We start from the raw sequence: 125737 nt of genomic DNA, 5'->3' as shown, positions 1-125737 counted from the left end.
GAAGTTGATCACTTGCACTTTAAGGACCAAAAAGCTAATTGCAGCCTGGATACACTTGCCCAATTCAAACTGAGTCCAATTTGAATTTATGTGCCCATGGTTCTCAACCTTTCAAACCAGTCTGTTAAAGGAAAACCGTTCTTAAAAGGGCATTTTGTCCAAATAAGTCAATTTAACTCTATAAGGGATCATTCCTGCTAAACCAAAGCATGTGCACCTTTATGTATCTTATAAGCTTCTCCTTGGTAAAGCAAGTTTTAGCACATTTTAAAATGGATAGGGAAAGTTGGCAGAGTGCCAGGTGGGACAATGAAATGTGGTTATCTAAACATTGGACTACACAATAGTGTGAGCTATCAGAAAGTATAAAATGCATGAGAATTGGTGTGCAAGCAATAAGACATTAAACATAAAAATTACACACAAAAATACCCCCCTTGTGGAAATAACACACTGTCAGACACATTTCAACATTCCTACATAATAACACTTAATACAAAACAAACTAATTAAATATCAGTTGCATATCTTGACACAATTGTGATCTTTTACGCATGTATCTTTTGAATCCTGGAGCACAGAGGCTTGAGGTTCAAGTGAAAAGATGTCCTTGCAAGTCAACTCCACCCCCCTTTGTCAGGCCCACTCCCCTGGCAGTCTATATCCTTTGAAAGAGATAGCTGTGGGCACTTGAAAACTCTGGTGTCTTGTGATGACGGAAGAACTGAGTTGAGGGGTTGTTGCTGCTTTTCATCATTGCACATCTGTATAGGTGATATCCTGTAAGGGGCAGGGTTTTGGGGCTTAAAGACAGTTAGAAAAGGGAGGGGGCAAAAGGCAAAAAGGATGTCCTTCGGTTTCTGTTGGAAGCTGCAAATAATAAAAATCTTAGCGAATTAAGCGTTTCATTCATTCCAATATTATTATCACATTTTCCTATAACTACTGTTATTATCTGCCAAGTTCGTTTTTCTTTCCTTCACTTTGGAGAGAAAGAGAACTGTAAAAAATACAAAGGTTAAGAAATACAAAAGAAAGCAAAAAATTAGATTACCAGTCAGATGAAAACAAACTTGACACAAAGACATCAGATTTAGAAAAGAATTATTATTATATATTATCAAAACCACGCAGATTACTACTAGACTGAAAAAAATGGGAAAACCATGGGGAAAAAAACTTTAAATTCACCATGTGCTATTTGATAAAAGAACTTCATGAAACTGACTTTCAACATGTGATGAACATGTCCCCAAAGTAAAACACACACACAAAATGACCTATGAGGAACCAAATAAATAAATGCTAAAACACACAATTAATAAGTAACCTGAAGTAATCTGTTTTGGCATTCTAACATCCCAAATGAAAATAAAATAGTGTTTCTTGATGTGACAACATCAACTGTAATGTTAATACGGGAAATGAGTTAATACCAAGAAAAATGAATGGAAATTTAAAGTTGTGCAGGTACCTTGCACTAGCCAAAATGACAGAATTAATAAGAAATGCTCAGGCAAAAAGGTAAACAAATACCATTCACCAAACAATGTTTGGTTGTGCTTCGATTAACTTCATAGACATCATGGGGAAACAGATTAAATAAATGAAAACAGATTATTTGTAACTTTAAAAAAAGTGTCAAAGCCATAAAGAGATGGAAATCACTAATATAGCAGGGATTCAGACTTGTTTCACAGAACAGAAAGAAAGTTGCTGTGGGAGGAAAAAGGGACAAACACTTTGTTATCGGGGTTCACATATCCTGTTAAAAGGGAAAATTATTTCATGTGAGAAGCCTGTCAGGAAATGCTGTTCCTAAAATTCCCATTGAGGGGGGAATGCTTTGATATTTACCTGTGAAAAGAATTTGGCATGTTAAGATTTGGAACTTGGAAAGCTCTTGACTTTTGATGGGCTAGTTGTTGCTTTGTTTTGTTTTGTTTTTTTTTAGCCTTTTGTCTTACGTAGTCCCTGGAGCAAAGACAGATTAAGGGTGATTTCCCTCAATGGTTCCTCAATGGTTCCAAGTTTTCCTTTACATTTGGAAGAAACCTCCTCTCCCCCCTTACAGTTCCCCCCTTCCTCTCTCTCTCTTCTTTAGCTGATCTAGCCTCTGTGCATGTGCAGAGTTCATGTCTCAGCAAACCTTTTATACTATTGAAAATGTTGCATCCTTTGGCTAAATTACCATTTGAATAAGGGAAAGGAAGGGTAAGGAGTAGATTTTGAAAACAGGGTTTGATTTTAAACAAAAAAGAGAAACTCAGCAATTTAAGTATTCACCAAAGCTAGCAATTTCAGCCCAAGCAAACTGAGACTGCTTCCTTTATGTACAGGAAAGGGCTATCATTATTGGTCATTTTATCTGGTCATTCGCGGAACAATCAACCGCTCTCTTATTTATGAGTAAAAATGGCCAGTCAGAATTCATAGGATTTTTTTAACATTCTCAGTCATTTCAGCCTTACCATTTGCAGACAAATTATCCTGCCCTTTATTTACAGGATTGGTCAAGGCGCATTCTACTTGACTATATGAATTTTTATGTGCTTAAACTTTTAGTAGACTTTTAAGTTTTATTTTTTAAATAGACAAAATGATAAACACTGTAATCACTTAAATGCCTGATATCACCAGTTCTGCTTCAAACATCACGAGCAAATCTGGGCTAAATTTCAACACATCAGCCACAAATTGGGAAAGTTGAAAGGGACCTGGGGTCATCTAGTCCAACCCTAAAATACAGGGTTCATAGCAAGATTTGTACTACCAGAAACACACACATACTTATGTACACAGACACAACTGGGGAAGAGATCACAAGCCATGCGCCTATCACAAACCATGCGCCTATCATGTACTAAGGAAGAGGAAAATAAAAGTACCCAACCCTTTTAGCAGATCTTGAAGCTAGTTTGAGTGAGAGTTTTTTTACTTCCTTAGACTAAAGAGTGAAAGTTCCTAGATAAATTATCTTTAAAGACTGAAGTGAACATTTTTCCTAAGATAGGGAGAGGATCTCTTATAAAGCATAGTTAAAACAGCCATAGATTTGATTTAAAAGGAATACAAGAGTGAACAATTTTTCCTGAACTTGCAGAGGAATAGTAAGCCTAATCTATGCCCCCCCACCTTTGCAGTTTCCTTTAAAGGAAGCTTACTCGGGAGTAAATTTACCTGGCACAGAATAAGAAGGAGAAGGAAAAAAAACCTGAAAGAGACAGAATGAAATAAGGGGGGGGCATTTTCTAAGAAAAGAGGCCAGGACGTCTTATAGAGACTGATATCAGGAGCCTTACAATAACTCTTCTGTCCAACCAGATCAAAGTTAAAACTGGACTCACATATTTTTCTTAGAAGGAACACCATACTTTCATAGGCATATACTTAATGAAGTACATACACTGCATTTTAGCTTGAGAGAGCAGTTTGCTCAACTAGGCTTTTGCAGCAGAAACATTTGGTTAACTTCTCCTTCCAGAATAGACTGGAGCAGAGGTGTACTCACAAACTCAAAAGTTACAACAAAACATTTACCATTAGACTTAAAATCACCCTCCTCACTTAAAACTAGAAGAAAGAGGTGGGGTAATCCCCCTTTCAGAACACAAGTAGCACGTATACAGGATTTCACCACTTGGGAGGGAAACTCTCTTTTAGAGCCTCTCTCAAATAACAAACATTTGCACACTCCATTCTCCATTTTGTTTTGTTTTAAGATCGATAGGCACAACATGGCTTCCTTAGATTTAAAATTTTGAAGCAAGCTTGCAATTTAAAACTATGTGCATTTAAGAACAGTCTGTGGATGCCAAGGCCAATGTAAATACAAACCCTTGAAATATTTCTAAATCTTTGAATACATCTCTTATTCATTTTTTTTTTTTTTTGCCTCTGAGCACCATTAAGTTTACAGTTTCATGTTCTAGCTTTAGATTATAGTTTAACAACACAAATTTGATGTGTTCAGCTCTCCCTAAGAGTTCACACCCTGATTTTGTTGAAGGATCCCTGAGGTGGCCACTGTGCCCTGGGTTCTAGGTGGTGGGCCTAAGCCACCCACTAAAAGTTACAACGGTCTCGTACTTTGTACTTGGAAAGACCATTTTGCCCCTTTATTTTATTTCTATTTTTTTTCTCTAATTGGAGATGACAAGCTGGAGGGGCATATTAGAGTCCTCTCTGGGGCAAAAGGCTTCATGGAAGCTTTGTTGCCAGGAGGAGTCCAGCTAGGGTGTTTAGTGAGCTCCTATTCTCTCATATGTTATTATTGGGTTTTTTTTTTCCCGTTAACGAAGTACGCTAAAGACAGAAAGAGTGGAAACACACACACAAGGGAGGAGGGGCAATGGGAAAGAAAGGGGTAGAAGAAAGATTCTTTCAGTATTTGGAATATCCTTGACTTAGCGCAATCCCTACTTGTTTCTTAACCACGAGCTATTTGCTAAAAACCTCAAGCCTGAACGGAAGCCTAAACCACGGGTCGCTGCCCGGAAACCTAAACCACGGGTCTCTGCCCGGAAACCTAAACCACGGGTCGCTGCCCGGAAACCTAAACCACGGGTCGCTGCCCGGAAACCTAAACCACGGGTCTCTGCCCGGAAACCTAAACCACGGGTCTCTGCCCGGAAACCTAAACCACGGGTCTCTGCCCGGAAACCTAAACCACGGGTCGCTGCCCGGAAACCTAAACCACGGGTCTCTGCCCGGAAACCTAAACCACGGGTCGCTGCCCGGAAACCTAAACCACGGGTCTCTGCCCGGAAACCTAAACCACGGGTCGCTGCCCGGAAACCTAAACCACGGGTCTCTGCCCGGAAACCTAAACCACGGGTCGCTGCCCGGAAACCTAAACCACGGGTCTCTGCCCGGAAACCTAAACCACGGGTCTCTGCCCGGAAACCTAAACCACGGGTCTCTGCCCGGAAACCTAAACCACGGGTCGCTGCCCGGAAACCTAAACCACGGGTCTCTGCCCGGAAACCTAAACCACAGTACTGTTTCAAGACTAACCCTAGTGTGGGGCCCCAATTGTGAACCTCCCCTCTACCTTCCACAACAGCCTCCTGCCTAGCCTTCGGACTAAGTTCGGATTCCTTACTAAACGCCTGCACAGTGCAGTGCCAGATCAGGACCCGAGAAAACAAAGTTTTGAAAGGAAGCAAATGACCTTGCGTTCTCACGTACCCGGGTCATCCCTAACAAAGGTCGCCGGGCAGGAGGGGCGGCTTCATTTGCATAAGCAGAGAAAGTAGAGAGAGGTTTGTAAGGGCGCCCCTGGACGACTCCGAAAAGGACGTCAGAGAAACAATAAGCACCACGTTTTCCTGGCCACACTTCCGAAAGGGAAAACGGGGGAGAAAAGGAGAGAGAGAGATTTGTAGGGGACGCCTTTGGCCGACTCCGAAAAAGGACGTCAGAGAAACAATAAGCACCACGCTTTCCTGGCCACACTTCCGAAAGGGAAAACGGGGAGAGAAAGAGAAAAGGAGATTCAAGATTTGTAGGTGTAACGTTGGAAATAAAGGAGAAAGATCTGGCTGTTGTGGAGACGTTATTTTCCACCCTCCTCCCAATGTATTCCCTGCAGAACCATACTCACGTCCGTTGGTGTCCCTCGCGGATCCCGGGATCCTTTTCTTTTCTTTTTCTTTTTTTTTTTAGCCGGCTTGACCTCGCCTTTGCTCCCCTGGTTGAGCTTTTGGTGACGATTGATTACCGCCCGCAAAGAGGAGGCAGGGAGAGGAAGAAGGATCCCTGGGCTAAGGTTGCCCAGTGGCGCCCGATCCCTTCTATCTCCCTCCTCACCTCTGCAGGAGAACCAAGCGTCCCTTCGTGGTCGCCAACTGTTAACGGAAAAATCTGAGGGCTCCCTTGGACAAAAACAAAGACACCAACCAGGATAACTTGGAGCAAAACAGCAGCCTGTAGGCTTGGCCTTTATTGAACTGTTGCAACAGGGTTCCCTTCCCTTGCAAGAGAGAGGAAAGACCCAGAACAATGGGCTGCAAGACCTTATAAAAACTTTTGAAATTCCCCTCCTCTAGGTCAAGCCCACCCCCAGAAACATCATGCATACATTACAGAAAGGAGGGGTTGACATCATGCATACATTACAAAAGGGGGGGTTGAGGGAGGAGTTGTGGAGGTAACCTGATTATCTTGTCACCTGGCTGGTTCCTCCTTTCCCCCTCCCCATGAGTACTTTCCAGGTGACAATGGGGAGTTTGCAGTTTCCTGCCCCCAGAGGGAAGATCTGATCATTGTCCTTTGTTTCAGCCTGTGGCGAATCCACTGTTCTTTGTGATTTTGATTGTCTTCTGTCTGGGATTATCAGGGTTGACATAGCAACTGGGCAGGGCTCCTGTGGATGTGCTGGGATGGTGAAGGGATTATGGCTGACCAGAAACCAAGCACCCCCCTTTGATAGTCCTTGTCACATGGAGTAAAAAATGGAACAGTGCAAATCCGATGTATGGTTGATTTTCTATGAATTTATAACAGAAATGTGGCGTATGTAGTGTGTGAGTGTGAGTGTGTGTGAAGTTTGTGCAAACAGAATGATTGGGGTGGGGGGGTTCCTGCTACAGTTACTATAGTTATTGCTATAAACTCAGATTTCCAATACATCTGTTCTTAGTTCTCTTCACAGTAATTTATAAATTACTCCTTACAAAACTTCTTTTAACCCTACAAGCGGTATCAATTGATTACAATTGCTTTCCAGATATGTCGAAATCTTCTTCCATTCCTTTAGGAAAGTCTAGTCCTGCTGGTTCCGAATTTTCCCAGTTAGTTTTGCCATCTCGGCATAGTTCATCAATTTCTCTTGCCACTCTTCTTTAGTTGGCATTTCTTCTTGTTTCCATTTTTGGGCTAATAGTGTCCTTGCTGCAGTTATCGCATATACAAACAGTTTTTTTTATCATTCTTATGAATTTCTGTACCCACAATACCCAATAGAAGGGCTTCTGGTTTTTAAACAAATGTATATTTCACCTTTTTTTCCATCTCATTATAAATCATTTCCCAGAAGTCCTTCACCAGAATGTCCCACTTTTCCTTAGGATGTCCCTATTTTTATCCGAGAAATGTTGGAGAGTATGGAGTTATGCCAAGGAGATATAACTATACAGCATTTGGAAGACATCTGAGGGCAGCTATGTATAAGTTATTTTTAATGTTTAATGTTTTATTATGTTTTATTATGTTGGACGGGACACGGGTGGCGCTATGGGTTAAACCACAGAGCCTAGGACTTGCTGATCAGAAGGTTGGCAGTTCGAATCCTTGTGACGAGGTGAGCTCCCATTGCTCGGTCCCAGCTCCTGCCAACCTAACAGTTCAAAGTGCAAGCAGATAAACAGCGGGAAGGTAAACAGTGTTTCTGTGCGCTGCTCTGGTTCGCCAGAAGCGGCTTAGTCATGCTGGCCACATGACCCGGAAGCTGTACGCCGGCTCCCTTGGCCAATAAAGCGAGATGAGCGTCGCAACCCCAGAGTTGGCCACGACTGGACCTAATGGTCAGGGGTCCCTTTACCTTTATTATGTTGGAAGCTGCCCAGAGTGGCTGGGGCAACCCAGTCAGATGGGTTGGGTAAAAATAATAAAATTATTATAATTATGGAATAGGATGTCCCTATTTTCATTGCAAAAATGTTGGAGGATGTGTAAGGGGCCACCCACTTTCACCAAAAATAGTGGTTGCCAACACCAGACATACCCTCTAACTATGTGCATGTCTTGAAGTGAGAGGTTAAGGGTGCAATCCTAAGCATGCTTGCCAGGATGTCTTATTGCACATTGATACTGGAGATGGACTGCAGTGCCATGCTAAGGCAAATGATAAGAATAGAGAAGGCTGTAGTTTTAATTCCTGGCGTCTTTAGTTACAAGCTTCCAGGAGCAAGTCATGTGGGAAAGACCTCTGCTCAAGACCTTGGAGAAGACCTGCCAGTAGACAATACTGGACTTGGTGGACAAATATTCTGGTCTGGAAAAATGTAGCTTCCTGTGTTTCTAACTCCGTGGGGCTTTACTGTGAGTAAACAAGCATAGGATTGCAATGTTCATGACTGTCATTTCAGGATGTTTGGGCAGGAAGAAGTTCAACGGAGGTGTCAAGTGAAATGAAAAGGAACTGCCCACCTTCTTTTCAACGTAGAGAGAAAAGGCCTATGCCCCATAGGAGAGAAAGGGTGATACTAGTTGCAATTATTAAAAATAAATAAATTTAGTTTTCATTTATACTATGAATTTCTACACTCAAAACAGCTTATGAAATAGAATAGTGAAACACAGCAACCCCTTGCTAAAACGTTTTGTTACAGATGACAAAACAATAAAGAAAAAGAGAATAATGCCAACAACCAAATAAAACATATTAAGTGGTTCTTCATCCACCCACCCCTGACCCAAAGCCTAGACTCGTTTTCTTAAAATTCAAATAGACCTGGCTCAGTGGATTTCTTTTGGGAGGGAACCAATTTTGCTGCAGAGAGCAAAGGGGCGGTCAGTCCTGGCCAGCCAATATGCTATGGAAATTCCCAGTGGCTCTTCCCTTTAACTGAGCAAGAAGCAGAATTCCAAAATAGCTTATCATGGATAGTCACTTGAAACAGATTTGGCCCTCATGTGTCAAAGAGGTGTGACATCTTCCACTTTCTGTTCTAGGTGTTGATTCACAGTCTAGTTCCTGTCATTAGCAACATCAGATAATTCACATCACTTTTGCAGCTGGGCTGCAAATCTGTCTGAGCATTTGGGGACAGGGATGAAAAGAGCTTGCTCTCTGCTGTTCATTCAGTTGAGTTTATGAATCGCCTTTCATAGAACAGATACGGAAACTGAGGCACAGAGCTATAAAAGTGATTTCCCTACAACCCACAGGCAATAAACTGAGATCAATTATACAGACACCTGTTTCTTATATCTTTAGTCCTTGGACCCATTTCGAAGATGGGCAAGTAGAGAAACAACCCTGCCGGCTCTCAATCTCCTTTGTGTGGCCAACAGTGGCCTTTGACCAAATGGCACACTGTACAGAAATCATCTCGTGTCCCATCCCTATTGATTCAACTTTTGGACACCTTGTGTTGTATATGCAGCACATTTAATGATTTTAATGTAATTTAAATACAAGCTGATCACAGTTGCATACATTGATCTGATCACAATTGCTTGTGTGTGTGCACCCAGTTCTCAAACAGGCATTGATTATGTAAATAAAATAAAATAAAATAAAATAAACAAACATCAATGGAATGCTGGCCACACTGGTTAGTGTCACCAGCTTTACAAGGGAAAATTAACGATTTGGACTACAAGTGGGACCTGCCACAAAATGCGTGGAATGCTCCTGTTCAGTATTCCTGACACACAACCTTCTTCCAGGATACTTCATTCCTTCTCTCTCAATGCTGATTGGGTAGTTCTGCAGCAATCCCTCCCCTTAGTTTTTTTTCTTCTTACCAGGGCCGTCTTAAGCATATCCTGCGCCTTGATGCAAAGATGCCTCCGGCGCCCCCCCCAACCCATTTCCCAGAGTTGTCAACCTTTTCCCAAGCCCGCGGAGGCAAGCTGCACGCCCGCCAGCCATATAGTTGGCGGGGCACAGCTGGCGGGCTTGCAGGGAAAGGGGTGGCTGCCGGCAAAGCCGCGCAGCTCCCCCACTCGCTGGAACGCCCCTGAGAGGCCAGCGCCCTGGCGCAACGCGCCAGTAAGCCCAATAGGATAGACGGCTCTGCTTCTTACACACAGTACTTTTTGAACTCCTGCAAAACCTGGGGTTCCACTGAGCCCAATGATACCTCCCTCTTATGTGTTTTTGGCTGCATAAGGATGTACACTCCTACCCTGAACTTAGGAAATTGTCATCCTCCAGAAGGTGCCCTCAGAGACTTGGGTCCTAGCTTCAGGAGGTATAAGCCTCCAGGGCCGGATTTAGGTTTGATGAGGCCTTAAGCTACTGAAGGTAATGGGGCCCTTTATATGTCCATCTGTCCTTTGTCAACAACAAATTGTTGCTGTTTCTTGTGTTGAATACAGTGGTGCCTCGCAAGACGAAATTAATTCGTTCCGCGAGTTTTGCCGTCTAGCGAATTTTTCGTCTTGCGAAGCACGGTTTTAACGGTTTAACAAAGTCGCGAAAAGTTTTTGTCTTGCGAAGCAAGCCCATAGGGGAATTCGTCTTGCGATGCAAATCGAAAACGAAAAAACCTTTCGTCTAGCGAGTTTTTTGTCTTGCGAGGCATTCGTCTTGCGAGGTACCACTGTATATGCTATATGGAAATGACAAACCGGTGATATTTTAGGGAGCAGTCTAGCAGGCCGGGCCCATTACTTACATCATAGGAGCCTACACAACACAAAATACTGTTGCTGTATGTACCGTATTTTTCGTCCTATAGGACGCACTTTTCCCCCTCCAAAAATGAAGGGGAAATGTGTGTGTGTCCTATGGGGCGATTGCAGGCTTTCGCTGAAGCCTGGAGAGGGAGAGGGGTCGGTGCGCACCGACCCCTCTCGCTCTCCAGGCTTCAGGAAGCTATCTGCTAGCCGTGGGAGAGCTGCGCAAAGTCGTGCAGCTCTCCCACGGCTAGCAGAGAGCTTGCCTGCACCCAGAAGCTTGGGGCGCGCTGAGCTCAGCACGCCCCAGGCTTCCGACTTCGCGCAACTCTCCCACGGCTTGCGAATAGCAGCCTGTTCTGGGGGCTGGGGCGGGGGAAGCTTGGGCTTCCCCCGTCCCAGCCCCGCACCTGGGAAAAAAAATAATTTACCCCCCTTTATTTCCCCCCAAAAAACTAGGTGTGCCTTATGGGCCGGTGCGCCCTATGGGGCGAAAAATACGGTAAGTTTGATTTTTTTTGTTTTTCATCTTATATTTTGGAAATGTACATGCAGTTCTTTTTTCCTTTAATTTTTTGGGTGGCCCCAAATAGAGTGGGGCCCTAAGTATAGCTTGTTTAGCTTAAATGTAAATCTGGCACTGTAAGCCTCTCACCTAAGCACTCACTGACTCAGGAAGTTCCCAGTACAGTACAGTCTAAATCAAATAAAGGTCAAGTGCAGGGAATCAGTGTAGGTCCAAACATGATTCGGAAGCAAGCTTAGGAACCAGTCCAATATCAATATCCCAGAGCGTTCAGTAAGGCAGGGGAACTAGACCAACAACTTGAAGGCTCCAGAGGGAGGAGGTGCAAAAAGAGAAATGAATCTCACCAGATGCCAGAAAAGGGATGGGTTCTTTAGGTTTTTCAGCCAAAAATGCCTTTGCCAAGTTTTGGCTTATTCCTTTGTTTCTTACCAGACCAATCTCAAAACTTTCCGTTAAGAAAGAAACAGAAAGGGCAACCTCCAAGAGAGAGGACACCTTATGTATTCTGGCCTCCTGACCTCAGGTGCTGGTCAAGGAGTTTCAGGGAATGTTTACTCACAAGTAAACTCTGGTCTGTAGAGGCCTACTATGTCATTGCTCTTCAGCCTGATCCCAAACCTTTTGGCACCAGCATCCTTGAGAACCAGTGGGGTGGTTCCATTTCCTCCTCCACAGCCCCAGAGATTCTCCAGCAGGTCCAACCAGCCCCTGGGGTGCCACAACCAGGATTTACAATGGAGCGCGACAAGTGGAGGGGCACCAGAATTTGGCGCTGCACAGGGCGCTGCTGAAATTCAAGACCCCAAGACCGGCCACTGCCTCAACACTGCCTCGTCCACAAGGTTCTTGACCTGTGGGGTGTTGGGTTTGTCTTCAGAGGTTTCCATGCCTGGTAGCAGGTCGGAACAGGGCAGAAATAGAGGAAATGCTTTGTTCCAAGTCTTCATAGATGAGTAGAGAGCCCATGAAAACTATCTGCTGAGCTGGCTCCCCCAGCAGTCAGCTGGGCAGCTTGTCACTAAATTTGGCTCTGGACATTGTTCCTGAGTAGTTCCACATACATCTCCCAAGGCAGAACAAGCACTCAGTAGTCTTGGTTCCCTGCTCCCAACGGTGATCCGATGGTAAGGCTGGTTACTGGTTCCCTGCAAACTGCATTTCAAACTTTTGTGAAAATAAAGAAATAGGAACTAGTAATAACCAACTTCATAACATCAAAACTCCGCCGTCTCAACCCTTCCTTTTTATCTTAATGGTTCAATTTCATTTTCTCCCCAAATTTAATAGCCTACGGGACCGCCTCTCCTGGTATGCCCCACAGAGAAACTTACGGTCCCCAAATAAAAACATCTTGAAGGTCCCAGGCCACAGAGAAGTTAGGCTGGCCTCAACTAGAGCCAGGGCTTTTTCGGCTGTGGCTCCGATCTGGTGGAACACTCTGCCACAAGAGTCCAGGGCCCTGCGGGACTTGACATCTTTCTGCAGGGCCTGCAAGACAGAGCTGTTCCACCAGGCCTTTGGCCAGGGCACAGCCTGACTCCCTCCCTCGGCAATCTTCGCGGAGCTCAGGCCCAATGGTTGCCAGTGGCTTGAATAAATTAATGTTATAATGAATGATTTTAAAGTGTTGTTTGTGCTGTACTTTTGTACTGTTTTATTGTTGTTAGCTGCCCTGAGCCCGGCTTCGGCTGGGGAGGGCAGGATATAAATAAAAATTTATGATGATGATGATGATGATGATGATGATGATGATGATGATTATTATTATTATTATTCACTTCCAGCAACATTGTCACCAAAATACATCTTATATTTCTCATACTATAAAGAAGAAACCCAAATCCTGCTTAAACTGGCCACTTTGATTTTGAATTTAAAAAACAACAGCTGGGGTCCCAGTCCAGAATGTGCTCTCAATCCAGATTGGAGCCTTGCACCAGTTTCCTTGTGGAAAACACCGACAGCCTGGATAGCTCAGTTGGGTAGAGCTTGGTGCTGATAACACCAAAGTTGCAGGCTCGATCCCCGTTTGTGACAGCTGCATATTCCTGCATTGAAGGGGGTTGGACTAGAATGATCCTGAGGGTCCCTTCCAACTCTACAATTCTAGGAATCTGTGATTCCCACCTGCTGTTTGTCCCCCCCCCCCCGGCAAAGGTAAACAGAAAATAGCATCATTAGGGGCAAAAATAAAATAAAAAATAGGGGGAATTTTCAGCAGGAAACTCACTGTGTTCAGCTCATCTTGAGTTAGGGGTAGGATTTTCAAGCTGATGTAACTTCCAGGCAGACTTAAATCCGCCTTTGTTTCAGTTCAGAGCCTAATCCTCGCTTGGTTTATTCAGAATTTCATGTATGTTGCAATGTCGTCGTTGAACATTAACCAGAGTAGGAACTCCCCACAGAGAGAAAATCCCCGAGCTGTACAAACTTTTCCTTCCTACATTCCAAGATGGTTCTTAAAATGTCAGCGGTGTGGGAGAGAAATATGGTTAGATTAATAATAGTTGGCCTTGGAGAAAATGGGGGAGGGGAGGAAAGAAACTAGTTTAAGCACCACAGTACTATCAATAATCTCATTTGCTTCTGTCCCATAGAAGTGAAAGGGAGCTAGGAAAGCCTTGGTTACATTTGTGATATTTTGGTTGGGCTAATAAAGGTTTTAGTTACCCTGATATAGATTTAGGGATTTTTCTTAGGGTCAGCTCAGCTATCTTTAATTATTTTAAATTTTCAAATATATGAGGAAAAGAAACAGAAGAAAATCCACAATCCAAGCGAAACCAACCCTCCCTCTAACAAAGGATGTCAGAGATCAAGGTCAAGACATATATTGCCAGTAAATCACATTTCAACCTCCAGCATGCAGGAAGAATTACTGGTAAATGATGTATATAAGAAAAACATATGTACGTAATGAGTTCAATACTGATAAAGATGCAGAACATATAAACTCACAGCATATTGCTTAGAATTTATCTGTCTTTGCTGATCCGTTAATAACGCTGATATTCCAAGTACCGTATTTTTTGCTCTATAAGACTCACTTTTTCCCTCCTGAAAAGTAAGGGGAAATGTGTGTGCATCTTATGGAGCGAATGCAGGCTGTGCAGCTATCCCAGAAGCCAGAACAGCAAGAGGGATTTCTGCTTTCACTGCGCAGCGATCCCTCTTGCTGTTCTGGCTTCTGAGATTCAGAATATTTTTTTTCTTGTTTTCCTCCTCCAAAAACTAGGTGCGTCTTGTGGTCTGGTGCGTCTTATAGAGCGAAAAATACAGTATTCCCCCCCCCCATTATCGCAATATTCCAGATACTAGTCAGCTATCTTTATTTTTTGTGTTACATTTGTCTAGCAGAATATCCCTATTGCAACCACAGCATCACACTGCTCCCCCTTGCCTCCCTCCCCACCTCCCTGCCTTCCAGCCAGAGTCATCAAGGGATTGTGAGCTCAGTTTCTGAGAAAACAAAAGCCCACTGTCTTGTGCACAAACAAATCCAAGGCAAGGTTGATGACTTGGGATAACAATTTCAACGCAAACTGTTTGGCAACCGCCCCTCTCTTTTCTCTAACCCCACCCCAGCAAGTAATGCAAAGAAGTTTCAAATTTACAAGCAGGGATGTCAAATACTCTTCTCTAAGGCTGGGTACACACTACTGTTTATTCTGGCTCCACTGCACTCCTATCGTTGGTATTGAAAACCGAGTACACAATCCATAGGAATCCTCTGGTTTCTTGAGAAATGCGGCTGATTGGTGTACTGTCCCTGAACCCAGCTTCCATTCAGTTCGAAAATGTAAGGTGTGTACGTACATCTGAGACACCCATCACATATGCTCAGATGATAGCTTCATTGAACAGCAGCTCACGGGGCTTACGGGGAAACAAATCAGGCAGTCAAGTATTGGTTTGTGCAGCAATGTTAAACATGACTTGAAATGCGCTAGAGGAAAGGGGTGCATTGATGCATTTGCAGCCACTCATGTGCACATGGCTAAGTGTGTCTGCACCAAGGGACAAGCCCATCTGGGCACATGGAAGGGGATCCGTTGCGTCCCCATCTTCATATTCTCCAATTGCGCCTGTTTATGAAGCCCAATCCCTGTTTCCCTTGTAAAAACACTGTCCTGGTTTTACCTTTTCTTGGGGAAATGATGTGTCTTTAGAAGTCAAATCTCTCAGATGCAGATGCATCTTAATTCAAGTTAATACACATGTAAACATGTGGATGGGGAAACGCCACTGCTGCACTGCTTTCCTTCCTGGCCATTTCCCTTAACAGCCTAATTGACAGTGGAATGGAAAATAGCACAAGGGACAGTCGACAAAACAAAGAGAAGACAAATTCCTTGCTTTATTTCTAAAGACTCTGGAGAAGACAAATTATGTGCCTTATTTCCTGGCAATGCTTTCCTGGCTTTGGGACCACACATGGGAATTCTGATGTTGTTATGTGCTGAGCGAGATGTCTTCCATATAGGTAAATATGCAATACAGTGGTACCTCGGGTTACAAACGCCTTGGGTTACAAACACTTTGGGTTACAGACTCCACTAACCCGGAAGTAGTACCTTGGTTTAAGAACTTTGCCCCCGGATGAGAACAGAAATCCCGTGCCGGCAGTGCGGGGGCAGCAGGAGGCCCCATTAGCTAAAGTGGTACCTCATGTTAAGAACAGTTTCGGGTTAAAGAATGGACCTCCAGAGCGAATTAAGTTCTTAACTCGAGGTAACACTGTAGCAAAAAACAACAACACCTTCCTTGCATGGCAGTGGAGGAAAGGAATGGATCAGAGCCAGCCTAATGAGAAAGTGGGAAAGTCCAGGCTGAGGGTTTTTCCTTCTCTTATATATCATTTACTTAGAAAGTCATGTTCTGAGCAAGTTTAGCAGCTGACAGATGGAACTTGCGCATCAGGAAGGCCCTGGTTCAAATCTCACCTCAGCCAGGAATTCACTAGGCAAGCAAATCTCTCAGCCGCATTTGAAATTTGGGGATAATAATACTGACCTGCTATAAAAGGTCATTGTAATATATATTTTTTAAAGTATTTATACCAGGGCAGGGGACCTTTTCAGATTCATGGGTGTAGCGGGGGGGGGGCAGCTGACCCCCATCAAGTAAAACAATAGAAATACTTAACTAACTAACCAGTTGGTTCTCCTCCACACACAAAAGTCCTGCCCCCCCCCCAACAAAAATCCTGGCTATGCCTATGGCCACATTTCCTTTTGGGGGAAATTCCAGGGGTCACATATCAGTGGGGGGGGGGGAGGCAAAAGTGAGCAGAGCACCAGTTAAGCTGGCAAAGATATATAAATTGAAATCCAACCTTTGTTGGAGATGTGGTAAAGAAATAGGAACAACAATACATATGTGGTGGAGGTGTGAGGAAATTAAGAAATTTTGGGCAGTAATACATGAAGAATTAAAGAAGATGTTGAAAATATCTAATAAAAAAACCACCCAGAGATATATCTCCTTGGATTGATAGAGGAAGAGATACCATGGGGCGGGGGAAAAGAATCTTCTTATATGCAAGTACAGCAGCTAGAGTAGTGATTGCTGCTAAGTGAAAGTCACAAACTCTACTCTTAAGGGAGGAATGGATTTGAAAACTAAATGAATACTTAAATCTGGCAAAACTAACAGCTATTATAAGAAACCAATTGAATCAAAAATTTAAAAAGGAGTGGGAATGTTTTGATGAATATATGGTAAAATATTGCTCAAAAAAAGATGTGCTAATATGCCTAGATTAAAATGTAAAATATCTGAAGGATGGTAAATTAGTAAGGAAAGATAACAAGAATATATAGAAGATTTGAGAAGATTGTAAAATGCAAAGATAAATGTAATTTCAGAATGTAGAGGAAATAGAGTCGGGGCGGGGGAAGCGGGGGAGATGGACAAGGGAATATTAGGTTTGATTGATGGGTATGAGGGGGGATGGGGAGGGTGTGGTGATGGCTTTGGTGTATTTATATTGTGATGTAATATGGAAAAAACCCAATAAAATATTGTATGGGGGGGGAGTGAGCAGAGCAATTTTGCTTGGGACGCTACTTTCTTCACAGTCACACATCCCTCTTTACCCTCCAAGCAAGAAGCACCCTCAGAGTTCAAGGACACACCCTAGGCGAGTGTTTCTCAAACTTGGGTCCCCATTTGTTGTTGGACTACAACTCCCATCATCCCTGAACACTGGTCCTGCTAGCTAGGGATGATGGCAGCTATAGTCCAACAACAGCCGGTGGCCCAAGTATGAGAAGCACTGCCTTAGACAGACAAAAACACTGAAGGAGGGCGTGGAGTTTGCTCGTTCTTTTGAAAATGTCTGTACAGGGGGAGAGAAAGAGTTAATAGGTAGACCAATAGAAAAGCCAGAGGCGGAGCCAACCTGTTTATAAAAGGGCTTAGCCCTGAGGTTTAGTTGAGCTGGTTGGTTGGTTGGGAAAAGGCAGTTGGGAAAGCAGATGGCAGACAGATGGAAATACCTGTAGAGAGACAGTGCAGTTGGTTCTTGTGTGAGGGGAGGTAAAAGAGTTAGAGGCAGAAGATTTGTGTGAGGGGAGGTAAAAGAGTTAGAGACAGAATGGCTCCCTCGGCCAATAAAGCGAGATGAGTGCCGCAACCCCAGAATCGTTCACGACTGGACCTAATGGTCAGGGGTCCCTTTACCTTTACCTTACATGACTCACCACCAATCTTCCTTTCCTTTGCACCCTCTGTGGCGTTTGTACGGAGCCCCCGTTGTCTCAGGGACTATTGACCTGTACACCACTAATACGCTGCCACCAACAAGGTCCTCCCTGGTAAATCTCTTAATCTCAGTAAGGTTCTTAACAATGAAGATTGTAGTTTATTGCAAACACAAATAAACTTTAAATGCATTTGAAACGCTGTTACCCTTTACCCTCTTAGTCTTATTTTAGGTAAAGGGACCCCTGACCATTAGGTCCAGTTGTGACCGACTCTGGGGTTGCGGCGCTCATCTCGCTTTATTGACCGAGGGAGCTGGTGTACAGCTTCCGGGTCATGTGGCCAGCATGACTAAGCCGCTTCTGGCGAACCAGAGCAGCGCACGGAAATGCCGTTTACCTTCCCGCCGGAGCGGTATCTATTTATCTACATGCACTTTGGCGTGCTTTTGAACTGCTAGGTTGGCAGGAGCAGGGACTGAACAATGGGAGCTCACCCCATGGTGGGGATTCGAACCACCGACCTTCTGATCGGCAAGTCCTAGGCTCTGTGGTTTAACCCACAGTGCCACCCATGTCCCATGAGTTGTGGGGCTTGAGGGAAATCCTGAGAGTCAGATAGAAAGACCTGCTGGGTCACATTGCCCTATAAAAGTTCAGGGCAATTCACAAGAAACATTGAGCACAGCATAAGTGTATCTGAACCACTTTGGACATTCAAATGTGCTGCATGTTAAGAAAGATGATGCTCTGGGCAGGAGGCCCCCTTGTGTCACTTTCCCCCCTGTGAGTGTTCGACAGAGGTAGAGAAGTATGGGGAATGGTGACATTTGTGAAACACCAACCAGTTCAGGCAGCTGCAGAGGAAAGAGGGGAAGAAATGAATTGCGAACAGGAATCCATGCGAGATGCAGAGATGGCTGAAGAGATGATGTTCAAGAGGCAGCTGAAACGGACGATGAAGCAGAGCTCTTGATAAGGGGTTGAGAGGGGAATGATAGGAATGATTTTTTCAAAAGAAGAATTACGCTGTTGGGTGAGGACAGAGATAGGTGGTTGCATCCAATCAAATCCCCACCTGTTGCCATGGCAAACTGCGCTGCAAAGCAGCCCTCTTCAAAGATGGGGACAAAAGTAAAAATATGCTCTAATGTGCCACCTCAACGATGTCAGGTCTTGAGTGGTGTGCTGGCATTGTGGAGAAGCCTTCTAGTAGGCAGTGCTGTGTTTGGATGATCAGTGGCTGACAAGTTCTGACTGAAGTGATTCTGGACTGTATCTAGAATGATGCATGTTCAACAAGCTTTCTAAGAAAAATATGAAGGTTCTTGAGTTTATTTTTTGTTTGTTGGTTAAATGTATATACTGCCCTTCATCTGAGGATTACGCAAAATAACATCATAACAAACAAAACAATAAACCCCCCGTTATTTCACACCTCTTTTCCCAACACATGGGATCACTGCCAAAGTCTCCCCTCCCCTTATCCTGTCTAAATTGGAAGAACATAAGGGCAAGACCAACTTGGCTCCCACCCACAGGCCAGGGAAGGAGTAGCTGCTCCAATGTTTGCTTTCCTCCTCATTTTTCCCCTTTTGTGTGGTGTATATTAGATTGCGAGCTTGCAGAAGGGACGCGAGTGGCGCTGTGGGTTAAACCACAGAGTCTAGGACTTGCCGATCAGAAGGTTGGCAGTTCGAATCCCCGCGACGGGGTGAGCTCCTCTTGCTCGGTCCCTGCTCCTGCCAACCTAGCAGTTCGAAAGCATGTCAAAGTGCAAGTAGATAAATAGGTACCACTCCAGTGGGAAGGTAAACGGCATTTCTGTGCGCTGCTCTGGTTCGCCAGAAGCGGCTTAGTCATGCTGGCCACATGACCTGGAAGCTGTACGCCGGCTCCCTCGGCCAATAAAGCAAGATGAGCGCCGCAACCCCAGAGCTGTCTGCGACTGGACCTAATGATCAGGGGTCCCCTTTAGCCCTTTACCTTACAGACAGGAACTGTCCCATACAGTGCTTAGAAGATTTTAGGCAATTTTTAAGTGAGTCACATGACAGAGAGAGTTGTCCTGAAAGAACTTTGATGGCTACTAGCCACGATGGCTCTGCCCTGCCTCTAAGTTGAAGGCACCAACACTTCCGAATACCAGTTGCTATAAACCGAGGGCGGCGAGAGGGCTCTCGTGATTAAATCCTGATTGCTGGTTTCCCACACAGGCAACTGTTCAGCCACTCTGAGAACAGGATGCTGGACTTGATAGGGCACTGGCCTGATCCTCCAGGCTCTGCTTATGTTCTTATGAACATAAGGATCGAAAACTTAAACAGTAAACAGACAGTAACCAGTAAGCCAACTTGTATTAACCAACCATCTCAACAATCCATGTCAGTAATAGTTCAGAATAAATCCTGAGGCTATAAACAACTAAAAAGTATTTAAATTATCCTGCCATCTCTCCCCCTACACTGACAGGAAGCTCTCTTCCCGAACTGGCTGTAGCTGCCTTTGAATGACATCATCACTCTTCCTCATCCGTGTTCTAAAAAGGCCATGGCATTAGTTACTTGTAAGTAAAGCAATGATAGCAACGGCCCTTTGAAATGTATTTAATGAAGTAATCAATCTGATTAAACTTATAAGGAATAGGTAAAGGTAAAGGGACCCCTGACCATTAGGTCCAGTCGTGGCTGACTCTGGGGTTGCGGCGCTCATCTCGCTTTACTGGCCGAGGGAGCCGGCGTACAGCTTCCGGGTCATGTGGCCAGCATGACTAAGCCGCTTCTGGCGAACCAAAGCAGTGCACGGAAACACCGTTTACCTTCCTGCTGGAGCAGTACCTATTTATCTACTTGCACTTTTGGGCATGCTTTCGAACTGCTAGGTTGGCAGGAGCAGGGACCGAGCAACAGGAGCTCACCCCATTGCGGGGATTTGAACCACCGACCTTCTGATCGGCATGTCCTAGGCTCTGTGGTTTAACCCACAGCGCCACCCGCGTCCCTCTTAAAAGGAATAGCTGTAACATAAACACATCCAGAATCTCACACTCCAGGAAGAGCCAACGTTGTGCTTTCCAGATGCTGTGGAGTCCAACTCTCCTCATCACTGACCATGGACCACGCTGGCTGGGGCTTTCAGGAGTTGTAGTCCAAAACATCTGGAAGGCACCACGTTGGCTTCCCGTGTAACTGCTTTATAAGGATGCTTCATGGGAAGTGATCAAAAAGAAAGGAAAACTCAGAAAAAGCTTTCTCCTGCACTTTACCATGCTGGGGAAGCAGCATCTATTGAATTTCTTCCTGCATTCACATGTCAAAGATACACAAGTTTGCCAGAAAAGAAAAGGATGGCCTGCAAAAGAAGGAAAACAGCCTGGTAACTCTTAGGAAGTGCTGCCACCTTGTGGGATCAGTTTGTTTTGGCATTTTCAGACACTCAAGAAGTGTGCATTGCACACGAAACCTTATGCCCAGGACAAACTTAGTTGGTCTCTAAAGTGCTACGGGACAATTTTACAATTTTTAAATTTATTTAAATTGCGTCAGACCAACACGGCTACCTTCCTGAATCTGGAAAAGTCCTATTAGGGCTCAACTCCTGCACAAAGGCTTCAAATATTGTGAACGGTGATCTCTTATCCTTCTGAGCAGTAGGGGTACAGGCACTGAGATAAAGGGTGGACTAACTGAATCTTTCAGAAAGCTGAGCCTTCATTCCACTCCCTCCAACATTTCTCCAGTGGGAACAGGGGCATCCGATTCTCACCACAGGGCAGTATAAGGAAAGGCTTCTAGCTGGTGTGCGGGACACATGTGGGCTTCATGTTTAGATTTATAGGGGTGCTCAGCACTGGCACAAAGTTCCATGGCAGAAAAAAGCTTCAGACATTCAACATTTCTTCAGGCTGGGCTGTTTCTTGGAGCTGGGGTTATTTACCAGTCAGTATTTGCTGGCCCCAAACTATGTTCTGCCAGGGGCACTCCTCACTCACCCTGGTGCTCTTTATCCTAGAGCTGTGTCATAAAAGTGTGTGCCAGCGATACACATTTTTGGGAGGTCAATAACAAAATTAAATGATCTAATAGAAGTGTAATACAGTGGTACCTCGGGTTACATACGCTTCAGTTTACATACGCTTCAGGTTACAGACTCTGCTAACGCAGAAATATTATCTCGGGTTAAGAACTTTGCTTCAGGATGAGAACAGAAATCGTGTTCTGGTGGCGCGGCAGCAGCAGGAGGCCCCATTAGCTAAAGTGGTGCTTCAGGTTAAGAACAGTTTCAGGTTAAGAACAGACCTCCAGAACAAATTAAGTTCTTAACCCGCGGTACCACTGTAGTCATTATCCTTTCAATTTGTATACTAACAAACTGTTTTTCAGTCATCACCTGGCATTGTATATTATTATTTTAGCAGTAGTAATTATTCCTGTTGTCATTATTTCATCGCCCATGAACATGACAGGTCCCTGCCCCAAGTAGCTTCCAGTTAGAAACAGATACAAGGGAGACAACAGGGGGAAAGAAAGAAATGGAGGCAGGAGTAAACTGGTGGTGCATGTGTAATCATTGCCGCTCATATATTTAGTGTTATATATTTACAGCAGGGTATGGTGACTGGAGTTGGTTTTTTAGTGATTACAAAAAGAAGTAAAAGTATTTTGCCACACCACTCACTATAGAACACATTTAGCCAGGATGTTGTGTCTGCCCAGGGCCGGATTGAGGTTTGATGAGGCCCTAAGCTACTGAAGGTAATGGGGCCCTTTATATGTCCAGCTGTCCTTTGTCAACAACAAATTGTCGCTGTTTTTTGTGTTGAATATATGCTATATGGTAATTTATGGACTTAATGGGTCCATACACAACACAAAACACTGTTGCTGTATGTAGGTTTTATTTTATTTGCTTTTTATCTTATATTTTGGAAATGTACATCCAGTTTTGTTTTTCTTTATTTGGGGGGGGGCAAGAGAGTGGGGCCCTATGCTATAGCTTGTTTAGCTTATATGTAAATCTGGCACTGTGTCTGCCCATTGTAACAACTTCACAGGGGATGAGCTCCCACTCCCCTTCTTTAACCTACTGTGTTCATCACCCAAGTTCCTACATTCTGTTGAAATTGAACAGAGCTTGTGAAGGATGGTCTGATGGTGAAAGGAGGATCCCAGGTTATTTTTAGACGGCTGTTACCTCAAATGGGCCAGGCTGTGTCGGGATATCTAATGCTGAGTACCACAGGCAGGTTCTGTTGTCATGACAACTGCAGTCTTTCATCTCCAAAGCAGGACATGGCTCTTAGGCTCTGAAGAGAGTCTAGGGATGCCTTAGGTAAGTGGGTTGGATGGATTAGCAGGTGCAGGGATGCTTCAGGGCAGGGATGGGGAATTTGAGTCTCGCCAGGTGTTGCTGGACTCCCAGCTCCCATCTGCCCCAGCCAGCATGACTAATGGCCAGGAATGATGGGGGTTATAGTCCAATAACATATGGAATGCCCCGGGTATAACGTAACAGCCTTGGGCAATTGGACTGCAGAGCATCTCTGCTAATAACAAAGGGGCAAAGACCTGGTTGAAAATTGAATCCTGCTACCAGCCAGCAGCTTTTCAACCAGGTCTTTGCCCCTTTGTGGACTGCAGCCCTCATTTTATTGATTTCTTGAAAATATTTCAATCCCACATTTTTTAAAGCTCAGAGCAGTTCACAATTGAGTATTAAAATTGAAGCAAAACAAGCCCCTGTTCAAAACTAGCAGACAAATTAAATTGGGATCCTCATACCCTTTATTTATTTATTATGTTTCTACCCCAGCTTTCCTCTAGGGAGCTCAAGGTGGCTGCTACACTGGCTTCTCCAAAACACTATCCCCCCCAAACCCCCCCTTTTCTCCCCCCTTTAAAAACATCTCAGCTAGCTGGCTAAACCAGATGAGAGTAGCCAGTGGGTCTCAAATCCTTTGTGAGTTAGGGACTTGCCCTGCATGCGATGACAGGCACTTTCTGCATGTGATGTAGAGGGAAGTGAGGGATGGATGGGGCTCACTGGGAAGGTAGCCTATCTCAGAGAAGGAAAACTCTGATCCTAAACCTCCTCTGCCTTGAGGGATATCGTTGGGAGAAGAAAAGTTATGCAATAAACCCTGCACAAAACCGGAGTGGAGTCCCTAAGAGAGTTGGATGGCAACTCCTGTGGCCAAGCTGGTGCCAAACATCTTGCTCTGCTTTCCTTTGGACCACATCAGTGAGGCCAAGAGGGGGGTCTTGTTGTTTGGGCAGCGCAGGACCACCATACACACTGCCCAGGCTTTCGCCCCAGAGAGGTCACTTCAGTGCTGCTAACACAGTGGTTTGACTTCACCCCCAGAGGCGCACTCCATTGACTCTCAAGCAGGGCCGGATTTAGGTTTGATGAGGCCCTAAGCTACTGAAGGTAATGGGGCCCTTTATATGTCCAGCCGTCCCTAGTCAACAACAAATTGCCACTGTTTTTTAGGTTGAATATATGCTATATTTATGGACCTAATAGGTATCTATTATGCCAACAAAGGTCCGTATAGTTAAAGCTATGGTTTTCCCAGTAGTGATGTATGGAAGTGAGAACTGGACCATCAAGAAGGCTGATCGCCGAAGAATGGATGCTTTTGAATTCTGGTCTTGGAGGAGACTCTTGAGAGTCCCATGGACTGCAAGAAGATCAAACCTCTCCATTCTTAAGGAAATCAGCCCTGAGTGGTCACTGGAAGGACAGATCCTGAAGCTGAGGCTCCAATACTTTGGCTACCTCATGCGAAGAGAAGACTCCCTGGAAAAGACCCCGATGTTGGGAAAGATGGAGGGCACAAGGAGAAGGGGACGACAGAGGACGAGATGGTGGGACAGTGTTTTCGAAGCTGCCAGCATGAGTTTGACCAAACTGCGGGAGGCAGTGGAAGACAGGGGTGCCTGGCGTGCTCTGGTCCATGGGGTCACCAAGAGTCGGACACAACTAAATGACTAAACAACAACAACAACAATAGGTATCTCAAGCCATTTGCACATAACAAAATACGTATTTTATCAAAGTAATTGCTGAACTGTAATACAATTAAGAAGAAGTATATTAATAGATAAGATAAAACTTTATTCGCATTAGCCAATGGCCATAGCAACAGTAAAACATTACAGTACTGTATATGCAGAAAAGGAAATTTGATATAAGAGCACAATTTAAAGTCCTGAATCAGCCGTCAGTTAGTAGCCCTTATTCTGATTGCCCCTGCTATGAACCTAGCAACCTTTTGCTGTCATCTGCTCATTTTGATCTGATAGAAGAAAGGACATTGTGGCAGTGGTTGAGTATATTAATAGTGAAATACAATTAAGAAGAAGTATATGGGGGGGGGGGTGTCCCAAGAGAGTGCTATAGCTTGTTTAGCTTATCCGTAAATCCGGCGCTGCTCTCGAGACAGACGGATGCCAGCAGCAGCAGCAGCAGCAGCAGCAGCAGCAGCAATAAAACTGCCCGCACCTTTGCAGTGCAAATCAGGGTCCGGCATGGTTGCAAAGCGGACTGGGGATCCTGCGTCGAGATCCCTGCGTGGCACGGGGTTGGATGAGACGGCGCACCCCTCGGGGCCCCTTGAAAAGTCTCCGGAGGCTGCTGGCCGCGTCGGAAGGATCGTCGGAGGCCGCTTCGCCCAGCGGGCCGCCCAGAGAGGGCGCTCCGACTCCGCCCTCCACGGCTGCGCCGCCCTCGCTCTGGCCGGGGAGGCTGTTGCTAGGAGACCGGAGGGACTCGGCCGGCAGCAACGAGGGGGAAACAGAGAGGTAGGCGCGGCGGGGGGGTAGGGAAGCGGGGGGGGCGATGCGCGGGAGGGGGGGGCAGGTTTAACCACGACAGGAGACTGGCTGGGAAGATGTTTTGCGCCGCATCCAAGACCCGAAGTTCCTGCCTGCCTGCCTTCCTTTCAGGGGGTGGTGCCACATCACCATATCAAAATTAGGACTGCGCGAGGGGAGACAAACCTAGGCAGCATCTTCAAAAGCAGAGACATCCCCTTGCCAACAAAGGTCCGTATAGTTAAAGCTATGGTTTTCCCAGTCGTGGTGTATGGAAGTGAAAGCTGGACCACAAAGAAGGCTGATCGCCAAAGAATGGATGCTTTTGAATTCTGGTGCTGGAGGAGACTCTTGAGAGCAGTGGCATAGCGTGGGTTGTCAGCACCCGGGGCAAGGCAAGTAATTTGCGCCCCCTAACCCATGGATTTGCACCCCCTAACCCGTGGATTTGCGCCCCCTAACCCTAACCTCCAGATGTTGTGCCCGGTGCGGCCGGCCCCCCCTGCACCCCCCACACTACGCCACTGCTTGAGAGTCCCATCAAACCTATCCACTCTTAAGGAAATCAGCCCTGAGTGCTCATTGGAAGGACAGATCCTGAAGCTGAGGCTCCAAGACTTTGGCCACCTCGTGAGAAGAGAAGACTCCCTGGAAAAGACCCTGATGTTGGGAAAGATGGAGGGCACAAGGAGAAGGGGACGACAGAGGACGAGATGGTTGGACAGTGTTCTCAAAGCCACCAGCATGAGTTTGACCAAACTGCAGGAGGCAGTGGAAGACAGAAGTGCCTGGCGTGCTCTGGTCCAGGGGGTCACCAAGAGTCGGACACAACTAAATGACTAAACAACAACAAAGGGGGAGCATCCAACATGAAGCATTTCTGTTGGATCCATGTGACAGGCTTTTTTTTAATAAAAAAAATAAAATCATGCATCATCATCCGTATACCCAAAAAGCCTTTTCCTCCACCCCATTTATGTAAGAGTGAGAATTACCCAGGCTCAGGGGAGCTGTGTGTTTTTCCTCAGCTTCATGTGCCTGGAAGCAGGTGATCCCAGAGGCGCCACTCATGCAGAGATGCAGCCCTCCTTCCTTCCCCCCCTGAGGCTGGGTAATTGGGCCTAAGGCAGGGATAGGTGATCCAAAGGCATCTGATGGAGAGACGCCACAGACCACAGCAGTGAATCATGCAAAGGCCACAGTGAGCAATCTTTGCTTGGTGCTCTGGGCTCTCAGGAGCCCTTGATTATGCCATTTTACTTCTTGTAGCCATTAGCAGTTATGTCAGGCCACACCTTTTGGGAATTAGTGCTTTAAGAGCTTCTGACAACAGGTGTCGTATGCTTTGTTGATGGGAGAAACCAGAAGATAGTCTCGTGAGCATGGGTTAGATGGCAAAACTGATCCCAGGAGGGAGGGATACTTTACAGGCAGGATAACACATCTAACAAGAAAGAAAAAGGGATTATCTCCAACTTATTTGCCACTTCTTTAAGGACAGAGGCTCCGCTCCTTGAACAGATGCATGATAGGTAATCATTTAAAATGGGAGCATTACCTGGCATGAAAAAGCAGTGACAGCAGGAGACACGAGTTGTTGATTTCTGACCTCTACACACTGCTTTAAAGAAAGCACAGAGCATCTGTCTGTAAACAACGTGGCAACGCTAATTTTTAGGATCCCCAAAGGACAACCAAGTCAGGCCACAATGATGTTTGATTATTTGCCATTTCTAGGCTCATCCATGCTTGCTTCCTCTCCTCTAATAGGCATTCCTGGCAATTCTGGTCTCATCAGACGTGTCCCTCACAAAGCTTTGGTAGTGTTGGTGGAAAAGCCTTCATAGCTAGCCTGTGAGGCAGTGGATTGACCCAGATTTGAAGCTTCAGGCAAGGTGAGTTCTAAGAATTGCAATAAAAATAATGGTGAGGGTAGGAAATAAAAGGCAAGAAAGAGAGAGCTAGTGGACTTAATCTGAGGAGAGCCAGGTTCAGATAGGGACTTAGCTCCCTGCGTGGCTTTGGACCTGCCATGATTTCTCAACCTAATCAATGTCACAGGATTATATGTGGATGAAAGGGGGAGGGACCATGCCCACTATGCATGGGGGATCTGTGGCCCTCCAGATGAGGTTGGACCACAACTCCCATCATTCCTGGCCGTTGATCATGGTGGGGGCTGATGGGAGTTGGAGTCAGCATCTGTAGAGCTACAGGTTTCCCACCTCTGATGTTCATAATCCTGAGATCCTTAAAGCAAGGCCAGGATAATAAAGAAGGAATGGGTATGGACAACAAGTGAAAGGAGGCTACAGTAGAGCCATATTGGTGTGTCTATACCAGTGATGGCCAAACCTGGCCCTCCAGCTGTTTTGGGACTACAACTCCCATCATCCCTAGCTAACAGGACCAGTGGTCAGGGATGGTGGGAACTGTAGTCCCAAAACAGCTGGAGGGCCAAGTTTGGCCATCACTGGCCTATACTGACAAAAGAGGTATAGGTACAGAGGTGGTCTGACCATTAGAGCTGCCCCCCTTTAGCATAGACCAAAGGGGTAGGAGGAGACTTGGGTTCCTCCTCTTTGTACTTTCCTCCATTACAGGTGCAGTCATGCCGAAGAAGAGAGGGCGCAAGCGGGCGGCCCTGACTGATGAAGAACGGCTGATTATGATGCAACAGAAGCGGCTGGCTGAGGAAGAAATGACGAAGAAGAAGGAGGACATGTTGGCCCAGTTCCTAAAGGTACCATTTGTTTGCCTGGACATAAAGGGGTTTGTGCTACAAGGAAGCATGAAGATATGTGGCATGTTGTGGGGAGAGGAGTGTCGGCAGACCTGCTCACAATTCAAAACAGTGCTCCAGGGGTCTTGTTTCCAAATGTGAGAGAACAGGGTGAATCACATAATCTTAGGGTGTTCTCAGCAGTGAGGCTAAGAACATCTTTGAGTCTGCAACGTGCCACTTGTAAGATAATGCAGGATGGAAAACAGAAAGAGTCGTTTTAAAATCGTATTCTCTGACCGCAGCATTTTATGCAGTCAGGAGGTGAAAGAGCTTGAATCTGGCATGGTAGGTTGTAGTGAGAGTTTATATGTAATCTCTGGAAGGTAAAAGGTCAAAACTAGGTTAGTGGTTTGGAGGCAGATGAGCAAGGCCAGACACAATCTTAACTGGGAAATCCTAGAATCTCAACACATGTTGAGCTCAGTACTTTTCCCCAGAGGAGTATTCTTTGAGAGCAAAATAGATGTTTAATTAAATGGCTGCCTGTATTGTTGGAGTTTATTTTAAAACTACTTTGAGGAAGTCTTTCAAGCTCAACACCTTTGGGATTTCCTTATAATTACTGTTCTGTACCATTTTGGGGGTCTTTGCTTCTCTTCTGCTGTAAGAGGGAAGACATAGAAGGCAAGCAGATGGGTAAATAGCTCAATGTAGGCAGGCAACAAGTTACTCAGATGGAAGAATAGTGAAAGGCCTTGGAGCCTATATTGGAGAAAGTGAGCTGTGGCTGCTTCTCATGGTCACCTGACCTCTTAACTCATGAAGATTCAGACCAGTGAGCAAAGTTACAGTGCAGCCCTTACTGACGCTTTAATATCAAATTAAATCAAAATTGAACTGATTGCTGCTACAACAATAGCCGATGCCAGGCATATATAGCTGTCAAGTGTCCCTTATTTGAAGGGACAGTCCCTTATTCCAGCGCCATGTCCCGCTGCTGTCCCTTATTGATGGATGTCCCTTAAATGATGTCCCTTAAATTTCAAAGCAAGCAGCTCCTCTCCCTCTCTCGCTGCCGGCCAGGGAGGAGGGAGGCTCCAACTGTGTTGCTTGGCTGTGTTGCTCACCCAATAAGAAGTCTAAGAACGACTGGGGGGTGGAGCTTGCATACCTTGTGTGTGACTAGTTAATGCAAGCTGAGGGGTTTTTTTGAATGCTGGACGCCATTTTGTTGCACGTGCTGCTGCAAACTTTGCAGTGCAAAGCCAGTCCGGGGAGCCATCTTAAGTTGAGGCTGCATAGGCCTTGTGGTGCATGTGATTCAGATTCTATTCAGTTGAACATCTGGTCACAAAGTTGGTTGGACAGTGTTCTCGAAGCTACCAGCATGAGTTTGACCAGACTGCAGGAGGACAGGAAGACTGGAGTGCCTGGAACAGGTGAGGCTGCAGGTCCCTTATTTTGGCTCCTGATCCCTTATTTTCAAATCTGTAAGTTGACAGCTATGGGCATATATGACTTCCACCACGGAAATCCAGTTAGAGAGCATTGGCCCTATGTGTGCCATAGAGGGCCATGGCAACGGGTGAATTTAAATTTAGTACTGGAAGCTTAGATTGTGTGTCACTCTAGTTTTTATCATATCTCTTTTGTTCTGACCAAAGGTTTCTGCCAATTAGCCTGAAATGCTTTCAGTTCCTTTTCTTACCAACTGACTTGGTGACATATTGAGTATGAAACTGGAATTGGGTGATGCAATGAATAGTTTCAGGTAAACATGGCAATAGAGTTGGAAGACCCCAGTGATACAAATCCCTAAATTTAAAGTGGTCCTACAGTGTCTGCATGAACACCTCTGAAGACGTTTCACAAGTCCCCCAGTCTGTCTGTCATATTGACATGGCCTAAGGGGCTTTACATTTGGGAAGTATTTCCTGATGATCATTTGAAGGCACTCCCACATCACTCTGAAAGGATCAGTGCTATTTCAATGCAGTTGATCAGCACAGAACATGTTCAGGGTGTTCAGTTGACACTGGGGCTAATATGTGACCAGTGTAAGTGGTGTCTGACCTGTGGAGAAGATTGCCATCCTAAGAAAATAAGAAAATTCCTTTTTGATCAGACCAAAGGCTCATGTAGTCCAACATCTTGTGTTTATTGATCAGTCACTAGTTTTGTCATCACAATGGTTTTAGGAAACAAATTTTACTGCCTCCTACCTCTATTCTTTGTCTGGTTCCTTATCTTGCGATGTCTGGGCTGTGTTGGGCTTGCCTGGGTAAAGTTGTGGCTCTCAATGCAGGAAAAACTGGCCAAAGAGGAGCGCAACAGTGAACTAAACCTGCACAAGATCACCCTACAGTGGCGCACGGTGCTCCGTGAAGTCAAGGCCAGGGAGCTGCGTAAGGACATTGAGATTCTTAGCCAGACCTTTGAACGTGTGGTGGACTGCAAAGACAATGTCATTAAGGTGAGCCCTGGCCGGGAAAAGCCCTTGGAATGAGACTGTGAAACTGTTAATGGCTCTCTTAGAGATTGGAGAGGTAAGTCACGCAGCTTCTGAGACTCACTGCAGCTCTGTGACACTTGCCAATAAGGCCAATAAGGAGCAAAGGGGAATAACAAAGGGCACATCTGTACTGTAGGAAAAAGTGGTACAATTTGTACCACTTTGCAGTTTGTACAATTCTGCAATGACCTCTTAACAGTTCTTTGTTATTGCTATCAGTGGGTCCCAGTGGTATAAGAACTGAATGCAGTGTGGAATGCCAGGCTCAATCCACAGCAGATTCAGTTCAGAAGCTTTATGTGTGTTTACCAGCTTAATATAAGCTATTTCAGATACCACAATTTATTATTTTAGGTCTTGGCATTCTCAATATTTTTAGTGTGGAATTCTTTAGCTCTTTAAAACAGATTGGTCTCCTGCTGTGGTTGTCTGATCCATCTCTGTCCCCTCCAGTCCCTCGCTAAGGACCTCACGGAGGCAGAAGCTCAATATGCGCATGCTTTGCGCAGCCACTTGCACAACATAGACCAGCTGTTGGAACTCCAGCGCTGCCGCATTGGCTACTTGGAGGAGGATTATCAAACGGAGCTGCAAGCTCTGCAGAAGGAGTTTGACACAGAGAGGTAGAAGGGAGGAAGGGAGGGAGGCGGGGCTGGGAAAGATGGTGGCTCAGCAACTGTGGAAAACTGTGTTTCGTTGGACTCTTAGAACTCACGTGGCTTTTCATATTTTCACCAGGAAGATAATTATAGGTCACCATAATCTAGAGAGCCGGTACCTGCAGGATGTGTTGCTGGCCATGGAGCAAAACTTTACTGACAGTGAATACGAGGCCAGGCTCGACTTCCAGAGTACAAGAGATGACGTCAAGAACAAGGTCTGGGTTAAAACTCAGGGAGGAAACTTTATGGCAGTTTCTAAGTTTGCCAACGAATGGGAGGATTTATCATATTTTGAAACGGACAATATCCTCAGGAAAAAATATATGCACGTTTTAGCAATGGTGTAGTCCTGAAACCTGCCTTTCATAGGCCTTTTAAAACTATTTAATATGCAAGTTAGGGCATCATTATTTCATAATCAGCTGTGTGCTGATGCTCTCCTTTTTTCCTTTTGATTGTTTTAGCCCATTCCAAGTGAGTTTTAATTAGTTACACTGATTTATCTGTGAATGCCGGTTGCTGGGAATCACAAGGTTATGTTATGTTCAGTTCCTGCTTTGAGGCTGCCTGTAGGCCTCTGGTTGGCCCCTGTGAGAACAGAATGCTGGACTAAATGAACCATTGACTTCATCCAGCAGGCTCTTCCAGTGGTCTTATACATCTGCTGTGTGCCAATATATTGGTTAATTTTAAAAAACAAAGAAAGAATGAATGTGGGACAGGTAGGAGCTACATGGAGATGTTCAACGGAGGTTTAGTCATGCCATGACTTCCTTGAAATTATAAAGGTTCTAAATATATCATGCACCCAATATCAGGCATTGACACCTCATTTGACTGGAAGCCTATGTGTATTCCTTCAACTCTTTGTCTGTTAACACTCATCATCATATACTTCATTTGGGTTTATTCCCCCTCCATTGATTTGTAGCTGCCACTAGTGATGAAGGGCCCCAGCTCAAACACATTTTATGTAATCAAAATACACCCATTACCATCCCTGTGTTTTCTTGAAGATATAGCTGTAGTCAGTGGCTGAACTGGTCTACAGACAGAACTAGACATTGAAAGAAACATGGAACCACCTTTGCTATATATTTCTTTCTCTCTTCTTCCCAGTAATGTGTAGCGAATCAACTCATGACCTGATTTTGTAGCCCCTTCACCCCCACATAATTGGCTCACAGGCTGGGGGAATGCGCAGGCGGATGGTGTCATTTTTATGCATTGTGTTATGCCACACATTACTGGGCGGGGAGGAAGAAAGAACCCACAGAGCTGATGCTGTAAAATCCAATTCCATGTAAGATCCCAAGAAGAGCCATATGAGAGATTCTAGTCATTGGGGAAACAAGACTGTAGCTGAAACTATGTGCAGGTCCTCCTTATTTCTCCAGGTACAAGGTTTCTTGTTGCTGGAGCCCATACTCATGATTTTAAAACCCCCAAAGAAAACCAGTTGGGCATTCTAAGGCTTTTTATTTATTTATATTAAATTTCTGTACCGCCCTTCATCCAAATATGACAGGGCAATTTATAATCTAAAATTACACAAATCTATAGCATAAAAATATAGGGAAGCAGATGGCGCTGTGGGTTAAACCCCAGAGCCTAGGGCTTGCTGATCAGAAGGTCAGCGGTTCGAATCCCTGCAACGGGGTGAGCTCCCGTTGTTCAGTCCCTGCTCCTGCCAACCTAGCAGTTCGAAAGCACGTCAAAGTGCAAGTAGATAAATAGGTATCGCTCCGGCGGGAAGGTAAATGGCATTTCCATGCGCTTCTCTGGTTCGCCAGAAGCGGCTTAGTCATGCTGGCCACATGACCCGGAAGCTGTACGCCGGCTCCCTCGGCCAATAAAGCGAGATGAGCGTCACAACCCCAGAGTCGGCCACTATTGGACCTAATGGTCAGGGGTCCCTTTACCTTTATATCATAATAACAAACAATAACAAATTTTTTTAAGGGCAGATCCTCCACACCATACATTTAGAGCACATCCAATGCACATTTAAAGCTCACGACTTCCCCTAAAGAATCTTCCAAAGTGTAGTTTCCTCCCATAGAGCTACATTTCCCAGCATCCTTAACAAACTACAGTTCCCAGGATTCTTTGGGGGAAGTCATGAGCTTTCAGTGTGCATCTGATGTGCTCTAAATGTATGGTGTTCTTTTGCTTGGGAAAGGAGTTCCTGGGCAGACAGGCTTATCTAGGGTTAGTCCAAAATGAGTCAGTTAACTGGAAAACTCCAGAGCAGACCAGAATACTAATCTGTGTTCATTTCCGCCCCAGAACTTGGAGGAGAAGCATTACCTGCGCATGCAGTTGGAGGGTAAAGTGGAGGAGCTGTGGAAACGCTTCCAGCAGGCCTTGCGTACTTACACAGAGGCAACGGAAGACCGTAAGTTTGCCTTTGAAGGCCTCAAACGCAGAGATGAGAAGAGCACCAAGGAGATTGAGATGCAGATGAGGAAACTGCAGAAGATGCAAGTGAGTGGCCCTGCTTGGGCTGGTCGAACCATGGAAACATTTGGGCTTTATTCAGGCATTGTTTTCTCCTGCAGCTGAGATATTGCTGTGGTGTCCCTTCTACGCAGTGGTGTTCTTTCAAAATGGCAGCATTAACAACCTCCCCAAGTTACCTTCATTGACCTATATCCCCCCACCCCTTGCAATTCACCATCAAGAGAGATACCTACGGTAACCGGTGGCCCAGTTTCCACAATTGGCAGTCCACTTGCAGTGACCTCCAGGATTGTATGAGGTTGCCACTTGGCTCACAGCTTAGTTGGGTTCACATGGTGGAGACACTCTTTGCAGGGCCTTTACCTGCATTGGTGATTATCATGGCCTTGTCTTGAAGAGTTGCTGTTGATTGCAGGAAACAGGGTGTCTGTGGATTAATTTATATGAACTATCCCCTCTATGTAAGGGACGCGGGTGGCAGGTGGCGCTAAACCACTGAGCCTCTTGGGCCTGCCGATCAGAAGGTCATCAGTTCGAATCCCCATGACGGGGTGAGCTCCTGTTGCTCGGTCTCAGCTCCTGCCAACCTAGCAGTTCGAAAGCACATCAAAGTGCAAGTAGATAAATAGGTACCACTCCGGTGGGAAGGTAAACGGTGTTTCTGTGTGCTGCTTTGGTTTCGGTGTTCCGTTGCACCAGAAGCAGCTTAGTCATGCTGGCCATATGGCCCAGGGGGGAAAAACTCTGCGGACAAACGCTGGCTCCCTCGACCTGTAAAGCGAGATGAGCGCCGCAACCCCAGAGTCGTCTGCGACTGGACTTAACTGTCAGGGGTCCTTTCCCTTTCCCTTTGTATCCCCTCTATGTGGGTAGATCCTGGTCTGGCTGCCATTCCAGTGGTAGCCGTGGACGTCATGCCCGATGGAGGGAGCACTGAACATTTGATTTGGGCCTGCAAAGCTCAGTGGACAGAATCGGAAGGCTGGAAAAGATCGAAAATTCCTTAGCCTCCAGCACTCTTCTCCATAAATCGACCTTCTCCCCCTCATCCCACCAACAGAAGAACCTGGGGGGAAATAGATTCATGGGCAAACGTCTGGTGATGCATATCAGTGGTGGGCGGAGCAACAGATCCTCCTGAAACCCCGCCCCCATCTCCCCTGCCTTATAAATATCTGCAGTTGTTCCTCATCCCATTATTAACCTGAACCCCCACAACAGTAAAATCTCACACCACCAAAGCTGCAAACCAAAATGGCCATCTAATCGCACCTCTTACTGCAGCCATGAGTTTCAGTTTATAGTTGCCTCAGAAGCCCTCCTGTCGGCTGACTAGATCCCTCTCTTGTCACCAGGACCTCATTGGCATCCTGAAGAACAAGATTGCTCTTCATGCACGAGAGAGCGAGGAGCAGAACCGGCGAGTCCGCGATGAGAAAGAGGTGGTGCTGAAGCAGCTGCAGAAGCTCAAGAGCGAGATGAACCGGGCCAGAGCCAAGGCCCGTAGCAACCTGGCTAAGCTGTCCAGGGAGAGCAGCGGGGCTCTCAAAGTGTTGGAAGGTGTTATGCAGAAGGTAAAACTGTATGCACTTTTGGTTAATCATGGTCTACCCATGTGTGGTGTAGAGAGGCAGTGTGGTGTAGTGGTTAAGAGTGGTAGACTCGTAATCTGGTGAACCGGGTTTGATTCCCCGCTCCTCCACATGCAGCTGCTGGGTGACCTTGGGCCAGTCACACTTCTCTGAAGTCTCTCAGCCCCACTCACCTCACAGAGTGTTTGTTGTGGGGGAGGAAGGGAAAGGAGAATGTGAGCCGCTTTGAGACTCCTTTGGGTAGTGATAAAGCGGGATATCAAATCCAAACTCTTCTTCTTCTCAGGCTCCTTCCTCCCCCAAATTGAGAAAGTACATAGGATGGGGAGAATGAAGTTGGCTGAAACAGTGGCGTTGCAATGGGGGGGTTACGGTGCGCCAGTGTGCCCCGGGTGCCATGTCTTGGGGGGGTGATAAGAAGGCACCTCATGGCGGCGCAGGCAGCCATCGTGCCATCGCCGTATGTGGAGGATCCTCAGGGGCTGCAGCTGCAAGCAGAGGATTCCGGTGCCAGTGGCAAACCGCTATGTACAGCACAAATGCGTCGTCGCATCCATGTGCTGTATGTAATGCCGCCGCACATGCACTGTACATAGTGGTTTGCCACCGGCGCTGCTTCAGCGCCGTACGGATGGCGGTGGGATCCCTCCACTACAGCCGGAAACGGAGAATCCTGCAGCCGCGAGCAGAGGATCCCGGCACCGTCTGCACGGCGCTGGAGCGGTGCTGGCAGCAAACCTCTATGTACAGATTATGTGCAACTCCATTACGTACAGCGCGTGCATGCGCTGCCGCACATGCGCCGCACATAGCGGTTTGCCGCCCCAGGTGTCATGACGCCTTCGTTCACCCCTGGCCGAAGAGAACATGCAGAAATCAAACTTTTGGTGGTCTCTGGTAGCCCTTGGGATTCCCAAAATGGAGTTCAGATCCAGGAGAGTTGCAGATTATGTGCAAGCACAGCTTTGGCCTATAAAAATAGCACCTGGTTGGCTCCAAATAAAGCTGTTTTGGTGGAGACTAGCTTTCGGGAGGGGGGGGGCTACCGCCTCCTGAATGAACACAGATGCCTATACTGCTGACATTTCCAAGGCAGGGAGGAATCAGCCAGGTTTCACCTCCCTTTCTGAGAAGCTCCCTTGCTTAGAGGAATTGCCCTTTGTTTCCCATGTTGCATATGAGATATATTACACTCGTGAGCAGCTGAGGTCTGGTAGTGTGGAAAATAATAGGGTTAAAAACCTCCCACCTATTTCCTCCCTACCTTTCTTTAAACTATTTTTTTTAATATATATTTTATTCAGGATTTTCTTGTTTTACAGAAGTGTAGTGCCTCGTATTTTTTTTTTTCATGTAACATTTTTACAAATCCGTTTCATTTGTTGAGGCATTAGGAGGAGAAGAAAAGAAAAAAGAAAGGGGGGTGGAGAGAGGGAAGATGGATGGGGGTGGGGTCGGGTGGCGGTGTTTCTATTATGTTTAATGTATGTAGAGTTTGGTGTCAGCGTTGTTTGTGTTGTTCACTTATGTTCCTTTGGTGGTGAGAGAGGTTGGGGTTGGCCTAGGGTGTGATTGTTTGTTTGTGATTGGCTGTGGTGATCTTTGTTTTCGTGTGTGAGTGAGGTGGGTGGGTGTTTTGGATCAGGTTAGCCATATTGATTTGTATGCTGTTGGTGGATTATTGTCATTGTCCTGTTGGGCTGTGTATGTGATAAAGGGGAGCCAGACCGGGGTGAAGGCGTCTTCTTCTGTTTGTCCCCGTGTCAGTTTCAGTTTATTAGTTAATTTTTCTAGTAGGGCTGTTTCCCATACTATTTGGTACCATTGGTCCATGCTTACTCCTGACAGGTCTCTCCAGTGTCTGGTTATGGTGTTTCTGGCTGCTGAGAGCAGGTGGGTTATGAGTTCTTTGTGGTGTAAATGGGCATTGTTGTCTTGTTCTTTAAACTATTTTAAGAAGCAATGGCTGCTCTGTGTGCATGTGCTCCCACATCACCTTGGAGAGCAGCGGAGCTTGACTCTTGCCTCTCTTAGTGCTAGCCTTGCTGGAACAGAAAGCGCTTCCAGAGGAGGAGCAGGGAGGGAGCTGCACAGTCTATTGGGGGCAAAGATAAGGTGTTCTTGACTGGGGAAAGGAACAAACAGTGGCTGGGACTGCTCAAGCAGAAGAGATGGCTGGGAATTCCTGCGAGAATAAGAAATGGTGAGAGAGAGAGAGAAGCAGCAGTAGTGAAGGCTACACCTTATCCTTCTAGGCTATATGGAGGTTTTTAGCATGTGGTTCCTTTTAGCCACCACCCCTGTTGAATGCATAGCTTTCTTGTGCAAGTTTACCCTGATTATTAAAGCTGGACCCTTTACTTTTCTATCTTATGATGCTCTGTTTCATTTTTCAATTTCAGATCCTGGTTCGTTTTTAGTGGTTTTATATCAATGGGGGTTTTTGTACTTGAGTTTTTGTACACTTGAGATCATCTATCTATTTTATCTATCGGTTTAGAAAGGTTCTTTAAAAAAATTTAATGTTGGTCCTCCCAGCCTCAGATGGTAGGAGAGGGTGCAAGCTTTCCCAAGACTCCTTGTCTCCTCTGCCTTGAAAGGATGATGTTCTTTCCAGACACTTTGGGCAGCATCGAAAGCACTCATTTGATCAGCACAAGGAGTTTTGGCTGTGCTCCTCTCCCTGTGCATCCCTTAAGTCTGTTCTGGGATTTCCCCCAACCTTCTGGAGCAGATTTGGGGAGGGTGTAGGGCAGGGGGTGGGGATTCCATTGTGCAAACCTAATTCCTTGCACTATAATAGAACAAGTGCTTTGCATACTATACCGTGTGCCTGTAAATCTTGTCACATAATCTTCCCTTGCCAAGCAGCTGCCCGCAATTCTGGCTCTCTTTTGAGTGTCCCAGTCACATATTTTTAGCGTACATTTAAATAACTTCAAATCTTAAATCTCTTCATGGTGCGGGGAACCCATATGTACTCTCGTGTGAAAATTGTGCATGGCTCTCATTTTGTCACAATAATCCGCTTAGAAGCCAGGGTGCTGAGCAGCTTTCAGAGGACAGTTGTGTTTTCTCACAAAGTGGTGTACATGTCCCTTCTTACACAGATTACTTCAGCATTGGGGGAACATCATGTGTGGTGTCTCTTAAAGGTACAGGAGCCCAGGGGATGATTGTAATGTGGCAACGAGATACAGGCTGTGTTCACGCTGCACCCAATGTGCTCCCACCACTGGTTAGAGAAGTAGTGTGCACATGGCATTATCATTCCTTATCTATGTGGTTGTTTCTTACAAAATACTGTGTTTTGATGTGCTTCCCCTCAAACCAGCTTCAATCTGGATTGAGAAAAAGAACAATTTAGTTGCATTTTGAGCCATTAATGTGTACACAGCCTCTAGCCTCTTCTTCCCAAAGGAGCCATGCATGGCTTGAAAGTGCACTGACATAGTGGTGGAAACTCAAAACTCCCAGAGAGCAAAGCAGATTCCGTGCATGCTGCTCTTTTAGCCGAGATGTATAGTTCAGAGTTTCCCTCATGTGACTGTTGGCAACTAAACCTACATTACAAACTTATATCGGTTTTATACTCATTTAATTGCCATGGCTTTCCCTAAAGCAGGATTGAGGAACTTATGATCCTCCAGTTGTCAGAACCACCAGTTCCACGACTCCTGACCACTGGCCAGGCTAGGAGTTCTAGGTGCTAGAATCCAGCAACAAACATCAGGAGGAACACAAGCTCCTCACCCTGCTCTAAAAAATCCCGGGAACTGTAGTTTGGTAAAAGTGCTGAAAATCCTGTGAAGGCATTCCTAGCCCTCCAGAGAACTAAAACTCCAACTTTAGAACTATACAGAGACACTCCAGTGCAAGACCCAACCCTGGGAAGTGTATCCTGTGCCAGATAGAGGAAAACAGAGTCTGATTATTGTTCCCCATCCCCTACAGGCAGAGCTGATCCTGCGCCTGGCTGAGATGTGCCGCAGGCTAGAGTCGGAGGAGGAGAAAGTGCTGCCATTTTATGCCAGTTCCCTGACCTGGGAAGAACAGAAGACTGTGGATAAGGTGGTCCTGGAGAAACCGGAAGAGCCATTAGCCCAGGTGAATTGTCTGTGTGTGGAAAGGGGAGGAAGGCATGGTGTGCCTGCTTCACCAGCAGAGGAAGAAACAGTTCTTTTGCTTCATTGTCAGGATTATTCTGTGTCTCCAGTTTAGCATTCAGGGCTGTTCGTTCCCAGAAGGAATGGTCAGATTGAGGCAATACAGCCCTGGCACCAATGGGAACACCCACCCCAAGGCTAGCAGCAGCAGCTGGGGTGGAAGGGTTTCCATTCAGACCATGGCAGGGGCAGAGTTAACCCCCATGTCACATCCCCAATCCTGATCAGGCTCCCTATGTCTGCTCTTCACAGCAGGGGAACCACCACACAACTTCAAGTGATGCACTTAGCATCATGCAAAGTTTTCCCCTTTGCCTCTGGTACTTTCCCAGAATGCATTCTGCCTGCCTCTCTATCCAGGCCCACCTGACTCTATGGTGTTTGCTTGCCACACAGCTATAGGAAATACCGTATTTTTCGCTCCATAGGCGCACCTGACCATAAGGCGCACCTACTTTTTTTGGGGGGGGGGATTCAAGAAAAAAAATGTGGCTCTTGGGGGCTTTTGCAGGAGGTGGGGGAAGTGAGAGAGCCTCGCTCTGTCCCTTCCTCCACCTCCTGCAAAAGCCAGGGATATCTGCGCAAAGCCTCCCCAGGGCAGTGGAATGAAGCCTCCCCGCTGCCCTACGGAGGCTTCGTGGGCTACTCCAGAGCTGCTCAGGAGCTTAGCGGGGGAAACCCGGATTTCCCCCAGCCCCAAAGAGCAGGTCGGGGCTGGCAAGGGAAGCCCGGGTCCGTCCCCGTCCCCCCAGCCCCAGGGACCACACATTCACTCCATAAGACGCACAGACATTTCCCCTTAGATTTTAAGAGGAAAAAGGTGAAGTGAAAAATACGGTAATCTTTGCTACAAGACCTTTGGGTGCTACATTCACAAGAAGCATTTCCCGACTTAGTGGCTGCTCAAGAGGAGTTTGTTTCTCCCAATGCAGCCACGGACTCAAAGCAGGGATTCTTGTCCAAAGACCGCGATGCAGCTCCTTAGTACCAACCCAGAAGCCTGTCTTTCCCATGTCTTTCCCAGATGATGCAGGATTACGTGGGGCTGGAGCGCTTCTGGCAAAGATACAACAAGGTGAGGCTGGAGCAGCTCTCGCTGGAGCGGACGAAGCAAGCGCTGCTCCAAGACAACCTCAGGCTGAGGCAGCTGCTCAAGCAGTACCTGGATGGCATCTCGGTGAACGACGAGGTTCTGAGCCAGATCAATCCACTGATGATTGTCAACCAGCAAAACGTTGCCCCACCTTCGCCCCAGCCTGCCAAGCAGCCCATCTATAACGTGGTCGAGGCAGCACTCGAGGTCAAGCGGATCCTCTAGGTCAGCGGCGTGCGATTTCAAGCTATCCTCCTCTGTCATGTTAACAGACCACTGGGCATAAAGAAGAGTGAGGCCTGTTGGGGGGCCTTTGGGGAAGGGCCAATACCTGCCATTAAACAGCTGAACAGAGCTGAGCTGATGCGTGCTAGAGCCTTTTCTCTGCAAGCAAAGCCCCTGAGGCTGGTATATTGGGAACTCTCATGTATGGTGCGTCTACTGCCAGTGGTTTCTTTTATAGGCTTGTGCACAGGCCTAAGAGCTGTTTGCAAAGGAGGCGGCTAAGCACTTGCGCAGGGGCCAACTTTTGTGTGCGATTCATAGAATCATAGAGTTGGAAGAGACCACAAGGGCCATCGAGTCCAACCCCCTGCCAAGCAGGAAACACCATCAGAGCACTCCTGACATTTGGTTGTCAAGCCTCTGCTTAAAGACCTCCAAAGAAGGAGACTCCACCACACTCCTTGGCAGCAAATTCCTTTCCAGCGTGGTAGCTTTTTATTTAATTCTCCATCCTAGAGTTCAGAGGTAGGGTTTAGCTGACTTAATACCCCTGCCAAATGCTGGGAGATCAGATCTATCATGTGTGCTGCAAAAAGTCCTTCACTTTGCAGGACTACAATTCCCAGGGCCTCCAAGGAAGATGGAATTAGTTAAAGCTCATTGTGCAAATCAAGGATGCCCTTCAGACGCTGCTGGGCTTCTGCTCCTGGAGTACCTGGCCTTTGTCCATGCTGGCTGGGACTGGTGAGAGCTGGAGGCCACCGACGTCTAAAGAACATATTGCAAATATACCTGAAGGATTGCAAATGCATCACTCTGCCCCCTGTTGCGGCACAATCTAGGCCATGGGAATTTTAAACTTTGTAAAACAATATATGAGTCCTGCTCAGTGTATATTCTGAATGGCCTGCCAGTGCTTTGCTAGACGTGACTCTCAGAAATAGGCAATCTTCGATTGACCAGCTAGACGGAGCTGCTTATATATTGCAGTAATACCCCCTAGATACCCTTCCCTGGTTAAAGACTGTTCAAACTACTACCTCCTAGGAGGTGAGACCAGCCCTTCATCCAACCTACCCCTACCCTCCGCTTTTTCGTGAAGGTGCGAGCACAACAGAGCAGAACCCCACAAGAGAAGCAACCGCAAAGCCATGTCCAAAAAGATGAGGAGGCACTTTATTTCTTCTTAGCCTTGTTTCTCTTCTCCTCCTTGAGTTTCTTCTTGGAGACACGGGGTGCCCGGGCTTTCTGGTACAGGTGGTAGCCAATGAGTCCCAAGAGCGCAGGGACAAGCCCAATGCAGAGCAGGGGCAGCACGTCATTCAGCATCTTCTGCCAGTAGGTAGCTCTGGACAGCCCCACCAGCTCCACCTCAAACTGCAGGACTGCGTCAGCTGGAGAGAGAGGAGAGAGTTGGGGGAAGCAGCGCTGGGAGACAATTCAGGCAAGGCAGGTCCCTAGGAAATCTGCCCTGTCAGTGTTAAGCATCTATGGCAGCTAGAGAAGCACAAACAAGGCTTTGCGCTGCTCAGTGGTGCTGTCAGGACTTTGGGGGCTCGCTCAAAAAAATTAGCAAGAGGCCCTCCTCAATATCATAGTGCAAACTGCACCCACTGGTGCTGCTGCAACTAAATGTCACTTCTAGCATAGGAGAAAAGAGAAACTTAGTTCTGCTTCCCTGTGCCAGGCAATCGGTCCCTCCAGCCCCATATCCTGTATTGGCAAAAGGTAACTTTTGCAGAAGGACTGTGGCTCAGTGGTAGAGCACCTCTTTTGCATGCAGAAAGATGCACACACGGGTAAAACTGGAAAAGAATCCTGCCTGAAATCTTGGACAGTCACAGCCAGTCAACATAGACCACACTGCGCTTCCTAGGTTTCTCTGAGGGTCTGTATTGTCCATAGGATGCTCCACGCGAGAGACCCAAAGGGTTGCCTTCACCCTCTTTATGCCGGCATCCCTGCGCTGGTGCTATTGGTCAGGGCAAGAGCACAGCCACCAAGCTGCATTTGCATGGAGGCTCAAAATGCATGGCTCTGCAGGCTACATGAACTGCCAGGCCAAGGGCAGAACGTAAGCAGGGCCACGGCTGCTTGTCTAACTGCAAACTATATGCAAACTCATTCCTAGGGGAGCATATACTTCGCCCAAGCGGATACCTAGATTGCAACCACATATGCCAGCCACAGATCCTTAAAGCAATGGGGTTAATGTGGGGTGATGAGCGCAGGGCGGCTTCAGCTGAGGATGCCATCCCATCCAGCCCCAATGCCAGCAGCTAGTAAGTCAAACATCCTAATTCTTTACTGAACTGGCCAGATGCTCCATTGTGAGCTACACAGGTTGGCCACCATGTTTTCTCCAGAAGTTGTGTGCATTCAGTAACACTGCAACACCTGTGGATCCCATCCTCACACCTCTTACCTCACACGTTCAAATGCAACTCTGGACTTTCCACACGTTTGTGTGAATTTTGTCCCCTTCAGTCAACACGCCTGAATTCACCTTAGGTTAGGGTGCATTTTCACTAGAAATGTGAAACCGCGGCTCAGCCCAGAAAACTTTTTTAAATGCCTTGTTTCGGCCCAGGAAATTATGAAGTAATAATAAAGAAAAGAGTGCTTCTGAGTGTGTGCAGAGTACATTTCACCAATGCTTAACTACAGCAATTCTTTGCAGATCTGGGTGTAGGAGCATAGCCAGGAATTTGCTGCAGCAAAACTAAAAGCCCTAACGGGGCCATTGAGCTCTGCTTCAGGCAGGAAAACCTTGAACCAACACGGCTTCCGTGCAGGATTCAGACTCAGCTCACCCCTTTTTAGAACTTAAACCCACTGCTTGCTACCGCTGCTTCGTGATAAGCAGGAGATGAGAGGGGAATGTAAGGAACTAAATACAGTGGCATAGCGTGGGGGGTGCAGGGGGGCCGGCCGCACCGGGCGCAACATCTGGGGGGGTGCTCGCACTCGCAGCTCTCTGCCCCTACCTGGCTCACTCACTCTCTCTCACTGCAGTGCTGGCTGTGTGAATCCGATCCGAGCCGCCGGGTCGCCGCCCACTGTGGAGGGGGTGGGTGCCAGGCGTGCGGTGCGGAGAGAGAGCGAGGGACTATCTGGGGGAGGGACAGTGCAGTGGCCGCCCAGCGCAGCGCTGAGCGCGGGAGAGAACCAGACAAGACCAGACCAGGCAGCAGCAAGAAGAAGCTGGCAGTGGCGGCAGGTTAGGGGGCGCAAATTACTTGCCTTGCCCCGGGTGCTGACAACCCACGCTACGCCACTGACTAAATATCTTGCATTTAAAAAGAAGACTGATGGAGAAATGCTGTCTTGCAACACTGTACCAAGCACCCCACATCGCCTCTTTCTCATGCAGTCACCCAGTGATCTAGCTATCCCACAGCATCAAAATGCTGTAAGAGACCACCCCGCTACAGTCAGTCGCTTTCCAAGCTCCCCTTCTCAGTTCCTCAACCCCAAATCAGAGCCCATGTGTCATCTGTACATCCAAAGGCAACGGAAGCAGATAGACCAGCCTAGAAAAACACAGCCTGCCAAGATGTCCTGCCAAATGGCCATCAAGTAGGTGCTAGTCGCTGGATCATACCTGGGACAGCTGGCGGGGAACCTCGTTTGCCGTATGCCAGGTGAGGGGGGATGATGACTCTGCGTTTTTCCCTGCCAGGAAGAAGGAATGCCATGTCAGCATTTGAGGACAGGACACGGGTGTACAAAGCTGTTGACTTCAGTGGGGATTCATTGGGCATTAAAAAAAAACAAAAAACCCAGGCAGAAAATTGCAGTCGTCAGTGAAACAATCTAGAAATTCCTTGGCTGGAGGGAGCAGGATTCAAATAAATGCTCTACGGATGCTTCACACCAATTTTTTTAAAGTTGGATTTCCTTTTCACATTTATACATAAAAATATTTGTTTGCTGCTTATTGATATATAGAAATAAATCATAATGGTTTACAACTCTATAAAATCATAAAGGTAAAGGGACAGGGACTCCTAACAGTTAAGTCCATTTGCGAACGACTCTGGGGTTGTGGTGCTCATCTCGCTTTACAGGCCAAGGGAGCTGGCATTTTCCACTCCGCAGACAGTTTTTCTGGGTCATGTGGCCAGCATGACTAAGCCGCAACAGAACACTGACACCAGAGCAGCACACAGAAACGCCGTTTACCTTTGTGCCAGAGCGGTACCTGTACTTGCACTTTTTGGGGTGCTTTTGAACTGCTAGGTTGGCAGGAGCAGGGACTGAGCAACGGGAGCTCACCCCATTGCGGGGATTCAAACCACCGACCTTCTGATCGGCAAGCCCAAGGCTCAGTGGTTTAGACCACAGCGCCACCCGCGTCCCTATCATAAAACCATACAGTAAAATAATAAAAAATCAAAACCATCCTAAAGTCAAAACAATTTAAAACAAACATCTTAAAACCATTATGGGATATCAACCAATCAATCATTTTATTTGCATGCTGCCTTTCCAAAGTTAAAGCTCAAGGCGGCTTACAACATATAAAAAAATTACACAACTACAAAAATAGCAAAAGTAGTCATAAACAATAAACAAATGAACAGGAAGTGCACAACCAAATTGAACAACTTCCACATAAACCAGAAGATCCAAAATAAAGATCCAAAAAATTAACAGCAGCAGCAACCCTCTAAACAATACTCCAGCCCAAGATAATCTTCATCACCCGCATAGGCCTGGCAGAATAGAGAGGTTTTCAACAGGCACATTTACACTGCCTCACAGAGAACCTTCCCAAGTTAAGAAAGTGAGAAATTGTGGCTTGCATTAAGCTTGTGAAAGGTCCATTTTAGGGAAGGGGTTCAGAGATGGTAACACAGACTACAAGGCAAGCACACTGAAAATTACTTACCCAACACACATATCCAGCAGACCCTGTTCTAAACCTGAGCAAAAGAATAAACACAGGTAAGAGTTAAGTGTGGCTTACATTCAGCACTGTTTATACTTGACAGGGGATGCAAGCCGCACTGCTTTCAGCCAGGGTCAGAGTCACTTGTAAGCTGCTGAGTGCATCAGTAGAGTAGCATGCACTCAGTGCAGAATTTAAATGATGCCACATGCAAGCAACATTTGTAAAGGAGCAACAGGAAACACAAAGTTTTTACCTGGCACCTAAAGATATGTAATGAAGAGGAGAGTTTGTCCCTTTTTTTGGATTACAACCCATTTTTTTTTGGAGGCCCCATTGGCAAAAGTGCACCTTGGGTTACAACCTGTTTTGGTTTACAACAGGACCTCCGGAACGGATTATGGTTGTAAACCAAGGTATCACTGTATTGGAAAAGGTCCAATAGTGGATAACGTTCCTGCTCCAGTTCTTGTCCAAATTGCGTGGGAAGTTCGTTAGCCAAATTGGCCTCAGAGTGTGAGTTCCAGAGATGTACCTGGGATGACTTGTCTTTTGCCCAGCTCCACTTGCAGTGGGTCACGGGACAGAGAGCTGTCAATAATGCGGCCATCTTCAAGGGTACCCTGCAAAGAAAGAACGCTATGATCCAGCAATTCAGCTGCTAGATCTGACCAAAGCCCCAGTCAGTCCAGCAGCTAGTCTAGTATCATGGCAGCTAAGCAATTTCCTAGTTGCTAAACTGCACGGAAAAACAAAAAGTGTGGAAACTTGTGGTTCTGAGACAAATGGAGCAACACGGTGTCAGGAAAAAGGCTGGTGGTGATTTCCACCATGACGTCATTTTCCATTATTATTTTTTAAAAGCCAGATTTTTAAAAAGCAGACGCATTCGCTTTTCTCACACTGACAGAATCACCTCTTCTATGGTGTTGTGGTGTGTGCATCATCTATCCCAGCAAATAAGAAAATACGCTTCCCTCCCTTCAGAATACTTGTTCGACTTTCAAGGGACACTTTCTACACCAGGGGTAGCCAATTATGTCAGGGGCAGACTTTGGTAATAACAGCACCATGAATGAGGACAAAATTTGGCACCCATTCTTATTTTCACAATAATTCCTTTTGGTGCAGTTGCTTTTTAATGGATTTTCTCAGTAGACTGTTGGCATCTATCTTGAGAGTCAATGGAGTGCACCTCCAGGGGTGAAGGCAAACTGCTGCAATAGCAGCACAAAGGTGAGACCCCTGGGGCGCAAGCCTGGAGGTCCTCAGCCGCCCAGATCACAAGACAGGCCTTGCTGATGTGGTCCAAAGGAAAGTAGAGCAACACATTTGGAACCAGCTTGGCTGCAGGAGTTGCCTAAAGGAGGTGACCATCTTAGGGACTCCACTCCGGATTTGTGTAGGGTTGCCGCCTTAGCCTCTTCTTCTCCAGAAGATGCAGTGGCATAGCGTGGGTTGTCAGCACCCGGGGCAAGGCAAGTAATTTGCGCCCCCTAACCTGTGGATTTGCGCCCCCTAACCTGTGGATTTGCGCCCCCTAACCTGTGGATTTGCGCCCCCTAACCTGTGGATTTGCGCCCCCTAACCCTAACCCCCAGATGTTGCGCTCGGTGCAGCCGGCCCCCCCTGCACCCCCCCACTACGCCACTGAGAAGATGTCCTGCATGGCAGCCAAGGTTGAGGATCAGTTTCCTTCTCTGAGATGGGCTACCTTCCCAGGCGGATGAGCCCCATCTGCTCCTCAAGTACCTGTATAAATCTGGGTTTTGTTGTTGCTAATATATTATTTTGTGTCCCCTGGACTGGGTGCACTGCCCTAAATCCCCTCCATATGTTGGGACTCCCAGCTCTGCCAACCCCTTGCTTGCAGGACCAGCGGTCGAGACTGACGGGAGCCAGAATCCAGCGCCATCTGGAGGGCACCCGGCTGCCCCACGCGGGGTCTGCACCAGCCTGCCTGCAACTGAAGCCTTCTTCCTCTGCCCTTTTGCTGGGAGCCCTTGCGCCCCGCAGAAGCCGGGCTCCAGGGCTTGTCCCGGTGTCCATGTGGCAGCCCAGCAAAAGCCTATTGGGCCTCGTGACGCGGAAGGCTGCTCCGAAAACACGCGTGCCCTCTTCCACGGCGGCAAAGGGAGGACTGGCACCGGGGCGCACAGCTCGCCTTCCCAAAACCAAACGCACCAACGCGCCCCGCGCTCCCGATCTTCCCTGCCCGGCACCCGCGCCGACCCGGAGGGCGGAGCCGCGGGAAGCCCCTCCCCAGGCGGCCGGGAAGCGCCGGTGCTGACGTGTTCGTGCGCGGCTTTCCCCGCGCCCTCCGCCCGGCCTCGGCTTACCGTGTAGTGGAGGTGGAGCGTGTCTCCCAGCGCCGAGCGCTCCGCGCAGTCATCGGGGGGCTCCACCTGCGGAGAGCCGAGAGAGAGAGAGAGGGGAGGGCGTCAGCGGGGGCCCGGATCCGAGCCGCACGTGGCTCTCCATCCGTGCAGCAGCGCGGCGGCGGAGGGGCCTCTCCAAAGACTCCGCTGCGCCCCAGAGCGCGCGCCGAGAGTCAGCGGCACCGGCGCTGCTGCTTCGCCCCTCTTGCCCCACCCGCCGCGCAAGAGGCCCGGGCGAGGACCAGGCGCGCCCCCGGGCTGCGTCTCTCCCTCCCAGCTTCGCCGGCGGCATCTCGGAGGCGTGCCGGGCACTTCTCGCCGCCGGCCGGGCAGCTGCGCCCGCGCGCCCTCACCAGGGTTTCCAGCTGCAGCTCCCGGGGCGCACTTTCGCTCGGGCTCTCGGGCTCGTCCTCCGCCCGCTGCGCGCGGCTGCCGGCTGCGCACAGGAGGACGAGGACGAGGCCGAAGCGGAGAGGTAGCATGGCGAGAGAGAGAGGTGGCCCACGGAGCCGGAGCAGCGGCGACCGGGCTTGCACCGCAGGGCAGGGCAGGGCAGGGTGCCTCCTCCTGGCGCCGCCCCCTGCTGCCCGCTTCCCCGCCCCGGAGGAAGGAAGGAGGGCCGGAGCGAGCGAGCGAGCAAGGGGGCTCTCCTGGCACCGGAGAGGTGCTGCTCTCAGGCCTTCGAGAGACACGTGCTCAGCAACACCGAACGGGGTGCAAGGAATGTAGGAATGTTGCTGGAGAAGAATCGTGGAGTTGCAAGGGATCCCGAGGGTCATCTAGGCCACCCCTTTGCCATGCAAGACCCCCCCATCCAATTTGAAACCATACATGACCCTGCTTAACTTTGCAAACGTGCTAGCAGTTTTATTGCTGCAGAACAGGTGCCTCCTTGTTTGTGCCCTTCTGTTCGCAGGATTCCCACTGGCACCTGGCTGCTGTGGGAAGGGGAAGGGGGGCTAAGCAGGCCTCTTCTCCCCACCTCCGTCCAGGACTCTGGTGAAATCCTGCAGCGGGGAGTTCCGCAGGTCAGCACACTGTTCCCCACAGCACCCACACAATGGCGCCCAGGAAGGTGCCCACCCTCTCTGAAAACATAAGAATAATGATTTATTTATACCCCGCCCATCTGGCTCTGGATAGCCCTGGGAGGAGGAGCAGCACACTCTGCATATGCTCGCAGGGCACTTCTTCACAAATTGGAAGACTCGGCTTTGGTGTGGGAGATTAGCAGCCAAAAGCTAATAAAGGCATATTCTTGTCAGCATGAGAAAGTGCCAACCCCACAGAGCTGTATGGCTGATAGGCAGATGTTCAGACCATAGAAACACAAATGCTAGAAAGAACTCTGTGGGATGTCATTTCCCCTCCTTTCCTGGAGAGGAAGTTACACTGTAAATAAAAGTATTTTGCCTGCATGGCTTTAACTGCTGCCATTGCTGTGAACCAGTGCAACATCATAAGGTAAAGGTAAAGGTACCCCTGCCCGAGCGGGCCAGTCTTGACAGACTCTGGGGTTTGTGCGCCCATCTCACATCTATAGGCCGGGGGCCAGCGCTGTCCGGAGACACTTCCGGGTCACGTGGCCAGCGTGACAAAGCTGCATCTGGCGAGCCAGAGCCGCACACGGAACGCCGTTTACCTTCCCGCTGGTGAGCGGTACCTATTTATCTACTTGCACCCGGGGGTGCTTTCGAACTGCTAGGTTGGCAGGCGCTGGGACTGAGCAGCGGGAGCGCACCCCGCCGCGGGGATTCGAACTGCCGACCTTTCGATCGGCAAGCCCTAGGCGCTGAGGCTTTAACCCACAGCGCCACCCGCGTCCCAACATCATAAAGTACTGGTAAATAAATTATACTTTCCAATTTACTTCCCAGTTTGTTGCCTGATTGTTTGTTAAGCTGGTAAGAATAGGAGAGCCAGCTTACTTCAAAGCTGGACTTGCTCAAATCAAGGTTTTGCAGCCTAGGACATGGGTGGGCAAACTAAGGCCCAGGGGCTGGATCCGGCCCAATTGCCTTCTCAATCCGGCCCACAGACGGTCCGGGAATCAGCGTGTTTTTACCTGAGAAGAATGTGTCCTTTTATTTAAAATGCATGTCTGGGTTATTTGTGGAGCAAAGGAATTCATCCCCCCCCAAAAAAAATATAGTCTGGCCCCCTACAAGGTCTGAGGGACAGTAGACCGGCCCCCTGCTGAAAAAGTTTGCTGTCCCCTGGCCTAGTCCCTATGCATTTTAATTTTGCTGACTAGGATGATATTTTAAAACACTATTCAAACCACACACTTGGGCACCTGGAAGGATTAATTGCAATTAATATATCCTCTCTTACCTATAAAAACCCATCCCACATTTGAGAATGAGAGCTAGGGCCTGGTCACACGGACTGCATGACCATGTGGAAGTTCTGTCCGCATGCGCTGCCATCCCTGCCTCACACAATTGGACTAGGCCCACAAATAACCCAGAGATGCATTTCAAATAAAAGGACACATTCTACTCATGTAAAAACAGGCTGATTCCCGGACCGTCCACAGGACGGATTGAGAAGGTGATTGGGCCGGATCTGGCCCCCAGGTCTCCTACTCTCTTAAGTTATCTCCCCCTGTTCTTCCAGGGCTGCTGATCCTTGCATGTACTGTTGCATTCACAATATATAAACTTGATCCCTGCTCTCTCCCTTTCTGCAAAACCTACCTCTTCCACATTGGTATGGCTTTTCCTCTTAATCCCCACTCATTCCTAATTACCAGCATACTTTAAAAAATGTGTCAGCATCTGCCTACATTTCCTCTGCCTTTCCTCCCTTTGTTTCTTCACTGTTTTAAACTGTAAGCTCTGTGGGTGCAGGGACCTGTCTATGTTGCTTGTCTAGCTCTATGGTGCTTTGCACACTGGCAGTGAATAATTATAATGAATAATTATAATGGTTGTGAATATGCACAGATGTGCACTGGCTTGGAGCGGCCAGGTGGAAAGGAGAACATGGGACTTCTGAACTTTTACTAATTATTTCCAAAAGGAAATGTGTACACCTGCAGCTTTGCATATCCTGCAGAACAAGCTCTGCCTGCCCAAAGGCTGTTTGTGCACTGTAATGAAAAGTGTAGAAGCCTGTCCGTTGCACCTAATGATTCAACCTCTAGCCCAGATATGGAGAAGTCTACCAAAATGGATATGATGTTTGTTTGCACACTTGCAAATGCATGTGCAGATGTGTACACAAACTGATGGTGGTACAAGCAATGTGGACACTAGCACACAACTTTGAATACACAGAGACACCTCAACTTGCAGTTAAGATGTGTCTGACTACAGAAAATCTTTAGACCATTACACACACTCAGCTGCAGGGTTCTTTGACCATATGGAATGGAAAGGACTGGACAATTCTCAGGCATTTGCTTTCACAGGTAGCTGTGCCTATTATTAAAGCTGACGTGGAAAGCAAACATGCCTGCCATTTCCTATCAGCAGAGACTGTCACCTTGAGCGTGCTGCAAGAGCAGTTGCCAAAAAAGATAAGGGAACTTCTCGAAGATGAGGAAAGATCTAGTATTGGTGGTGTTTGGGGGGTTTAAACAAAACAGATGTAATACAGCAATGTGTGTAATTTCACATTTCTAGAAGAAAGCAAAGACAAGTCTGGATTTCAAAGTGAACCCAGACAGTAGAGGAACAGCTGTTGTAACAAACTGAATGACTAGGGGGGAAATACGTTGCATTCTTCAGCAGCCGCCCTGTATGTTTTCCTAATTTCTAGGTGCCAGTACCAAAGTCTGAAAACTCTTGAGTCACCAACATCCCAAGATTCATCTGAACATGAACATGGTCACTGCCCCCAATCACAGAGCAAAGTACAGTGGTACCTCTGGTTACAAACATAATTTGTTCCGGAGGTCCGCCCTTAACCTGAAACCGTTCTTAACCTGAGGTAACACTTTAGCTAATGGGATCTCCCGCTGCCGCTGCACGGCCACCACGCGATTTCTGTTCTCATTCTGAGGTAAAGTTCTTAACCCGAGGTACTACTTCCGGGTTAGCGGAGTCTGTAACCTGAAGTGTTTGTAACCTGAGGTACCACTGTATAATTTTGTGGAAGAGAAAGCTAAACAGCGGAAGGCACTCTTATAAGCCATTGGCATGTAGCTAACGAGAGAGCTTTCATTTTAAAGGGCACATTTGCAACTAACTTGCTACCTATAAATTACCATCAGCTTATGTATTGCATTAACTTGTACAAAACAGATCCTAGTGACTCTTGTTTGCACAAGCTTGTTCAGAACTATATTGATTCAACTGGAGGGACATCCCATGATTTTGAATCTATTTGGGCAGCTTAAAATGTTTAAGTGTACATTTGAAAATGTACAGAGAGGGGCATGGGAGAAGGAAAATAAATCTGTGTTTGCAAACACATGTGACCTAGGCACATACCTCAGTGCTAGAGTACATTTTGCATTCAGAAGATCCCAAGTTCAGTCCTTGACATCTCGAGGTAGGAATGGAAGAGATCCTGTCTGAAATCCTGGACTGCTGCTGTCACTCATTGTTGGCAGTATGGAGCTAGATGAAATCAGTCTCAGTCAGTTTTATTGCACATAGCCAAAGGCTGCCGCAATGTACACAGAATTATTTGACAATTAAAAGAAAATATACTGAATTGGTAAAAAAAGACTTAAAACATTTGTATTATTAAAACATTACGTACTCTAAACAAAGCTATAAAAGTACCCAAATGTACAAATAAAAACATTAAACGATAAAATTCATAAGCTAAAATCATCACATGGTCACTAATGTTAAAAACAATATCAATTAATACAGTGTGCAATTTATACTCAGAGTTTGGTGACAAAGATAGAGCATAGCCTGAGGTAGATAGATGGGATCAAATAAATTCATCTCCTTTACAGTTAATGGCTACCTCGGCTATATAATTTGCTCTAATTTTCCTAGCAGCAGTTGCAAAAAGTGCTACCCGCCAGGTCACATACTTATCTGTGTCTGCAAGGAGATATAACATCATATCAAGGGGGTTCTGGCCAGGGGACCCTGTCATTATAGGTACCAAAAATCTTTTTCTTGCATCATTATATAACGGGCAGTGCAAGATATAATGCATAAGGTCCTCTACTTCAGAACATCCCCTAATGCAAACACGTTCGTTTTTTGGTATGCCTCTATGTCTCCCATCTCTATAAGCAGAGCTTATTGTATTTAGTCGTAGCTCTGTAAAAGCTTTTCGAAGCTGTGCAAAAGTCAATTCATTAAAATAAGATATGTGTTCATTGACCTCTCTAAGTTTAAAATACAATGGGGCGCATGTAGATGTGCACATAGAGTTTAGATCGTTTTTAGTTGCCACTGCCCTTATGGTTCACTTAAAAATATTTTTCTGTGAATATAGGGGGAGTTCTTTAATCTCAGTCACTGAGAGGTCATATTTGCCCATCAGTTGGGCAGCCTGATGTTTTTAAGGGGTAATCCATTTGAGAGCTCAATCAGGCATTTTTTTGGTAGCCTAGTGTTGTCCATCTGTTGAGCTCTAAACTCTAAACCAGTAACAGAGAATTCTTTTATCTATTTGGCTCTCTATGCTCAACATGTGAGTTTCCAACCTGACCATGGCAGATTGCACGTCTTTGGGTAAACCTAAAAGAACTCTTAAAAAATAATTCTGTGGGGATTCCAGACCGGAGACCTTTGAGGTACCCCAAACCTCTGCACCATAGCTAGATGAAATAATTATCTGTGCATTCATGATAATAATATTATGATGGTTATACATGATTCCACTTTCAATACAGTCTGTGCCTGTGGAAGTTTTGGGGGAGACATACTCCTTTGCCTCTCATTGGTGCACATCCTGTAGCTTCCTGCTGAAATCCTGTAACCTTTTTAATAGCACAAATGTCCAGAGATCATTTTTATTTCTTGGGACCTGCTTTTGTTGTGCAAGAGTGCCCCTGTGTATCACATTAATGCAGTGACACTGGGGAAGCTTTGCAGAGCAACTAATAACACAGAACAATGTGTGGACATTCTAGTATATATCCACCATTAATACATTATTATTGTGTCAAAGACATGTTGCAGGAAAACACACACACCCCAGTTTGGATGTGCCTTTAAAATTTCAGTACACAGTTGAAGGGGTGCCTGGTGTGCTCTGGTCCATGGGGTCACAAAGAGTCAGACTCGACTAAACGACTAAACAACAAAGCAAAATAGTGGCAGTTCAGAGACATTCTTATAAGTTACAAAATTCTTATAAATTCTTATAAATTACAAAATGCAGATTTTTCAAAGGTGCAGTACATTGCTGTCACCACTGTGTGGCACCAAAACATCACAAATCCTGCCCCCCCCTCCAGAAAATAAGCACCCCGAGGTTATTCAATCTAAAGGCCTAAGTGACGTCCTTCCCTCTAGCCATCCCGGTCCCTGACAAGACAGGTCTGTCTTCCCACTGGAATGCATCCAGCATGAATCACAAGGAACTAGCTCATTGTGCTTTATTGACTTCATCTGGCTACATTTGAAGGGCACTTGACAGCCCTAGAACATTTTTACCCCCTTGGGAAAACTCCTTATGAACTATCAAAGGTAGCAGTCTACCAGGTGTGCAATGCACATACACCCAAATTCAAGTGGTTGTGTCAGGTGGACTTACCTGTGTTGTAACCCATCCTTTTACAAAACACCCAGGCCTGTTGGCTTCCAGGCATTGTCAAAGCCACACTCCCCACACCAGTCTAGAGATACACAGATGGGCGAGGATAACTGGTGTTCAGGCATTGCCACAAATCCACTCCTCCCCCACCAGGGATCCCAGGATCCTTACTTAAAACCTACTGCTCTTCCAGTCATGCCTGGGGATGGAAGGAAGGAAGGAAGGAAGGAAGGAAGGAAGGAAGGAAGGAAGGAAGGAAGAGAAAAGAGAGGACAGCTCGGCTTGCTCTTGGACTCTTTCCACTTGATATGCAGAAGCCCAGCAAGGAAGCTTCCCAGAGCATGTGGAGACAGTGATCTGTGCATATCAAGCTGCTCTGAGCAGCACAGCTTCGGTGGCCAGCTAAAAAGTTGGCAGCCTGCGTCATCCGAATACTGTAGCCCCACACCCCTGCCAACTAACTTGCCCCGCCCTCAGAGACCACGGCTTTGCGGCATCTGGATGGCGCTGTAGACCACTTGGCTAAGCAGGTCCAGACTGGGAATGGTGCTTAAGAGCGCTCCGGAACGGTGCCTCCAGAAGGCCGGCTGGGTGCCCCCGGTGACGGGATAGGCATGCCAGCTATTTCCCCTGCTGTGTTGCTGCCCCCATTGTCATTCCAGGGCTCTGGCTGCCCCCCTCCATATTGACATACCAGCCCTCGTTGCTGTGATGAGCCGAAGACGGGCTGGCGGCATTTAATGGGATTATGGGCGCTTCCCCCTCCTCTGCCCAGAGACAATGCAAGATGGATGAGCCCAGAACTGGTGAGAAACCAGAGGCTGGCTCCAGCTCAGGCTGGGGGTAGGTGGGGGGGGAGAAAAGGCACTCTGTCTCTCCCCGTCAATGTTGTCAGCTGGCTCCCCTTCTCCTCCATGATGCCAAAGAGCAATGGCTTCTCCACCGGTGCAGCAGGATTGGGTGCTGAGACTGGCAAGCTCTGTAGCCGCAGTGACAGGCAGCCCCAAGTGCATCACGGGCTCCTCTGCTCTCGTCCATTATCACCATTCAGTCCTACTCCTAAGACTTCAGCATAGCACCAGCCTGTTCGGAGCTGTACACAGAATGGGAATGACCAAGGCTGCGCCAGTGTTGTCTCCAGGTATTGGATGGCGCTTGTGCAAGATGAGCCCTCCATCCATCCGTTTCCCTTCTTCCTCCAAGCCCACTTGCACCTCCACCCAGAGGGGGAGCGCAAGGCAAATGGAGAAGGATGCTGCTGTTCTGTTGCTCCTTCTCACTTGTCATAGCTCCCATGTTCAGAGGGGCAGGTGATAGCAAGGCGAAGGGCTAGGAGCTTCCAGGGGTTGGCAGCAGGCCCACTGGGTGGGGTGTGGGCCTCATGCCAGTGCCCAGTAATCCGGGCCAGTCCAATACATTTTGCCGCCCGAGACAAAGCAGGGCACAACACCCTGCTCTGTCATTCCTTGCCCAGAAGCTGGCAAGACTGGCAGCTGAATCCCACCCCACCACTGCACCTGCAGGACTAGGTGAGGGAGCACAGGGCAGGCCACATGGCACACATAGCTCTGCCCTCCCACACCAAACTACCACTACCTACTGCCCAGCACTTGTTGCCTGAGGTTGCTTTGCTCTGCCCTAACAGTAGGGCTGGTCCTGCCAGGGATGCTAACCTCCGATTTCAACCCTGGATTGCTTTCTTCTTCTGCAGCAGCTGGACTATAATAAAATACTGAGTAGCAACCAGCAGGGAGCATGACGTAAGAGAACCTGAAAAGAGAAGCATGATTAAAATGTCAGCTTTTGGTGGCAGTTTTCTTTCACATGAAAAATGGAAGCAATTACCTTTTCGTGACTGGATTAAAACAGGGTAGTAGAGTTACAACAGATCAGGTGAAATTGTTTCCTTAGCAAATCTGGCTCACGGCCTGTCAGATAGCGAACTGTGGAACATAAAGAAAGAACACGGCTTTCCCAGGTTTCACACTCCACATGATACGCCGGAGAGAGAAGCCTCCCTTCAGATGTGCTGAAATGGGCAATGAGGCGACACCCCGCCATGTCTCCTGGTTCTGCCCTCTGACGTTCACAGCTGGGGGGGGGGCATCTGAGAACAGGGCACCTATGCATGTAGCTGGTGCTCTGCAGGTATAGGCAGCCAGTGGCATGTGTAGATTCTCTGGCTCTGGGTGCCCAAGCTCCATGTAGGGGAAGGCAGGGCAACAGTGTGACTTCAGGGGGTAGGCATACTAATTACATGAAGCCGCTTCATGCCAACATGCCAGCGTGGAGCCTGGAGGTGCCAGTGTGCCTGCCAGTACCTTATGCAAAACAATATACCCCCTCAAAAATCCACCACACACAAGAGGCTACTTGTTCTTCCTGCTCAGTAGTACCTCTTTGGCTGGCTTGGGCTCTCCTACATCGAACTACAGACCCTTAAGCATGCTTACATTACATTGGACACCCATCCACCCTCTGAACGAAGAAGAGCAAAGGGCTTCTTTATGGGAGGGGGGGCATGGCAGTGTCTGATGCAGGTGCTTTCTCTCCATTGATGGGGCAGTCGCCAATGCCGGCACAATTCTGTGGGCCAGTCTCTTTTTCTGCTCTTTTAGGTGTGGCAACCATTTTGTGTTATCCCCGGCCAGCCATCCTAATGGCAGCCATTTTGTGGCTTGCGCCCAGAGCACTCAAGATTCCTGATGCCAGTGGCCCCTCACCCAAGGGCTGCAGATCCTACGTAATGGCAATCAGCTCTCCAAGGTTTCAGCCCCACCTAGAGATGCCAGAGGCTGAGGTATTTTGCATGAAAAATAAGTGTTCGGCCACCAAGTTGTACAGTCCGTCCCAAATGCACAATTTTGTACTCTTATCTGGGGGGGAAATGCACGTTCTTATTTCATTTGCTTAGACTTTCAAAACCACCCAGTGACTGATCCCTAAACTTTCCCAGCAGGAGGCAGCACACATAGAAATATTTTATCACTGGCCGGGGACGCACAGTCTAAATAGCAGGACTCCATTTAGATGCCAAGCAAGTGTGACTCTATTCCCACTTCTCTTTGTAACATATGTGTTGGCTGGTGCAACTGTAGGCTTGATTCTCCATGACAGAAAAGTTTACACCTGCTCTAGATCATGGCCATCGCACTCCTTCATGGCTTTCTCTTCATCCAAGTTGCTTCTTGCCTACTCTCCCCTGGGCAAACTGAAGCACCACCCGAGTAACAGACGTGATGCAGGAGAAAATGTTGGCATAAGGATCCACAAAAGGGGAGGAGGGAAGTCAAAGGGGATTCATTGATTATAGCTTAATTGTTCTCTTTGTTGGTGTTTGTAAACCCGAAAACCCAAAAATAAACTAATATAATTTTGGGGGAAAGTGGAGTATCAAGGGAAAGAGTGTGACTAGCCGGCAGGCAACCTGAACTCCACACTGCAACTTTCCCCCAGGTCCCAGTTACTATGTCCTCCTCTCTTCCGTGGAACTCAAAATGGCATTCACACGGGATTCCCAGTTAAGTCTGCCATCCAGGCACTGACCAGACTCAGAGCAACTTAACCTCAGCAGTTTGCTGCGTGCACCATATGCCTTCAGCCTATGCCCAGTTGACTGGAAAACACCCATGTGGCATATATAACCCTCCTGCTTTGTATGCATTTTCACACGTTTGAACTTAAAGATTCTTCAGTCACACAATATATTGCCAAGATTGGGCATCATACTCACTTGTGTTTTGCAAATGCCTCTTCGCTGCACAAGTGACAGGCATGAGGGAAAGGCAGATAGATGACTTCAGATCACACTGCTCAATGCCATGCAATTGCTTCCAGAGCTATACCCAACCTAGTCCTCAGAAACCTAGCCTTTGTGCACAAGGGCAAAAGTTCAAGGCCCTGGGGGTGATTGAAACTTAATGCGATGACTGTACTGTGTGCTAAAGGATGAGAGACAAAGGTTTGGGAGGAGTTGACTGGCCATCAGGAGAGATTTCTTGGTTCCTTAGTGTTCCCCCTGCTCCCTCCTCTGTGGGCTTCATTCCATATATACTGCTCACAAGCCAGGCAAAACATTTCCCCTGAAGTCAGTTTGCCGCACTACAGAGCTTCCACTATAAAGGAAAGGAACAGAGATATATATGTCACTTGTGGTCTCATTCACACCTGGCTGGGATGGCACATGACCAGAGAGCGCAGTCACATCCACAGTAAGCACAGTGGTAGAGCACCTGCTTGCAACATTCAGAAGACCACAGGTCCCTGGGATCTCAGTTTAAGAGGATCTTTGTGGGGGGAGCAGGCAATGTGAGAAGACCTCTCTGGGCCCGAGACCCTGAAAAGCCACTGCCACTCAGAATAAACCAGGGATGAAGAACCTGTGGCCCTCCAGAATTTGCTGAACCACAACTCTCCTCATCTCTGCAGTTAGCTATGCTGGGTGGGACTGATGGGAGTCTGAAGCCAACATATTCGGGAGGGTTTCAGGTTAGGCACCCTTGGAATAAACACTAATGGGAAAGATGGCAAGAGAGCTGCCATATACCAGGCCAGGCTTTCTGCAAAAGGGCTCGAGGTAAAAAGCTGGTAATAACATAGCACTGGAACTCGTGGACACCTAGTGCAACTGAACGCTGAAGGTTCAGGACAGATAAAAAGAAGGAAGGCACTTCTTCAAGCAGTACTCAGTTCAGCTATGGCACTTGGTCCCCCAGGAGGCAGTGATGGCCCCCAAACTAGATGGCTTTAAGAGAGGGAGAGACAAATTCATGGAGGAGGAGAGGGCTACTGAGGGCTACTAGTCACGACAACTGTGCCCAGAGTCCACAGTTAGAGGCAGATGTTTCTGGACGTCAGCTGCCAGAGAGGCTCTTGAGATCGGATCCTGTTTGCAGGTTTTCCACAGGCATCTGTTGGACTAGATGAGCCACTGGCCTGATCCAGCAAGCTTTTCTTACCTTCTTATGGAACTCAAGAGATTTTGCATTGTTTCCTTTGCTTTCAGTGTGTTATGTATTGGGTTTAACACATTGTATGTTACAAGGCGCATTCTAACCAATCGTAGAAGCGTTGGTAGATGAATGTTCTAATGGCAAGTAAGCGCATGCTCTTTCAACTGCCAACGGTCACTTCATGCTTGGCATTATTATCGTGTTGTCCAGTCAGTTTGGTTCTTGTGTTCCTATGAGTGAGCTGTTGTCACTGACAAATGTCACTGACAAATGATGAATAAACTTAGTTGAGGAACTTATACTGCCTTGGCTTCTGACTTTTTCTGAATATGGCAATGAGGATGGGATGTTGATGACTTCCCACCGGCTGCCAGAGGCCTAAGACCACACTGCAGCACCGTTGCCTGCCGCCTCACAGTAAGCGCAACCTCACTGCCACGCCGGACTCAGCAAATAGTCCCGGAAACGAGATCGCACCTGCCGCGTCTTCGCAACCACCCACAATTGCACAAGCGACTGCTCCAGATCTGAGGATGGCTACCAGGCATAGTCGGCCACCACTGGACTTTGATATGAGCCATCCTGCGGAATGGCCACAGTGGCCCTGCCGAATAAGGAGCTATGTCCGACTACAAGGCTTCACTAGGGAGGCAGACAAGGTGGATGTGCTACTGACGGTGCTGAGAAGTTCCGCCATCACTCTACTGGAAGGTCTGATGGCACCCAGGGACCTAGAGGCATGCACTTTCGATGAGCTGACACAGGCTATCGCAAGACACCTCGCACCTCAGCCAACTAAGAACCACCGCTGCTACGACTTTGCGCACAGAGAGCAACAAGCGCAAGAGTCAGCGAGTGAATACATCGCAGCGCTCCGGGGATTGTGATGTACTGTCACTTCGCTGACATCAAGGAACGACTTCTCGAAAGGTTCACCGGTGCATGTGAGACAGCCGTCTCCGTCGCAAGCTGCTGGCAATCACGATGATGGAAGCAATGAATATGGCCACGGCCTTTGAGAAGGATAACACCCATGAGGCGGCCCACTGCCCACGTACCGAAAGGAGAACTCACCGCATCCAGCGAGACCGGTCGTCTTCCATAGATTCCCACAATGAGGATGTCCACCGAGCTTCGGACCGATCCGACCGACACCACCGCTCCCAAGCTACGAGCGCATCATCGAACCAACGGTCATCTGACGCACCTCAAGGAACCTGCACCAGCTGTGGAGAAAACCACGAGCGTCAGACATGCAGGTTTCGTGGCGCCACACGTTGCCGCTGTGGGAAGACTGGGCACATTGGTCGAGTCTGCTGCTCCAATACCTCCGGAGCACGACCCAAGCAACGTGTCCACAAGGCCTACATAGAGGAGGAGTTACAGTCCACCTCTCCAGCCAGGGTACTTCAACTTCCGTCCCTGGGGTCCAATAAGCTTAGGGTACAACTCAAGATAGAGGGAACCCCATGCACTATGGAGTTGGATACCGACTCATCCTACTCCATAATATCTGCTAAGACTCTGAAAGAGCTTTGCCCTAACGGTGGTCCTCCGCTCTGCCCAGCCCCCATAGTGCTGTAATCCAGCTGAAGGGGATGGGCACCTTCAAGGTATAGCTTAAGAAATACACAAAGAATTTGAACCTCATCATAACTGAAGGCCCATTCACTAGCCTTCTAGGCCTAGCATGGTTCGGGCCGTTAGGCTAAGGTATTTCAGGGCTTAATCAGATTTCCCCAGGGGCAGATTTCGAATTGATCTACAACAGACCCCCGATTTCCCTACGGCTCAACCCCATGGTACAACCCATTCGGGTCAAGGGCCGTAGAGTCCTGTTTGCTCTTAAACCCAAGATTGATGAGGAGCCTGATCGCTTAGTCGCCCAAGGGGATCGCTTAGTCGCCCTAGAGCCGGTAGCTTCGGGAACCTGGGAAACCCCAATCGTCACACCGGTTAAGCTGGACAGCTCAGTCCGTATCTGTGGCGATTACAAATGCACCCTGAACCGGGCCTTACAGGACCATGCGTAGCCGGTTCCAGTGGTGAGCCACATGTTAGGCAACCCTGGCTGGAGCCAAGATCTTCGGGAAGCTGGATTTAGTGCAAGCTTATCAACAGCTAACCATTGACAAGGCCACCGCAGTCACCCAGACAATCGTGACTCATAGGGGTGCTTTCAGGGTCAAACACCTACAGTTTGGAGTTAGCGTGGCCGCAACCCCAGAGTCAGTCACCACTGGACCTAATGGTCAGGGGTCCCTTTACCTTTACTTTACCAGGGTTATTTCAGAGCCTAATGGGCTGTCTCCTTAAAGGCATCCCTGGAGTCACACCATTTTTCAACAATGTGCTGATCGCTGCATCAAGAGAGGACTTTGCCGCCAGATTACGGATGGTGCTCCAACGCTTCCAGGCGGCAGGACTTAAGGTAAAACAGAAAAAGTGCCTGTTGGGAGTGAATAGTGTGGATTTCTTGGGGTTCCGGATTGACACAGACGGCCTCCATCCAACAGAGGACAAAGTGAGTGCCATTTGCGATGCCCCAGACCAAAAGAGCAAGGCAGAGTTACAAGCCTTCTTAGGACTTCTTCATTTTTACCACGCCTTCCTGCCACACAAGGCAGCCGTAGCTGAGCCTTTGCACGGGCTCTTGGACAAAAAAGTGCCGTGGGTCTGGGGCCCTCGACAGGCCAAGGTGTTCCGAGGGGTCAAAAACTTGCTTGTGTCCAACTCAGTATTGGCACACCTCAATGAAAAGCTTCCGGTGGTGCTGGCTTGTGAGGCTTCCCCTTATGGAGTGGGCGCAGTACTGCGCCACCAGCTTCCGGACAGGAGGGAAGTCCCAGTGGCTTACTTCTCCCAAACTCTCATGTCGATGGAGCACAACTACTCCCAGATCGACAAGGAGGGTTTGGCAATAGTTAAGAGAGTCAAAAAGTTTCATGACTTTCTTTATGGTCGGCCTTTCACTATTGTTACTGACCACAAGCCAGTCCTGGGACTATTTGTGCCCGACCGCAAGACACCCCAGATGCTTTTGCCATGAGTATTGTGCTGGTCCATTTTCCTGACCGGTTACCAATACTCGCTATAGCACCAACCCGGGAAAGCCATGGGTCACGCAGATGCACTCAGTGCTTGCCGTTGTCGGAGAGCGGCGCTGACCTTGCTCCTGCCCACCAGATCCTGCGGCTGGAAGACTTATCGGACCAGCCCTTGCATGTGAAGGACATTGCTGCTGCAGCCGCAAAGGATAGGCTGTTGTCCCGCATCTTGGACTGTGTGGGGATGGGGTGGCCCAAGAAGCTGGGTCCAGAATTTTCATGCTACACAGCCCACAAGGACGAGCTGTCTACTCACTGAGGATGCGTGTTATGGGGTAGCCGTGTCATAGTCCACCCCCCACCCACCCCCGTTAAGGAAAAAGAGTTTTAGAAGGACAGCACGTGTCTCACCCGAGGACCGTCTGGATGAAGGCATTGGCCCGTAGCTATGTGTGGTGGCCAGGCATAGATGTGGAGAGGGCTGGGTGAAACATTGCGAGCCCTGCCAGGTCTCCCGGCTGGATCCGCCCAAGGCACCAGTACAGTCCTGGAAGTCCACACAATCTCCATGGTCTTGGGTGCACGTGGATTTCACGGGGCCTTTTCAGGACCAACACTTCCTGGTTGATTCTCAGTCCAAGTCGCTTGAGGTGGTGCCGACCTCAACCGTGTCCGCTAGAGCAACTATAAACACGCTCAGGAAGCTATTTGTGATACATGGCTTGCCAGACACACTGGTGAGTGATAATGGGACCGCTTTTACATCGGCGGAATTCAAAGAATTTGTAACCAAGAATGGAATCCGCCACATTCGTTCCGCTCTTTTTCACCCAGCCACTAACGGCCAAGCTGAACACATGGTCCATACTACCAAAGATGCGCTTAGGCGCATAGTGCATGGAGACTGGACTCTCCAGTTGGCGGAGTTCTTATTGAGACTGGGCTGTTGATCAACTCCCATCCATTGTGGTGCGGGGGTCTCCAAGAGGGTTCTCTCCTGGGGACACTGTGTACGCCCGGAACAATGGGCCCAGACAGGGTTGGGTCCCTGGTATCATTGCCCGCTGTACAGGTCTGGTTTCCTATGAGGTAGGGTTGGAGGGGGGACTGGTTTGGAAGACACCTCGACCAGATCAGAGCCAGGGCACCTCCAAACATGGAACTTCAAGCGGAACCAGAGGACAGAGAAATAGGTACTTCAGGAGAGTCTGTGCTCAGGCCAGGGTGACAACCAGATGGGTTGCCGGTGGCTGAGTTACCCCAGCAGGGCGACTTCAGGCCAGAATCCTCAGTGGCTCCATCGGAGGTGACCCCTTCGGAGCTGGCCTTGCTGACTGCCCTACTCAGACAGTGGGTACCGGAGGAACCTCCTGGGTCACCCATTTGGGCACAGGAACTGCGACGATCCCAGCGGGAGAGGAAAAGGCTGGCACACCTTGATGACTATGTTTGTTCCTTTTGTTAGGAAGTTGGGGGAGGAGTGTTATGTATTGGGTTTAACACATTTTATGTTACAAGGCGCGTTCTAACCAATCGTAGAAGCGTTGGTAGACGAACGTTGCCATTGCAAGTAAGCACATGCACTTTCAACTGCTTGGAATTATTATTGTGTTGTCCAGTCAGTTTGGTTCTTGTGTTCCTATGAGTGAGCTGTTGTCACTGACAAATGTCACTGACAAATGTTGAATAAACTTAGTTGAGGAACTTATACTGCCTTGGGCTTTTGACTTTTTCCGAACATTTAACACAGTGCAATTTCTGTTGGAAAGTTGGGCCTAGAGACTCAGGGGTCTACAGACTGCTTTTTTAAAAAAAACAACTCATCAGGGCCATCTCTCTTTACAGCCACTCTGCATTATTCTCATCACATCTATTAAAGATTTGAGGTAAGGCACTTATGTAGAACAAGAGGGTCTGGGTAGGAGTTTTAGACCCTGCTATGCGCTTTATCCCTTTCAGAGGAGGAAGCGGAACGGAGCCCAATCTGATGTCGTCAGGGTGGACAATCTTCCCCCACCTTTTCTTGGATTAGCAACTAATGGGATTTAGCTGCTCATCCAATATCCCCCTTAAATACAGGAGCGGAGGGGGCTAAATGCCACTCCGGATTAAAAAATACACCCCTTCCTCCATAGAAAAGTGCAGCTCAGTTAAGCTGTTTCTAATTAAAGCCAGCCCCTACATGTCCATCACCCCTCCCTGAGCAAGCCACGGCGACCCCAGCCAAAAAGGAGGAGCTTGTAAATTTCATACGTTTCATCAGCCAGCATGGAGACTATTCAGGGGGTCAGAGATGGAAGGCACACTTCTTTTTCAGGCAACAGGCAGAAACACCACCCCTCTCCTGCTCTATGCTCACAGGCAGTTAAAAATGAACTAACCACCATTTGCAAAACAAAGAAGCCAAGTTAGAGCCTTGGGTCCATCTATCCAGTTTTGTCTACAATGACTGGCAGGGCATCTCCAGGACTTCAGACAGAGATGTCTCCCAACCCAACTGGAGACGAGGGGGATGGAATCCGGGACTTTGCATGCAAAGCAGATGCTCAAATCATTGGGCCAAGGCTGTTCCTCACACCGTCAACCCCCCGATCTGTCCTGAGAAGAGGGAACAGGTGTATAGACGCCATTCCAAAGGGCAAACACCTTTTACTTGTGCGTTTTTCGCTTCTCCTTAATTAAATAAAAAAAATTTTTTTTTTAGCATTCTTCCATCACAGAAAAAGATGTCCACTGTATCTCCTACATGATAGAATCATAAAACCACCCAACCCCCTGCAACTAGGTCATACAGGGCAGGTGGCCATCCAAACTCTGCTTAAAAACCTCTGATGGGAGTTTGTCACCTCTGGTGAGAGTCTGCTCCCCTGTAAAACAGCTCTTTCTAAAAGAAAGTTCTTCCTGGTGTTTAGTCAGGACCTCCTTTCTTGTAACTTGAAGCCGTTATTTGTTTCCTACCCTCCAGAGCAGGAGAAAACAAGCTTGCTCCATCCACCACGTAACAGCCTTCAAGGTAGTTGAAGATGGCTATCATATCTCTTCTCAGTTCTCTCTTTACCAGGCTAAACACACCCTGCTCTCTCCACCATTCCTCACAAGGCTTGGTTTCTATCTTGGTTGCCCTCCTCTGCACACCTTCCAGCTTGTCAATGTCCTTCTTAAATTGTGGTGCCCAGTGTGGTGTCTGACCAAGGCAAAATACAGCAGGACATGAATCACTGCTCTGGCATGCCTCTGAGAGGAGCTATAGCTCAGTGGCAGAGGATGTATTTCTGGTTCAATCCCACCTAGCGTCTCTGGGTAGGAATGGGAAAGACCCCTCCCTGCCTGAAAGTAGGCGCAGCAATGGAAGAGGCAGCTTCCTCTTCCTGGAATATCTAGGGGTGGGGAGGGGATATGACACCCACAATAAACCATCCTTGCGCCTCTGTGTTATTGACAGGCAGGGTACAAATGTATTAAATAGCTTGTTGTTGGCATCCGTCTGCTTCAAGAAACAATTGACTGTGTCTCCGGGAGTGAAGCCAAACCGCTGAATTAGCAGCACCATAGTGACCAAATCCGGCCAGTGTGTATGGAGGCCCTGGGCTGCCCAGAAGACAAGACCCCTTTCTTGGACTCACTGATGTGGTCCAAAAGAAAGCAGAGCAAGATGTTTGGCTCCAGCTTGGCTGCAGGAGCTGCTGGAAGGAGGCGTACAAGGAACCATCCCACTGTTTTGGGGACTCCACTCTGGATTTGTGTAGGGTTTCCTCTTTTGTCTTTTCTTCACCTGAAAATATCACACAAGGCAGAGGAGGTTTAGGATAAGAGTTTTCCTTCTCCTAGATGGGCTATCTTTCCAGGCTGATGAGCCCCATCTGCCCCTAGCTTCCCATTACAGCACGTACAGAAACCGCCTTCTTGACCATTGGACCCACTGTTGGTCTCATCCGCTCCATCCACTGCGGCCTGTCTTCACATGCAGGGGAAGTTCCTAACTCACAGAGGGTTTGAGACCTAACAGCTACCTCTCACCTGGTTTAGCTGGACAGTCAAAGTCATTCCCAGGGTTAGGCCACTGTCGCACGCCAAAAGCTCCTAAATGTACCTAATCCTCTTTGCACTTTGTGCGTGTGAAAGCAGTCATCAAGAAAGGGAAGCTCATATTGAGAAAGCTGCAGAACATATAAATCACATGCCCCAAACCCACAAACACCAGACTAGAGCCAGCAGCTACATAAAACAAGTTTAATATCCAATGGGAGTGCACAGAGGTCGTGGTGCATCCAACTGTTCAGAGAGGGGGCGAGAAAATCACATATAGGGAGCCATGGCCCAGAGAATGAACAAATCAGAAGGGGGTGGGGAGAGGAGGAAACCACTTTACACCAAGCAAAGGGGGCTGAAGCTGGGTAGGGAGAAGAGAAAGAGAGGAATAAATACGTATTTGCCAGGATGGGGAAAGGGAACACACAGTACCAACACTGTCCAGAGGAAGGGGGTGACCAGAAAGTTGCATGCAGTGACCTGGGTTTAACCCTAATACAATCATTATCCCCTAAAATTAAAAAGGGGGAAAAATACAACTCTTCCAACTTCCCCCATCATGGAAAAGGAATCTTGCAACAGAAGGGGTGTTTCGGAGGAAGGATGGAATGTTCTGTCCAACTGGGAGACATCCACGGAGTAAGCAGCAACATTACTAAAGAGCCAACCTTTTGAAGCTGCCAAGGGCTGGGGCAGGGGGCACCCTTGCACATGCACATGCTCCCCTTGGCTGGAAAGAGCAGGCCAAACCAGGAAAAAGTGTGCAGTTAGCATCTGCATGGGCAGCTTTACGATATAGCATTGGTCCCAAATTTACTGCGGCAGCCTGCACCAATCACCACCAAGCCCTGGTCTGTTTTCTGGGAAGGGAGCAAAACAGTAAGGAATTGATGGGGCTCAGGAGACGTGCATTATCAAGGGCTCCAGTGCCATTTGGTCTAAGAAGTTGGAGTGCAAATGATTCAAGTCCATCAGCAGCATTAAAAAAACAAAAAAAACAAAAAAACCTAACCATCCTGGGCCGCTCATGAGGATGCTGTTAACAGCGCGACGGATTCGGGGAAGGAAGAGCAAGGAGGGCGTTCAGTATTGCTGCAATCTCAATTGTTGCCAGCAGGGGTCACTGCCCAACAAAAAATATATATACAGGGACAGAAAGAATACAATTGGGGGGTGGGGGACAGAATTAAGTAGTAGCACTGCTCTCCCTCCAGAACATTGCCCCAATCTGGGAAGAGAAGGAGAAAGGGGCCTTTGATCACCTGCAGACCCATTTCCTAGAATGCCCCCTCCTTGCACTAATTGGTCTCTGTTCCCTCCCCCCTCCTGCACATATTGCAGATATATATATATACATACACACACACACACACCCTTTTTAAGTCCCCGGCTTCACCACCTAGGTCCCTTCGCTGCAACCCAAAGCGCAGCACACAAAAGCAAGAAAGCAGCAGCTGCCACTGAGTATTGGTCACCTCCGGTCAAAAAAATAAAAAGAGAGAGAACCAAGCTTCACAGACCACCAAGAAAATACAAAACTGACCAACAAAATAGAAAGGGAAACGAAAGAGAAAAAGAAAGGCCACAGAATCGGCACCCGAACCCCCCACTTGCCCCAACCCTCCCACCACACCCATATATTTTATTATCTCTATATATATATTTATCACACACACACGCGCACACACAGAGACCGTGCAAAAAATCCTGGCAGAGCCAGAATATGAGAAAAAGAGAGAGAGAGAAACCAAAAGTTAACCCCAACCCCCCCTACCCCCACAGCAACCGGTGCCGGCAAGGAAAAGCAAACCCAATAGGGGAAAGGAAGTTGGGGAAGGGGAGAGGGGGGTTGGGGAAGGGGGGAATCAACCCATAATGGAACCAACAAGTGAGGGGGTTTAGCCCCACCACCACCCCTGCACTCATTTCTTGTTCTTCAGCTGGTTGGCCAGCCAATCCAAGCCCTCGTAGAGGCCGTCTCCGCTGGTGGCACAAGTGGCCTGGATGTACCAGTTGCGATGGCGCAGCGAATGCAGCCCCAGCTTGTCTGTGATTTCTGCCGCGTTCATAGCGTTGGGGAGGTCCTGGGTGGAGAAGAGGAGGCAGAAAAAGACCAGAGAGTTCAACTACCCAAGATGAAAGGCAGGGAGAGGAGAAAGAGGAAGCCAGCCTCGAAGAGGTGTCCTCAAAAATCAATTTAGGACCCAATGTGGGTTTGAGTCAGTGGCAACTGACCCAATGGCGTTGAGGTGGCGGGAGCATTTCCAGATATTACAGCCCTGGTAAGTAGTGTCCATTTTTGCTAGAGGCACCATCTAGCTGCCCCTTCCTTCCTTCTTCAAGCCTCCTAAGATTGCTGCTAGCTCTTCCCACAGTAGCCAGACTCCATACAGAAAGAGCTTAAAATGCCTGCCTGGCGATGAAGCCCTCCCCACCCACCCACTTTTCAGAGTTCACCAAGTGTTGCCCACGGGTTCTGCCTGCTCTGCACTAACAAGTATGTACGTAAGTTAGTAAACTGGCTACCAAGGTAGTCAAAATTGAAACAGATGCCACCCCTGCCTGCTCCTGTAGAAAACCTCTGCTGCCATCTGCCAACTGCCTCCTCCACATGAGGCAGTTTGGTGACTAGAGGGAATATCTTATTAGTTGTGGTTCCCCACCTCTGGAACTCTTACCCCCACAGAGGCTTGCCTAGTTATCTTTTACGTCCCGTTTTACTCTCCCAGACTTTTGAAAAGTGTTATAAGGACATTTACAAGCAAGTTTGTTGTTTTCTAATGTTGCTTTCAATCGTATCAATATTATTCTCTTGTTTACTTGGAAAACCCACCTGAAAACTAAGATTGAAGGGTGGCACATGATTGTATTTAAGTACTATTTTGCACAGTTCATTCTGCTATTCACAGAGAGGAACAAGTGGAGTTGCTTCACAGAGGAACTGATGCATCAGTCAAAAGGAACTCTTACTGAACAACTCCTTTGGACTCTTTGATGTAACCAGGCCGCGCCCACACACTTCCTAGTCCATTATTGCAATCCAAAGGGCTAGAAATTCGCTATGGACACATGAAAATCCAGGAGCTGGGTTCTTAGGAAACAGAATTCAAAACCCATACCACTATCTTACGTCCACTCCCACAGAATCACAGTGCACACACAGCCTTGAATTATCCATGCACTTATTTTTGCAGCCACAAAAGCACGATTTGTTTTGCTCAGTCCTGCACCCAACAATAGCCCCTCATCTGCACAAAATGCACATGGGCAAAAGCAGCAACTGCGCTTTCCTTCTGAACAGCTATTCTGAGGTGCTGCATGGAATCCTACAACCAAAGTTTCTTACTATGGAAGAGGCTCAACAGCATGACAGCATACACCTTTCCACACCCCAGAGTTTGTAGGTTTCAGTGCTGCTCCACACCATGTATGATGAAGGTGTCCGTTTGTCCCAATGGCCCACGGGAAAATCTTAGCCACCTAAAGAGAAGCCAGCATGTTCCACAGAGTCCTTCTTGAGATTATACTGGTTCACGGCTGGGTTTTCAGCCAAAGGCTCCAAATTTCACTAGAGAAGGGATGGGGAACCGGTGTCCCTCCAACTGTTTTTGAGACTCTGAACTCCCATTAGCCCCAGCCAGCCTGAGAGAACAACACCCAGGAATAATAGGAGGTAGTAGTCCAACAAACATCTGCAGTCACAGGTTTTGCACCTCTGTCCCAAAGGTGGAATGGACAGACTTCAGGGATGTCAAATCTCCTTCATTTTTTAAACTAGAACTTGAAGATCTACTGCCATGAGTCAGGTACAAGAGACGCACAGTTATAATTAAAGAACAGAGTGCCTCTGAGGACATTCAGAGCCTAGGAATTTGCTTTCAACACAAGAGATGAAATGAGTCCACAGTTCTTTCGTACAAACGCCTGGATAGTTTCATTTCCGCAGCGAGGCGGGGGGGGGGAGGGGACAATGGGATGGACAATTTTGTTAGTGATATTGTTAAAAACACCGAGAGTTAGAAACTCTTGCCAATCTCATGCCAAGATATTTACTTGTAAATCTTGCTTCTGCCTGCCTCTGCCCTACAGTAGCACTTTGTTACTGAACTCCCCAAACAGTCAAATGCAGTCTGCCAACAGGCCAATATATTACCATGCGTTCCTCATCAAACTGCAGTGCCAAAGGCATGTTTGCTTACCAGAGGCAGGCAGGCAGGCAGGCAGGCAGGCAGGCAGGCAGGCAGGCAGGCAGAGAGACCTCAACTGACTCCCCACCAATCTCCGATGTTCTGGAGCACCCCACCTTTCACTTTGGACCAACCTGTTTGTTAGCAAAGACAAGGAGAACAGCATCTCGCAGTTCATCCTCTGCCAGCATCCGCATCAGCTCCTCACGTGCCTCGTTCACCCGCTCCCGATCATTGCTGTCCACCACAAAGATCAGACCTGAAAGCAAGAAAGGCTGAGGATGAAGGGACACAAGGTATATGAGAGAGAGACAGACAGACAGACATCTTGCAAGCAAAGTATGAGGATGTGGAGTGGAAATGGGATTAAAGAACGTGAGACCAGCGGGTATAGGGAGGTATACAAATTTAATAAATAATAATAATAATAATAATAATAATAATAATAAAGAATTAACACGTGAGGAATTCTGGAGACTGCAAAGGGCAGGCCAGCTGCTCAAAAGATCCAACCATCTGGAAAGGCAGAAGTGAGGATGCAAGCCATTCCTCAACCCCATTTTTTTCAAGAGAAGATGGGAGAAAAAGGTTACCCAATGGAAACTCACAGCCCTTCCTCTCAAGGAGAAGTGAAGTCTCTTACAAAAATCTCAGGCTTCGTGTGGCCTTTGCAACCACACAGCCTGATCAACAACTCTGCAAGGCCTTTTCTCTATGGTTTTTTGTTTTGTTTTTTACTCCCTGCCCTGCCCTACCAACACGTAAAAAGGTAAAGGTACCCCTGCCCATACGGGCCAGTCTTGACAGACTCTAGGGTTGTGCGCTCATCTCACTCTAGAGGCCGGGAGCCAGCGCTGTCCGCAGACACCTCCGGGTCACGTGGCCAGCGTGATGAAGCTGCTCCGGCAAACCGGCACTAGAGCAGCACATGAAAACACCGTTTACCTTCCCGCTAGAAATCGGTACCTATTTATCTACTTGCACTTAATTGTGCTTTTGAACTGCTAGGTGGGCAGGAGCTGGGACCGAACGACGGGAGCTCACCCCGCCGCGGGGATTCGAACCACCGACCATGCGATCAGCAAGTCCTAGGCGCTGAGGTTTTACCCACAGCGCCACCCGCGTCCCTTACACACAAACACACAAAGAAATGGAGGGATGGGTTTGTTTTCAAACTTGAAAGCTAGAATTCATGTCCTGAATGAGCACTCCCAAGTTTTAAACAGATCTCTCAATTGTCCAGGGGCATTGCCTGACTAAAAACAAGAAGCACACGTTAAACCAAGGCCAATTAACCCCACCGCCTCTTCAGGAAGGCCTCCCATGCAAGATGCTGAATCTCAGGGAAACAGAGGCTGCCTGATAGCTACAGAATCTTGATTGTATGGTCCCAGAGTCATCCTACAATGCCAGCACTGCAGGGCTGAAATTCATCCGGTGTCATGCTGCCCTGCTCCACCCCAGGCCACATTCACACTGTACATTCAAAGCACTATGTTAGCACTTTGAAAAGCCATGAAACCCCCCAAGGAATTTTGGGAGCTGCAATTTGTTAAGGATGCTGAGAGTTCTTAGGCGACCCTAAAAAGTACTAGAGCCCCACGTGAATTGTGTCTAGCTGTTAACCCAAAGGTTGGCGGTTTGGGTCCATTCAGAGACTGCTTGGGGCAGGATTCCTGCATTGCAGATGACCCTCGGGGTCCCTTCCAACTCTACAATTCTATGATCTCTGGAAACTGTAGCTTTAGGATGGGAATAGGGATCTCCCAACAACTCTCAGGCACCCTCAACAAACTACAGCTCCCAGAATGCAATAGAGCTCAAAAAAAAATTAAAAAAAATTGCAAGTGGCAAGGGACCCCAATCTCAACTCAAGCATGCAGGACAAATGGCCACCCAACCTCTGCTGAAAAACCTCCAAGGAAGGACATACCACTCCCTCCCAAGGGAAGTTCTCAGCCACACAGTCCTGCTGACCCTTTGCTTGCAAGTCACTTTGTTTCTCTTTGGAATCGTGAGATCCACACCTCAGAGAAGCACCTGCTCCTGTTTAAACATCCTGGGATGAGAGCAATAAAGCACTCTGGCCAAGTTACCTCAAGTCAACAAATCAGGGGTTTAACTGAGTCCGGGGGTTGCTGTGCCCAAGACATCCCAAGGGTGAAAACAAGCCCAGAGCCATGCCAACCTGGAAGGTGATGGGGAGAGAGGAGCTTGGTAAATCCCATACCTTGGGTGTTTTGGAAGTAGTGCCGCCACAAGGGCCGTATCTTGTCCTGGCCACCAACATCCCACACGGTGAAGCTGATGTTCTTGTACTCCACCGTCTCCACGTTGAACCCTGAAGAAGAGCAGCAGGTTAAGAACCAAGTTTAGCACGACAGGGGACTCAGCCCTCCCTCTGAGCTAGAGACAACCACGCATTCCACATTTAAAGACAACACACCAAGTATTAGCATGATTTTGCATAGGCCCCAGAATTGGCAGGTAAGCCTGTCTTGCTTCCAGTTCTAGTTCAGACTTCGGATGGCAGGTTCTTTGCTTGACAACAGAAAGGCAACAAGTGTGGCCATTAGAGGCTGCCATAAACGGAGGCTATATGCTGCTGCATGGTTCAACTATTTTTTGGTTCTCATTTTATGCATTGGTAATGCCAGAGAGGGATATTCTAAATGTTTTTAATTGTACTTTGGGAACTGCCCTGCGATCTACGGATGGAGGACGGTATACGAATTTAGTAATAATAAAACCACTTTATGAGGCAAGATTTGTTCTCAACAAATAATTTGCCAAAATTAAATCAAAAAGGGATCTTAGTTTGCTCTTCAAGCTTCACCAGTAAGATGTGTTCACCAGTGAGCAGGTTACCATGAAGAAGATTAAGCACTTGTTGACCAAATTGACTTGTTTCCATGTAGAACCTTAGCTACAGTCCAACAGTGGGTTCAAGAAACCACAGGGTTGTATCTAGGGAAGTCACTGAACACACAGAACTACTGCTTGTGCCACGGAACATGTCCTCCCACTCCTCTCTCTGTGTGCCCCCCACATAATCCCAAAATCTGTCCTGGGGTCCGTATGTCCTTCCAAAAAGCTCCTACGGAGGAGAGTGGGGGCAGGTATCGGGGGGGGGGGCGCACACAGGGGACAAGAGGAAGGGGAAGTTCTTTAGTGCAAACAAGAGCCATTCTGCTCATGTAATTACCTTGTTGAATTTAACCCATAGGCTCCAATGTGACTAACTCTTTTAAATATTCTGAATAATGAGTCACCCTTTCCAACATAGCTGGATAAAAATCAGATGGTGCAATCCAGGGAGCGCTAGTGCTCCACAATCTGTTTCCTTCCACAGCACAGGCACCGCTGATGAATGGAGGTTGCGCAGCAACAGCGCATAACCAATTGCACTCGTAATGGCCTCACAGAGGGGCCCCCACCCCAATTTTCCTTGTTTCTGAGCCATTAACAACAATGCTATAAATGTTTCCAAACTTCCCTTTCAAATCCATAAAACCAGCCATGGTTTTGTTTTTTGTTTTTTTGTTTCAGTTAAAGGTTGAGGAAAGACCAAACCAGCCAGTCCTGTTGTGATCCCGAGATTACAGTAACATATCAGAGGCATAATTCATAGCTGAAATGGAATTTCTACATTTGAGGAGGAAGGTACCTCTGGAAACCAGCTGCTGAGGGAAGGTTGTTCTCCTCCTCATGCTCTGGCCAGACATTAGGCTGGCCAGCCACTGGTGGACCAGAGAGACCCTTGGTCTATCTGGGCTCTTCTTAAGTTCCCGTGGCTCCAATGGGCTTCGAGATAAATGTGCTTTTGAGAATTGCAGAAGCAACAGCCATCTCTGCTTAAAGCCTGCCAGCCCACTCAATACTACCCCAGGAACTGAGTGAGCTGGCAAGATTCTTGTTCCTAACCAGGAACAAGAACCTCAACTGCTAGGGAGACCCTGCCCCAGTACGGTGCCTTTCCAAAGCTGGAGATGGAAGCTTGGAACAGCAATAATCAATCAAATTTGGGCAAATCGCTGGCATGTCAGGCAGCGTTCTGTGTGCCATGTGCATGTTTACGAGTTCTCCTCTGGATCTAGCGGCTCCTAGTTCTGTGAGTCACCCTAATTAAGCCCGCTGTGTGCTCCGTCAGGGAGGGAACGGACTAGCACAAATGACAGAGAAATTGCTTTAACTTAGCAGACACCCCTCAGCACACTGCTTTCGTAGGACTGGGACTGAATCCCAGGGGCAGTAAGGAAGACGGGATGCAATGGGTCCCAAGGGGGAGCAAGGTGCTTGCTGATACTGCTGTCCTGAAGTTACATCCTATGGCCTGGTTGCAATTCAACCCTTGGAAAAGGAAGGGGGCGGGAAGCAGTTCCCCATACTGTACTGGTAGTAGGCAAGAGAGTGTACCGATAGTAGGGATGGTGGTGACGATCTCTCCCAGCTTGAGCTTGTAGAGGATGGTGGTCTTCCCAGCAGCGTCCAGACCCACCATGAGGATGCGCATTTCCTTCTTGCCAATCAGGCTCTTGAGCAGGTTTCCAAATATGTTCCCCATGGCGGCAGGTTCAACAGTGCAGGACTTGGCTTCTCCTGTCCAGTCGGTGTCAAAGGACAAGTCCTGTGACAATGGAGAAAGGCTATTAGTTGGAGGAATGGCAGCTCCCAGTGACAACGACCAGAACAATGCTCTTGAGACTTGCCCATCATGGATTTCCAGTCTCCCCAAAACTGGAGCCTGTCAGATGTTGTGAGACTCCCAACTCCTACCATCATCGCTAGCCAGCATGGCCAATGGTCAGGGTTGATGGGAGCTGGAGAAGACTGGACTAGCAAGTCCTACAAGAAGAGATAAGCCTGAAGCAATATGATGAGTTTTGCACCTTCCTTTAAGGCTGGGCTCACACACGCAGGCACAGAACACCTGGCCACACATTCAGCAGCCAATTGTTAAGAGTATATAAATTTGGAGGGCTACAATTTCATTACCCCCTGGAAGAAACACAGACTCCACAGGAAGTGTGGAGAAGATGGTGAAGTTCTTCCTGTGGTATTGAATCTGCCTGTAGGTTATTCACAAACGCAGGGTAATTTGATGCGTGGATCTAAGACTCCATTGGAAACCTCTTTCGAATGGAATCTTCTTTCAAGCAGGAGGAAGGCTTTGCTGAACTGAAAGCCACACCTTCTGCAATTTAAACCAGCCCTACAAATGAATATCACAAAAGTTAATAACTGACTACAACACAGCCCACCCACAAAATTTTGTTTTTTCATTTGTGACACTGCAACTGCCTGAAAGGATATTATGCCAATTCTTTTTCTCTTCATCAAGACCCGGCTGGTCTTCTGGAGGCAATGCTTGCTTACCAGGAGGCAAATGGCTCTTCAAAAGCCCTCCCTTTGATGGTAATGCAAAATTATTCCCGCCTGAAGAGCCTTCATGCAGGCTAAACAAAGATCCACTCTGGTCACAACCAGACCATACATTCAAAGCACACAGTTTCCCAAAAAGAATCCTGGGAACCAAAGTTTACCAAAGCCCCTCACAAAGCTACAATTCCCAGCACCCTTAACAAACAACAGTTCCCAGGATTCTTTCTTGCCATGGGGGGAGTCATGTGCTTTAAATGTGCGTTGAGTGTGCTTTAAATGTATAGTGTGGATGTGACCATAATCTTCTCTTACCTTTTCAATGACCACCATCCATTTCTACCCCTGAAGAAGCTCACAACTTATAACCAATTCGACGAATCCCACAAACATACAAACAGCAATGTATGATGGGGTTCCCTCATGTCTTAAAAGAAAAGTATCATTTAATAAAATTTGTCACACAATAAATGGATACAGTGGTGCCTCGCAAGACGAAATTAATTCATTCTGCGATTTTTTTCGTCTTGCGAAGCATGGTTTCCCAAAGTCTTCAAAATCACCAAAGTCTTCAAAAACCTCAAAAAAGGCTACCACACCGCATGCTATGAGTTGCTCCTCGAAGTCACCCTGGGTATTAACGGTTTTAAGAAAAAGGAAACAAACTTGCAAGATGTTTTCGTCTTTTTCGTCTTGCGAAGCAAGCCCATAGGGAAATTCGTCTTGCGAAGCAACTCAAAAAACTCTTTTGTCTTGCGAGTTTTTTTGTCTTCCAAGGCATTCGTCTTGCGAGGTACCACTGTACTATAACAGGCAAACCGGGCAGTTTCGAAGTTGCAGTTGTCATCTATCCCTAAGCAACCCCAACAAACCAAGGGCTCCATTTTATTTGTAAACAGGGGGTGGTGTTTAAAACTAGAAGCTTAAACACAAGGCCATACAAAATTCAAAACCAACTAATTTTGAGCCTCGTGAAGTTTTCCAGTTGAAAAAATCAAGAAAGCAGAAATGCTACACATCCTCAACCCCCTATATTGTTGAACAAGCATGTTATGAACAATTATTTCCTCTACGCAGAAGAATCACATTGTCCGAACACCACCTGAACTTCTAGAAAATTCAGATAAGCATGAACACCCCCAGATTCTGATCAGATTATTCCTGATCATATCTAGTGCCCCTACAGTTGTGTTACTTTCCTCCAGAAATTTCTCAGTTTTCCCCCCAATGAAGATCAGGCCCCTACAGTTTAGAAAGGAGATGGATTGAGCAAGGTGACTCAATGCAACCGGTCCAGCCCCAGCCCCCAGTTGCCAAACTAGAAACTAAAGACAACTGTGGCCATAGGTAACAAGACAAATAAGGCTTTATGACTCGGTATGAAAAGGCTTTTGTTTTATGAACCTTTAAGGAATGCAGCCCACTTGAGACAACAGCATTTGAGTATGAAATTTGTTTCCCAAGCCCTACCATGATTCTTACAAGTAGTGGAAGAGGGCCAAGTGTGGAAGTAAGGCAGGGAAAGGCTGAGGAGGGGGATAAAAACTATCAAGCGTCCCCAAAATTTCTGAAGTTGAATAACATGGGATGGGATCAAGGCACTCACACCTCTTTTCTTCAAGTACATGAGGTTAAGTTGCTATCGTGTAACAAAACGGATGAGTAGAAGTAAGCATAGCTATGCTGCTAGTTTAAGACTAGGGACTACAACTCCCAGCATGCCTTAGTAGGTGGAGGTATGCAGTTCAGCAAGATGGGAAGTGCTTCAACATCAGATGATGTGGCTATGTTTGGGGAAGAGTGCAATGCCTTCTAACCTGGGTAAATGGCTTATTGCTGCTGCCGCTGCCCAGAAATCACCTAAATTCCAGCGTCCCTATAAGGAAAGCTACATTTGGCGAGTGAAGGATCCCAAGCAGGGCCTCATGTTAGATGGGGAACAGTGTCCTGATTGAGAGCTAGCGTTGGGGGCAGGGTGGGATCAGCATACCAGTGTCAGCGGAGACCTATAAGGGATCCTTTCTCCTGCGTCACAATAATGAAAGGCAAAACAGAGGGAGGGGGTAGAGAGAGCACACGTGCCAGGCACTGCCCGTCACATGAACTGAGCCACATATGGCAGCATTCATCATTGCTAGACAGCTCAGTCGGAAGCCACATCCACGGAGTCAACAAACTGACCCCCACAATTTGCCTTGCTATTGCCCTTGCCATGAGACTGGATGATCTGCTTCAGGCTTTGACCAAACACAGTCTTGGCCCAACCGACTGTGATCTGCTTCTTTTCCAAAATAAAAAAATAAAAAATACCCAGGTGTCTTGTCCCTTGATTTAACCAGGAAGCTTTGTGCGTGGGAAGGCGCTGACACATCCCAGAATCCTGCTTCTGCCGGGTGCTACTGGCGCCCCCTTCAGCCGAGAAACAGCAACTGCATTTCCCACGGCAGCTTCTCAAGGCCCAGGTGGCCTCGCAGGCCCGACTAGCAGGATGCCCCAGGCCAGGTGTCACTTGGGGGGCGAGCCCACGAGGGCGCTCGGCCTCGCTCCGTGGCAGGCCCCCGTTCCGAAGCCTTCCTCTCCAGCGCTCAGGAGAGAAGGCACGACGCCTGTCCTCGCCGCCGCCGCCGCGGCGGCCACCCACTCGAGTGCCAGCCACCCACCCACGCGCGCGCGCTGCCTGGCAAGCGCACGCACGCAGCCCGCGGCTCCCCCCGGCACCCCCAGCCCTGAGCTGCCACCGGGCCCCCACCCCCGCCCGCCGCAGCAGCGCCAGGAGCCAGCCAGACACCCCCACATCGCAACGCGCGCGCTCCCGCGGCCTGCACGCTTCCCGGCACTCCCCCCCTCGAACCCCCGCACCCCGTTTAAATATTGCAACACCCCCTCAGAAAAACACCACACACACCCCCGCGCCATCTAACTCTGCCGCCCCTGGCCTTCCCTCCAACCGGGCAAAAGCGGGGGGGGGGTGAGGAGGGGGGGGGGAAGAAGCGCCTCCCGGAGACCCCCCCCCTTTCCTGGCCCACGCGCCCCCCCCCGCAAGAGGCTCTTCCCGCTGCCGCAATGGCCCCTCGCGCCCCCAGCCGGCCTCCGCGGGAGCCCCGCCGGCCTGCTTCTGTCGCCCGCGGCTGCAGTGAGGGCTCCGCCGCCCGCTTCCCGCCGGCCCTCGGCTCCCCTCCGCCCGGCGAACGGGGCCCGGGCGCCCACCTGCTCCTGCTCCTGCGCGCGCCTCCGCCTCCTGCTGCCCAGCTGACTCTGCACTCCCAGCCCCGCTTGCCAGCCGGAAGCAGCGAGCAGGCAGGCCCGTGGACACGACGCTCTCGCGAGAACGCGCGCATCCCCCCACCCTCCTCGCGCGCTACACGCACACACACACACTCACAAACCTGGGGGCGGCGAGTCTCGCGAGATGCCCCGCGCCACCGTCTCCATGGCAGCAGCAGCTGCGGCGGTGCAGGTGGGCAGGGCGGGGGAAGCGGCCCCTGGGCTGAGTTGGAAGGGGTCCCGAGGGTCATCTAGTCCAGCCCCCTGCAGTGCAGGAATCTTTCGTCCAACGTGGGGCTCGAACCCAGAACCCTGAGATTCAGAGTCTCGTGCTGTACTGACTGAGCTATCAGAGAGCCGGCACCTTTTGTAGGTCTCTCGTTCTTCTTAGCGGGTGCAAGATGATTTGCCGGAGCATCATGGCTGCATTTTGGAACGCACTGGTTTTCATGTCCCAGATTATGAAGCACAGTCAGGGCCAGCCTGCAGCAGGAGACGGGATGAAGGAATGGGGCTTAGAGAAGCACAAAGACAGTCGATACAAGTATGCAGGTATAAAATAAATATAAATACACATGATCCACAATTTTTAGTGTATTGATCTAAGATTATAACTTTTTAATACATTCAGTTTGGCAATGAAGGACCAACTCTGGTTTGAAATACACTGGGTTTAGCAGTCATTAAATAAGAGGGGAGAGAGGTTCCTCTTGTGGATCAGGAATTGGTGAAGTGGTGGGAAGCAGAGAGTAGGAAATGAATGGACAGTTCACCAAATGGAGAGCTGTAGAAAGCAGAGTCCCTCAAGGGGACTGTGCTTTTAACTTGTTCATAAACAAGCTAGAATTGGGATGAACAGTGACACGGCCAGGTTGGCGGATATATTAAATTGTCCAGGGCCAAACAAAAAATGTGAAGAGTTCCAGAAGGACCTCTCCAAACTGAGTGGATGGGTGGCAAAATGGCAAATGTAATTCAGTGTAAGCAAGTATAAAATATTTTGGGGGCATGTTGGGGCAAAAAAACCCCCAAAACCTTAATATGCTCATGGAGTTTGAACTGGCTGTGGTGACTGACTGGGAACACAGCCTTTGAGTCAATGAAGATGTTGACCCAATGATTATACAAATCAATGGGGCAGCCACATTTGGAATATACAGTGGTACCTCTAGTTAGAAACTTGATTCATTCCGGAGGTCTGCATTTGTAACTCGAGGTACCACTGTAATGTACAGTTCTGGTTGCCTCACCTCAAGAAGGATATTGTAGGTTGGAAGAGGTTCGCCAAGGGGCAACTAAGATGATCAAGGGGATGGAAGAACCCTATGAGGAAAGGCTGGAGCATTTGGGACTTTTCTTTTTTAGAGAAAAGTTGAGAAAGAGGTAAGATGGTAGAGGTTTATAAAATTACGTTTGACATGAAGAAAACAGAGGAGAGTTGTTGTTTTCACTCATAACTCTGGAACCCATGGACATCCAACGAAGCTGAATGTTGCAAGATTCAAGACAGATAAAGGGAAGTACCGTATTTTTTGCTCTATAAGACTCACTTTTCCCCTCCTAAAAAGTAAGGGGAACTGTGTGTGCGTCTTATGGAGCGAATGCAGGCTGCACAGCTATCCCAGAAGCCAGAACAGCAAGAGGGATTGCTGCTTTCACTGCGCAGCAATCCCTCTTGCTTCTGAGATTCAGAATATTTTTTTTCTTGTTTTCCTCCTCCAAAAACTAGGTGCATCTTGTGGTCTGGTGCGTCTTATAGAGCGAAAAATACGGTACTTCTTAACAGCGCATAGTTAACTCACTACCATGGGAGGCAGTGATGACCACCAATGTGGATGCTTTTAAAAGAAGATTAGATAAATCCATGGAGGAGGAGAGGGCTATCCATGGCTCCTAGGCACAATACCTGTGTTCTACCCTCACTGTCAGAAGCACTATGCCTCTGAATACCAAGCTGCTGGGAACGGCAGGTGGACAGTGGTCCTGTTTGCAGGTTTCCCTCAGGCATCTGGTTGGCCACTGTGAGAACAGGAAGCTCAACTAGATGAGTCACTGGTCTATCCAGCAGGCTCTTCTTATGTGAAGAAGCTTATATCAATATGATTATACGGACTCTATTCTTACTGTATTCATCTGGGAATTTCCATCTTGCTGGACTCCCATCTTGGAGAAGGAGCAGAATGGCAAAGATGCCCCAGCCTTGCAGAGCCTGTGCAGAGACCAGCAGAATAATGATAGTGGCTTGCAGTCCAGCTCTTGTGGCACAGAGCTAATGGACCACTGAGTCATGGCACAGTGAGTGCCCCCAAACAAACTGACCTCCAGCTTTTTGCCAGTGCAGTGGAAGCAAACAAGGCTAGCAAATGGATCCAGTGGATCAAATCCAACAATTAGTTAATATATTTAATTGAGGTCTCATCACGAGCATTATGAATATGAAAGGTGAATTCTGTAGCAACTGAAAAGACCAGTCCATCCCTATATACACTGTGAAGAAGGCAATTTTGGACATGCCTACCTACCCCATGGGACACGGGTGGTGCTGTGGGTTAAACCACAGAGCCTAGGGCTTGCCGATCAGAAGGTCGGCAGTTGGAATCCCCGCAATGGGGTGAGCTCCCGTTGCTCGGTCCCAGCTCCTGCCAACCTAGCAGTTCAAAAGCACGTCAAAGTGCAAGTAGATAAATAGTTACCGCTCTGGCAGGAAGGTAAATGGCGTTTCCGTGCGCTGCTCTGGTTTGCCAGAAGTGGCTTAGTCATGCTGGCCACATGACCCGGAAGCTGTACGCCAGCTCCCTTGGCTAATAAAGCGAGATGAGCGCCACAACCCCAGAGTCGGCCATGACTGGACCTAATGGTCAGGGGTCCCTTTACCTTTACCTACCCCATGCCTGTTGTTTTTGTCCATGGAGTTTTCTTGGCAGGGATACTGGAATGGCTTGCCGGTTCCTGTTCCAGGTGGATCACATTTAGTCAAAACTCTCCACTATGACCTGTCTGTATTGGGTGGCCCTGCACAGCATAGTTCATAGCTTCTCTGAGTTATTCAAGCCCCTTCACCATGACAAGGCAGTGATCTATGAAGGCTGATCACCAAAGAATTGATGCTTTTGAATTCTGGTGCTGGAGGAGACTCTTGAGAGTCCCATGGACTGCAAGAAGATAAAACCTCTCCATTCTGAAGGAAATCAGCCCTGAGTGCTCACTGGAAGGACAGGTCATGAAGCTGAGGCTCCAATACTTTGGCCACTTCATGAGAAGAGAAGAATCCCTGGAAAAGACCCTGATGTTGGGAAAGATGGAGGGCACAAGGAGAAGGGGACGACAGAGGACGAGATGGTTGGACAGTGTTCCCGAAGCTACTAACATGAGTTTGACCAAACAGCGGGAGGCAGTGGAAGACAGGAGTGCCTGGCATGCCCTGGTCCAGGGGGTCACGAAGAGTCAGACACGACTAAACAACTAAACAACAGCAACAACCTACCCCATACCTGGCTTTGCTGAAGGCAGGGGGTTGCTGGCACTGCTCATCAGCAAAGCCATGTGCAAAGAGCTCTGAAAGAACCAACAGTGAGGGTCCTTTGCTTAGCAAGGGACTCAGCAAGGCCTGACAATCTGCCAGCTCCCTTGCTAGATAGCACTATGCAGGGGGCATAGGAGCCAATTCCTAGGAGCCAAGGTCCCTTCGGCCCACCCAATAAAATATTTGAAAGGGCCAGCCCCCTCCCCCAAGTTAATGGGCATTACCGTTTAAATGGTGTGTGTGCCCAGCATCATGATTCATTATGAAGGGCTAGACTTACCTGGGTCCCCCAATATTTTTTTCAAGTTGGCATCAAGGGGCTTTGCAAGATGGTGCTGCTGAGATCCTTGGAAAGTGCCATCATGCAGAGTGCTTTGGAAGGAGCTTCACAAGACCCAATAAAATCAGATAACTTTTGGGTCTTGTGAAGCCCTTTGCAAATCACTCCACAATACCCTGTGGGCAAAAAAGTGAAATAATGTCAGACTTGGCCTGGGAAGGATGGGAGAAAATAATGATCTGATTCACTAGCTAGATCGAGCTCCACACTTCCACATGAATGTACTGTGGTGTAACCTTTCATGGGCTGCTTTTGGCTTTCTTCATGCTGAGGCCTGGAAAGTTTGGTAGATAAAGTGGTGAGAGATTTAAATAAAGTTATGCTTCCATATTGGGGAGCTGTATATTTTCAGAGAACTAATGGCAGATTAAAAGAGGGATTGCTGTTCATGTTGTGTGCTATCCTGCTTTTACCTGTGGTAAAAACATATTGTTGAGACAATGCAGAAACCTGCAAAACATGTTTGACTAGAGATGTATGTTAGCTATGGGAAATGATGTCTCTGTCAAACCATCGTCAGCTCAGAAAAATCTGTCTCCTGCCTGAGCTGTCCTCTTTCCAAAGAAGCCTAACAGTGCAAGCCCAGTGGTATTATTTCATATTGGAAGAGTTTCTGAGGGTCATCTAGTCTATGGTTACCAGATTTTTTTTCAGTGAATCTGGGGACACTTTTTTTTTTTTTTTAAGCCTAGTAGCAACAGGGAGTCAGTAGTGGGGACGGTGAGGCAAAAGACCCTGGGCCCAAGCACACATGCATATTGTATACAGGTACAAAGCCCTTCTTTCACACCCTGTGAAACATAAATGCGCAGAGGTTTTTTATCTCCTGGGCAATGGCTGCCCATCCATGACTCCCGAAGCTCCCCAAATCTCCTGCTCACTTCCCCCTTTGTTTTGACAGATTGGGGGAGGCTCGGGAGTTTCTCTGCCAGGCAAGGTGCAAAGCCCTACTTTCACACCCTGTGAAACATAAATGCGCAGAGTTTTTTAAAAACTGGGCAATGGCTGGCCGGCCGGCCTTGACTCCCAAGGCTCCCCCGATCAGCCAAAACAAAGGGGGAAGAGGGCAGGAGATTGGGGGAGGCTCAGGAGTCGCAGGCGGGGGGCTGTTGCCCAGGGGGGGCGCAAGGCGCGCAGTTTCTTTGTCAGGCAAGGTGCAAAGCCCTTCTTTTGCACCCTGTGAAACATAAATGCACAGGTATTTTAAAAAACTGGGCAATGGCCAGCCGCCCGCAACTCCCGATCAGTCAAAACAAAGGGGGAAGGGGGCAGGAGATCTGTACCGCCGGATGTCCCTGGTTCCCCTTTGGCAGTGATGGCAGCAGTGGCAGTCTCAGCAGGCCCAAGCCAGCCTGGTAGCGCAGTTGGCTCTGGCTGGCTTCAGGAACTGCTCGCTGCTGTGGCGCCCACCATTTTTCCTCACTGGAAGTCCCCATATAATGTGTCTTGTGTGCAACACATCATATGGGGACTTCCGGCAAGGAAAAATGGTGGGTGCCATGGCAGCGAGCAGCTCATGAAACTAGCCAGAGCCAACTGCGCTACCAGGCTGGCTCAGGGCTGCTGAGGCTGCCACCGCCACATTTCACGGGGACAGATTGCAAATCTGGGGACATTCCGGGGACGGAATTTGTCCGGGGACAGATTTGCAAATCCAGGGACTGTCCCCGGGAACTGGTGACATCTGGTAACCCCAATCTGGTCCAACCCCCTGCAGTGGAGGAATCTCTTGCCTTTGAGGCTCAAAGCCATGATCCTGAGATTAAAAGTTTCAAGCTCTACTGCCTGAGCTATCCCAGTCAGAAGTGCTGATAAGCATGCATGTCCCACTAATGTAGTGTTTACTTCTGAGTAAATGTGCACTGTAAATCTGTGAAGGCTACCTTTAACTTCCCATTACTTGTGTGGTGCAGAACTGCAACAAGCATGGCACATGCTAGTATTCAAAGCCAATTGCCATTGTTGTCAGTCTATGGAAAGTTCTCCTGTAGTGATGAAGATGATGAAGATGATTTTAAAAGCCCTAATGAAAACTGATCGTCATTTTAGAATGAATTTCTCCTGGTATACCAAATGATTGTAATTGTATTCTCATTTTTGCAAAGCTTATTTTGCCTAATATTTATATTTCCATAAAATTCATGTTTTTATGTTTGCATTTCTATGCACACTTTATCCCAGTATAGGCATTTTTGTACACATTACTTGGCTGGAGAACTGCATTGCAGAATTTGGGAAAATGTGAATTTCAAAGGATGATTGTGCTTCAGTTTGTGGATTGTTTCAGAAAGTGTGAATTAAGAAGCATACAGTGGACGCTCGGGTTGCAAATGTGATCCGTGCGGGATGCACGTTCACAACCTGCAGCGTTCACAACCCGCAGCGGCACGTCTGCGCACGCGCGGGTTGTGATTCAGTGCTTCTGCGCATGTGCAAAGCGCGATTTAGCGCTTCTGTGCATGCACGACCACCAAAACCAGGAAGTAATCTGTTCCGGTACTTCCAGGTTTCGGCGCGTCTGTAACCTGAAAAAACGCAACCTGAAGCATCTGTAACCCGAGGCGTGACTGTATTTGCCTTTAAATGTGAACCGAAATCCTACTTTTGCTGTGAACATACTGTGAGGTGACATGGACAGAAGTTCACCCTGTGCCCCCTCCCTGCCCAGTGGCCGAATGCTGAGGCACCCCTCAGTGGCACCCACAATAACACACCTCTCTCCCCTACTGCTTCCCCTCTCTTTCCCCCACTGTCTCACACATGCAGTTGGCTGAGCTTTCCATGTGTTCAGATGCAACCACTCCCTGCTGAAGTGCACAGAGAAACTCAGCAGAAGTGAAGTCATGGCTGCGGGTGGAGACCAAGCTGAGTTCAGCAAGTAGGCCTGGTCCAGCCTGACTCACAGCTTGTGGGTCCCTCTTGGGCTGGGACCAGGATGAGGACACTGGCAAATGGCTGGGGATCTCAGCCTTCAGATCACAGAAAGCTTAAACTCAGTCTCTGTGATCTTTCAGGTGCACTGGAGTAGACAATAAGTGGGGCAGGATATCCCGTAATTGAAAGCACTAGTCAGCAACTAGATTTCCTGGTCTGCTACTATGAGAAGCAAATGGGGGAAAGTGGAGAAGTGCTTCAAATCCCACCCCGTAATTCCCACCAAAATCTGTTGCCACTGCCACCAGTTGCACCACTTTTTTTTAAAGAAAAACACTTTCAGGATGGCGAGAGGGTGGCAAAAAGCACCTGCCTTACCCAGGCACGTTTTCTGAACTCCCAATTGTGGATTATGGTGCAGCCGAACTGGGAGTGCAGGAAGGTTGCAGCTGTGAAAATGTCCCAACTGGATCTGAAGATGCGTTCGGACCAGTGTGTGTTGTGTTTGTGCCATTTGCTGTAGCAAACTGCAGAAGGCGGTCCACTCCATGCCACAGTCCATGATCTGCCACTTTGCTTTCCCCTTCCCGGTCCGCCCCCCCCCAAAAAAAAGCATGAGGGAGGGGAAGAGACATGAGACCTGATTGGCTGGAAGAGAACCACACTGTTCCATTTCATAGACATTTCCCCCCTTTTCCTTCCTCATTATCTGATTGTTTTAAAGAGTGATTTGCTCCACTGCAACTTCCAATCATTCACCTACATATTTAAAAGCTGTGTTTCACAGTGGATCTTTTCTGGCAATCTAACGGTTGCATGCTTCTGTAAAGAGTGTCAGAACACAAAAAGAGTGTTGGAAATAATCCAACAATTTGGACAGGTAGCTGGATTTAAATTGAATAAACAAAAAACTAAAGTCTTAGGGAAAAATCTAACAGACATGGAGAAGAATAAGTTTCAAGAAGAGACAGGTTTGATGGTGGTTAAGAAGGTGAAATATCTAGGGGTTAATTTAACATCTAAAAACTTGAATTTGTATAAGGACAACTATGAAAAATGTTGGTCAGAAATCAAAAAAGATCTAGAAATATGGTCAAATTTGAGATTGTCAATGCTAGGCCGAATTGCAGTGATTAAGATGAATGTATTGCCTAGAATGTTATTTTTATTTCAAACTTTGCAGATTATTGACAAGATGGACTGTTTCAAGAGGTGGCAGAAAGACATTGCGAAATTTGTCTGGCAGGGCAAAAAGCCCAGAATAAAATATAAAATATTAACAGATGCTAAAGAAAGAGGGGGATTTGCCCTGCCGGACTTAAAATTGTACTATGAAGCAGCAGCATTCTGCTGGCTGAAAGAATGGATGCTCCTCGAGAATACAGATATCTTGGACTTAGAAGGTTTCAATAATGCATTTGGTTGGCATGCATATCTATGGTATGACAAAATTAAAGTGCATAGTGCCTTTAAAAATCATATTGTTAGGAAAGCGCTGTTCAATGTTTGGATGAGATATAAAGATCTGTTGGAAAACAAAACCCCTAGATGGTTGTCACCTTTAGAGGCTAAGGCACACAAGAAAGTCAATATGGAGGTCGGATGGCCAAAGTATTGTGAGATTTTAGAACAGGATGGAGAGAAATTGAAATTAAAGAGCCATGAAAAACTAAAACCCAAAGTACAAGATTGGCTCCACTATTATCAAATAATGGAGGTTTTTAAACAAGACAGGAAAATTGGCTTCCAGGTGGAAAAATCAAAACTTGAGACAGAACTGTTAGAACCCAATACTAAAAATTTGTCAAGAATGTATAACCTGCTGTTGAAATGGAATACACAAGATGAAACAGTTAAATCAGCTATGATTAAGTGGGCACAGGACATTGGTCATAATATTATGTCTGCTGACTGGGAAAGGTTGTGGAACACCGGTATTAAATTTACGGCATGTAATGCCTTAAAGGAAAACGTGATGAAAATGATTTATAGGTGGTACATGACCCCAGTTAAGCTAGCAAAAATTTACCATTTGCCTGATAACAAATGTTGGAAATGTAAGGAAACTGAAGGTACTTTTTATCATCTTTGGTGGACATGCCCGAAGATTAAGGCTTTCTGGGAAATGATATATAATGAAATGAAAAAGGTATTTAAATATACCTTCCTTAAGAAACCAGAGGCCTTTCTCTTGGGCATTGTCGGCCAATTGGTGCCAAAGAAGGATAGAACTTTTTTCATGTATGCAACAACAGCAGCAAGAATACTGATTGCAAAGTATTGGAAGACACAAGATCTACCCACCTTGGAAGAATGGCAGATGAAAGTGATGGACTATATGACATTGGCGGAAATGACGAGCAGAATTCGTGACCAGGGAAAGGAGACTGCGGAAGAAGACTGGAAGAAATTCAAGATTTACCTTAAGGACTATTATAAACTTGATGACTCTTAGAATGTCGAGATTTTACAGAGAGAAAGGGTTGCAGTAATATAAGATTAGATTAAGAAAGGACTATGATGAATTAGGACGGGAAAAAACATTTACAAGTTGCTATAAAAATTTGGACATGAGGATGCAGAAAGGGGAGGTATGGGGAAGTCCGTGGAAAGAAGTTTATGAAAGGACATTATGAAATTATACTTGTTTGTTTGTCTTTTGTTTTTTAATGTTTGTTTGTTATAAAAACTTCTGTAAAACCAATAAAAATCTTATATAAAAAAAAAAGAGTGTCAGAACACGTCGAAGGAGAAATAGAGTAAAAAGGTTCTTATAATCCGAGTCCCGGAACATTTACAGATGCTGCTTTTAACCCTGACACATCAGTAAAAAATGAATCTTGAGTTCCTTTGAGCATGTGAAAAGTGCCTTTCCCTTAGCCACAATCTCAGCAGTGACATACATGACTGCAAACAAGGGGCAAAGCTTCCAGAAAGGCCTTGAGGTCTGGAACCTCTCCTTAGTAATTAACTACTGGAAAGGAAACAAGAAGGAAAGCGCTCTGAGCTCGGAGGCAGCTACAACTTTGTAGAAGCCCACTGTGTTAAGGAAGCCCGACATGGAAGGATCTGCTGGAAAATCTCCGTGGTGTCCGTATCATCAGGCAAGGCGAAAAAAGTGTCATAAAGGGTGGTGATGGGGAAAGACAGAAAGTTCTTCTGACCCACAGGACACAAATCCCCATTAAATGAATGGAATGAATGGAACTAATCTCAAACCACACTTCATTTTCAGAGACTGCAGAGAAGCTCTCTTGCATTTGTCCCTAGAAGGTGTGCCAGACACCAAGGATCTTTCCTTGCAAACTGCGCTGAGATTTCAATACACTTGAGTGATATATAAACGTTGCTATTTTGGGGGCAGGGGGTAAAATGCCATTTGGCTTTTCCACCTCAAAATGTCTTAGGCTGCATACACATCAAAAGTTTAAGGCACCCCCCCCCAAGAATCCTGGGAACTGTAGCTTGTTAGGGGTGCTGGGAATTGTGGTGTGAGGGGAACTACAGTTCCCAGAAAGCATTGTGCTTTAAATGTATGATGCACCCTTGTCCATCCTCTTCTTTCCCAGCCTTGCGCACGTAAAGGATACAAGGGAGGGTATCCATTGTTGCTGTTAACCCTTCCTCCCCCATTTGCAAGTAGCCTTTTCTTCCCTCGTTGCCTTAGTGGGTGACAGCCAAATGTAGCGAAGCCCCCACCCCCATAATCTTCTAATTCCAAACAAATCCTTGTGCAAGAAAGCAATGCTTTGTTTTAATTTCGGTTTATTGGAAGAATCTCTGAGCATCAGTTCCATCTGGAAAGAAGCATCATCCTGGGGCTGGTGGGACCTGCAACCCTGCAGTGGCCGCGTAGTAAATCACCCCATGGAGCTGGCTGCAGCAAGCGCCTTTCCCCGAGACCAGAGCCAGGGCCTGACAGAAGTCGAGAGGAATTTTGAGAGGTTGTGGTTTGGGTTGGAAGGAGATGTTCTGGCACCGAAACACTGACATACACACATCAAGCTAATTGCAAACACACACGCGCACACACACACTCCATGCTGATCACATACACTATTATCACATGCGCTTCCCACGCTTACTGGACACTCACTGGGATGTGCCAGTAATTCCTGAGGCTCCACATCTGGTTGCACTATTGAAATAATATATGGTCTGCTTATGACACACACTTGTGTTGACAGTCAGGCTTCCTATATGCACTGGGCTGGACATTTACATTTTGTGACATTTACCTGTAGTAGCAAGTTGCTATCTGTCTTCATGTTACACCAGGGACAGACTGCAGTCTCTCTCCCTGCCAGCACCCCATATTTCCTTGCTCCTTTTCAGGATTTAAGTCAGTCCTTTTGCAAGCTCAAGGAACCACACTGAAGCAGTTGCTGAGGAACGCCTGTGTGTTGTGAGGAGTCCTAGGTGCATCCCGCTTCAAGCAACAGGCCCGTTGGAACTCACACAAACTGGGAGCATGGCTAATCCTCTCCCAGGGCTGCAGTGGAAGACTGGTGATGGTGGGCAAGCTGTCTTCCAATGAAGCTTGCTGATCCCACCCAGGAACTTGTTGGGCTTCCAAGGTGTCCAGGAACAGTCTGAAAAGCAATGATTTAAGTCATGGCTCCAGGGCCAGCCCTGACATTTAGGCACAGCAAGGCCACCATCGCAAACAGCTGATGCTGGGGGCAGCAACCCCCTAGTGGTTCCTTGCTGCCTTGGGTGCAGTGGGGGACACAAGCCTGTTGTCTGCCAGTCCAGTTGGCCTCTGTACTTGGGTTGGGGAGAGGCACCTTCACCTTCAAGACTAATGCTCAGAGCTCATTCATACTATCGTTTAACCTGGACGGTAAGCTTCCTGTTCGTTCACTAATTCTCGGCTGTCCACACGACTTTCTCCTCCAGTCGGTGCCTTTCCACCCTTTCACCTCCCTTAATCTGCATTTTCTTATACCTTCTCCTTTTCAGTGTATCCGTGGAGTAAGAAAATCCAGGGAGGAGAAAATGTGAGAAGGCAGTGATTCGGAGGAGGTCATGTGGACAATGAAGAATTATAATCCACATTAACGTGAGTGACACGGCAGCTAAAAAAGCCAATGCAATTCTGGGCTGCATCAATAGGAGTATAGCATCTAGATCAAGGGAAGTAATAGTGCCACTGTATTCTGCTCTGGTCAGACCTCACCTGGAGTACTGTGTCCAGTTCTGGGCACCACAGTTCAAGAAGGACACTGACAAACTGGAACGTGTCCAGAGGAGGGCAACCAAAATGGTCAAAGGCCTGGAAACGATGCCTTATGAGGAACGGCTAAGGGAGCTGGGCATGTTTAGCCTGGAGAAGAAGAGGTTAAGGGGTGATATGATAGCCATGTTCAAATATATAAAAGGATGTCACATAGAGGAGGGAGAAAGGTTGTTTTCTGCTGCTCCAGAGAAGCGGACACGGAGCAATGGATCCAAACTACAAGAAAGAAGATTCCACCTAAACATTAGGAAGAACTTCCTGACAGTAAGAGCTGTTTGACAGTGGAATTTGCTGCCAGGGAGTGTGGTGGAGTCTCCTACTTTGGAGGTCTTTAAGCAGAGGCTTGACAACCATATGTCAGGAGTGCTCTGATGGTGTTTCCTGCTTGGCAGGGGGTTGGACTCGATGGCCCTTGTGGTCTCTTCCAACTCTATGATTCTATGAGTCTATGATTAAGCAACTGTATGGTTGAGCCCTCAGTCAGAAGAAACAACAACAGGGAGGGAAGACTTTGAGCCTAAACAGAGTGTTTTTTCCCTTGCCACTGGGTGACTACATGTGGGATTAGGGAATGACATCTGAGTTAGAGGAAGCAACTTACATGAAAGTCTGGGTTTCAGCACCTTTCATTTTGGGAACTAACTTTAGTCCTGTGTATTTGTCAGGGGTTCAGGAGCAGAGGCGAGGGCAAGGGAGGAAACAGAGAGCGAGGGGGAGGAGGCAGAAGAAAGGATGAGTGACGACGACGACCCGAGATCTCCGAGTCTGTCCAGTGAATCAGAAGATTCACAAAGAGGAGCACCAGTGGCAAGGGCAAGGGGGGAGACTAGGGGGACACCCCAGGAAGAAAGAGCCAGAGGGGACTCAGAGGGGAGCAGTTGGAGATCGGGACCTACGTCACCGCCAGAGAGTAGGGAAGAGGAAGAGCGCCTGGGAACTAGCGCTGGCAGCTCACAACAGGAGGGAGGGCACGAGTCAGGAGTGGCCACACCTTCATCGGGGAGCGAAGTGACGGTTAGACGGAAAGTGGAAGGTTGGGCGCGCGCGCCAAGTTCAAATGCACAGGAAGGTGGCGCAGTAGGCAGCCCGGAAAGAGAGCCAGGTCCTAAAGCCCGGCGCAAGGAGACAGGGGAGTCAGGGGGGTCAGCGTCAGAAGAATCCCGGAAGGGAGAGACCCAGGGGGGCAGAGGGACCCAGAGGAGAACTGTCAGGCGGAAAAGGTGGAGCAGGGCTAGGATATTAAGTTGGTGCGCAAGGGGCGGAGACTCAGAAGGAGCTTCGCCGACCTAAGCATAAGGCGTAGGGTTGCACGCAGCAGCTCAAGAATGGAGACTGTAACTCAATAAAGACTTTTAATCAACAACCGCTGGCTAGCGTGATCCTCTGTGAGCTAGGATCTGGAAGTAACCCTGACAGTAAGCTCCTTCTCTTCAAATTGTGGACATCCACGACCTCGCGGAGAGGAGGGAAAGCGGGTGCCTACAAGAAAGCTCACGAACGGTAGACAATATGACGGCCGAACAGCAAATAACGGAACTCAGAGACGCGGTTTCACGACTGACTGCCGAGGCGGTGGCGTCCAGGAAGAGAGAGGAGGACGCAGCGGCCGCCTACAGGGATCTCCAGGTCAGGTTGGACGTGCTTACGAAGCAGGGGCAACAGACACCCAAATCAGAGGGGATTGGGTTGGGGAGACGCACAGGCAGTCTGGTCTCGCACTTCGATGGGAATTTGCAACAGTACCCCAATTTTAGAGCAGACGTAATGTGTGCACTACAACTACTGCACAAAGACTTTAGAGATGAACAAGAGAAAGTGGGGTTCATCATGTCCCATTTGCATGGAGACGCTAAAGCATGGCTGCGCAATTTGTGGAGGGATAAGGATCCTGCGCTCCAAAATGCGGACGCCTTTATTAAAGCGATGGATGGCTGTTTTTTATCAAGCATTGACGTGGATCTTGCCCGAAGGGAGGTGCACGGACTAAGACAAGGGAGGGCCAGCGTACGGCAATATCATGCCCGCTTTTTCGCTTTGGTCAGTGCCCTGGAATGGGACAGAGATTCGGCTCCCGTCAGAGACCTTTTTTGGGAGGGCTTGAACAGCTCGGTGAAAGATGAGATTGCGAGGGGGGAGAGACCCCGGACCACGCAGGAGATCGTTCAGAGGGCGCTGGCGGTGGGAGTGCGGCTGGAAGAACGTCCGTGGAGCAGGGACGAAGGGCGCAGCGGGCGCGAACCAGCCAGGGGCTCCTCCTTCCTTCCCAGAGAAGCAGCGCGTGCGCAATCCACGCCCCCAACAGGGGGAGGGGTGGAACCGATGGAGGTTGGGAGTGCAAGGGCTCAGTCAGCAGCCAGAGCCCTAGCACCGGCAGCAGTGAAAGCGAAGCCTCCTAGAGGGAACAGGAAGTGTTACATCTGCGAGGATCCAGGCCATTTGGCGAAAGAGTGTCCCCGGAGGCTCCACAAGCACACTGCAGCCTCAGCAATGGTGACTGCAGCAACGCAGCAAGGAGAACCACAGCAGGGAAACGACGATGTCTGGCTGGAAGAGGAGGCACTGGGGCCCAGCCAGACGTGTCAGTGAAGCAGTCCCCAGAGATTTTACCGCCCATGGACCCCCTCCCGCCCAAGCCAGTAGTGAGGCTCACCGCATCGCTCCAGCTACCCAATGGAATCACCATGGACGTGCCAATCACCGTCGACTCGGGAAGCAATGCAGACTTCATAGGGCAGGACTTTGTCGACCGGCACGCTATACAGTTGCTGCCTGCCGCGCTGCCACTGCAGGTTGTCACGGTGGATGGCAGGGAGCTGTTAGGGGGGCAAGTGGTGAAGCAGACGCCACCTATGGTGCTGCGGCTTGGAAATCACAAGGAGATTATCAGCTTCAACGTCACTCAACTCTCAGACACGCCTATCGTATTGGGCATGAGTTGGCTGGACAGGCACAGCCCGACGCTGGCTTGGTACCAGAGGCAGCTGACCTTCGGCTCTTCCTTTTGTGCTGAACACTGCATCATGCCCCAGCAAGAAGGGGAGCAAGAGGAGTCACAGCTGCTGCTCGGCACGCTGCAAGCGATTCCACACAAGTACGCAGAATTTTTGGAGGTTTTCTGCGAGAAGGAGGCAGACAAGCTACCCCCCCACAGACCATATGACTGCAAAATTGACCTGCTGCCGGGGGCGGCGCTGCCCAAAGGGAAGCTGTATTCCATGTCTGAAGACGAACTGCAGGAACTCAAGGAGTTCATTGATCATAATTTGAAACGCGGTTTCATCCGAGAGTCCCAGGCAGCGGGGGGCAGTCCTGTATTCTTTGTGAAGAAGCGAGACACGCCCCAGAAAAGGCTCATGGTGGACTACCGCATTTTGAACAGTGTCACCAAGCCGTCGGACTTCCCCATGCCCCGAATCGACGACCTCCTCGCGAAAGTACGCAAGGGCAGCGTGTTCACCAAGTTGGACCTGCGAGGGGCGTACAACCTGATTCGCATGCGGGAAGGAGATGAGTGGAAGACAGCCATGTTCACACCCCTGGGCACCTACGAATATAGAGTTATGCCTTTTGGATTGCAAAATGGCTCCCACGTTTTTCAAGCTTTCATGCATCACGTGTTGGCGGGGCTCCTCTACAAGACGTGCGTCTGTTTCTTGGATGACATCCTGATCTTTTCGGAATCGCAGCAGGAGCATGACAGACACGTCAGGGAAGTGCTGAGCAGGCTCCAGCAACATAGGCTTTACGCCAAGCTGGAGAAGTGCCAATTCGACGTGACGGAGGTGGATTTCCTGGGATACAGGTTGTCTGACAAGGGGCTCGCCATGGACAGCGCCAAGGTTCGAGCGGTGTTGGATTGGAAAAGCCCACGCAACCGGAAGGAGGTCCAACGATTTGTCGGCTTCGCGAACTTCTATCGCAAGTTCATCAAAGGCTTCGCTATGCAGACTGCAGCCATTACAGACACACTCAGTTCCAAGAAAAAGAAGTTCATCTGGACAGCGCAGGCGGAGCAGTCCTTTCAGGCACTCAAGCGTCTTTTCGCCTCGGAGGAACAGCTGCTTCATGTCGATCCTAGCAGGCCGATGAGAGTTGAAACAGACGCCTCGGACAGGGCCGTCGGAGCAGTCCTGCTGCAGAAGGACCCACAGGGGGTTTGGAGGCCCGGAGCGTTTTACTCCAGGAAGCTCAGCAAGTCCGAACAGAATTACACCATCTGGGACAGGGAGTTGCTGGCTATTCATGCAGCGTTCAAAGCATGGAGGCACTTCCTGATTGGAGCCAAGCACACGGTGCAGGTCTGCACGGACCACAAGAATCTGGAGCACTGGCGCACGGCACAGTTCCTGAACCAGAGGCAGATACGTTGGGCTGAGTTCTTTGCGAATTTCGACTTCCGAATAGAGTATGTCCCGGGGGACACCAACATCATGGCGGACGCGCTATCCCGTAAGCCACAGTATCTGGAGGACGCCACGCCAGCGGCCGCCATGCACATCTTCGCGCCAACAGTGTGGGCGTGCGCTGCGGCGACAGTGGACCTGGAGGCGGTGCGACAAGCGTTGCAGAATGACTCTTTCGCGCAAGCAAAGATGGCTGAGATGCGAAGGGGCACGGCAGCGACCAACGGGTTCCAGCTGAGAGATGGATTGCTCATCCGCAAAGGGGCCATCTACGTGCCGGGAGACGAACTTCGCGCCAAGGTACTGCATCAGCTGCACGACGCGCCCACTGCCGGGCACTTTGGCAAGGAGAAGACGGTGGAATTAGTCGCCAGGGATTTCTGGTGGCCCGGAATGAGAGGGGAGGTCGCGGACTACGTGGCGAGGTGCGACACCTGCCAGAGGGCCAAACCAGTGCACAGACCGCCGGCCGGACTGTTGGAACCGCTGCAAACTCCGGTCGAGCCATGGGAGAGAGTCGCCCTGGACTTCGTCACGGATCTGCCCAGCTCGAGGGGCAAGACGGCCGTGCTGGTGGTGGTGGACTTGTTCTCCAAGATGGCGCATTTCATCCCGTGTGCGAAGGTGGCCACGGCGGAACAAACCGCCAAACTGTTCATAGACCACGTGTTCAAGGTTCACGGTCTGCCACGGTCTATTCTGTCCGACCGCGGGCGGCAGTTCATCTCGAACTTCTGGCAGAAGCTGATGGGCTTCCTAAACGTCAAGATCAACCTGGCGTCGGCGAGACACCCGCAGACCAACGGGCAAGCGGAGCGGGTCAATGCCATCATGCAGCAGTACCTGAGATGCTATGCGAATCAACAGCCTGCGACGTGGGTGGATTACCTGCCGCTCGCCGAGTTCGCCTACAACAACACGAAGCACGTGTCCACGGGGGTCACGCCGTTCTTCGCCAACAACGGGAGGCACCCCAGAACCTTCCCAGGACTGGAAAGAATGGTGGAGGGGGAGCCGCAGACGGCAGATGCGTTCGCGTCGGAGTTGCAGGAGGTCCACGATCAGCTGCGGCGGCACCTGGAGCTGGCCAAACACGCATACAAGGTGCAGGCAGACAAACACAGAAGGGTTGGCGAAGAGATCCAGGTGGGAGACTGGGTCTGGTTAGCAGCCCACGCAGTGCCGGCCAGGTCGTTGGCCAAGAAGAAACTAGGGCATAAGCAACTGGGGCCCTACCAAGTCGAAGAGCAGGTCAACCCGGTGGCTTTCAGGCTGGCGCTTCCGGAGGGTTCCAGAATGCATCCGGTGTTCCACAGATCGGTGCTCACTCCCTACAAGGCACCGCACAGGTTTCAGGAACCCGGCACGGCGCCGAGTCCGCTCCGAGAGGGAACCAGGCAACGGGGAGTGGCACAGGAGGTGCGCCTCAACGAAGTCACGGAGATTTTGGACTCCAGATGGGGGGAAGAGGGGGTAGAATACCTTCTCGCTAAGGAGGGCACCCCGGCCAATGCCAACAGCTGGGTGCCGGGCTACGCTCTAGATGAACCTCTGCTCAAGGAAGAGTTTCATGCCCTCTTTCCCCATAGGCCAATGCCGGCGGACTTTTTCGACGACTGGCTTTTCACGCCCACGCTTTCAGCCAGCACGTTCCGGGGGTTCGACTCGGATGAGGAACCGACACGAGACGCCCGTTCCCCGGAGGGGTCACCCTCGGGATCTGCCTCAGAACCCTCGTATTGGTGGGATGATCGACCAGAGGAGCAGTGGCGCAGGAAGTGGCTGGAGGGTCCAGGACGAGCTACGCCTACAGAAGGAAGCGAGGGAGAGACCGACATGGACTTTTTCGGGGACAACCAGGGTCTCGAGCACGGCGGCACGGAGATGGAAGCAGAGGTGACCGTCGTTGACGAGAGCAGGGAGGAAGAACCGGGAGTCTGCGGATGGAGGCCGGCCACGGGAAGCGAACTGTACCCGACATTCGTCCCTTTGACACTGCAGCACCCAGTTCCCGCACCGGAGGGAGGGGAGGGGGGAAGGGGGGGCTTTGAGGGGGGATGGATGTCAGGGGTTCAGGAGCAGAGGCGAGGGCAAGGGAGGAAACAGAGAGCGAGGGGGAGGAGGCAGAAGAAAGGATGAGTGACGACGACGACCCGAGATCTCCGAGTCTGTCCAGTGAATCAGAAGATTCACAAAGAGGAGCACCAGTGGCAAGGGCAAGGGGGGAGACTAGGGGGACACCCCAGGAAGAAAGAGCCAGAGGGGACTCAGAGGGGAGCAGTTGGAGATCGGGACCTACGTCACCGCCAGAGAGTAGGGAAGAGGAAGAGCGCCTGGGAACTAGCGCTGGCAGCTCACAACAGGAGGGAGGGCACGAGTCAGGAGTGGCCACACCTTCATCGGGGAGCGAAGTGACGGTTAGACGGAAAGTGGAAGGTTGGGCGCGCGCGCCAAGTTCAAATGCACAGGAAGGTGGCGCAGTAGGCAGCCCGGAAAGAGAGCCAGGTCCTAAAGCCCGGCGCAAGGAGACAGGGGAGTCAGGGGGGTCAGCGTCAGAAGAATCCCGGAAGGGAGAGACCCAGGGGGGCAGAGGGACCCAGAGGAGAACTGTCAGGCGGAAAAGGTGGAGCAGGGCTAGGATATTAAGTTGGTGCGCAAGGGGCGGAGACTCAGAAGGAGCTTCGCCGACCTAAGCATAAGGCGTAGGGTTGCACGCAGCAGCTCAAGAATGGAGACTGTAACTCAATAAAGACTTTTAATCAACAACCGCTGGCTAGCGTGATCCTTTGTGAGCTAGGATCTGGAAGTAACCCTGACAGTATTACTTATCTCCAGACACTTATTATGGATAGGATTTTAGGTATGGTATTTAGATTTTAAACATGGCAGAAATCCATTGTGTACATTAATCTACAAACATAGATTATGTGACATAGAATATTGTCTGGGGGTTGACAAACAAAACTGAGTCATGCCGCAGCCTAAGGTAACGCCAGCAGAAGAACTGCCATTTCGTAAAACATGTTTTTAAAGAACAAGACAAAGATGAATATATAATGGTCTCTCTTTTTTTGAAAAAGTGGGTCTCATGTTGCAGGATAGGATTAAAGCTGGTACCTCACCTTGTTTCTAACACAGACAGGTACATACTCTGTCACATTGCACATCACACCTATAGGATACACAGCAACAGGTGTTTATCTCGCTCAATACACAAAAGCTGCATAGCCAAGGTCACATACAAATGTGAACATCTTCCATGCCACACATACACACGCTCATGTATAAATGAATATACCATGGGGGTAACTGCTATTCAAAATTCAGATCCAGTCTAAAATTCAGAGCTTTCTTTTTGGGAGTCTGTCTGTTGCAATGGGCCGTATGTTCCTGTTTCCTTGTTTTCAGGAAAAGGTGTGTACTGGCCTCATGCAGGTTGCTCCCAGACTTCAGAGCCTGACTTTGGAAAATGGACTTCTTTGATTTCCTGTAGGGTAAGAATCTCTCATTAAAATAAATAAATAAATAAATAAAATACATATCTTTTAGGTTTTGAATGCCAATTGAACTGATTTTGTAAAATTATGATTTGTGGTTTTTTTGTTTTGTTTTTTTAATTGCATTAATGTGTCTGTGGATTTGAATTTCTGTGCCTACCTGTGTTCTTAAAGGCATTGGTGTGTTATGGGTAAACAGATGTTTAGGTTTTGTATACAGTCCCTACTTGCCCTCGTTCTATAGAGAACCAGCTGTGGGGACAAGGTTGGAAGGTGGTCAAAAGGTGTTGTTGTTTTACACCGAAGTCTCCCCTTCATACTACACGAGGTGCAAGTGTGGAGGGGCAAACAGAACTTTCACCCAGGGCAGCAAAATAAATTGAGCCAGCTACGGCTGACATGTACCACACACAAAAACCCACAGAGGTCTACAAAACCAACGGACGTTGGGCCAGTGGAAAGGTGCAGCTCCCCAGGATAATGTTATACCTCCATTAGCCATATGAAATGGCTTCACAAACACACTTCAGTAACAAAGCAAAAGAATAAATTAACCCTGCAGTATGACACCCCACTGTCATTTTGCTGGTCGTGCTTTTGCTGGGTTGGTTGCCGCTGCTGTTCCAAACGACTGCAAGAGTTGCAAACCTGTCTGTACATTTTGCCTCCTAAAAGGACAGTCTGAGCTTCTTATGCCTGCCACACGCATGCACATGCGCACGCCACCCTAAACAAATGTTTAGGCTGTGCACACACTCCCGTTTACTCTGCATCCAGTGCACTCCCATCTCTGGTTTGGGAAGCAGTGGACACAACACAACATGACCCGCAATCCTATGTATCCCACTCTTTCTCATGGGATACTACTGTGTTTCAATGCATTCCCCCACAAACTAGCTTCAATCCGAACTGAGAGACCTAGCTGTGTGTTAAGCTGGCAATGCACACACAGCCTTTCAGTGTCCCAGCCCCTTCCATTGGCTGCACTGGGGCTCTGAAACGACCAGCAGCCCAGCTGGGGTCCCACAACTCATTCTTTGCACTCACCTGTGTCAGCCCTGATGCCTATAATGTTAGGTGTCTCCCCCACAACAGGTATTTGAAGAGCAACACACTGGGACACAAAGCCTTCACCATGTCATGCCTGCTTCCTCGCCGCCACCAACCCCCAAATAATCCTTGGGTGGCAGTTCATCATACAACAAGGCACTATGCACAGAGAGTCTGGCACCACCATGGGGAAACAGGCCGACGGAAGGCTACAGCTTCCATGCTGGGCTTAGAAATCCATCTGCGATCCATCCATTTGTACGTGTGTTTCCACACTGCAGCAAATCCTTCCTGTCATGGTGTTAGGAGAGGCATGTTTGGGATGTGGCAGAAGAACCACAGTAAGCATGTTCCGCGGAAGGCCTAGTCTCGTGGGGTGCTGGCTCCCCTGAAACGAGGTGCCCTTCAAAAGCAGCTCATTGGCACATGGCGCCAGGCCCGCGCCATGCTGCCATGCCCCATGTAGCAAGGTCTCTGGGAGGACAGGGCCTCGCTCCACGTCACTTGCAGACGTTCACCCATTCTGTGGCAGGGCACTCCTCGCACTCCACGTGGCAGCACCAGTGGAAGCGGCAGTGGCAACGCTGGGCATGGACCTCCTGCAGCACATTGTGGCCCCGGCCGCAGCACAGGCTGCTGCAGCCGTCGGGCCGGACGCTGCCCTTAGTGCAAGGGCGGCCATGGGTGCCCGGCGAGCCCAGGCTGGGGTCAGGCTCGCAAAAGTCAGGCGAGGGTTCGTAGAAGATGAGGTGCTTAGCCAAGCGTGAGCGCTGGAGGCGGGGCCGGAAGGCCCCCGAGTTGCTGTTGTGCGGCCGCAAGAGTATGGCGTGGTCCATTCGCTCCCTCAGGTGAGAGCCCACACGGCGGAAATCGGGTGCTGCCAACCAGCAGGTCCGGAACTGGCAGCTCCCTGAGGGGCCGTGGCATTTACATCTTCGCTGGCTCAGCTCTGACACAACCTGCCAAGGACGGGGTGGGAAAGGGACAAGAACAAAGCATTAGCTGCAGGAAAACGTGGGGTATTGCAGTCGCATCAACAATTCCTGTTTTGCCAGACAGGGGCAACAAGGGGCTGAGGCTGACAGAGCTTTCCTGTAAATTTCCTAGAGAGAACTCTGAGATCGTTTCCCTTGTGCCCTGAAAGGAAGTGTGTGTCGTTATACAACCTCCTCCCTGCCTCTTCTCCAGCATGCCAGCAATGTGAGAACATCTGCCAACAGGGGTGCCAACTTGAATTGGGGGGCAGTTAAGCCCTGCCCTGCATATTTGATCACATGATGTGGTGCACGCACATCATTTGAATGGCAATGCCCATCAACTTGGGGGGGGCGGCCCCCTCAAATATTTTATGGGGGGGATGAAAACCCCTTGGCCCCTAGTAGTTGGCTCCTATGTCTGCTAAGCTCAGACTCCATTTTTAAGTGAGACTTAAATACAACTTACGAATTACCATTTTAAGCTTACTTGAACAAAGTTGCTGTACTGTATCTGTTACTCTTCAAGAAGCACACTAAGTGAATAAATGTTATTTTTACATTTTACAAGGGTTTATGTGATGGTTAAGGGGGGGAGGGGTCAATACCAGGAAAATACAGTCTGCCTTAAAAGCTTAAAGCTTCCCTTTAAGCTGCAATGGGATAGCACTCTGCTGAACTCACAAACATGAGGGAGGAAGGTTAATATCTATTAAAAAATCTTCTCCAGCATCTAATCACATCACAACACAAAAATGGAGGCGCTTCCTGCTGCAGGGAAAGAGACGGTACCAGAGACACCAGCCAACTCAAATCCAGTTTGATTTCCGATTAAATCTCTGAATCACCACAACAATCTATAACTATTTCATCTAACTCATTTTTTCTTTACTATTCTTTTTTGGGGGGCAGCCAGTGCATAGAGGGCAGCTCTGTGTGTGCAACTTGAATGGCTATAAAACAAGATTAGACAAATTCATGGAGGAGAGGGTTATTGATGACTACAAGCAATGATGCTATGCTTTACCTCCAGCAATGCTTCCGAATTCCTAGCTCTCCCAGCTGCGTGGGGAGGCGGAGGCTGCAGAACCAGTTGCTGGAAACAGCAGGAGGGGAGAGAGTTCTGGGGCTTGAATCCTGCTTGCTGGTTTCCCACAGGCAACTGAACACAGTGAGAACAGAATGCTAGCCTAGATGCGCCACTGGCCTGATCCAGTAGCCTCTTCTCATGTTCTTATGCATCTGTTTCTCTCTTGAATCACACAATCACACAACACCCTTTCAGGATGTCCTTCTGAATGTTGTGGGGTTATTGCATCTTCGGGGTACACAAAGCTCACGATGTTTTCCATCTCAGAAAATGCATCTTTTCCTACAGGGAGGGAATCCCTACCTTCAGGATAGGGTAAACTTTATTCTGCTGTTAGTCTTACCAATTTAGCTTTGTTAAAAATAAAACTATTCAGTCTTTATGTACAACCTCAGCACTGAAACATTATGCAAAACATTATACAATTTTGCGTGTGTGTGTGTAACAGACTCCCTTGGGAGGTAGTGGACCAAACATCTGTTGCATTTGCCATAGCGACATAAGAATAGAGGAATGCCGCTTATCTGCATCCACAAAAAGTCAGGGTTCCAGTGGTGCCCTGCCCTTCAAGTTCTATATTGGAAGTTCAGGCGGTGAGTCACCCGGACCTTTACTTCATGTCTGTGCCAGGATCCTGCACACTACAGCCCCCTAGTGCCCACAAAGAGTCTTCGAGAAGAGAACAGGAACAAATCTGGGAACAATACTGCACGCTAATCCTTCCAACTCAAATTTGGTTATTTAAATACAGTTAAACAGTGGGATTCCTAGGAGATCCCACCTGCCACAATGACATTGGGTGACCCATTTTTGCCTGCACAGACCATCAGCTGATTGATCCATAATCATGAGCGCTGCAGGCTTGCAACATGAATCCTGAGGGTGCCACATAACGCACTGCATACCGGATTATGTATGTACTTGCCTGCTTACTGCTGCCAACACAAAAGCGTGCGTAGACCTTCAGGAATCCAGCCCCGTGGGGGACCCTTTCTCCCTGCTAACTCCAGCCCAGCCCTTTAGTTACAGCAGATACTCTGGCTAGCAAAGCCCTGCCCCAGGGATGCCTCCTACCTTTCTGCCTACGCGGTGACTGTGGAGCTGCATCCGTGCGTGAGCATCGCGCGGTTTCCCTCGAGGGTCCAAGAAATGCCGGGCAAATTTCTGGGCATAGTCAAAGTCTGCACTGCAGCCCCCCCACTCCCAGGTGTCCTGGGGGCCAGGCTCCCCCCACAAGGAGGCCTTGCCGCGGCTCAGGGTCTGCAGCTGGCTGAGTTTCAGCTTCTGGTTCTCGGTGCCTTGCCCAGCGCAACCACAGCTCTGGAGCTCCCCAAGGCTACAGGCTGTAGCTACTGCATGGGTCACCCCAGCTGCCAGCAGCGAGAAGGCAAAGGCGCTTTCCCGGAAGCCTGTGGGGACACAGAGGAAGGAAGAGGGTGAGTTGGAGATGCAGCTGGAGGGCAGCTCAAATAACCAAGCGAGGAAGCATTTGCAAGGAGACTGGTGGAGAGAAAGGATGCCTGGCTATATATCTAGCCCTGCACATTTTGGGCATGTGTGTGTCCAACAGTCATGTTGATTTATTTATTTGTGACATTTATATACCGCTGACCAACCATGTCCTCTGAGAGGTTCACAAATTTAAAATCAGTTACATGCAGATGGAAAACACAATTGATGCAAAAGCTGCAACCAGCACAAAAGTAACGTAAAACCAGCAGAAATCCACATGGAAGCATTTTTTTTTAAAAAAAGCACTAAAACCCAACGAGGGGAAATGGTTTTTAAATACCTAGTGTTTGGTATAGGAGGCCTGGGAGAAAGAGAAGGTCTTTATCTGGCACAGAAAAAAGGTCCTGACATAGTTGTCAGGTGAGCCTCTTTGGAGAGAGCATTCCACACCCCGGGCTGTAGCACTGAAAGGCTTTTCCAGCAAAGGGACTGACTCATCTCTCGTCTCATTGTGTGACCTCTGAAATCAGGGCTGCCTGTACGCTGCACTACCACTACTGCCATCCCTGCCACACACATAGATCCAGGATTAAGCTAATCCAGAACTTGAACCAAGATAGACAAATTCTGCATCTGGTACAAATCTAGTCAAACATTCTGCACATAATTGCTAATTTCTCATCATTTCTTTTCCTTATTCTATTCAGGGCAGGAAAGTAACAGAAACAGCTATGCAAAACACTCCTTCTTTAGCCACTAGAATTCCTGCTCAATCCCTCATTGTCTGGCTTCTGTGATATCCTCAGGTATTACCCACCCAGTTTTAATCCTTTCACAGTCACGAGGGCTAGGAACTTTACTTTTTTTATTTTTTAGTCACACCAGCAAATTCAAGTTGTGCAATTATAGTTGATTGGGAGGTCTTGAGCGGCAGAACATCTGCTCTAGAAGGCTGGACTTTTTGAGACATGGAAAGTGATGGGGGAAAGCACCAAAAAATGTAGGATAACGGCTGCTTTGATGCAACATCATCTAACCTCCCCGCAAACAAATCAGAATAAATGCTCATTAAACAGCCATTGTTGTCTAATCTTGTCAGCAAACTAATGCTCAATAACATATCATCTGGAAGAGTCCAAAAACAGAAAGCAGAGCTTTTCAGGATTAAATTCTGTGCTTGTGCGGTGAGGTCACAGTGTATATAGAGCCATGCTTAGATCAGCTGAGAACATCATCTTAGTAATGCCATTCGTATGCCAAGTTAGAATGTCAGCAGCTACCCAAAACGAGAGAGTGCCCTTCCCTGGGCAGGATGCCAAAATCTCCCAGTATTTTCAGACCACCACAAAGGGTTTTTTTACGTGGGCTGGGCTGGGATTAAACTGGTTGGGGTTGTGTGTGACCGTGATTTTAGCAACTAACTACTGTGACCATGCACAATCTTTCAGGCTGGGCAGGCGCACCTTAAAATATCTAGTAATTTTAAATTAAATAGGGTTGTGCATGATCCTAGAAGTGGCATGTTTATGTCACTGTCAGGGTTTTCCCAAAGAACCCTGCAAGGCGGCAGTTTGTCCTGGAGTTGAAAGATGCCTAGCTGTCCCCTCACAGAACTACAATTCCCAAGGTTCCCTGGGGTTATTATAAATAAGCCAATCCATAGTATAGGTTTGATCTTCTACAGTGCAATGCTAGACATGTCCACGCAGAAGCAAGCACCAATGGATTTCGATGGTAAATGTGGGTTGCAGTCCTAGGGAGCTTATAGGCAGTCATGATTCTCAAGCTGGATTCAGTCATACCCCAGCAAATTAAGGCAGCACAATTAAAGCTGATTTGGAGCTTGTGTAAAACATATCCGCTTCCCCAAAATATCAGACTTTTTCCAACAAGAAAAATGACTATGGGGGCAGGGAGGATGCACTGGAAAGGGTGGGATTAACACTCACGTGACACAATCTCCCCACAAACAAATCAGGCTGAGGGCTCATTAAACTGGTCGTCTGGAAGCAATCTTAGATCCTGATCTGTTCAGGCTTAGCAGTATTGGTATTTTCTTAAAATCAATGCAGGTTTCTTTTGTAGTGGAGATTAGCCCTCTTTCCTCAAGTAAATTAAGCCTCTTCCTCATCATCCCATCATCCAGCCCTTCGTCTCCACTAATCCTGATTTACCTTTCAGGTTTGTTTCTTGATCAGCCAAGGCCTTTCTGTTATTGATCCTCACTTTCCTACCGTCTTCCCATCTGAGGCTGCCTGAGATCCTGATGAGCCGGGCCAAACTCCCATCGCCACCCTCCTTGACACACCAGGCAAAGGCTCAGAGCCCAGGTGCAAAGGGTTGCAGCTTGATGAAGCTCTTGCCTGCCCAGGGGCTCACTTTGATCTTGGATTTAAATTTGGAAATGGCTCCTTCAAAGCTGAATTAATCAAAGAGATCCAGAGGACCAAAGTAAGGAGCTCCCGGCCAACTTGCCTCTAGGGTCAGGTGTTGGCCACTACATCTGCAACCAGGGAAAGGTGCAACCAAGAAAAGGTGCCTGCAGCAGGTTCAAGGGGAAAGAGCCAGGGCAGGCAGGCAGGGCAGAGCAGACAGGATCTAAGTGTATTGGCGTGTGTGTGTGTGCTTGGGAAGATGCACTCAGATGCTTCCCACCACCCTGTCCCACCAACCAGGTCACTGCCTCCTCCTCCATATCAGCTGCACAGGCAGAGAGGGCAGGCATCAGTATCATCTGCTGTTTACTGATGCCAATTGTCCGCCCGCCCCAGTGGGTAAGTGGCAAGGGTGGCTAGGAGCATCAGTCAGAAAACCAGGAGGAGTTCCCTTTCCTTAGTTTTGGCTAAGCCATCTGCTACAAATCACCCCTTCACTCAGGATTGGCACCCAGCTATTAAGTCGTAACAATAAATGTGCCTTAGAGTTAAAAGGCAGGAAGAAAAGTGAGCAGCCAGTGGCAGAAAGGAGCAGGAATGGGCACAGTGGCAGGGCAGTGCTCAGGGGAATCGGCCGAGTGAAGCAGGCCCAACTCCCCAAGGGATGCCCAGTCCCCATCAATATAGGAGAGCACGCGGGCGTTCATTTACTTGGAAAATTTATAAACCTCTTGTTCAGAAAAAGTTATTCAGTGATGATGTCACCTATCTGACTGGCTTGCGCCAGCCACTCAGAGCGGCTCCCAACAAAAAACAGTAAACAACAACGCCCACTAACAACTTCTCTGGACATACAAGTGGTGTACAAGCCCAATTCTAATTTTAAAACTTGACTAAAAAGATGGTTGCTCGTGCTTCTCCTCCTCCATAGTGGCAGCAGGCTTCAGGAGAAGCCATATTGTAGCAGCTGTCCAAAGATGCTAGCTCTTCACACCAGCCCTGAGGCAGGCCCTGGGAACTGGCTCATCCCAGGCAGTAGGTGTGGAGATGGACAGCAAGGTAAGGGAGGACAGAACTGCAGTGGCAGCACAGCCTGCTGTGCTCCAGCCCCCTCCCCTTGAACTAGCCTATTGTCCTCAGGTCTGGGACAGGACACCATCCAGTCACTGTCAGGGGCTGGAGTGAGGAGGAATGGTGGGGACTGCCCTCCCCTTCCTGCACCTTCCGGAGGAGGACAGTATAGATTTACAGCAGTGTTTGCAGAAGGTCATAGTTCAGGGGCTGCAGAGGGGAGAGGCTGGGAAATATTGGGAGAGCAGCAGGAAGAAGCAGCAGCGGCAGAGGAGAGACAGCTGACAGACTCAGTGTCTTTGGAAAGCATTCCTGACCCCCCTCTCCCAGGACCCAGCGTGCATTGAGAGTAGGAGAACAGAAAGCTCAGAGGCAGAAAGCACTGATCAGGCAATGCAGGGATGCCGTATAATAGGAGAGACAGAGGGAGTGGGACTTTACTCGGAGCAACGCCATTATCTGAGATAGATGGCATTTCTATGTTCTCTGTGAATATTGAATAAAATACTCGGTAAGAATTGTTCTTGCTTATCTGCTTCTTGGCTGCCACCTTGGGAGGAATCAGATTTCCTGAAGCCTGACAGTCACTAGGGTTGAATTCAAATGCAAGACCGGTCAGCTTCTCTTTGTGGACTTGGGAGCAGGGGGTGACATTTTGTTCTTTGCCTCAGGCAGTAACATGTTTGGGGCCAGCCCTCTCACCACCACCCAGTCTGTTCTTATCCTTAAGGTAAAGGGTAAAGTGACCCCTGACCATTAGGTCCAGTTGCGGCACTCTGGGGTTGCAGCACTCATCTCGCTTTATTGGCCGAGGGAGCCAGCGTACAGCTTCCGAGTCATGTGGCCAGCATGACTAAGCCGCTTCTGGCGAACCGGAGCAGTGCACAGAAACGCCGTTTACCTTCCTGCTGGAGTGGTACCTATTGATCTACTTGCACTCTGACGTGCTTTCGAACTGCTAGGTTGGCAGGAGCAGGGACCGAGCAACGTGAGCTCACCCCGTCATGGGGATTCGAACCGCCAACCTTCTGATCGGCAAGCCCTAGGCTCTGTGGTTTAACCCACAGCACCACCCACGTCCCTCGTTCTTACCTTTAAGGTACATTTATTGTTACTCCTGGCCCAAGAATTCTCTTGAGGGAGAGAGACTTCAACCACAGCCAGTTTAGGGAATGGGACCTCCCTCCACTACTGATTTGTTGTTGTTGTTTAGTCGTTTAGTCGTGTCCAACTCTTCGTGACCCCATGGACCAGGCACTCCCTGCCTCAATTTGGTACAGTGGTACCTTGGTTTTCGAACATAATCTGTTCCAGAAGACCGTTTGACTTCAAAACGTTCGAAAACCAAAACTCAACAGCCGACAGCTAGGCTTCAAGGCCTTGCACTCAGTGGAAGTAGTGTTTCCTGTTTGACTTCCGAGGTGCATTCGAAAACCAAAGCAGTCACTTCCAGGTTTTTGGCATTCGGAAACCAAAACGGTCGACTTCCGAGATGTTTGGAAACCAAAGTACCACTGTATTAGGAATAACAATGTCAAGCAAATCAGGTCTAAGCACCAGGAATCCCTGACTACTGGTGAACAATGGATGATGATGATGACATCCTGTTCTCCTGACATGATGGGTGTAGCTCAGGGTTTCCCAAACTTGACACAGCTGGAGTACCCCCTTCACCCCACAAATTAAAACTGGAAGCACATGTCACTTTGATAGCCAGGGCACATTTGCACACCAGGACAGAACTGCTGGTGCGTCGCCAGAGGAGCCAGATGCCGTGCCTTTCATGTGTCAGTGATCTGGCGCAATGCCTCCCAATTTGAAGGAGGAAAGCCCAGGGGTGACATGCAAAGCTGCTGGGTGCAGCCTCCTTGATGAGCGATAAATTCTGCTGTGAATCCTGCACCGCGCGGAATTAAACGATCCAACTGCACTCAGTGCAGAGAAGTAGCAGGATCAGTGCTTTTATTCTAGAAAAAAATGGTGCTGGTATAATAATTTTCTTCATAATAATAATTTATTATTTATACCCCACCCATCTGGCTGGATTTCCCCAGCCACTCTGGGCGGCTCCCAACGGAATCAAAAGCACAACAGAACATCAAACATTAAAACTTCCCTAAACAGGGCTGCCTTCAGATGTGTCCTAAAAGTCAGATAGTTGTTTCTTTCCTTGACATCTGATGGGAGGGCGTTCCACAGGGCGGGAGCCACTACCGAGAAGGCCACTCCCCATGAAGTTGTTACACTAAGTGCCACCCTTTCAGTCAGTGTTTTTCTCCTAGAAAAAAAGGTGCTGGTGCCGCGTACCCCTGAGTAACCCCAGAAAAAGAAAACAGAGCAGAATCACCATTCACAGCAGAGGCTGGTTGATGAATCACACAGGGATGCAGCAGGCAGCCTCTTCTGTGACTGGGCTCTTCTGGCTCAAATAGCCTTTTGCATCCAGTTCATTTATTTCTTGTGGCATGCTAGCAATGATTTCATGGCACACTGTTTTGCAATTACCACTGGAACTCCCTGGGCCTTATTTGGCTTTCCCTCCATTTGTAGTGACCGTTTGGCTCCATTTCTGTTGTCACAAGAGGGGAAAGGGGGCACTGAGTCAGAGGGAGGGCCAGTGGGGAGGTGAAGGAGGGTGCAGCAATGATAGCAAGGCATGAATCAAGTTCTGGTTTTATTGCTTACAGACTCCAACAGAAGAAGAGGAAAGTGTCAAATCACATCACACGGCAAGTATCCTCTCAAGCTCCTCACCTCTCTTCAGAACAGCGCTGTTGAGAAGCATGGTGCCACTGCTGCTCAAGTCCGAGCAATCCCACCGCCTCTCTTGCAGCTGATGCCGGCATTCGTGGATGGCGAGGTGGACGCCTTGCAGAGCTGAAGCCATGGCTTCTGGGCTGCGGGTGCAGAGCCCAAGCTGGCGCCGGCTCAGCCAGGGGAGGGTCATGCAGATGGTGTTGGGGGTAAGAACAGGTTCAGCCAGCACCCTTGGGCCTAGGAAGTCATGGCCCACGATCCTGTAGGAGAACAGAGGAATTAAGCAGGGACTTGGCTTTGGGAACAAAAGAGGAGGAGGGGAGAGAGAGAGAGAAAGGCAGAGGCTACTTACTGCCTCACCCACAGATCATAACAGACAGGAGCGAAGACAGTGGGCAGAACAGAATGCTAAACGATGGAAGCTCCATAATGGAGATTGGGTGCCCCTTAGATAAAAGTACACCCATCCATCTGGGCATGGAGTAAGCTACACAAGTCCTTGGCTAGACAAAATCAGCTACAATGGCCTAAAAAAACTGGGCAACAGCACGAGGTATCTACAAATTCTCTGGGCCTGTGTCCATCACTAGCACCAGATGCGGAAGCTGGAGCTGGAGTCAACAATGGAACTGGAGCAAAGAGACCAGAGGATTAAGGAGCTCTGAAGAGAGCTATGAACCCAGCAAAGTCCAGAGGAGACTGAAGGACTTATGTAGCCATTGTCTCTACCAGGTCCTCTGCAGGGTCATTCTCCCTCCTCCTGGGCAGATCCTTCCTTCTGAGTACAGTGTTACCTCTGGATGTGCACGGGATCTGTTCAGGAACCCCGTTTGCATCCTGAGCAGAACACAACCCGTGTCTGCGTGTGTCGCAATTCGCCACTTCTGCGCATGACGTCATTTTGAGCGTCTGCACATGCGCGAGTGGCGAAACCCAGAAGTAACCCGTTCCATTACTTCCGGGTCGCCGCAGAACGCAACCTGAAAACGCTCAACCTGAAGCGTCTTTAACCCAAGTTATGACTGTAGACCCTTTGGGTCAGAGTTGTCTGGAATCCAAACAGGCTCCTGCGGCTTTGGCTTTCCCATCAGCTTCGCAGCCTCCCTTTGTACCCAAGGCTTAAAGGAGGGTAGGAGAGAACTGCAGAGAAAGGCAGGGCTCAGGATGGGGTCATGGAGTGGGGATGGGGGGGGCAGGATGTGTCCAGGTGAGGCATCTCAGAGATGGGGCTCTACAGGCTGTCTTCGGATTGGTTTCTCTATGTCTTCAGTGGGAACGGGGTTTCGTGTGGGAGCCCCATCATGCCCCTACCTCCAAGGAGGTCTCTCCAGGGTCTGGATCAGCCAGGATCTCAGTCCCATGCGTCTTTGCAGGAATGCAGGGTAGGGGAGACCTCTGAAAGGGGAGGGGCTTCTGTGCAAAATTCTGTGGACACCGCCAGAAATTTGGGGGTGCCACCATATCTGTATCTATCCCCTGAATCATACAGATCCATTCCCTTTCCACCACATTCAGATATATATAGCTTCCAATTTAGAGCTGGGAATGAAGTTAAATTGTTCCTTTCCCTCCTTCATTGAATTATGTATGCTATTCCCCCTCCCTGCCCGCTCTCTGACCCACTGATCTCAGCCAGATGCAGAAAAACCCACCTTAGCCCCTAGGACTTCAATCTTTGCGCTACAACCTCTCCATTTCATTCCATTCTCAGGTAAGGTGGGAGGGAGAGAGGGAATGACTAGGAAGCACAACTCCTGCGGTTCTGCTAAACCTGACGGGTCCCACTCCTCAAGCAGAATCGGGGCCAATGCATTTCATCACACACGTGTGGAGGGTCGTGCAAAACCCTTGTGGCAGTCCAGCCCAGCTCTATTGCCTGAGGGAGAGATCAGTGCACCTGGGTGGGCGAGTATCCAGGGGGAAATTCCCTGCCTGCCCCCCCACCCCCCTCACTGGCACTAGATGAAAGCCAGGTTGAAGATCAAAAGCATCACCCTGAGGCTCAGCACCCAAAGAGGGGGTGGGGGTGGAGGGGAGGGAGGGAGGGAGATGTTCCCCTGGCAGAAGCCCCTCCCAGATCTAACACAGGGTGTCTCCGTGGCAACAGAAGGAGGAGCAGGAATAACCCCGGCAGTGGCAGACACAGACATGTCGATGTGGGAAAGGGAAATGGAGCCAAGTTTCCTGATCAGAAGGGGCCACCATAGCAACCGCCCAGTGGAGAGGGACATCCTCAGGTCGTTTTCACCTGCAGCTCCAGCTCCTGCTCCCAGCTGACACAGAGAGATCAGTGGCAGTCCCTCCGATCACACACCCTCTCCTGGAAAATTACCCCAGACAAACATCAAGCATTTTTCACAACAAGCCCCACAGGGAAGGAGTTTTCCATAAGTGGGGCACTTACCTTAGGGCCTCTCATCACAAGAGGACCAAATCAGCCCCTAAGGGCACATGATAGATCTATCTAATCATACTCTAAACAGAAATATGGGAGTCAAACATTATAGAACGTTCTCCCTATACAGAATTGGGGCCAATTGATTTCGTCATCCATGTGTGCAGGGTTGTTGCCACACTGAGCCCTTGTGGCTGTCACATGCATCCAGTTTATGATGCTCAGAGGGACGTTCTTTTGAACCTGTGAATCCTTCCTTCCTTCCTTTATACCAACAAGAACCACTACTGCAGCTTAGATACCAACTCGGCAATCCTGTGCATGTTTACTCAGAGGTAAGTCCCACTTGACAGTATCCTAAGCGAAGTGGGCAAGGGACTGCAACCTGGAGGAAAGGCCCATTAAACAACAGCAGAATTTACTTAAGAGTAAATGTGCATAGGATTGTGCTGGGCTGCTGCAATAATGTGCTTAGGTACTTGGGAATAAGCCTTGTTAAATTTGGTGGGATTTACATCAGAGTAAACATGCTTAGAACTGTACTGTGCCTGGCTGATTGTGGCCTGGGGCGATCTTCACTGATTCACAGATAAGAGCCTACATCTCCAAAACATCTCTCAGGGTCACTTTGCATCAGGAATGAGGAAGCTGTGGCCTTCCAGATGCTGGTGGACTCCAGCTCCCATCAGCCTCAGCCAGCATGGCCAATGGTTGGGGGTGATGGGAGCTGGAGTCCAGCAACACCTGAAAGGACCCCGCCCTGGTTTTACATATTGCCTGTAGTGGCATGGTAGCTGCCTCTGCTGTGGCTGTTCCCAAGCCACTCTGGGAATGCATAACGCTTCCACCCATGTTACACAACATGCCAATGACACACCACCCAAAAAGGCAGGCGTTGCTGGCATGTTATGTCAACGTACACTTTATGTCTATATGCTGCTGTGTCAGTGCGAGCACAGCCCTCAGTCCGCATACACATCTGATAAAGCAAGGCTACAAAAAATGCAAACCGCGATGAATCAGTTTCCAAAGGGCTGCGATACCATCTCCTTTCGTGAACGTGAAGCGTCCTCAAAGCATCTGAGCATAAGAACATAACAGCAGCCCCGCTGGATCCAGGCCAAAGGCCTCTCTAGTCCAGCGCTCTGTTCCCACGCAGTTCACCCAGACACCTCTGGGAAGACTACAAGCAGAAGATGGCTGCAATGGTCCTCTCCCACTTCGGTTCCCCAGCATGACTCTGAGCCCAGAGGTAATAGATCCATCAGGACTCTGAGGCATTAAGAGCCTTATCCTCCCTGAATCTCTCTAATCCTCTTTCAAAGCTGCAAACCACTTTGAGATTCCCCCCTCTTAAAAATATAAACAATATAGAAATATTGTTATTATAATTATTTCAATCCAAATTGGTGGTCATCACTACCTCATGTGGTCAAGACGGGGATAGCCCATTAGCACTACCCCCTCAGAGGAAGAAACTCTCATTCCATGCACAGGTGTCCACTCGTTCAGCTGCTGTCCAGCTGAGACCCTCCAGCACATATTAGCATAAGCTTGTGCTCAGCCCCTTGCTTGGTCATCTACAACGAGTAGAGAAATGCCTGCAGGTAATGACTCTCTCACACCCCACCTAGTCATAGAGAATGTTTGACTCTTGGAGGTTTAGAAGAGACCCGTGCCACCTCTGACGCACAGGTCGCACTGCCTAACACTCCTTTTCTCTCTTCTAGCTCCTGAGTTGTAAGCCCTCAATCTGCAAGAGAAAATGAACCGAGCCAGCCTGCGCTTTGAACAGATGAAGCTGCCTCACATCTAACCATATCAGTGGCCCACATAACCCAGTTCTGTTTACTCTGATGGGCAGCAGCTCTCTAGGGCAGGGATGAGGAAGAGGTGGCCCTCCATATGCTATTGAATTACACCTCCCCTCATTCCCTGACCACCAGCTGTGCTGGCTGGAGCTGAGGTGAGTTGGCATCCAAAAGCATCTGGAGATCCACAGTTTCCCCATCTCTGTCCAAAGGTTTCGTGAAAGGGGTCTTTGTGAATTCTGCTGTCTCAAACTCCTGGAGATGCTAGGGTCTGAGCCTGGAAGGGACCTGCAATGTCATGTGTCTCATAACTGAAGTATGTTGCCTCCCTTAGCTCAACCTCAGGTATGGGCAACGTGTGGCCCTCCCCATGTTGCTTGACTACAACTCCTATCATCCCTGATCAAAGGCCATGCTGGCTGGAGCTGAAGGGAGCTGGAAGTCCAAAAACATCAATAGGGCCTCACATTCCTCACCTCTGGTCAGTGGCGTAGCGTGGGGGGTGCCAGGGGTGCCGGCCGCACCGGGCGCAACATTTGGAGGGGCGCGTTTGGCCGGCCCCCCTCGAGGAAGCGGGAACCTCTCCAAGGCGGGAGAGACCTCCTCCCGCCGCCAGCCTTCGGAAGGCTGCTCCAAAGCCTGGCGGTGGGGCGGAGAGACCTTCTCCCTGCGCCAGCCTTCGGATGGCTGTCCTGAAGACTTGTGGTGGGAGAAGGCGTAGCGTGGGGGGTGCAGGGGGGGCTGCCGCACCTGGCGCAACATCTGGGGGGCGCGGAAGAGACTCGAGTGCTAAAATCCATGGGTTAGGGGGCGCAAATTACTTGCCTTGCCCCGGGTGCTGAGAACCCACGCTACGCCACTGCCTCTGGTCTAGCTTGGGCAATGTTATTATGGCATCTATTTTAACCAACCTAATACCTAAGTTGGTCTTAAATCTAGTGAAAGCTAGCATTGACTTGCATATAAAAACACATGGCACACAATTCTTGCTGTGGATTAATCTGGAGTAACTACCACTCTTGGTCCCATACACAGAGCTAGTCTGCATGTAATACTGAGCCAAACTATGTCTTAGTGTGAATATGCAGGCATGCAAGCTCTGTTTGTAGTTTGGCTTAGCATTACGTGCGGAACCAGCTCATAATCACAAACAATCCACGCAGACCATCATTAACTCATCCTGAGCTACTGGTCTTCAGCTGGTGGGCTGTGCCATGATCCAAGCTGAGGCACAACAGGAGCACTATCCTCACACAAGTAGATGGCATATAAGAAATGGGTCCCCAAATGCATGTTTGGGTTAAAAGTCGGCCCGGGATCCAAAAAGAGTGAAGAGACATGTCCTCAGCGATCATCAGAAATGTGTTCCAGGAATTCCGCCTACATATTCCCTCAGCTTTAACCCTCTAAACTCACTGCTTTCGTGGAAAATCCAGGCATCACATTTTAAAAATCCAGTGGGAAAGCAGGGACAGAGGAAGTTGACTGGGGAGAGGCTACAGCTGTACAGTTTGTCCTTGGCATATTGCTTGCTGCGCACTGATGTAGTAATGAAGAAGCAAGCATGATGCCAACTGGGCAGATAAATGCCCTTCCACACCAGGGGCCCTCATTAGCCCCACATAATCACACCAGTGCCATTCTCCTGGCTGTTCAGTATCCCCAGCAGGACAGGGGCAGCAATTTCTGGGACAGCTCCATTCCCACCACCACAGCACCGCACCTCAGTGAATCACTTACCCTCTCCAAAGGCAGAGGCAGGCAGCAAAGAGACAAGTGGCCACACAGGGGCTCATTGGAGCCATGCCAAGCTCTGACCGGGCTGCTCTCTAGTTTGGCTGGAGGTCACCCTCTCCCTCATGGCCCTCCCAAGCGGGGCAGAAGGAGGACGGTTCTGGAATAAGAGACAGTAAGTAAGTGGGGTGGGAAGTGGGCAGGGGGGAAGCGAGCCGATAGCCCTTTCCCAACGTCCTCCTGATTCCCTTGGAGGAATAAGGGTCATTTCCCCAGCCCCTGACTCCTTCGCCTACCCCAAAATATGAGCTGAATCATGGCCTCCCCGTAGTTTAAAGCATTTTTTAAATGGCAGCAGCTAAAGGGATCAATACAAAAAGTAAAGAGGCAGCCATGTGAGCACAGCTCCTGACAGAAGCTCCCTCAATTCATTCTACTCAAGCTCTGCCATCTCCATCCCACCTACTGCAATCAAGTTTCAAGGGCTATGCTGGGTATGAACTTGGGAGGAGGAAGAGCGACCTGCGGGTATAGGGCGGTATATAAATTCAATTAGTAATAGTAATAATAATAGCAGCACAGGTCAGAAAGAAGCTCAAGCTTCAGCAATTATTTTCCTCCCACAAATTCCTTCCTGCAGCTGGAAAGGCAACCCAGTTCTCAACACACACACACACATTTACAACGGGGCACTGACCTAGGATTGCCAAAAGCCCCCTTGCCCCCTCCAGCGTGAAAGAGCGGCAGAAATCCAATACTCCATTATGGAGATAGAGCACTATCAGTTGAATTTCTGCCTGTCTGGCCCTAATTAAAGATACAGGTGAGGGCAAGGATGGTCAGGCTACGTTGAACCTAGCGGCATGGCTTCAAACACAGTGACCCCAGATCCCCAGCTTATGCGGGAACAGCTCACAGTCCCGTCCCCCCCCCCCAGCAGACCTGCCTTCCCGCAACCGAGGAGAGCGCGCGCCCTTCCTTCTCCGCCTGCCCCAAGCTTACCGTGGCAGCCCGGAATCCCCTCCCCTCTCGTCCCTCTTCTCTCGCTCATCTACCTGCCCCTTCTCCCTCTCCCTCTCTCCGCGGCCGCGGGAGCCTCGCCTGGGCGAGGTTTTCCCCTCCCCATCCGGGGGCAGCTGGAGCCGGGAAGCAGCTGTTCAGTTCGGGTGCGGTTCCAGTGCCCACACCCACGGGCGTGAACGCCAGCCCGCCGTGGGTCCCACGGGCCGCGCGCGGCGCCTCTCTTCTCCCCAGGCGCAAAGCGCGGACCCCACCTTCTCCCGCAGCTCCTCGGCTGACCAGGAGGCGACCCGCCCGCCCGCACCCCCGCCGCCCGCCTTCCACCGGAGAGAACCCAGGCGTCCGGGCGCCCCAAACCCCGATCCCGTCTCCCCTGAGCGATTGGATCCCAACCACTGGATCCTAGCCTCTCCCTGCTTTCAAGCCTCTACAGGTTGCCTTCCCGCAGATGCATAGAGAGGATTAGAGCAGAGGAAAGTTTCTGTTCGGTTCTTTTGATTCCCTCTCCTTCCTTCGCCCCCCGCCCGCCCTTCGCTCTCGTTCCTCCTCTAACCTCGCGCGCCGGCCTTTTTTCTCCCTCCGTCCGGACGATCTGCTCGGGCGCTTCTGCAGCCGGCTGGCAGGTTTCATGTCTCCACTCCCCTTTTCCTAGCAGGCTCCGCTGCCGTCCCTCCTGCCTCGGGCGTCCCAGCCCCACACGCTCGCGTGGGTCGGCCTCGCTTCCTCCCCCCCCCCCCGCTTTTCCTGGGGGCGGGTGGGAAACCGCGCGGCAGGAAAGAGAGATCCAAAGGCCATCTAGTCCAGCACACGCACACCGCACGCGGGGAGCGCGCACAGCCCCAAGGCAGAACGACGCACCCGCCCCTCCCAACTAGCCCCCGGGTGTTACGAAAAGGAGAGAGCAGGTGCACCACCCCAAAAACAGGAGCCGGGCGCGTTCGGGACTCTAGCCAGTCTTCAAAGATAAGCCCCGGAAAGGTTGCAGCATTGCAGCAATAAAACTGCTAGCCTCTGTGCGAAGCTAAGCAGGGTCCGGTATGGTTTCAAATTGGATGGGACACCGTGTGTTGAGATAGGTAGTTGGTTGGGCTACAATTCTGTAACTTTGTGGTTTAGGATCCCGCAATTCCCCTTTCCCAAACACAGGGAGGCCCTTCAGAAATTGCCGGACTGCAACTCCCACCATCCCTCACCATTGCCAATGTTGGCTTGGGGCTGATGGGAATTGGAGTCCCAACGCTGTGAAGCCGGGAGGGGGGCTCCATCTCGAGAGCCTAATGCCCCGCAACTGAATGGGTATCCCTTTCATAAATGCGGCATGCACGACACTTAACTGCAACCCCGTTATATTCTTGGGAGAATGTTACCTATGGTTCCTCCTATTTAGCCCCACGGGAGGAGAGGCAGCATCGATTGGCCTGGAGAAATTTGATTGTTGGCCAAGCATTTAAACCTTTATCTTCGCTCCCCCAATACTGTACTGAGTTCCTGGTCTAGAGGTGTTGCAAGGTCGTTCATCAACCCGGGCGCTCCTTCTCAGATTGAATTGCATTGCTGCACGAAGAACTGAGACATGTTCGGGGCGGGGGGGGTGGAGCCCCTCTTTAGCGCGTTGTCCCGGGTGGCGCGTGGACTCCGAGTAGACGGAAGTGCTGCTGAGCCAGTCGGTAGCGTAAGTTAGACGGTCCGCCACGCAGCGAGCGAGCGCCCCAAAGGCGGGTTGGTTCCGAGGCCACGTCGGATAATAGCAGCGCGATGCGATGTAGACATTGCGAACCTAACTCTAAGCAAGATCGGGCTGCACGTCGGGTGAGCTGCCTTGCAGAGAGCAAGCATGCACGGCTTGCGCTTCAATTGCAAGGCGCGCTTGGACAGGATGCCTGTGTTGCATGACTTTCCTTGGCTCGGTTAGGCTCCCTTCGAATTATTGCACGGGCAGGCCGCTCGCAAAGCTGGAAGGGGCGCAGGCGATCGCTAATGGGGAGGAAAAGGCGGCGATCTCCTCTCCCACCCTTCCCTCCAGGCATAAATCAGCCCTGCACAGAGCAACTCCCACCTATAGGACTTCGCACACAATCCAGCCCCCGCGTTGCAGTGTTAGGTTATGGGGCCTACAGAGCGAGCAAACCGGGATGGCTGCGCAAGCCAGCAGGCGCCCTAAGTAAGAGGAGCATTATGCACAGCGGGGTTTGGGGGGGTGTGAAGCTACAAAGCACCACCACCAGCCGGACTCCTGTTCTCCGAGCCCTGCAGCCTGGCGGGGTTGCTGCTTGCTGCCATCCATCACAGGACACTCCCCAAGTTTCCAGTCCGCGGGGTGCCCGCCGCTTCCTTCCCGCCCTGGCGCGCGGCTCCGCGAGCCCAACTCGCGTGCAAGAGAGGGACTTTCCAGGGTGGGGTCGCCTGATCCGCAGGCTCGGTGGGCTTTGCCTGTGCCCGTTCCCGGGAGCCGGGACCTTCCCTGACTGCGGCAGGGGCGGCGCGCGAGGCGCTCGGATGCAATTGCACAGCTCACAGCGGTTCCTTCCTCGCGTCCGCCCTGCTTTCTCCCCGCCCGTTTATCTTGGCTGCAGGGGACGATTATGTATGAGTCAGTCGGAGGGGAAGGTGAGGCGCTGAGGGTGGGATGGAGCGGCGGACGGGCTATCCCTCTCTCCGGGGGTGGGTGACCACCAGGCTTTGGGCGCCAGGCCTAGTCTCGGGTTCTATTTCCGTCTCTGGGAGGAAGATGACTGAGGTCTGGAGGGTTAGAAGTTGAACATGAGGCTGGGAACGAGCCAACACGTTCTCGGCTCTTGCCTTTGCTCTGGGGTTCAGAAAGGAAGGCTGGCTCTGAATCCTGGCCAGGACTCCCCCAGAGAACCTGTTTTGGAAGCTGGGGGGTGGAAGGACACGAGAAGGGCCTGGGACATGAGAAGAGTGCTGTTGAGAATGTGCAGAGTGCATTCTCTCACCACCAAGGATCTACCACAACAAAAGGCCACTGGGTTGAAATTTGCAAGTCCACTGCCCCCACCCCCAAGCTTGGCAGGTTGTCACACGATGTTGTGATGGCCATTAAATGATTTGATGGGTGGGCATTGGAACCAGATAGGTCTATCGGGGCTCCCAATAATGACATTATATGGAGCACCCATGTTCAGATGCAGTATACCACTGAATAACTGATGCTGGGGACAGCCACTACCTTGATGTGCTACCCATGGGGCTTCTCAGAGACATCTATCTGGCCATTGTGGGAAAGGATGCTGAACTAGGGCTTGTCCATATGACCTATATTGAGCTTTCACCCTGAGTTGCTTGCACAATACTTATTGTGGAGGTTTGATTAGCCAGTGTGGTGTAGTGGTTAAGAGCGGTAGTCTCATAATCTGGTGAACTGGGTTCGCGTCTCCGCTCCTCCACATGCAGCTGCTGGGTGACCTTGGGCCGGTCACACTTCTCTGAAGTCTCTCAGCCCCACTCACCTCACAGAGTGTTTGTTGTGGGGGAGGAAGGGAAAGGAGAATGTTAGCCGCTCTGAGACTCCTTAAAGGGAGTGAAAGGCGGGATATCAAATCCAAACTCTTCTTCTTCTTCTTGATTAGATCCTGCCTTTACTGAACGTTTGTTCTGGTTTGTTTGTGGGTCAGTTATATGGCAAGGAGCATTTGTCCTGCTTTCATCCTGATTTCTATGTGCACTGTTTATATATCATTCATTCATTCCACATTATTCAGTGCATTTCCCATTTACTTTCCTAACCTCTCAATTTTTTTTTTATTCTAGAAAAACAAAAGGCAACAGAGCCTTTTAATCTATTTTAATGGCACAAAGCTAACTTTCCCAGTAGGTCAGGGGTCAGCAAACTTTTTCAGCAGGGGGCCGGTCCACTGTCCCTCAGACCTTGTGGGAGGCCGGACTATGTTTTGGAGGGGGGGAAATGAACGAATTCCTATGCCCCACAAATAACCCAGAGATGCATTTCAAATAAAAGCACACATTCTACTCATGTAAAAACACGCTGATTCCCGGATCATCCGCGGGCCGGATTGAGAAGGCGATTGGGCCAGATCTGGCCCCCGGGCCTTAGTTTGCCTACCCATGCAGTAGGCCCTTGAATCCTTCCTGCAAAATACAGTCTGGAAGCGCCAGAGGTTGATCTGATCCCACAGTGTATATATAATGTTTGATTATTTCTGTAGCACCATCAATACACATGACATTTTAATGCAATGTACCCTCACAGAGAAATTCATCCAAATTTCATTCAGTTTCGCCTGTTCTGGAAAAGCGTCTCTTTCTTCAGCCAGAAACAGGGCAAAAAACAAGTGTGGTAATCTTAACAGCCATCACTTATCTGATGTTTGGGATAAGGGTGTGTACTTTCCAGAGAAACGTAGCCTGGCCATCTTGTTTTTGCAGTTTAAGACACTGTTGAGGGTGCTGGAACATCAACTACCAACCTTGAGACAGATGTACTGGGTTCTGGAGAGAGAGAGAGCAGAAGATTTCTTCTTCATAGGCACATCTTGGTTGCATTCTGTGCCAATGAATCTGAAATGACTATCAGGCTGCAGCAAAAACAGCAAAAGTGTTTTGTTTTTTATTGGGTGCTTTCATGGGGCAGAGTCCACTTCGTCATGCAAGCTTAGGCTGAGAAACATTTGTTGCTCTTTAAGGCGCCATCCGACTCCTCTGCTGCTTCAGATTAACATAGTTACCCCTCTGGAATTTGTCCGCATGTTGTGGTTTGAATAGATCTGTGCAGTGTTCAGCCTGTGTTAGAGCTCTGTTGTTACTGTTGGTGGATAGATAAGAGGCTCACACATCCAGGAGCCGCTCTCCCTCCCATTGGACAGACTTAGCAACCATCCACAATTATAGTGTTCTACCTCCACGGTTGGAAGGCGGCATGATGAGTGCCACTTGCTGGGAATCACAAGTGGGGGGGGGGGGTGAAACACAGAGCAGTCAAATACAACATTCCTAGAGTGGACATGTTTAGACATGAATAGGGATGTTTGTCCAGCCAGTAGATAAACTTCCTGTTTCCTCCTGTGCTGGGACAAACTTTCTCTACATGTGACCAGAGGTGGGCATGACCTCACCTGTGCAGGTAACAAAAGCACAGGAGTGGCCATCACATCTCTCTCGTTTCCATTTTGCCTGAGATGCTCTCTTGGAAAGGAACTATCTCCCTATGGGATAGATTCCAGGTGTACAGTATATATTCTGTAACTTAAGTCTGCCTTCTGGGATCCATCTGTGAACAGAATGAGTGAGTAAACTATTTTACACTTTTATATAAGACTGTGTTGTGTCTATTTCTTTTTAGGAGGGAATAAAAGGGGAATTACCAGGAAACTTATTTTAGAGGCTTAAACAAGCCTGGCAAACCTATCTGCTGTGTAAGTTTAAAAGGGGAATGTTACTCTGCTAAATCTTAGAACTTGTTAACACAAATTGGGAAGGATATAATTAAACAATATATCCTCTTCTGCCTCCCTGAACATTCCCACAGGGAGAGGGCAGTTGCGTTCACATCCTGCCTGCCTGTGTCTCATAAGTATCTGGTTAGCCACTGGACTAGATGAGACGTTGGCCTGATCCAGGAAGGCTCTTCTTAGGTTCTTAGAGAAGGGATGACTTGAGTTGACTTGCAGGTTCCCTGAGCAAAGGCTAGGTGGGGAGAAGTGCTGAGGAGAGAGGCTGGAGGGATGTTTCTGCCTGTAGTATCACTGCTATTACCGTGGCTAAACATGCACTGGGAACCAAGCGCCATACCGCAGGGGCAGGAATGAGGCTTAATGGCAAATAGGCTATGCAGGGACCCCCACTATGCTGGTCACCTGGAACCTGGGACGTTAATTGTTCTTCAGAAAAGAATGTGCGTGCGCAGAGGCACACAGACAGCAGATGCCTCGGAGGGCAAATGTTGTGTGCTTCTATGCCAAAAATAGAACTCTTCTGCTGAAATCCCACCACCTATTTGTTTGTTTGTTTGTTTGTTGGCTGCCTTTCATGCCAGCTCACAACAGATTAAAAAACGCAAAACACTACAAGCTGAAAATCATCATGTAAAACACAACACAACACATCTAAAAATACAATAGCAGCAGCTATAAAAGTATAATAGCAGCTGGGCAGAAGAGAATGCCACCTCAGCACAAACAAACTATTTTGGCTTTTCTCACAGGCTGCTCAGGATCTCTGTGGAGCTCTGGCGTTGCAGAAACCACTTTTCTTTGAAGCCTAACCCCTAGCCAGACATTGTAAAGAAGGGTTAGCCCAAGCGAAATGGACCATTAGCTGATGACAATTCATGTTATAATGCAATGAAGCAAGTTGTAAGATGGGCTAGACCTATTTATGTCACCTGAGGCTCAATTGCAGATGTATTTATGTTTGCTCTGAGCTGAGTACATTAGCTCTGGCTCTGTGCACACTATGTGTTTGAAGCACATTTGAAAGCACATTTCCCCTCTCAAAGAATTCTGGGCACTGTAGTTTGTTAAGGGCTGCTGAGGACTGCAACTCAGAGAGGTAAACTGCTGTGCCCAGAATTCTTTGAGGAAATAGATGCTTCCAATGTACTTTAAAGTTATAGCGTGTGCGCAGTCTTTGTACGGATTCTAATTGCACAAGGGCAATTGCACAATGCATTTGAAACCTCCTGTGCAACTCGACGCAGGACTTGATCGGTGCATTTTGCCCCATGGATCTGTCTGTCGCCCACTCCAGGGCTGTTGCTACCAAGATGCCCTTAATAACGCTTGTCCAACAACATGCTCCTTAAACACCCAGATGGCAGGTTGGATACATTCAGACACCCTCCCAGGTGATGGGTTGAGTAAGGCACCCTGCCCCCCTCTCTCCTAAATTCCATGTGGCTCCGCAGCTAGAACAGATGTGCCAAGACATGCTGCAAAGGTGCAGAACTCCCCTCGGGAGGAGTTAATATTTACTCACCTTGGAAGGAGGCAGCCTCTTCTGAGAGCAGCTGCTGGAGCTGGAGGGGGGCAGAGACAAGATGGGGGATCTTCACGTTTCAGGAGGCGAAAGACAATTGCCTCTGGTACTGAATCAGAATATTTGCCACCCCAGGCCGTAGGAGGTGCTCTGCAACCAGAGAGGGCGTTAGGATTCCTGGATGTTTCATGCAAGCCTCTTGATATCATTAAAACCATTAGAGCCGTGGAACGGCTATGAGTCAAGCCGTGATCACTTTGCCTTTGAAGGGAAAGTGGTGGTAATGACTGCCTAAACCCCCTGACTTCCCTCCCAGGTAAAAGGATTGGCTAGAATCAAAACACACTTTTTGGCTCACTTTGCCCATGTGCATCCCAAAATCAAAAGGCAGTTTTTACCCAGGCAAGTCTATCCTTGCTGTGCAATAATGATTCTATAAGGCAGAGGTTTTCAACCTTTCTGAGTCCATGGCTCCTTTAGCCAACTACCTTCTTTCTGTGGCACCTCTGTGGGGCTCAGGAGCCCAGTTAAGTCACCCCTTGCCTGCAAAGATGGCAGCCTCTCACCCTTTTTTCCAACACCCTCCCTTGTGGAGTGTTCCCTCAGCCTCCTCTCCTCTCTCCTCTTCTTGGGAGTCGTCCAGGCACCTGCTGCTTCTGCCCCTGGCCACTGAGCTGCCCCCCCACCCCAAATAGAGGTACGTCCCAGAGGCACCATTCGCCTGCAGAACTTATAGCCAGGGCTGCTGCAATAAACAGCTGTGCATGTCTTTGGAAGGCAGAGGTGCAAGAGGGCCTCAGAGGAGGGAGGAAAGGAAAGATGGACAGTGTTGCCCATGGCACCCCTGACCATCATTCAAGGCACCCCAGGGTGCCGAGGCACACTGGTTGAAAACCACTGCTATAAGGAGACACGCTACAGCCAGCTACCGTGATGATGATGATGATGATGATGATGATGATAATAATAATAATAATAATATAGTTTGTTTGTGCTGAGGTGGCATTATCTTATGCCGAGCTGATATCACACTTTTATAGCTGCTGCTTTTGTATTTTTAAATGTGTTGCGTTTTACATACTTTCGCAGTATCTGAGGCAAGGAAACTGAACTTTGGGATCCTCTAATCACTCATATGGCAGAGGTTTTCGCTGTGAATACACCAGGTGTTCTCTGGTGGTCCAGGGTTGTGGCCTGAAAATATATGAGACCAGCACCTTTCAGGCCTGGGTCTGGTCAGTGGGTGGGTGGGAGACCCCTTGGAAACGCATGTATGCCACATTGGATTCCAGGGTGGAAAAACAGTAGGATATATATGTAAGAAAATCGACCTGGACGTGCTGCTTCAGGCAGGTGCAGTTTGCCTAAGCTACCTGTCGGTTGTCCTCCAGTGCACATTAACAGACACATTCTCCTCGTCACATTAAGTTATTCATGCAATAAAACATGTCAGGGGGATAAAATACGGTTCACCCTGGGGCTTATTAGAATTCTGAAAAACCTTGTCCCCTCAAGTTTGCAAAGATATGTTTGAA

The 125737-nt window shown here is 48.7% G+C and overlaps 4 protein-coding genes and 1 long non-coding RNA gene across 10 annotated transcripts; 2 read left to right on the top strand and 3 right to left on the bottom strand.

Annotated features, from left to right (window-relative positions):
• The first annotated feature begins 25266 nt into the window (after positions 1-25266).
• Positions 25267-40972, top strand: DRC2 (dynein regulatory complex subunit 2). Its single transcript, XM_082205925.1, has 10 exons — positions 25267-25388; positions 27171-27295; positions 28004-28143; positions 30431-30598; positions 31091-31260; positions 31376-31514; positions 33589-33786; positions 35118-35336; positions 39309-39461; positions 40545-40972. The coding sequence occupies exons 3-10, from the start codon at positions 28012-28014 to the stop codon at positions 40836-40838; spliced, it is 1473 nt and encodes a 490-aa protein (XP_082062051.1). The 5' UTR covers positions 25267-25388; positions 27171-27295; positions 28004-28011; the 3' UTR covers positions 40839-40972.
• A 1020-nt stretch (positions 40973-41992) lies between these two features.
• Positions 41993-59857, bottom strand: FKBP11 (FKBP prolyl isomerase 11). 2 transcript variants are annotated; one of them, XM_082206332.1, is made up of 8 exons: positions 59747-59857; positions 56634-56731; positions 52550-52678; positions 48072-48137; positions 46268-46355; positions 45733-45766; positions 44443-44513; positions 41993-42232 (listed from the first exon to the last, which is right to left on the bottom strand). In XM_082206332.1, the coding sequence occupies exons 3-8, from the start codon at positions 52565-52567 to the stop codon at positions 42015-42017; spliced, it is 495 nt and encodes a 164-aa protein (XP_082062458.1). In that variant the 5' UTR covers positions 52568-52678; positions 56634-56731; positions 59747-59857; the 3' UTR covers positions 41993-42014. The 2 variants fall into 2 exon arrangements, with proteins under 2 accessions (XP_082062458.1, XP_082062457.1); XM_082206331.1 differs by lacking the exons at positions 52550-52678; positions 56634-56731; positions 59747-59857 and adding an exon at positions 48464-48904.
• Positions 59858-67003: 7146 nt separating this feature from the next.
• On the bottom strand, positions 67004-75567 carry ARF3 (ARF GTPase 3; the record flags this gene model as incomplete). The annotated part of the gene is made up of 4 exons (XM_082206512.1): positions 67004-68900; positions 71138-71262; positions 73234-73344; positions 75420-75567. 4 exons carry the CDS (start codon positions 75565-75567, stop codon positions 68739-68741), a joined length of 546 nt encoding a protein of 181 aa, XP_082062638.1. The 3' UTR covers positions 67004-68738.
• Positions 75568-86108: 10541 nt separating this feature from the next.
• LOC309526112 lies at positions 86109-89294 on the top strand. The gene is made up of 2 exons (XR_014216673.1): positions 86109-87233; positions 89133-89294. It is a non-coding gene; the product is annotated as an uncharacterized lncRNA (long non-coding RNA).
• A 10603-nt stretch (positions 89295-99897) lies between these two features.
• WNT10B (Wnt family member 10B) lies at positions 99898-118825 on the bottom strand. Of its 5 annotated transcripts, none has more exons than XM_082206012.1 (5): positions 118619-118825; positions 116238-116391; positions 110289-110551; positions 103711-104045; positions 99898-101531 (listed from the first exon to the last, which is right to left on the bottom strand). In XM_082206012.1, exons 2-5 carry the CDS (start codon positions 116300-116302, stop codon positions 101073-101075), a joined length of 1122 nt encoding a protein of 373 aa, XP_082062138.1. In that variant the 5' UTR covers positions 116303-116391; positions 118619-118825; the 3' UTR covers positions 99898-101072. The 5 variants fall into 5 exon arrangements, with proteins under 5 accessions (XP_082062138.1, XP_082062135.1, XP_082062136.1 ...); XM_082206009.1 differs by lacking the exon at positions 118619-118825 and adding an exon at positions 117805-118079; XM_082206010.1 differs by lacking the exon at positions 118619-118825 and adding an exon at positions 117287-117459.
• Between the last annotated feature and the right edge of the window lie 6912 nt (positions 118826-125737).

Source organism: Podarcis vaucheri (genome assembly GCF_965113315.1).
Source record: "Podarcis vaucheri genome assembly, chromosome: 2".
In the NCBI taxonomy this organism is placed as follows: Eukaryota; Metazoa; Chordata; class Lepidosauria; order Squamata; family Lacertidae; genus Podarcis; species Podarcis vaucheri.
Note: the sequence above shows the minus strand (reverse complement) of the source record. Positions and strands in the feature narration are given on the sequence as shown.

Coding starts and splice junctions, on each gene's coding strand:
- WNT10B (XM_082206012.1), bottom strand. CDS start 116,302: ATGGCTCCAATGAGCCCCTGTGTGGCCACTTGTCTCTTTGCTGCCTGC. Junction 110,552..116,237: donor TGCCTCTGCCTTTGGAGAGG/GTAAGTGATTCA, acceptor GTTCTCCTACAG/GATCGTGGGCCATGACTTCC. Junction 104,046..110,288: donor CAGCGCTGTTCTGAAGAGAG/GTGAGGAGCTTG, acceptor GTGTCCCCACAG/GCTTCCGGGAAAGCGCCTTT.
- DRC2 (XM_082205925.1), top strand. CDS start 28,012: ATGCCGAAGAAGAGAGGGCGCAAGCGGGCGGCCCTGACTGATGAAGAA. Junction 31,515..33,588: donor GAGATGACGTCAAGAACAAG/GTCTGGGTTAAA, acceptor TTTCCGCCCCAG/AACTTGGAGGAGAAGCATTA. Junction 33,787..35,117: donor GGAAACTGCAGAAGATGCAA/GTGAGTGGCCCT, acceptor TCTTGTCACCAG/GACCTCATTGGCATCCTGAA.
- FKBP11 (XM_082206331.1), bottom strand. CDS start 48,889: ATGACCCTCGGGATCCCTTGCAACTCCACGATTCTTCTCCAGCAACAT. Junction 46,356..48,071: donor CGCTCCACCTCCACTACACG/GTAAGCCGAGGC, acceptor CTTTCTTTGCAG/GGTACCCTTGAAGATGGCCG. Junction 45,767..46,267: donor CAAAAGACAAGTCATCCCAG/GTACATCTCTGG, acceptor TCTTTTGCTCAG/GTTTAGAACAGGGTCTGCTG.